Here is a 118,184-nt window from a genome sequence, read left to right on the forward strand (position 1 = left end):
GAAAGATTGGTATCGTGTTAATGGCTCCACAGGCTCCAAGATACATAGCAGCAAAACCATAAGAGGCACTGGAATGTGGACTCCACTGAATCATTGTCATAATTAGGGACATTTGTACACACAGATCCAAGGTCTGTTGTGCTCATTTGGAATCTGTCTTGTGTGTGTGTGTGTGTGTGTGTATGTTTTTTTTTTAATAATTTCTTACAACACTGCTTGTGTGCCTGTGTTTGTGAGTGTGCTAAAGGAAAAGTCTGACAGTTTTGCCTGCCCCATCATCCCACTACATTTATAGAAGCATAACGTTCCAGCAATGTCTGATTCACACATTTCAACCTGTTTCCTGCTGTGTTCTTTCATGTGTTTGTTTCCAATGTTTCACATGGCAGCCTGTTCAACTATTTACCACTTTTGCCCAGAACAGCAAACGTTACCTCGATGTCTCTGCAACACAGTAAGGAAGTGAATAATGCTGTTTCTGTTTTGTTGCTTAATGTTTCTCATGTCTTCATGCTTTATATCTGTTGTATTGGGCTGCAGATACAAAGTAGTAGCAATATTGTTGGTAATAAAATGAATAAGCTTGTTTCCAAAAATGTCAAAATTACATTTTAATTATGTTAAACATTGTCTCCAGTTCTCAGCAGCCGCTCTAAGCTCAGTTGCTATGAAAAACATGTCAGACATCCACAGCACAGATGATTAGACCTTAAATACCCCTATTGATGCTAATAAGGGTAAATATCCCTTATTATCTTTTCTTCCAGTGATAGCAGAAGATGGGAGGGGGGCTGCGTATGTGAGGTGACTCGGTCTCAGGTGCCTGGGAATAAAACTGCTATAGTCATGTATGGTCATATCTGATGGTGTGGTGAGTCTGAGGTTGGTAGTGTAGATAAGATAAGACTTTGCAGCGATGACAGTGAGTCCTGAGATTGATGTATGGATGACGGAAGGGCCTCAGAGTGATTGTAGACAAAGCAGTGCATGGAAGTATTTATTTATTTATTTTTTATTTCAAAAGGATTAAATAGTGCTTGTAGGAATCCCCAAGATTTCTCCGCAGTGCTGTACCAAGAGGAAATGAATTGGGCTTGTAACTAGAGGGTTTCTGGTTAAAATCCTGGGACAGTTCAAGCACAATTGTTGTCTGGCTGCACTGGTACCATGCCCAGCTTGAACAGATAATATTAATAATATTCTTTTTCTTCTTTGCTGGTTTTGACATCAGTCGACATTACTGCCTCCTTTCCTTTCCTTTCCTTTCCTTTCCTTTCCTTACCTTCCCTGATTTCTCTCTGCAACCCGCTGTCTCTGCTGAAGATTGACCCTTGTGAGTGTCAGACCAGCCCCTCTCTCTCTCTCTCTCTGCTGGGAGAGACGGTGTGGTTTTTCATTACTCAAATCACAACTGTCAAACGATTGTGTATATCCCAGTGGAGACTGATCCTAGAGGCTCATAAATGTTCAGGCTCCTGCCATCCATTTGTTCACATGTGTGATCTCATATATCACACTTGTCACTCCTGGGGAACTAAAATCTCCCAGAAGCTTTTAGTAGAACTCCTGTCTGCAGTGTTATTTGAAATGCCTCATTATTATTCTTTATAAAGCTTATACACATGTGTGGGAAGATCTCTGTAGATGAAGATACACAGAACAAACGTAGAACGTAGCACTTTTTCTTCTTCATAAGAAATTGATGAATAGTTTTCTCCTCTATATTTCTTTAAAAAAAAAGATGTGTATAAGCACTATTTAATATGCTGGGGTATAATGAGATGGACTATAGGATGATATGTTCAGTGTGAAAGAACAAACAAAACAATGGTGTTCTTTCACACAGTCTGCAAACTATAATCTTCCAAATCCTGTTCAATCTCAGGGATGTATGTTTCCCTGAATGTACACTCTTGCTGCATGTTCCTTCATTCTCCCACCGCTGTGTAATTACACCCATGAATGCATTTGAATGAGAATGAGTATCAGTGGATGTTTTGGGCCCGCTGATAAAACCTTCAAAAAAAGAGAGTAATATTCGTGGACGTAACTCTTGTGCCGTGAGACAGGTTTACAGTCTCGTGCTGGCAGGATGGATTCCTGAAATAAACTTTCCAGACCTGGGTAGTGAAAACAACTCCCTTTCTTTTGTGAGGGAGACGAGGCTTGGCCCGATATTCATCAGTGGGGATAACCTCTGACCCCAGAATCATATGACGCTGAGTGCTGGAGATCCCGCTGCAGCCAGACAGTCTGTCTGAGATGCCATCTCTGTTTCTCTCTCTCTCTCTCTCTCCCTCTCTCTTCCTGACACTTTTCCTCACTTTCTTTCTCTCTATCTTCCACTTTTCCTCTTGCCTTCATGACTGCAAGACAGGGGTGTGAAACTCTTCTCTTTTTTTTTTTTTTTAAAGAGAACAGGGTTATAATTATATTTCTTTAAATGCTGCCAACTTGTCAAAGTGCATGTCTCATATCTTTATAAAAGTCACACAGATCTTGACCTGTGAACACTTCACTTACGCTCATAAAATCCATAATCTTGTGGTTTGTCCTCCCCCCAAAATGATGGATGTAGCTACCAACTGACTCCACAGGTCAAAAAGAGACTGTCTGAGCCAACATCCTGTCTTGCTGTGTGCCTAACAATCAAAAAGAACAATTAATTAGCATAAAACAATCAGAATTTACTCATCTTAGGTCTTTCTCTCTTTTACCACAAATCACAAAAATATATATATAATATAATCCACAGTAGGCTGAAAAAGATTAAGTTAAGTTATTTATTATTGGCATTATTATGTCTGTGGAATGGCTTACGTATGTAACAAAAGCCAATGGAAAATCTGAGATGGAAAAAACAAAGAAAAGAAAAAAAACACCTCCCTGGCTTCACCCCAAAAAATGCAGACCTCAATCTCTGACCTCAACCTCCCTAATAATTTTCATTCAGTCCTTTATTTTGCCTCTTTCTAAATTATATTACTGACGTGCATCCCCTAAAGTATCAACAGTGTGTCTCAGAAATATGTATTTTTTTCTCAGCAAAGTAAACCTGGAAGAAACGACACACACACATTTGAAGACACAAGACCTAGTCCCTTACTCTAAGCATCAGAGCTAAATTGTTACGCCAAGGCCTAAGCCTCGACCCGATTCTAATTCTGGTTACAAAGAGGCATCACAGCACTTATCCAGAGAACAACAGAAAACAATCACATCAACCCACCAGTGAAAGCACACACCCACCACCCAGGAAGGACACTTATTACTTGTTACACTTGTTACATGAAAACGGGAACACATTTTAATTCATGTCCAGGAGCTCTGTTATATTGTTTCCATCTTGCATTACCATACCGTGGCTAATTGTAGACTAGTTGCTTATCAGTGTGATCACAGGTTTTAACCTTAACATGATGCAATGGATGTCACTGTAATGTACTGGAGGGATTTTGAACGAGACACACTGTAATTACAGAGCAACTATGAATAAATCGCAGGGTAGGATGCATTCATACTTTCACTGATCCAGACATGGAGCCTCTAAACATGTAATTACCTTATAAAAGAAGCATGCGCCATTTACATGCACTCAGATCATTTCAAAATGTCGGAGCAGATGATGTGGTTATTTTCACACGGATAAGTACTCAGATCTGGTGTTTATGCACTTATCAGTGTGAAGCATATTGTGCCAGTGCCTACATAATGAACTTGAGCAATTACAGAAGCTGTAATTTAATGTTCTTGACCGCAGACTGTTACCTCACTTTTATTGCGCTGGTGTTTACAGTAAATGAGATATGTGCCCTGTGTGATATATGGTGGAAAAATATGAGGTAGTGTTTTGATGAAAAAGGCAGTTTGCAGGTGGGCTGCAAGTGGTTGCCCCCACCCCCCCGATTCCCCACCTCTGCTTACAGGAAGAGAAGGCAGAGCCCCATGCATACATTTCTGTTCAATTCATGGCAACTTCAATTTGGCAACTGTAATTTTTGAGGCATTTCACTCAAGTGAGTCATGGTTAAGAGTGGAGCAGTGTGCCAGAGAGGTGTTGGGTTTGAGTGCTGCAGTGTTCAGAATGAGGCAGAGAGCATGAGGTGACATGTTTCGCTGGTATAGAGGATATGGGAGATACTCCTGTAATGAGTGCTTTGTGAGATAATGGTATGCACAAGCCCGCCCTCTGCTATGTTTTCTTACTTGGCTTCACAAGCAGAAACAACAAGAACAATGCTGAAACATGTCATGTCGACGAACTCGGGACGCACATGCAGGCAGAGCTTTAGGAGTGGTTGGCAGGAGGTGCTGGCAAAATAATCTGATTTCTACATGATGACGACGGGGCAATGAATAATACTAAAGACAGCACTGAATCTCCTATACAAAAATATTATGTCAAATGTGTAGTTTAAAGGTTTAATAACTATTTTGTATCAGTATTTGTGTACATAAGAAATTTACATAGTCTCACAGTTTAAAAACCAAAGAAGGATGGAAGTAGCAGTTAACCACCAACAGGACTTGTGGTTTGTTTGCAAAAAAAACTCAGTTTGAAGGAAGTCTGGGAAACAAACCTACCTTATAACGTCGGTAAACATTTTCGTGAGGAGTCAATTTTGTAAATTATGTTTCCCATGTAGAGAAAAACAAACAATAATACATGGCACATATGAATGGGCACACAATAGGTGCCTGGTTGCAGGTGATGCATAATGTAAGATATATATATATATATATATATATATATATATATATATATATATATATATATATATATATATATATATATATATATATATATATATATATATATATATATATATACAACATAACAAATCAGAAAAAAATAAAAAATTCTTATTGGGAATAAATCTGCCTCCTGTGAAAAGTCTGTAAATGACTGCTCAGCCTGTTTGTTTACACCACTGTATTTTAACTTTGGATATATGGTGTTACTTCAGAGCTCAATATTTTCTCAGGTGGTGCTTGGTCAAAACAAATTTGAAAACCACTGGTTTATGGCATTTACACATATTTTTTATGAATGTATTATTGGGAATGAAAAATATAGTCTGTTGAGCCTGAGATACTGGTGTAGTACCCTACTAATTTATATTAGATATTATGTTCTCTTTTCACAAACTGTAGTTGACATTTCCTATGTTTTGAAGTGGCCTTGAACTTCACAGTCGGAAGTGCGTGCGTATTGGCTAACCAGGTTATCAATCTTTAGCAGTCAATCAGAACACAGGTGCCGTCAATCCTTTAGCCAATCGGATTGTAGGGGAGTTGGACGAAAACAGCAAAGTTTGACAGTAGAGGAGTTAGAATGAGAAAAGGTTACTTATGTTTAAAATAGTTTCTTCTGTTGCTGTATTCGTTAAAAGTTATTAACCGGTGAGTCTTATGAGTTTGTGTACCGCGAAGATGTCTAAATGAGCCTTGTTTTAAGGACTTTTCCGTTCTGAGCAACTTGAAGTACATGTTAGCTTATTGTTAGCCTGTTAGCGGAGGCTGCTAAAGGAACTAACTGGAGTACATGCATGTGGGAAGCACGTTTTCTACCAAGTCTCTGAGTGAGTATGGACACTGCAAACTGTGGAAATGTGAATATTGATTATTATTTGACCGGGCATTTATAAGAGTTTGAATTTATTGATGGTACTTATCTCGTTGCTTTGGCTTTTGACTTGGTGTGAGTTTGTGATGTCTGTATGTTATTGCCTCTCACCTTTATAAATACATTGGATGTGATAATTTATCTAAAGCATTGGGAGCTATATTCAGCTAACCTTGGCCTTGTTCACACCAATTCAATTCTCATGTTAAAAGGTGTTTAGCAGAGTAATGGTATGGGCCACAACTGTGCTGTGGTAATACTGAATTGAGTGGCTGGGCTACACTTTAGTGCTGTAAGACAGATCAAGTGAATATTGTCCAATTTAACATAGTCTGCTGCAACTGAGCTAGAAATCCTCTGGCCCAAAGTGTTATCTCTTCTTGTTTCCTGTCCAACTCACCACACTTTTGTCTTAGAATGTTTGTTTCTGACGTCTGAATAGTATCACTTGTTTTAATTGTGGTACTGAATTTAATTTGTACCTAGAGGGAAATTAGTGAATGCCACAAACCTTGTCTATTATTTCACTTAAGAACAAATTTGTTATTGTCACCTGGGAAAACTCATTGTTTCCCTTTAGTATAGAAGTTGTAGTCACATTGACTTTTACAAACTTGTATCAAATCAAAGTTGCAGAATTTTCCTACCAAATTGGAAACAAGTAACGAGCAAATGAAACCCTTGCATACAAATCTTCACCTTGTAGGTTGCTAATTAGCAGATCCAGCACTTCAGAGGAACATGATCATTATACTGAACATGTGTTTGTGCCATCAAGTAAAAATTAACTGTATTAACTGTTATAGCTTGTTTTTAAGTCTTCAGCCTCAGTTGAGGGTATTTTATGGCAGCTAAATGCTCCTCTGCTGTCCCGTATACAGTTAGTTTTAGGCCTTATTTGCTGGAAACCACTGCCTGTTTTGACTTAAGAAAATTGGGCTATGAAAGTAGTGAGGGCTGGAAATTGAGTGACCTCACCCCCACTCTCAAACTGACATTTTATTTACACTGTCACTATAGAAATATTAATTGCACCCACTTTGAGATTAACATTGAAACATTTTCTGTGGATTTTGTCTCTGAAAACATTATTTTAATGCCCAGTACAAACAGGGGGAATTATTACAACAAACATTTTTAAAGCACCTCTGGGCATGTGAGTATTGTTTGGAGACAGACTTGGCAGACTTGGGTTTTAAGGCAGACCTGACAGTGATTCTTTGTGGATGCTAAGTCATGTATTTGTGTGTTAATATCAAGCAGCAACAGGCCGACAGAGAGTGGCGTCTAGACTGAGCTGGAGTATGGCTAACAGCTGTGCTGTCCTGTCCAGGGACAACTTGCTGTGACAGCATTTCCTTGGTTATTCTCTCACATACTGTGTCTTTATTTCCAGTGGTCAAGCTTGCTTGCAGTATACCCACCATGGATAAATGCAGCTTTGTCAGGAGTTTTTTTTTCCCCTCTGAGCAGCTGTCTGCAGCCCCTCGGGCAGCTTTCTGCACAGCAATCCAAGCGAGTCTCTCTCAGGGCAGCAAGAAACTCACATCCATTTTAACAGGACAGTTTTCATCACGGAGCTCATTATTTTGGAAAAAATATTCTTCTCAAAAAGATATTCTATATGCAACAGCTTGCTCTAACTCTAAAATACACCATGGTTTTCTGATGTGTGTAAATCATTGAATTCACACCTCAAACAATTTCACAATTCCTGGTAGATGCATGACTCACTGACGCTGTGTGGATGTTTCCAAAGATGGTTTGTAGTCACACTAAGCTGCTATCTTTCCGACATTATGTTGCCAACAACACAAACTGAGATCCAGCATTAGTTTGAACTAAAATAGTGTAAAATTAAATAAAATTTCACTGCAAATTTCAGTGCAGAAACTTAAAAGAAATTGTTGGTTTTGTGTTACAAAATGTATTAGGTTCCATGGCTGCTGTTTTGGTGTTCCTTGAGGCCACTGTAATGGTATGGTGTGTGAGCTGCAGTCATCTGGCTGCAGTCATCTGAATACAGAATTAGGATGATCATTTCATTTTTGAACACATGAAAGAGGTTTTCTGAAATTGCAGTATTCCAACAAGATGAGTCGTCTTCATTTAAGCCCCTTCTTCTACCCTAACCCTATATATGGTAAAAATTTAAAATTATTATAATAAAAACTACAATTACTCTGCATGTCAGTCATAGACTCACAATCTCTTATGCCTCACACTCTGACAGTGATCTTCCTAACAGACTTGTGTTTATTTCCTTGGATGGCAGAAGACTGGATAGACCAAACACTACTAGGGATGATTAACTCTGAATGGCTCACTTTAAAATGTAGAAAAATACTATGCATTATAATTATATATATTATTATGAACAGTTTTAACGATACACTTAACATTAAAAAAATGCAGTTACAAAACAAACTTGAAACTAACTGTTGCCTGCAACAGGCTCCTATTGAACAATACTAGCTGTCAATCACACTGGTGTCTACTATCTGTGCTATATTCTCTTTTCCTTTTTAAATGGAAAATATATTTATATCAAGACCTGAAACTAATGATTGAGACCATTAACTCATCAGGAAAATATTGACTTATATTTACCAATAGATTTCCATTCAAACTAACTTATTTATGGAACTAGCAAAGTCAGCCCTGTCTTTTCTTTTTTCGGTCTGCTCATAACTGGCTGGACATATGCTGATCCACTGATTTGTAGATTGACACTGTTCCATCAGGAGTTTGTAATAAGTTGTATACACACAAGGATGGCCTTCGGTGTCTGATTGAATACAGGAGATGCGGCAAAGTTTTGGAGTCAGTTAGATCATGTGTGTCCCTCGTAATGCCTTGACTTTTACCTGCACTGACATGGAGAGGGGCTGGCTTCAGTCAGCTCACTCAGCCAGAAACCCCCCCAGATGGCAGGGCTAACGCAGGTCAAGTGATTTGGCGCCTCAAGTGTATTAAAGCTATTTACAAGGGACTAAAGGATTTACGTTGTTTCACCCATTGGGTCTGCAATTTTATGTGACCTGGCACTGGGCTGCTGCATTTTTCTGACCCTCTCAATCAATACAAAGATGTAATAAACAATGTTGCCTTTATGGGTGTTTGGCTTTTGTGTTTAGTTGCAGGGTAATGAAGTTTTTATAGGTGGCTCCTGATGCCTGGTGTGAAGGCAAACAGTTGAGATTACATGAGATCCTCTGCACCCTCTCATTCACACACACAAACACATGTTTGTACAGCACTTTTTGTGAGGACACCCATAGATCTAATGCATTCCCCGGCTCCGTACCTGAACATTAACTGATAAAACTAAATGCCTAATCATAATTCTTACCCTAACTCTAACCTAAACCCAATTCTAAATCTAACCCTCACTAAAAGGTTACACACACACACAGGTTTACACAGATTTCATTTTTCTTGGGACACTGCATTAAATTCCTAACAAATTCCTAATGAATTGGACAGCCTAAAGAAAAGATTATTCCTAACCTTAACTATAAGCAGTTGATGCCTAACCCTAACCCTAACCGTAACCTAACCTCAACTCAAATCTTAATCCTTAACTTAAGCAGGTCCTTAGAAATTAGGTTCTGCTTCATTAGGACCAGATATTGGTCTTTATTAGGACTGCTGGTCCTGACAAGATCACATATGTAGTGTTTGACATTAATGAATAACACTACCAGTAGTTACCTAGTGTCTTGACCTTTTGCCACTTTCTTGAATTATCACAATGTACAGAAAACTACCTGTAGTTTGATACATCACTGGGGGATGCAAGTCTCTGTACCAATACTATGTAGTTCTGCTCTTTTCCTCCACTGCACTGATTTTACGGCTGTTGCTTTTTAGAATAACCAGAGTGCCTCCCAACCCTTTTGACAAAAACGCAACATCTTGGGTTTAGTTTTCATGTTGTTGGCAGTTTCAACAAAGAAAAATTTCCCTTCTAAACCTCAGCTGTTTTCATTTAAGTGATTGTTTGTGGTCCAAAAGGTAAAAATATGAAATATTTCACCAAAGAATCAAAGATCAGAGACACTCCTCAAAACATACTACGAAAGTGTGTACCAGAACTTTGATGTTTCTTAATTTTTTTCCTTTTCATCACTCGCCTCACCCTTCAGTTTCATCTTATGACTATAGAATTGGCTTCACCTTGAGGTTTAGAAATACTGGTCTGAAAATAAAATAGTCAAAAGTAGCCCCTGCAACAGCACAGAAACAAAACGATTTAGTAATATAATTTATGAAAGTACATTTGGCCAGTACATTTTACTTGAAGATGCTGTACAGCAGAACTTGAAATTGAGTGTAGTTGTACTGCTACTAACATGGTAGAGATACATGAAGACAGATGCTGCCATCTTGTGGACAACTCTACAGAGAAACTGCACAAAAGTGGGCTAATGCTTGCCAGAGAAGTCTTTTATCCCCTGAATAAGTTGAATTACTCATTCCCACCTTCAAAAAACACATCTCAGCGTCAGTTATACCCTTTCAGCCTTGCAGCTAAACACTAGGAAGATGGATGAATCCTGGATATTGCTTTGTCCTGTGATCACATTGCACCACTCAATGGTGCTAATCAAGCCAATGATTAATAATAGATTAAGAATCCACATTGAGTGGCAGGCAGCGTAAACTTACGATTGATTTAGCAAAATTGACGAATAAAAGGGGGGTGAAGCGGTAATTACACACTGCAGTCAGAATATGATTGCATCTGGAGCATAAAAATACACACTCACAAGAACACAGGCGAATTTAAAGCCATTGGCCTGTCGGTGCCCTCGCCTTCTGGTTCCAGACAGGCAATGTGTTCCAGATTAGATCAAACTCTAGGTTGCCTGTTTCAATTCCAACAGCAGCCATATGGCACTTGGTTACCATGACAACACTCACAGTCTGGTTCAACGTTTACAGACATAAAAATAGACAATAGTTGTGAGTCAATTCAGGACTCACTGAGATGATAGTGGGCAAGAGACAATCAGTGAAAGAGCATGATTACATGGCTATTAGCGTGCTTGTGGATTTGGCAACAGTCCTTGATCAGTCTGATGATACAGTAGCAAGCTGCACAGCTCCAGCTTGAGTGTTTCCAACTTCATGGTTGGTGCTTCACATGTCTTCAGCTGCCACAGAGTGGACAGAGGTGTCCTCTGAAAAGCAAAGCAGACCCAAATGAGTCAAAGAGACACAAACATTCAAAACAATCAAACAGCGGCAGAACAACCACAGAATAAACACAAAATGACTATAAAGAAATACAATATGGCCACAGCAGTGCTAAAAAGGTAAAAATGTAATTCAATAAACCACAAATGGACATAAAACAACCACAAAGAAAATGCAAAATCACTATAAATAGATGCAATATGACTAGAGTAATGCAAATGAGTATAAAGTGATGCAAATCAGCAACTAAAGTCACACAAAAAACTACACAAAAATATACACAATACAACCATCAAAATTAAAAGTTTAAAGGTTAGTGCAATTTTTAAAACTCGCTTTCACATTTAAAAAAAAAAAAAAACTATTCACAGATTACACAATTACCTGAATTGAATGCACATGTGAAGACTAATCACATTACACAGAGCTCGGTCACCATGAATAATGCTAACCTATAAATAGGAGTTACATTTTCGGGAGTTTTTGGTGGAGGACAATTTTGGATGTTCATTTTAACTGCAATCTTGTATTGAGAATAAAAGAAAACATGTAGGCCAGGTTAAAGATATTGTGTTTATACTTAGCCTAGTTGTGTGCAGTTATGGTCTATACATTTTGTTTGTGTGTAAAGTTTGGAAGCTGAAGAATCATTTCAAGAGGAGTTTATATAGTTTTTCAATGTTATGTTTGCTGTAACGGCAGATATGAAGTTTGTATTTTAAGATGTGCTATTATTTGGTGTTCCGTCATTACACTGGATAAATTTACAAATGTTCCCCCTTCACCTTTTAGATTGTACCTCAGTCAGGAACCAAAGGTTTCTACATCGCTTTCTGAGATGAAAGGTCATGAGTTGTCAGTCAGTGTGATTTATTTCCAGTTTAATAAAACCCTCATGTGTGGCGCTTCCCCTTCCACTCAGATTGCTAACATTATTAGAGCAATGCCATCTCAGTCCAAGTAGCAACAAAGTGTTATTGACTAATTCTAGTTGTCAGTGTGGTAAAGTGACGAGTTGGGGACTAGTGAAGCCATAATTGTCTGACTCTTGTTTGATGTGGCAAATAAAGCAGATGAAACACTGCATCTTAACTTCTAAACAACTGCAGTTTTTCTTTTTCTTTATAGTGTCGTATTAGTTCTGCTGAAACAGTCTCTGTTTAAACAGAACTGAACTAGCCCAGACCTTCTGGCATCTTCATTTACTCGTTTTATTTGTTGGCCTCTTGCATATCCCCTTGTGTAATGTTGTTCTGGTAAAATGGAACAGCTTGTTTTTCCCCCTACTGAGTTGTTTGAACTCAACAGATCCCTTTTATTATTGTCCTTGCGATTTTAAAGTCCATTTATGTCACAACCTTACTGCTGTAATTGTGTCCTGAGTAACAGTAAACAATTCTCACATGCTTTTTGTTTTAAAAGCTTGGTAAATATTAGTTTTTAAATCACATTTAAAAAAAAAAAGAAAACAGAAAGAAACATTCAATTTCTTGTTTCACACGGCAACATCTATTTTATTTCTATTCTATTTGCCCTGCTAATGTCAAGATTGTCAGATGGAGCGTACTGGCCCCAAAATAGTTTTTTCCCACCAGTGTTTTATTTAACTTCAACAATCAACATAAGACTTTGTCACCTGGATTTGCACATTCCCACCTGCTCACCTGTTCTTCAATAGCTCATTAGCTCCATGAGATATCAGCTTACACTAGGTCACACTGCCTTTGCTACCCCAATCTCTTTGTGGTCTCCTGTTTTTGTACCCCTATATTTGTTTTTTTGACAGTGCTTCTTGTGTGCTTTTGGTTTTTCTCGCTTTTAATAATTTTTTCCTTCAGTGTCTTTTTTGGGATATTTGTTAATTGTAAAATACTAATTAGCTCTATAACGACAATGTACAGCTGAGACTAATGTGCATGTCATTAGGGCTGCAGGTGTTCATCATAAAGCAAAATTCAAATCTTGACGTTGGCTCAAGAAAGATGAACAGCTGACTAGTCGCAAGTTGTTTCCAGTTTGCAGTACGTTTGGTTGTGAGGCTCTGATGCCATCACTCCCCCTTATAGAAGTAAACGAGTACTATCTAAAATCCCTGTCGAAGCCCACAAGTGGATGCCAGTGTAGCGCACCAGAGACAATGACAGCACAGGGAAAGAAGGGAAATCTGTACAGCAGATGGTGACTGTGGAGTGCGAGGTGTGTCACATGAGTACAGCAGAGCTGCTTAGAGTTAACTCTCAGAACTGGATTGCAAGCACTGCTTCGTTTACCCATCACTCATCCTTAGTGGGGCATGAGTGTCTGAGCCAAATCATGGGAACCTATTCAACTATTGTTGAGATACTTCAGATCAACAGACCTGTTCTCACTTGGATGTTCCTCTACATGTGTTCTTGTAGAGGAATACATTACGTATATTATGATTTACGTGTGTCTATTGTGTAATATGTTGGTCTGTATTGCATGTTTTACCGCAGTATGTTCTACATGTTTTTTTATTTGGACCCACCTCAAAGTTGCAAATTTTATGTTGTTGATCATTGTTGATGTTGTATGCCAATGGGAACCTAAAATGATGTAACATTATTTGTAACATAATTTGTATGTTGAAAATACCTGTCTCAGGGAGCATTTGTATGTATATGGTGGCAGGGGTTTCCAAGAAATATTTGTCCTGTCAAACTGTGCAGCGACCAGGTTTTTTGAGCAGTAAAATTTACTTCTAAAACTTTTTGTGGGCACTTTTTTTAAGTCAAACTCCACCATGTTTGCGCAACATCTAAACTATTGCTTTACTGCCATTACGACAACACATAATATTATTTTGAATGGGTATATCAGACAAGAAACGCATAATAAATGTATCACAACTTCATTTTAAGTGTCATGTTATTTGAAACATATTCACATGAATCTTGGTGAGGTTTCTGGGTCCAGACCCACTATCTGGGAGTAGCAGTTTTATAGTATCTTGAATTACGTTAATCTCCATGCTTATTATGTAAATGACCAATGACTTTAATGTAAATCTAAGTCTTATATTCTACTTTCATTAGGACATTGTAATCATAGTTGTATAGAAACTGAGAAAACATTTTGGGATGCCTTTTTGTTGGTTCTGCATCTACAGCAATAGTTGTCAATGTGCACTGCCCCAGTTCATTAAAAAAAAAAAAAACTGAAGTAACATAGAGTAATGCAGACTTACTGTATACAATTACTGCTGGTCATTCTATGTCAGTGTACACACAAACAAGGGTAGTGCATGTTTGTATTAAATATATACAAACATGCACCCTTGTTTGAATCTTGGAGGCAGAATTATCCCATAATCTCTGCTAACACGACTGAAGCAGTGTGTACCTCACATTCACCAAACCTACATGGAGACTTTGGGGAGTGCATTCATTCATTTTTTTCTAGAAAGCAAGTGGTAAGAGGTTTGAGGCTCCTCCCTGAGAGTTTGTGAAAACATTCCAGCAAACTGAGAGCAGTCAAAGAATTGGAAACTCTGGGCGGCCGCTTACTCCTCGATCCCTCTCACCTCTTTGCACATGTAGTTGCAATGTATACCAGTGTTTTTAGGTTGTGTAAAGCTTTGGGTACAATACTGCTGGAGGGTTCTCTCTCGAATTTAGTTTTCTAAATTCTGGATACACAAAGAAACTCTGCTGTTGCATTAAGCAGCTCACAATGAAGCTGGTGTTAGTCCTCCTTGTTTCCACAGCCTTGACCTGCACGGAAGCCCAGTATTACTACCAGGGCCTGATGGATTATCTGGAGAACAGGTTATTAGCTATTGAGGTAAGAAGAAACCGTCCTTTAAATGACTATCTGATCAAAATACTACCTTTCCCATGCAGCACACATCTCTCTGATGTAACTAATTAGAAATGCAAGTTGATGCCTTTGAGTTCACGTCTGCCGCCTCCTCCTTTGATTTGAATTTAATTTCTTAAATAATAGTCAAATTAATGCAATATGTGTCCAGCTCATCAACTCCGCAGAGGCCTGTGGCAGAATATCAGCTGGTGCATGCAGAGCTCTGCTCCTCATGCAACATGCAACTTGTGTTCAACAACATATTATTTCTTCAGCGTGTAAGACAATGACACACCAGTAATGAGTACAAGCTTAACCTTTGCTGCCTTGGCATCAAACATCCTGCAAGACTAATAGGAAGGTGTTTTTTGCAAAGGTAGAGTGAATCTGTATCACTGCTAAATGCCCCAGGGAAAGAGTTCAGTATTGTGTGTTTGAAGGAAAAAAAAAAAAAAGCAAAGCAGTACAAAGCCGTGTGTGTTTCACGACAAGACAGCACGCTCATTTTTTAATGTTGGCTTAAGGTGAATATGTTATGAAAAGCAAGGAGATTACATGTTTGGTTGCCTCAGGGAGTAATTTAAGTGAACTCTAATTTAAGTACACTTCAGTTTCGGTCTTAATTTTCTTTTCCATCAACAGTGTGTGGCTCTGATGCAAAAATGACAATCATAAAACTGTAATTTGAATGAAATGAAGTATCTTTTTACAGCTAAGTCTTGCTCACATTGCCCCCATGTGGCTCCCCTCCAGTCTCCATTTCAACATGCTGGCTCAACTTCAGCTCTGATATGAACACAGCAATTCATCAGCGAGTTCTTATTGAACTTTTATTTCCATTTGACCAGAGGCCTTAACCAAGCAAAGGGAAGAAAATGAAATGGAGGCAGATGAGACGGTGAAGCAGCCGTCAGTTATTACATCTGGCTCTGAATGATTCACCCTTCACTCTGACTGTGTCAGTCACAGCACTGGGAAACACAACACTGTTTGCTATATGGTGAAGATGCTTTGATTGAAATAGGTGGGTTTTTTCATGTGAAAAATTGTGGTAGGCAACAAAACCAGCAGCTTTTTACATCTGAGGCTGTGCCAAGGCACAAAGGTGCTTTAGAGAAAATGCAAACGTTTGCATGCTGACATCCTCTTAATGACAGTGCTCGCAGGTTGATATTTAGTGCACGTAATGATGCAGTGATGCCAACTTTGGCATAATGGGAAGAAAAAAAAGAAGCACTCATTTACGCAGTACAACAGCAAATTGTAGAACATGTGTAAGGTATCGTTTGTCAATATAAGCCATTCATGGAGAGCAACATGTTTTTCCCATTTTGAACTACCTCAGTGGTTGTCAAATATGTCACAATATAATGTAATGATGCCCATTTTGTGCATTCATTCTCTTGTTGGTTGGTCAGTTCCCCCCAAACTCACTGTTGACACCTTGAAGTTGCTTGTTAGAGGTAGGGTGGGAGATCATTCTCTGGAGCCTGTTTTACTGTATTGCTTAAAATCCTCTTCACACTCCGATTGTAACAATTAATTAATGCATTGTTGAGAACCAAAACGAAAGACATTTTTTGGGAAAGCTACTGTCATGAAAAAGACGGTGCTGCATTTGAATGGTGAAAGCCCAGAAAGGGCTGCTAAGTGATGGTTTCTACTGGACAGGTAGATTGACTTTAGGTTTTTGTGATCTTTTGAGAATATTTGTGGTTTTTCAGCATCACATTGTCATTTGAACAAGTATCCAAAACAGTTGGTGTCACTGAAATGTACCGAAAGTCACTAATGTTGTGCACTAATGCTTGTGAATCTGTTTGTTGCACACTCCTGTGCTCTGGAGGTGTGGCTTTGGACGAAGAAAGGGGTTTGGACAATTTTTCCAGGATCTCCAACCCTGTCTTTAAGGGAATGTTGCTCATCAGGGAAATTACATATTTAAGTAAACAGTTTTTTCTGGTGATATGACATGTAAAAACAAAACACACAGTGCATTACATTGTACTTTATTTTATTTGTTCTCCTTTTGCCTTGTAGGACCGCATGCAGTTTTGGCATGAAGAATCTCGTCGCTACCACACAGAGCTCAAAGATTTCAAAAAGTTAACTACTGAGACCATGGATGGGCTGAGGACCGAGCACAGCGTGCTGTTCAAGGATCTGGAAGGAGCTGCAGTTCAGATGGACCGGGTGGAGCGAGAGATGGACAACGTGGAGACCCAGACTTCACCTCGGGCCTGTGCGAATAAGGCAGACAAGGTGGTGGAGCAGGGAGTCTGGGGGCTGGAGGAGAGCAGAGGAGAGGAGGAAGAAGAGGAAGAAGACTGGGAGGAGCTGCACTCCGAAGTGTCTGGTGAGTTGTAGTGAAATAAAACCACTCTTTCGCCAAATTTCCCCTGCAGAGTAGCTGCTTTTGATCTTTATTTTTATTTTCGGGATGACACAGGAGTTACATTTATCATTACACATCTGCACCAACGCTTACACCGAGTTGCTGTCTTGGAAAAGCCATGCCACTGGAAAATATGAACAATCACAGCGTTGTTGCAAGTCATCTCAGGGAATCGGTCATGTTTTCCAGGAGACAAATCATTTACTTGAGCAGAGCTACGCCGCAGGTTTTGATGTTCGAGCACAGCAAACAGTCAGTTACTCCGGAAATAGAAAAAAACATTTCAGCATGATGTAAAATGTTGTGATAACAGATTTTAAATCCATGTTTCATCAAATTCTTCTGGTACCATTTCTATAGGACATACACATTCAATAATGCAGTAAAAGTAAAACCTTTGTTCAGAATTGTAATAATTAAGGGGCATTTCCGTTTCTGTCACTCATACTTGGATGATAGTAGATAATGATGATGCAGGATCAAAAGTTTCATTTACTTTTTTCTGGGTCAGACCTCCTGTGAAATCTGGAGCTCTGACTCTGCAGAGCGCTGAAGAAAGGAAACTGCCCTGAGGTCATCTGCGTTATATTCCCAAGCTCGTGTTTGCACGAGTAAGATTTGAACACAGTGAATCATTGTGAAAGCCTAATTTGTGACCCAAAAGACACTGTACTGCACCACATTGCACAGGCACATCTTCAGATGTGTGAGCATCATAATAATTTTGCTCTGGGACACTTCAGGGACGTGGTCCATTGTTTGTGTATTTTAGTGACAGCACGGTATTAGTCTTACCTCTCTTACAGAAAGCATCTTTATTCTGTCCGTGTGCTGCACTCATGTTTCCTCTATCTATGAGTTGTGTGTTCAACTTCTCCCCCATGGGTTTGAATTTTGCTTTAATTTGAAAAGCCATATATTGACTGCTGCAGGCTGCTTCAAGTTTGCTGCTTAAAGTTTGTGTACCCCCCCCCCTTTTTTTTTTCTGCAGACTGTGTTGAAATCATTTCTGGCATCAGATCAGTGAAGATTCTAAAAAGACTGGGCAGTCCCAAGGGGATGTGGACCAGAGACCCCAGGTCATCCAGAGTTTATGTCTTTAATGGGACATCGGGAGATGTTATCTATCAATTTGACTCTGTGCAGGACTTTTCACGCTCTTCAGGAGTTGAAGAGGGCAGCAAACAGATCCAGCTGCCCTTTTCATGGATTGGTCCTGGCAGTGCTGTTTTTAACAGCTGTTTGTACTACTTAAAACAGGAGGCTGGTGCAGACATGCAGGTGGTCAAATACGACCTGCTTAGCGGCTCAGTGACAGATACTGCCATGTTCCCCGTGGACAGCCATGCTACCGTTTACAACCTCAACCCTGAGATTGTTGCAGACCTTGCAGTAGATGATGAGGGCCTCTGGCTGCTGTATGCCAATAGTGACAGCGAGCCAAACATCAACCTTGCAAAAATGGACCCTGCTACCCTTGATATAGAAGAAATATGGGACACCAGGTGCCCAAGGGAACATGCAGAGGCGGCTTTTGTGGTCTGTGGCACTGTCTATGTTGTTTATAACACGCGCCTGCCCAGTCGGTCACGGGTTCAGTGTGTGTTTGATGTCAACGACATGGTGATCAGCGAGGAGGCTCCACTGCTCTACTTCCCTAGAAGGTACGGAGCCCATGCCAGTCTGAAATACAATCCCGAGGAAAAACAGCTGTATGGCTGGGACGATGGCTACCAAATCATTTACAGATTGACCATGAAGAGGAAACTCCTGGTTTGACAGCAGGGAAGTAGTGTCGGGTTTTCAAATCAAAGGTAAACTTGTACATGTGATCCTCCCTCCCATGATTTAGTCCCTTGCATTGAATTATGGGACTTCCACTTTCACTGAAGAAGCATCTGCGGCCGTGAATACAAAGCATGTCTAACTTAGCTGGCTGCAGGCCGTGAACAGGATATTATCGTCAATCAAACGTGGGGCAGAAATAAGTCAAACTTTTACTTAAAACAGCATGATGTGATCATGTCTCATTTTACTGTTGGATCACTGGTTTTAACAATGGTGTTTTGTATCTATTTATTCTTTGAGATAAACAAAGTCCTGCTTTACCTTTTTTTTAAGCATGCTTGAATTTATTCCAATGCAAGTGATCATCAAGTATGAGGTCAGTAAAGTATCTAAAATGTTACTGTTTAATTACTTACACATGTTCTGAACTTTTGTTTAAGCCCTGAGCACTCAGTGGTGCGAGGAACTATTGAAATTCCCCAAAGGATCATATTTTTAGCTACAAAAACATTGGTGAAAATGAATAAAAATTAGCACACAACATTTTATAAAATACGTAAAAGTGATGCAAAATGGCTCAGTACTAAGCCAAAACTAAGTTGCACCAAATTTCACGAAATTTGACGGGATCATCTCACAGCCCATGGCAAATGGTTTGGCCACGGCAACCGTTGGAGTTTTGGCCAATTTCAACCATTAGTCTTGAAAAAGGAAGAGACTTGTAACTTCGCTGTACATTGACCGATTGAAACTCCATGTTTGATATCGAACATGTTTACGAACATGAATTTAACCCAACCGGAAGTCAGCCATTTTGAATTCAACCTGCGTTTGGCCACGAAACAGGAAGTGCCCTTTAAATTTGACATACTGACCGATCTGCTTGAAACTTCATACATGGGACAAGATACCCTGAACGCGTCTACAAACTTGACCTTGAGCCAACAGGTGCAAGGTGTGCAAGCCATGACCTCCCAACAGGAAGTTGGCCACCTGTAACAGGAAGTGCCCTTTAACTTTGCTGTACATTGACCGATCTGCTTGAAACATCAGCACATAAACCGAGTCGAGCAAAGTGCCACCTGCTGGCAGTGTGGCACCTTCGGTGGCCCCCGCACACAGCTTAAATTGTATTTGTATTTTTATCTGCCTTTTGTATTTTAATAGATGTGGGGCCTTTGGGATGCCTACATTGAACCACTGAAGTGGTTTCCAACCATGGTGTCAGTGCAATCTCATATACATCTCTGATCATAAAATCTTTCAAAATGATTCCTACAAAATCGCCAGTGCTGTAGACAAATGTAATCAGCTCGAATGCCTCTCTTTTATTAGCCCCAGTGCAACTCTTGAACTCTACAGAACTCATGTAGACACTGGCTCAGTGAAAGTAAGTCCCACTAATTATTGATGCAAGGTACTATATAGTCAGGCGGCAGTAATTAGGTGGATACAACAATCTATGTCACCACTTTTACACTGTATTTACCTAGTACTTTTTATATGGATCACAGATAACATGCGTACTTAAAGAAACTGTATGTATACATTTATCTTTTGAAATACTTGGTACATTTTATTCCTTTTGTTTGTGTAAAATACCAGACAAATGCCAGGAAAATGCCATTCACTTTATTAGAGTGTTATGTGTACTCTCATTTAATCCATGTATTGACTCATTAGTAATCTTGTTTCAGATGTGTTGGCCCCGCGTTGCTTGATAAGCCACTGGCTGTGTTGTTGTTATTATGTGGTGTGTTTATTGCAAAAGTAACAAAGCTGAAGCCATTTTGCATAAGTCTTTTAATCAAAGGAAAGAAAAAGTCATGTCACAGAACTGGTAACACATCACACCCCATTGGAGAAAATAGAATATATTATTTTCTGATGTTTATTATCAGACATGTTGAAACAGAAGAAGGACAATTTGTGTGAAATTTAGGTTTACTTTATTACACACTGGGTCACTCGTTGTGAGTCCTGATAATGAATGAATGGATAGACTCATGATAGACTTTCGTCTGAGCTAACAACTGTTGGTGTCAGTCACCAGCACATTTTCTCTGACATTTCTGTACTTACAAATACAAAATGCTCGATAAAAAAATTGGAAAGTCAGTGCTATCATAACAGTTAGAAGGGATACAAGATCATAACAAGAAACAGTACAATAGTAGGCAAAGCTAGAGGATTAGAGACAGTCCATAAACTGAGGCAATTGATTTAACAGGTTTCATCTACTATGGAAACACACCATATTATCAGAGAAATATATGACCATCATAAAGCACATAGTTTTTTTCCCCAACAAAAAGGAACAGAAAGTACTTTAGTATTCAACCACGTTTCAAATGTCACACTTAAATAAGGTATTATGAATTTATGGATAATGCCACTAGTCTAGAGAGGAAATATACTGTGACAATGACGGTGTGAATGAGAGCAAGTTTCAAAGTGTCACATCTGGGGGGTTGATGTCGATGGATTACGCCGAGCACAAACAATAATGAACTGACTCATTCTCCCTATAATAAGCGCCAATTAGAGAAATGCCACTGCTCTGTAGATGCTGACCTGTCCACCCATCCGCTGCCCCCGCCTTGTCGTCTCAGCTTTGCACCCACACGGCGGCAATAAACAGCTCGCTCTGAATGAACTTACCAATGGAGGAAATGACTAAAACAGACCCTGCTGGGTCTGCTGTGTGCATCTGCTCTCGTCTTGGTGTCTGGCCAAAGACATTTTCAAAAAACCCGATGATATAGTGTGTTCACTGTACTGCACTGTTCTCCAACTATAGACACTCAGGAATTGTAGTATTACTTGTCCTTGGTTTCTGAATGAGGCACCAGCAATCAGGACGAGTCAATGCCAACGAACGTGGTTACATATCTGATTTAAATAGTTGTTGGCAGCTGCTGAGATAAATCTAAACTGCATTCTATTTCAGAAATGGCTCTCATTTCATTCCCCACTCGATTTTTTTTCCCATCTGTGCCACTTGTATGCTGTGCTTTATGTTTCTGTATTTTTTTTTTTATCATCCTGAGGGAAATTTATCTTGTGCTGTGTGTATTTCTGGTGCATTTATCCATTTGGTTGTACCTACTCATTGGGACTTATTTATTTCCTACTTGTTTTCTACTTGCTTGCATTGCGTTAAGGGGCACTGTAAATTAGTTTCCAACCATGCATTTTCAATTTGTAATAAGAAACAAAGTGGAAACACTGTAGAATTGAAAATCTTAACATTGTGGAACAATATCATTTTTCACTGAGGAGGTTGTTGTATTAACAAAAATCAAAACATAACAAAGTGCAGTGGAACCTGACAGAACGTACATGATTTACAGTAAACATGCAAAGCTGCACAGTGGGCTTCTCAGTGGAGTGCCAAACCAAACCAATCTGCAAATGCAGTATATTCCAAAAAAATGTGAATGGTATCGCCTCCAAATTTGTCAGTCGGGACAAAGTCCTCTCATTTTACTACATCTATTTATTGGCTCACTGTACCATTTTACTTTTTGGAATATACCTCTAAATCAACATGGAGATCACAAATGTAGACGTCAAAACATCATAACATAAATGTGACATGTTCGATACAAACTGTTTTCATTGTTTTACTTGTGGTCTTTTATCACTCAGACTTCATACAACAGCAATGGGCTCTCGCTAGACAAAGAGAAATAAACTTATGATAGATGGTATATGGAACATCACTAGTAACAAAATAACAACAAAACCATTACAAAATAACAACAGAGATTGAAATCTTGTCCTTTTTAACAATAAAATATACCAGACATGGATATAGTATGTGCCAGATGTGTTACACGAGTGCAAGTCTGTGTATGAGCTGCGGTGTACAGGCAAAGCTTCATTCGTAATAAAAAAAATAAATGAAAAAGATACAAGATTTATCAGCCACATATCAGCCTTGTGATTGTTTTTCTTTTCTGTGGTAAATCATAAGTGTGACATAATGATGCATTTTCCATCCAAAAGACATTAGTCTATTATTTCTCCTGCATTAGCCCTCACCAAGTCCCACAAAGTAACTCTTAATGCACTTTAAAGTCATCAGCTACAGTGTTGATCATGTTGCCTGACAAATAACTACAGAATTCATAAAACTTATATATTAAAATATTTTCTCATGATCTGACATTTTCATCTGTGTATTTCATATATGACGTGTATATATATCTATATATATATATATATAGATATAGATATGTATATACATATATGTATGTGTATATATGTATATATATATATATATACAGTATATATGTAATCCAGGTCTTATTCGACTTTATTGTAATACATAGTAATTCTGCTAATGCAAAGAAAAGTCAAATAACAGCAGTGCTGCAGTCTTTTTCTCACCATAAGTATGAATGGCATATTTAAGTACACATGATCCCCGTATAACAGTATGACTATTGGCAGGATAAATATCAAGAAAGTTCCATGTGTCTAAGTTTAGGAGTTAATGATTTTCTCAGTTATTACCACCAACAAGGCTAGATATTCTTTTTTTTTTCCCATTTTTTTAAATTTTATATCTATACCTATCATCATATCTTTTCTGTTTGGACAAAATGAAACACACATACAGTATAAGGCAAACAACTACATGAAAGTATCTATACACATTCACCAAAAACCTGTTCAGAAAATGTCAAATTGCTTTAGAAGGAAAACATGAGTGTGTATGAATTTGCGTTTTGAAAGTAAGGTAAGGGTGTGTAACGTGTGCTCACAATTTCCCTCTAACCTCTGTCAAATCTTTTTTTTTTTTTTATTGTTTAGATTAAAATGTAAATTATCTTTTTTTTTGGTGTTTTGCCATCACATATTTGTGCCTTTTATGGACAGTTTATCCATCTACTCCTTGTGCTGAGAATTGAGAGTTAAGATTGAAATTGTTAACAACGCTGCAGACGCAATGATCCTGCCGTTCCTTTCCGCTCCATCGTTATGTTAAACTCTTTGCAATGGGTGCTTCTGAAACCTCTTAAGCTTCAAAATTGTCAAGATGACAATATTTTATTTTCAGCCTGATCCTCAATAACGCGGAACTCAGTTAGTTTCCTCGAGTCATTGAAAAACCTGGAAGAGTATTGAGCTCAGCTGGAGCCTTGAAATTCATTTCAGCTTTGTTATTCTCAACCAAAGACTGATGGAGTGTTTTTTTTCTTGTTTTTTTTTCTTTTACATCTAATAGTTTCAAAATGCCAAAGTATTGTTCAGTGTTGTTTTATACAAGCACACCACTGTAAAATTCAACGAGAGCTGCAGATTTCTTCAGATTCTCTTCTCTTTTTCAACTTCAAACATGTCCTCCACTTCCCCATGTGAAACTTCTGCTGCTTTCAGTTATTTTTTCCCCCCACCACATCAAAGAGTCTCTGTAGCACACAGCTGCAGTCTCCTGTCAGGAAAAAGAGATCTGTTTGCCTCGGCCTGGACAACCCAACATTAAATATTTGTCCAGCCGGTCTCCTCTGAGGACAAGAAGGGGCGGCTCTGGATCATCACACTGCCCACATTTCAAATCAGAGAGCCTAAAACTTTAACCTGAAAAGACGATGCGCTTCACACAACTAGTGGACTGGTGGTGGTCCTAGATTGGTTCTTGGTTCTCTCAGGACTACACTTGAGGACAGGGAGGATATAGAAAGATAGAGAGACAGTGGGGTTGTGTTTCTCTTCAATCAGACAGACAGGAAGTGGATCAGCAGGAGGGAGGAAACCCCCTTCTGGGCTTCTGGGTCGCAGGTGGCTCTGCTCAGGGACTGGCAGGGGGCCGGGGTGAGGGGCAGGAGCCTTGGCTGTCAAAGCTGGCTGTCCTCGCCTTCCACTGCAGGACACAGAGACACACGGCAATGATTCATAGGGCACACGCTGCTTATTTTTACAGCACTGTCACCATCAGGTCACAACACAGAGGAAATAGCTGAACGTAGGAGAGCGTTGGTGTTCCAACGTTATGAGAGCAATATGGTATTTTATTGGCAAGAAATTATTGAAATTGAGATGAAAACGGATGCTTACTAAAAACAAACATGTCAAGACTAAAATAGATTTTTAATGATTAAAACACAAGAGCAATGATACAGGTGGTGTCGACCTATAAAAACACAAACTCATTGATATCACAACAGTTCTGTTAGTATTATTACACTATTGTGGCAAAATAATTAAAATTATAGTATACTTTAAATCATACAAGAAGCATGTTTATTAGACACGTTGATACAATGAACAATATAAAAGACTAGTTTTGTCATCATCGTTTCACCTTGATACTTTGAAACCACAATTTCAACATGCTTTGAAGAATGTAAACAGAAAAAACGATTGTTGCGTCAGTTTAGTAAAGCCCCACTTGGCCAAAATAAGCCTTGAGCTTCAGCCTATTGCTTTTTTTTTTTTTCGCTCACTGATTTTAGGCGATGGATAAACCAATATAAAAAATGCATTCAAAAAAATATCTGGCCCTGAGTGAGGCTAGGCAATAATTCATACATCATTTCTATGAATGTTATGCCTCAGAAGTTTAAGATGTTAAAAAAAAACCCACAGTTTTGTCTTTGTCAGATTTTTGGTTTTCTGATATTTATCGTGATTATTATCGATACTGACTGCTTTGACAATACATTATTGTAATCATGTTTTTCGGCCATTTCGTCAAGCCCTACATCATTACTTATGTAATTGTCACAAAATCATGCAAACGTGTATTAAAAAATCCCTCAAACCTACCTCCTTCTCAGATTTCTTAGACTCCAGCAGGGGGTGCCAGTGTGCAATGGGCTTGCGTGGATACGCCAGCATTTCGTTCCAGTGATCCCTGCCAAGTCCATCAGCATGGCATCCAACCCTCATCACACCAATGATCTCATTATGACCTACCCTGTGGGGACAAATGCACCAAAGTATATGCATATAAATACATCTGATTTAACCTGACGTGACATCCCATACATCACATTGTTGTTGTGTAATGGCATGAAGAACATTTTGTAATGGGAGGAGACACAGATCTGAGTCTGGATGTCCTCTTGATTGATACACTGAATCTACTGCTGATTTTCCCTGTGACACTCATATTGACTCATCTCAGGAAGGACAACAAAGCAGATCTGTGTCCTATTAACAAAGTCTGAAGTGGAAATGAAAGCAGACTTAATTTCTCTTAAACAAAACCCCAAAATGATTAGTTTGAACTGATTTATTCTCACGATAAGAGCAGATCAACTAGGTTTCTAATCTTGGGAGTGTCCACTTTTTTTTCTCTTTTTAATAGAACACAGTTTAGTCTGAACTTTCAAGTCTGACCTTTAACATGCGTGTTCAATTCTGTTCGCTCTCTACACTACAGCCACTTTATCCCTCTCCTGTTACTGTTTTATATCTCACAATAAAAACGGTAGACATTTAAAATGACTCTAATTTGACCACTAGGAGTCATTTCAATCCAGTAAAATTTAAGATGAACTTACAACTTTTACATGTTCCTCAAGACTTTGTCCTTCTAAATGTTGCTTAAAATACCTTGTTAAAGAATGTGCCCTCAGTGAAAAATGGATCAAATATGTTTCTCTTCACCTTAAGCTGTTATTGATTCTTTTATTGATCTATGCCTGTCCACTAAATTGCTAAATGTATCAAAATCATGTGTTACACGGATACTCATTCTGCAGAGAATCTTTAACATCCAAGTCTTATGAAGTTTAACATATTTTTGAATAAAAGAGGGAAAAGCTTTAATATTTTATTTATTGTGATCCGTTAGCTTCATTTGATATCAACTACTACACTTAAACTTGGGCTGGGACTAAAAAAATGTAGCATTTATTCTACATTTTATCTGCTAATACTTGTTCTTAACTACGGAAGAGTATTTGGGCAGTAAAAAAACATGCATTTTGAGAATAAAGTCAGAATTCTGAGATTTAATTTTTCTGGAATTCAATCTCAGAATTCTGACGTTACTCTCAGAATTCTGAGATTAATCTCAGAATTCTGCCATTTTAAATCAAATCTTAGAATTCTGACATTTTCTAAAATCAAATCTCAGAATTCCGATTTTTTTCTCTGAATTCCTACTTTAATCTCAGAATTCTGACATTTTCTAAAATCAAATCTCAGAATTCTGACTTTTTTAAATAAAATCTCAGAATTATCACATTTTCTAGAATTTCGTCTCAGAATTCCGACTTTCTAGAATCTAATCTCAGAATTCTTACTTTTTTTCCTCAAAAATCCTGCTTTAATATCACAATTCTGAAAGAATTTTGATTTCTTTAAAAAAGAAATGGCCCTAATACTCCACCGTACTTTATTGTGTAATAAAAACACTGGCTGTCAAACTGAAAGCCCAACACTCAGAGCTGCCACTTTCTATGACAAATCATTTCATTTGTAGTTTGTACGTACAGATCGTAGTCCATGACAGAGATGTGCAGGCTGACATGATCCATACTATCTGGTGGGATGTCAAAGATGATGGCCTCATTGTAGGTTGGATTCAGCGTGTTCTTTTTTATACTTGTCTTCTTCTTTTTCAAACGTCTCCCGTCACATATGAGGGACACTTTGACATAAGGATCTGATGAACAGAGGAAGAAAAGGTCACTCACTTGTCATGTTTGGACATTCCCCAGGTTCTTATTTAGGGCCCGTCCATATGGAAACGGGTTTAGGTGGACATGCATACTATTTTTGTAGTGAGGCAAAACAAAGAGACAGTTCTAAGGGACCTGAAATGCAATTTTATGAAAACGCCCTAGGGTGGGAAAATCTCAAAATTACATGTAGACAGTGACTATGCTACTTTAGGAAAACACAATGACTTCATATTCCCCAGCTCTCTCTTGCGCTGTCATTCATTGTCTTGTGTTTGGAGATAGTTTGACAGTTTTACCAACTACTGTCAATGAAAAATAACTAAAGTCTGTCTGAAAAGACGCTAGATATCACTAGAACACATCCTATTTTTCGAGATGACAGAAGAGAGGAGAAAAGAAAAAACCAAAACAAACAAAAACTTGAATAAACAAAACGGATCAGTGATTGTTCCATACACAGTCAGCTGCACTGTACATCCACAACTTGTCTGTGACTGTTTATGTGTGCAGTAAATACAGTTAGATTAAGGTTTATGACAGAAAGTCGGTCGTCATCGTTTCCCTTTCCTTCCTCTGACTCGGTTCATTCAGTCTCATTTTCTGTATTGTGTAAAACGTCTTCTTCTTTCTTATTGGTGTAACGTTACGGCGCCACTTACAGTCCTGGCATATGTACTACAGCATTTTGAGCTATTTCCTGAAGCGATGCCGTCTTTACGGAGGAACTGTTTGAAAGCGGCAAAGAAGAAGATTGTTTCCGCTTCGTGCCTTAGAAATCTTCCTGGGCAACTGTTAGCGTAAAAATAACGCCTCTGGTATAATATATGAAAATTTATTACCAACTTGGTTCCAAGATGTCTGTCAAGAGGGCGCAGCCAGATGTATTACTCTAAGTGTTTTGTTTTTACTTAAGCATGAGAGGAAGCCTGGTGTTGGTAATGTGCAGTAAATGTGGATGAGTCGACACCAAGTGTGGAAAAAAACCCATGCCTTCGATAGCATAAATAGCATGACTGTGAAAGCTTCCTGATGAATGCCGATTTCAATCTTCATCAGTCAGTGACAAATCGCTTGGTATGATCCATTATGCCGCATTTCAGTCAGATGTAAGCTGACCTGAATCTATAACAGCAAACAAGAGCAAGTCGCTTTTACAATCCAGTATGCTTGAAGGCACAATTTTGGTAGCTGTACGATTTTTATGATGCACACACTGAAACGATGGCATACAGCTAAATCCCCTCGGTGGATTAATAATGTGACTCACTTTAAAAAAAAACAAAAAAAACATGAAATGTCATTAAACAGGGAAGGAAAAGCATCATGTTCACATCTGAACCCTGGCATTTAATGAACAATAAATGTCACATTTTACAAGTGATATCAGTATTTTTCGGGGGAAAGGAGTGGAACAGCAGTGTATAAAATTAAACAAAACCGCTGGCATCTATTTGCTACTGTCTCGTAATATTGCAAGTGCTGAATGTTAATAACAGCTGAAATAAACAGGACGCAGGAGAAGTGGGGGGTGTTGTGGGGGGGGGGTGCCTGCCTCTGCACTGTTTGTTCATTTTATCTGTCACATTTACAATTGGCTCTTCATGGGAGGAGGCTGTGCGTCATCTCTTTTGACTCATCTGTGAATTGGAGTGAATCACACAGACACACACATGCGGCTACAAGTGCACGCACACACACACACATTTTACCTGAGTATCCGGTGATGTCCATGGCTTTGAGGTTCCTGCACTTGATGACAGTAAGTGTGAGTCTACCTGCAGTTGGCAGGTAGCAAAGTGAAAACATGATCTCTCCAAGGTCAACACTTTCCTGTAGGAATATATATGTACACACACATACACACACACACACACAAAAAAATGATGTTTTAGTTTCACGTTGATATTCAGCACAGCCGCAGTCAAGATGTGCAATAGGTGTACAGTGGCTTGCTCAAGGTCTTTCTGGGAGGAAATCTTGTCTTGTTTGTCTCTGAACGGACTATTGCAATGTGTTCCACTTTCTGAATCATAAAATAATAATAGCAATACATTTATAGGCACCTTACAGGACATTCAAGGTCACCGTACAAAGTATAAATGTCAAATAAAATACAAGAAACAACAAACAAGTGTCTGAAGAGGAGGAAGAGTTTTGAGCCAGGATTTGAAGATGGAGAGAGAATCAGAGTTTCTGATATCATGTGGTAAATTTGTTTCAGAGGCGAGGAGTGAAACGGGCAGGTGGGAGGTTATAGTTGGATGGACGTGTAGGTGTGTTAATGTGGACGAGGTCAGCGAGGTTGTCGATGGCCTTGAAAGTGAGGAGCAGAATCTTTCATATGTGATGCGATGTTTAACTGGGAGCCAGTGGAGTTGCTGGGGAACAGGTGTTATACGGTTTGTGGATGGGTTTCTAGTGATGATGAGTGCTGTGGAGTTTTGGTACCAGTTGAGTTTATGGATGGAATTGTCAGGTGGACCGAGCAGAAGTGAACTACTATAGTCCAGGGCGTGATGTGACCACAGTGTGAACCAAGATGGCGGTACTGCTCAGTGAGTGACATTATTGATGTGTGATTTGAATGATTAACAGTCAAAACATCAGTGTCCTCTCTTGTGATGTCAAATAATCACTATTGAGACTAATACGCTAGCTGATTGTAGCTTATTTGGAAACATGCATTAATGAGCCAATAAGTTATAAGCCAAAACATTTACATTTTTATGATCCGATTATAGCATCATGAGTCTCCTCAGGTACGGCAATGCATTTTAATGATAATGTTTGGTGGAAAGGTTTGGTTTTAGTTTAGACTCCAAACTAACCCTTTACACCAAATAATATTACAATTCATATACAGTATGTCTCTATTGTGAACTATAGGGGCTGTATAGAAAAGAATGTTCTGTTAAGTTTAGACATTATGCAAACTATTATTTCCTGCACATACTATATGGATGTCTGTGCATAAACCAGGGAGTTAGAGCCTTTTTTTAATTAGCTTTGCTTAACATAAAGAGAACAAACAGAGCAAACATTGACGCTCGTGTCTTAACCTTAGTAGAGTTTTCATTTGCTATATTTAAGAGATTAATTATATGTTTATAGAGATGTGTATGCTTTTTGTATTCAGTTCAATTTTCAAACTGAAATGTACACCTTTTCTTAAACTTAAAGTGCAGTGGTGATGGAAAACAGTACTATCTCCATTGAATGTTACTTTTTTCACCAAAAATACTTATATTATTACACAATACAACACTGACTCCAAGGAAAAGTACCCGTGTCCATGCTACTGCTATGCCTTTAACGCATTAACCAGTACAGTAACATAAAAAATGTTTACCAGTGCTGTTAATATAGGGCAGTTGTGGCTTTGGGTGGTGGTCTAATAAATTTGTTAAGCACCGTATGTTTGAGGTTTCTTATGTGAATATATTAAAGTGGCTGTTTCCCAGCTGCTCCCAGCAAAAACAATTCTCTGTAGAGAACCTCTCAACTGAGGAAAAACCCTTCATGTTATCCAGACATCAGTAATTTTACTGCAGGAATTGGGTTTATTCTAAAGTCAAGGCTAATCTACTGTATGTATTTGCCACACGTCCTTATTTTCAATGCCGTTTTCATTACATCATCAAAATGCACGTTTTGTTTCTTCCAAATAATCACTATCGCTTAAGAAAACAGATAAAAGCTCAGTGTAAACCACTTACTAACAAAATCAACAAGAGAATTAGCCTCAGTAAGTTTTGTGCGGAGGCTTGCATTATTCCGATCCCTTGTGTAGACAATGTATATTATTCTAAGGACTTTAAAGTAGAGACCATATGTACTATAGGGACAGTCGTGTAGGAGTCTCCTCTGAGATAGTACTCTTCAGTGGAATAATCCGTCCCATGTGAGTTCTGAGGCCCGTCCATAAAACAGTATTAAGGTTGCAGCGACCTCTAATCACTCTGAATGAGCTTGGTGAGAGTCTTGTTGATACACAAATCCCAACACTGCCCGCGTGAGTGCAGTGGTCTTAACGTCTCCTCGTATGTAATGCTGCGATTTGTCATCTTTTTCTTTTTGGAAGGCCGGGATTTCACTTGAAGGGTGTTGTGGTACAGCCATAATGTGAGCGCACAGCATAAATGCCCACTGTTGTTAAAGCATGAAGTGACACTTTAATTAACCTTGTAGAAACACAAGTTGGCTTGTTGCCATCACCGATGCAGCTGTAACAGTGTTTTTTTTTTTTTGGGGGGGAGTTGACCTGAATATATGGTATGACAATTAATCACCAGGAAATTTAGAAGACATTCATTGTCCCACAGTATGGATCTTTCCTGACTCGATGGTCCCTCTGACTTATAGCACACCCATTATATAATAATTTTTGTCTTCCAGTGAAATATTAAATTTGCCGGCGTTAAATTAGGCTCATATATTCAGGGGAATGGATTCTGACAACTTTGATTCTGACAACTTGAGCTCATCATATGTTGTCATCATCAGGTCAATAATACAGTTTGTAACACACTTTTTGATTAAATTTAGAACAAACATTCACTCATGTGACAATCTTAAGGTCACATTTTCACAATTCTATAATTAACAATTAAAACCCATTTTGACTCTTTGGCTTTAGACCCAGCATGAGATGTTTTGTTTTATCTTTTTTTATTGTTTTTTATTTTATGTGTTTTATATTTTTCTACAGTATTTTATTGTTTTATTGTTTGTTTTTAGGTCTACTAGGTCTTATATTTCTATAATGTATTTGTTTTATTTATCTCTGATGTACAGAGATACATTTCAGCTATTTCAGCTGTTGTTGTTTTAAAAGTGTTTTGTGACCCGGTACGAACAAGGGCCTGGTGACCTGGTGGCCCTGGAGTTCTCACCGTGTGTGCGTGGGTTTTCTCCGGGTTCTCCCGCAGTTCAAAAACATGCACCAATGGGGATTAGGTAAATTAGACACTCGAAATTGACTGTAGGTGTGAGAGTGAGAGTGGAGGGTTGTTTATCTCCATATGTGGTGACCCTGTGATGGACTGGTGAACTGTCCAGGGTGTGACCCCGTCTATCGCCCAATGTGAGCTGGATTTGGCACAGTACCCCCCACGACCCTCATATGGAGGATAAAGTGGTAGAAGATCGATGGATGGATTGAAATTGCCATGGGAATAATAAACAACACCTTGTATGGACATCCTGGGGGTGTGTGTTTATAGGTGAAATATTCAGGCTTTACAGAATGCATTTTTTTGTCTTTTTATGTGTTGTTGAGTTGAGGTTATGATTCATTTCATATCGCATTTAAAAAAAAACATAGAAAATGGTAGTAGCAATAATTGTGCAGAAGTCACTAAAAAGACCGTTTTTATTTCATTTTTGTTCATAAAAATGAGCCAAGTGAACTTTGAACTGCAACCTTTTGCTCAGGTGTGTTTATATAGCTGGTTTCAGATTGCCTAGGTTGTTCTAAAAAAAAGGATATAAGACACTATATTGCACATTCTTACAGCCTCTGTATCTACGTAAAAAAACAGCCTAAATGCTCCATTTTTCTCTCTGCGACTTTTAATTGTCATTATATACAAGAACAGTCAACTTCAAAATTCCACTCTCTTGTATTTATAAGATAATTTCCTCTTATTTAGTGATCACTTTCACTATATCACAGTCAAGACAAAATAGTTTTGCTGAGCTTGAACACACTCATGAGAACTAGCCGCTCTCCTACAGGATCATTATCTCAGGTCAATGTTATCGACAAATATCTCTGTTTGATCTACGAGCTGAAGAAAACTGCTGGCTGTTTTCGCTCCCTTGTCTGCTCATTAAGCTGCAGTGTTCTTAAGATGAGCCTGTATATTACCCGAGACTTTCATTATGCACTAATTCATGTTTGCTTTTTGTTACTAAAATCCCACCATCTGTGCCTTCTTTATGTTGCCAATCTTGAATTTAATGTGAGCAAGGGATTTTGTCATAAAATCATTTGGAGGTTCAATAAAGTTTGCGTGCCAAAGAGAGCGACCCGGCGTTTCTGCCTCCTAAGCAATAAGGCTGAGATTATTGAACAATCCTTGAAGGAGCTCAAGTTCAACAACTGAAGGGGGTAAAACCGTCTGATGTGAGGGCACGGAGGAGGCGATAAAGTGATGAGCGCTGCAAGGTGCCAAACATGGTGCCAAATACACCCGCAAGCTGAGGTTCCAAAACGGGTCTCTGGGCTCAAAGTAACAATGCCAAAAGAAAAAAAAACAAAAAACAATTACATGAGTGAGCTGTGCGACAGAAATGTCTTTGTATATTTGCATCTAGTTATGTCGTGTTTTTTCCAATTAAAAAAAAAAGTGAGGATCTAAATGCCATTGCTGAGTGATGCTTTCCTAATGAAGGAAGGAAGGATTTTAATTCCCTCAGCATTTAATTCTCACATTAACTTTCCCAAAATAGATGACCTTGTCTTGTTGATTGTTTTTTAATTTCTCCGTCCAATAATAAATTATACTATCTGTGCATTTTGTGGATTTTAACATTTAATCAATGCTCATGTTGTGCTTTCTAGTTTTATTTTATTTATATTGTAATTCGATACGAGAAATAAATAGTCGTGGTAATGTTGTTGTGGCAACATTACACCAGATTAATTTTTTAAAAAATCGATTGACATCTAAAACACTGGGGAGACTACAAGACTACAAAGTGACTGGATCAACCTCAAGCAACATGACCTGGACAATTGTCCTGGACACTTTAGGGACAGCTGATGTCAATTTGAGAAAGTCCTTATTTCATGACTAAAGTCACTAATGAAGGGAAGTCAGCAAACTGTGGAACTCAATTTAAATCAACGTAAAAAAAATGTGTTGATTCAACAATAAAGTCTAAATTGTTAAGTAGGACACTTCAGCTGTATGCTCAGTGGTAGTTACTGTACTAACTAAATGAAGTAACACAGTTGAGATCCTGTCTATGTGAGAAATACAGATAATACACAGGACATTAGCTAGGACTTTGTTCTGTGATACTGAATCTAGGAAATGGATACTTACACTGGTGGCATATTGGATGTCCCTCCAAATGTTCGTCTCCCTGGAGAGGTCTGACGTCTCAAACAAGTTGTCGAGCACCACCTCTCCGATCATATCGTGCCGGGAAAACCGGTCAAAGTCAAAGACGCTCATGTGGAGCTTCCTGGCGGGCAGCTCGTCATAAGGCACGGGAAACTGGAAGCTCTCGCTGAATGTAGGGTTGAGAGTCTTCCGGTGGACGCGAGTCTGGAACTTCTTGCGGTCGGGCAGCAGGTAGACCTTCACGTATGGGTCAGACGTGCCGCATAAGTCTTTGGCGGGCAGATCTACAGCCTTGAGGATGTTGACCAAGAGGGCCTCGTTTTCGTAGTCGTACTTGAGAGAGAAGTTAATCCTGCCACAGTTTTTGCTGTCGTTCTTGGATGAATCGTCTGATTCCAGGGTCTTCTGTTGGTAGAGCTCTGGCTGGATGCGACCAATGCTGGTGGGCTTTTCGTCTTTGTCTACCATGTAGTCATTTCCCAGGTCGAGACTGCCTACCTGCATCTGCCTGGGCAGGTGCCTTTTAAATGAATTGTGCCTACAGAGACGGAGAAGGAGGCAGAGAAAACAGATGGTTAGTGTTCAGGCTCTGAAGTACAAATGACCAGGGAAACTCTATATTTAATGAACATTGACTGAGGCGGTTGTGTCACCTCGCACGTTCTCACATCTGTTGAAGATGCAGTTTATCAGAGACCGAACAAGCATTTGGCCTGATGCCTTTTTTGAGATTTTTAGTTGTTTATATTGTTTTTGATGAAAACCATCAGTCCGGGAAGTCTACCTGTTCTCATGCCACTGCCAATCTTGTAATGTGCTCAGAATATGAATTAAGAAAATGCATGTACCTGTGACTGACAATGCATGAGACATCTAAGGGAGAAGAGCCATGGAAAAACAAACTATGACATGTGTCCATACTTTTTCAGAACCCTACATTTTACATTTTTTCTGCTTGTAGTCTATATACACATCATACACTTGTTATGTTTCCCTATTAGCACAACAAAACATACAGTCCTGCTTTTTCTCGCAAAGGCACTTTCTCCTTTATATTTCATTAATACTCATGAAGAAGCCACATATAATTAGCTTTGCCATAATGAGCTGCAAAGAGATGCCTCTGAGGCAGAGAGCAACAGTGTTTATTATAATTAACTTTGTAGACACCAAATTGCCGAGATAGAAAATATCTACCCTCATTAGTGATACATTTAGAGGATTTCAAGCAAATATGCCACATGATGTTGTGTCTCGGATTCTGCTTTACTGTGCCTGCACGCCCAGAGCATTTATTTCCACATGGATGCCCACATTACACATACACAGAGAGTATACGTGACTAACCGAGTGGAGGAAGCTGGCTCAGTGGTTTGTCTCTGCATGCGTTGTGTGCGGCGCAGGAAGTGCTCCCTCATGGAGAGCTGCACATCAGTGGGGATGTCAGGAGATGTATGGCTTATCTTCACTGCTGCCTCCAGGAAGCCCATCGAGCCCACGGGGTCCTTCACCTTCTCTGTCGCCATGGTGACTGGCGTATGCTGGGGACTGGGCAGTGGGAGGGGCGACGGGAGCGGGCAGTGCTCTGGGCCACAGGCTGGGGTGAGGGATGGACTGGGGAAATGGGCCTTAGTCCGCCAAGGCACCCAGCACAGCTTCCAGGAGATGAATGTAAGGAGGCCCACCAGAGCCAGGCCACAGACCACAAACACACCAAGCAGGAGGCCAAAAGTAGCGTCTGGTGAGCCACGGGACCGAAAACAAAGGTTCACACAATATGGACAAACAGATGGTGATGACAAGAGTGAGAGAGAGGACAGAGAGAGAGAGAGAGAGTCGATTAGCGCATGATTTTTCAAATTGTCTTGTGCTTTTTATATAAGACTGGGACAGCTAGCCAAGAACATGGGGAGATGTGCTTCATAAATATTAAAGTAACCTCCATTAGTCTTTTCAGTTCAGCCAAGGGATAAGAAAAGCATAGGAGCATAGTAATGCAAACATAATTCAAGTGCAGTCTCAAACACACGCACACACTTACACACAGATAATTTGCTCACTGTAGAGGTAAAAGTAATCATAGTCTGACAAATGTTTGAAAATCAATTCTGTCTATCTAAATAAAAAAAAAAGGTGTCTGCAGGTTTCCTCTGTTATTTCTCTAACATGGAACAGATTAAAAAAAACAGAGCACAGCACAGTCAACCTCGCTTATTTCCCTGTGTTTTGAAAACTGGGGATAAAAAAGAGGTACACAAAGACCTGGAGACGCACCAGGAATGCTGACAAGCACTCTCCAAAGATTCATGTGGACCAGCGGTAAAAAAAAAAGAACAAACACAGGAAACATACAGCATTGTATCTCTTTGGCCTTTGGGATGCTTGCCAGACTCACTCCATTCTTGAGTATATTTCATCAGTTGACTACTTGGTAGTGTTTCTCTCACACAGGGATTGAATTCAATTCGGTAAATTTCGCTGGAGAGTTATTTTTCCACTGTGATTGCTTTGATTTATCTATAATAACTCAGTGCTGAGGAACGTCTCGGTGGCCTCTCGGAGGATCCATGCCCCCCCTCCCCACCCCATGTCTCCACAAAACACTCCAGAGATAACAGGAAGCTGCTTCAATACACATTGAATTAGCACTTTTCTAATATTTCCCTTTTTTTTGTCTCTGGTGTAAAGAGTGCATGTATTTATTCAGGGTTAGGTTTGTAGAGTACACATGTGATTATTCAGATTTTGCCATTCAAGACATTTTCTCATGAAATTGCACAAATAAATGGGATTTCATGATCAAAAAAGTAAATGGAGCATCCACAAAAGGGAAATTTATAGCTTAGCCAAGCGGTTGGACAGGATTTCCAGTATCCAGGATTTATGCCTTAGGAGGATTTCTCAGCTGTCCTCGGCCCTATAGCCTCTCCATGTCATCTCAGATTTCACACAGCTCTCCACAAAGCCTCATCTCGACTGGACTGTTGCTGGCAGTCATGGCGAGCCGACGCCAACCCTTCTCTGTGCACTGAAATACTCCAGCAAACACCCCGTGGTGAAAGTCTGTCACAACAAAGTGAGTTGACAGGTAAGAAGTTTGTATTTGGGCACATTGGCTGGTTTCCCTTTTCCCGCAGAGGCAGCGCTCTTTAAAATTAGTTTTCACTCTCTGACAGAATGGACTCCCCACAGATATTCAGGGGTTGATGCCAAGCTAATTATTATTGGACTTAATTATGTTTGATGGACACTAATATCGTGCCTTACATTTATGAAGTTATGATTGCATTAACACAGTAGGGATAATATTGGTATTTTATGAAGTTAGAGGAAGTTAAGTCTGGTCAGTTTAGCCTCTATTTTCAGTAAATTTGGTCAAATTAGAACTGTTTTGACAAAGCTGAATTGGAATTTACGAGTATCTGTGGTTTTCTCCGATTTCCTCCCACGGTCCGAAAAACATGCAAAGGAAGAGTGTAAGAGAACACATGAATCACGTCTGTGTGTTCAGATTTGACAGGGTGCTGAAGTAAATTGCGCTAATCAAGTGAAACATGTTTTTAAACGCTATAATGGCCCCCGTGAGCTACATCTCACAGCCTCTATCGTGCTGACCATGACGCCTGCTGATTAACGAAGTAAATCAAAACCAAACTACATACACTTCGACCCTGTTCACACCTGGTATTAACATAAGTCCTGAGTGATCTGATCACAAGCTCTTTTCAGTAGACATGAGTACATACCACTGTGTTTGTGGTGTCTCTACTGCTGCTGTATAACAAACTGACCGTCTGGGATATTAAGAATGAAGTTGAATTTGAACTGATCACACAAAGTACAGTCAAAGGTGGTCCTAGGACACATGCAGCCACTTTCCTGACCCTGCATGACCACAGTTTGTCCTCACAATGCATTGTTGTTGCATTGCTTTTTCACTAATCAGAGCTAAGAAGTAAATGTATTTGTATCTACCCCCAAATCCTATTTCATGTTACATCAGCACGAGAAGAGCTTTGATTGACTGCAGCTCTCCGTTGACAGTAGACACATCTGTACAATCATGCATCATTGTGTATTTGAATGCAGGGTGGGGGTCATCTGGGATCACAGGAAACGCATCCAGGTCACACTTTAATGCCAGGTGTGAGCAGTTTTACTTCACTGTGCCTTAATATGATTGGATCCCTCTGGGTGGATGTTAATACCAGGTCTGAGTGAGGCTTTATGTATTTTTGATATGACCATTTAAGTGTACTTTACAGGTAAAACCACCTACACTTAGAAATGATGATGTTCACAGCTGCTTCAATTCAGTTTTATTTGTATAGCAACGATTCATAACATACATTATCTCAAAGCACTTTACATGGGCAGGTGAAGACCTTACAATTATTGTGGAGGAAGCCAGCAGGAACGCAACGAGCAAAACAGTAGAGGAAACGTCTAAATTTGAAGAGGAAGAGGAAGAGAGTTCTGAGGGAACCAGAGTTAGAGTGTACGAACATCTGCCTCGACTGGTTGGGGTAGCAGAGAGGAGAGAAAGGAGGTTTGTGAGGGCGAGGTGTGTGAAGAAAAGAATGGAGAGGAGAGCACAGAGCAGAGATAGAGACCAGGAAGGTAACCGGTGTATTTTAGCAGAGGTGGAAAGAGGTGTATGATGAGGACAGGTGAATAAATGATGAGGACAAGTGAATTGGTGTTAATTAATGTCCCTGAGCGAGTGAGAAAGTTGAAGCATATGTGACCTTTGACCCATTTTGACTGATACATTATATGTTTACATATTTTATTTTGTCAGCACTTTAATTTGCAAAGCTTTGCCTTTAATCAAAAACAATTCATGTGAGATTTGTGTCCCCTTGTCCTTTTTGCACGACACAAGAAAGAACCCCAACTTTGTTAAAAAAAAAGTAACACAGTAAATTTTAAACAAGCTACTTTTTTTACTTAAACTTGAGTCCTTTTTAGACCAGAACTTTTACTCTTATCATGAAAATAGTGGTACTAATACTTGAATATTTCAGTACTCTTTACGTCTCTTTTTGAACATTACAAACGCTGTGAGGTATGTTTTTGTCGTTTCTTTATTTTCACTTGTGTTTCTATTATAATCAAAGCAGCTGGATGTGAATCACGCATCTGTCATCCACCTCGGTGCGGTGTGATAAGGTTAATGAGAGAGCTCCGCCACTACGTTGCCTACAGAAAAAAACAAGTTATTTCTATCACAATGACTGAAAAAGCAGACGGGCTGAAGCTGCAATGCCTCTAATTTCTCAGTGCCTTCCAGCGTATGCAGAGAGCTAATGATGCAGTGATAGTGAGACATTGACAGAAGGCCGGGAGTGAACGTTAAAGAAAGAGAGAGTGATATAAAAACCATCGCTCTTCCTCTCCAGACAGACGGGTAATGGGGCAGAGCTTTGTGAACATATTACGCCCTCCGGACACCACCTCCCCTGACAGCATGGGACTTGAATGACCTCAGGGTTTAGTGCCCCATTAATGATTACACCCATGCTGCGGAGGAGTGGACTATCACTATCCTGCAGTGAATCAAAACCCTCTTCCCAGGTTCTTCCAAGCTGAGAAAAAAAAATCACAGCCAATACTTGAGAGGCTGAATCAATCTTGATGTAGAGCTCTTTCAGGAGTCTTTCAGGGGAAGGGCTAAAGGGCAGGGCAGAGGAACCGCTGTGTGAAAGAAAAAAAATTGAGTTACCAGCTAATGCCCTCTAAGGTGGGTAACTTCTATGAATGCAACAGCAGCTCCACAGTCAGCGCACGGAAAGAAAGTTAGTAACAAGCTGAACCACACTGACCCGTGTGTCTTGCAGGACTTGCAGATTTTGTGCCGAGTTGGTTTGATTCTGTCGTGAAGTCAAAGTCTAGATTTCATCAGGTGTTTCTGAGGGTGCATAAATTTAATTAGAGTGCAAAGTGAAACCCAAGGGCCCTTTTTTGTGTCACCATCAAGTGCTTTCAAATCTAACCTGGTTTCCATAGTAACCAGGCGATTAGAGAGCGACTATGCAATCTATATGATGTAACGAAGGGACTCGTCTTGAGCACGAAAAGTCCACTCACACTGAAGATGCTACAATGAAACATTACAACCTTGAAGTATCCAGAGCGCTATATGTTTAATTATTAATTGTTGTTGTAATAATAATAATAATAATAATACCAGAGCAAACATGACACACAGTATGATAATAAGTTACCAAACTGCGTGAAAATAAAGCTGATGCTGACATCTTTTTTCGCTGACCAGAGGCTGGACAGTAGTGTTCATGGACTGCAGTATCAACATCTGGCTAATCTGGTTAACACTTGGACATACAGTGCATCAGTGTTTTTGAAAAAAAGACAAAATGAAAAGGGGTTTGGCCGATGTCCCTTTCTCTGACATTGAACATTGACAGTCAGCCATCAGGGGGCGATTGAGATGGTTTAGTGCTAGTTTTGGGAGCCATCAATTGATTCATCTTTATATGCAATCTGTGGCTTGGAAGGTTAGGAAACTATTCTTCGAGTTTGCTTCAAGTGTTAAACTTACATTTTGAGTATAGTTGCATCTTTTTGCAAATATTACATGAGAGAAAACATGTAGCTAAAGAGAAACCTGCTCTCACTTATACAGGTGTGGTGATACTCCTGTGTGGTCTGGCCGTGTGTTTGCGGTGTCCATTGTGAACTTTACGTCGTACAGGTAATGCACCTTGCCCGTTCATCTCCTCCTTTGCATGCGCAAATTGCGCATTGGTAACGTGGTCTCCACTTGTTGCAGTGTGGCTGATCAGTGGCTGGGTGGCTCCGTGGGAAGTTCTCCTGGGTGCCTGCAAGGTAGGTCGGCATTTTCCTGCCCTTCTGTCTGTTGCCGTGGGAGCTCTGCAGTTTTGTTGCGCTGCATCCTCCGGTTGTCCGTGGTGACCCTGGAGATGGTTGCTTTGTTTTTTTTTTCCTGGTCCTGGTTTCTGCCTTTAGTTTTTCTCCTTGTGTTGGTTGGAGTGTGGGCCTCATACATGTATGCAAATCATATTAAAGGAACTTGTGTTTGTTTTACAGTTTGCCATTAATTTGGCTTTTATATATTCTTTTGTTGTCAATTTAAATTAGTTTGCTTCACAATTGCCCCACTGGTGCCCTAATGGATAAGAAGGCTGTGCTTTTATATGCCCCTTGAGTCACAAGACCACTAAAGTGGCCTCTAGAGTAAAAAATATAATTTGTAATGGAGTGTCTTTCTAGTGGAGAAAAGTGATGCAGTGCCCTATAATATGCCCTTGCAACTTCTTCTCCTGTGGGTGCCCTTCCAATCAAAAAGGCTGCCGTTATGAAGTTCTCTACTGCCCCTACATGACAGTGTCCCAAAGGGTGTCCTTAGAGGAAATGATATTCAGTGCTGTATAGAAAGTGGCCATCTCTGTGATAGAAAGTGATTCTGTGTTGTAAAGGATGTCCCTGTATACCAGTGTGTGAATGTGGGAAGTGTGATGTTCAGCAGGTGCCCTAATGGGATAAACTCCTGGCTCTGTACACGTGCCTTTTTGATTTAAAACCTATTTAATTCCCTCTTAGCGTCTGTTTAGTGTCCATATAGAGGTCCCAGGTCGCACCTAGTACATACCTGCCTTAATATGACCATCCTGATATTTAGGCCGCCTGGATTTATTTGGATTATAAGGCTGTAGACTTGTCAAAAAATGTTCAATGAGTGAGTGCTTCTGCCTCTTTTTCCAAAATGATTTCCCTTTCAATATCCACCTGATTCCTGCCCCACTGTTGCACAGTAGGTGCCCTTTTTATTTTCGCCCCTGCTCTTCCAAATGTCTGTGCACGCCATTGGTTTGCTTAGTTTCTGTTAATTGCAGAGTGTTCGCTGACTGTTATTTTAATTATTTGGATTAGCTGTGGTTGGTTTCATTATTTCAATTGAATATTGCTTCATTATTTGAACATTGCTTTATTTCATTACCAGCTCACTATCTGCCAGATTGTCTTGTGTTTTTGGCCAAGCTCTCCTGCGTTCTTAGTTTGATTTTTCTACCTGACCTGTTTCACGTTTTGACCTTTGGATTTCTGTTTGCCGCTTATTGGATTTGTTTGCCTTGCTTGAACTCAATCTCCATTTGAACTGATTTGTGCCTCCGTCGTGCTTTGGGGGCTTTTTCTCTGCCAGTTCAACTTCACAAGTGGTAACAAATCACGCCGCATAATCCATGCTGAAAAGTTACATTACAGTTCATGTAACAGGTTGGACAAAGAAAACAAATCTAAACCAGCTTTTATTCCCAGCAGGTATTCACAGTGAACGCTGCGCATGCTGTCCAAGTTATATGCGCTGTCTTTGTGATCTTTCTTTGCAAATGCATCACAAATTGGCCTTTTTCACAGCAGACATTTTGACATGTCATAGAAGCACAGCAGGTATTACTGATAACATTAACAATGGCTCTTTTCAGTTCTAGCATTCCCAGCGAGGGACACCTGTGTGACGGCAAGCCAACGCGAACAATACCGGCACCCTGAAACTCCCGCAGTTAAATCGAAATTCATCATCGGTTTCTTTATTTACCCGTGTGGTTTTCCTGCAGCGACATGTCAAAATGTCTGCCGTGAGAAAGGTCTAAAAAGAAAGAACTATTTAGAATTTTTACTAGTTGACATTAGAGACAATTTCTTTAGTTTACTGTTCTACTCATTGACTCATTTCAAACTGGAATGTTTGCTTTATCATTCAAATTGCATGAGCTGAAGCTATTTTCACTGCATCTTGCACTGGTCTGCATTTATAGGGCGCTTTTCTAAGTCTTGATGACTGGAGTTTTGCCATTCACACAGCTGCATCTATGTACAGAGCGTTTTCTGTCACAGAACATGACGGCTGTCAGGAGCAACGTGGGGTCTTACCCACGGACACAGTCGGGAATTTAATCCGCAACCTTCGAGTTGAAAGACGACTCGCTCTATCACAGAGCTAACGTCAATCATTTCGTTTTTTCGTATTTGAGGATTCCAGTCATTTTTACTTGCTCTTTTTCATGACATACATTTCAGTGAAGACCAGATTTGTGCTTTTAATGTGGATATCTTATTTCCTCGCTTGAAGAGAAGAAAATAGACCTGGGTGATTAAGTTTTACTTTTACAGTCTCTACAACTCTGTGATTAATAACAGTAAGTTGGCCCTGATCCTGTCTGTGCCTGTAATTGTTCATGCTTTTGGTAAATATGTTGTTGCACAACAGCTCATTAGAAGGAAAAACTTCCATCTTAATATTTATTTTCCATAAAACTAATTTTCTCAAATTTCACTACCCTCTCCTCCTGTATTTTCCGGTTCTTGCAAATCACTGCAATGTTGCTACTGAACAAAGTGCAACCAATTTAAAAGTACTTTCAGTGGGAATAGTGTGTAAGTGGATTGCATACAGTTTAAGTGTTTTTTGTGGTAATGGTATTCAAATGAAATTGAACTAGTTCAAGAATGGTTCGGTATACTTTAATCAGCAGGGAACAGCGTCTCGGGGAAATTGGAGTTCATCAACTTTACACCGCCAATTTCAGCACAAAATACGCTTCACAGTTTTTAAATCTCCATAAATAGTGAATGTCTTCTGAATGCACTTGGCACAAATCTGTCTGCGGTCGTTTCAGGACTCTTTTTGCCCCAAGGGTGGAAATAATACGCTCTAATCTTGATGTGGGCACCTCAGCCATTTTTGGATCTCTGTATCGCATGGTGTCTTTTGCAGCACAATCAGAAAAGCATTTAAATCCCCCCCAGATCCCCACATCCGTAATCCCCACCACATGTGAAGAGGAGTTTAAACCCCCCCAGCAAACCAGCCAGAGGTATCAAGAGGAATTTGAAGCTGTGTAAAATTCTGCTTTTACACTTCACCATGATGAGAACATGTGTTTATGGCTAAATTATCCAAATGAGCATTAATGAAGTGCCTCAGTAATTAGACAACATACTTTGAAGCTATTACCCGTTGTTTCAATTTGTATTAAACTATTACCAGAAAAAGTGCACATTAGAGTCGGCCTCCACTTAGTGTACCCAGCAGTCTTGGTAATAAAGATGAAAGGGACAGAACCTTTAAAAGACCCACAACAAATACTCTTTTTTTCCATTATGTGATGTCATGAGCCTTAAGCAAAAAAAGGCTAAATATTGGATACTACTTCAAATGCAGCAGTGCAGACAAAAGATTTGGGGGATGCACGTTCTCTGCGATATCCCCTGAAAACCATTTTGCCCTGGTTTGTCAGCTCAGTCACTCAGTCTCGCTGACAGTTCCAACCTGCAAGGCTAAGATATGCTGTCAAGGGGGGAAATATGTTTGAACATTTTAGAGCAGTGTGTTTGAGCAGGGCGGGGGTGTTTTTGTGACACGGGCGTCTTGTCCAGCAGAGTGTCACGGTGAAAAGGTTCAAACTCTGTGGCAGCCAAAGGCTGCTGAGAATTTGAGGATACGGTTTGAAGTCTGCTGAACGTTTCTCATCTGCAAAGTTTTAGAAAATAACGAACCTTGACTTGGATTCTGTTATAGCATCGTTTTTTTATACCTTACACCTGCCAGTTGTTCTTTTTTTTGAGTTTTAAAGATATAATATACAACTTTTCTATTTTACAAGAGCTAAAAACAAGACCATTTTGTTGTATATTTCAGTGGCTTATTTACAGGGGACAAAATTAATATATATATAGTATATAGTGTATCTATATATATACATATATGTACATACATACATATGTGTATATATGTATGTATATATATATATATATATATATATATATATATATATATATATATATACATACATATATATATATATATATATATATATATATATATATACATACATATATATATATTTATATATATATATATATATATATATATATATATATATATATATATATATATATATACATATATATATATATATATATATAAACAGCCGATACAAGATAATGGATGTTGATTGCTTCCCTATTTAGTCTCGGAACCTTTGTTGGTACACCAGGTTTTTGACTGCCACGCCTCGCTGTATGATATGCCCTGTTCTAACATGCTGATGTGTGTTATATATATTATGATATTTTCATATTGTGCAGCGCAAAGGAAATAGAAGTGGACATTTATTCTTCAGGCACTGGGTAACAGAAAAGTAAGCGTGGGCTTAACCTCTACAGGTGCTATATAAATAAAATGTACTTACTTACTTACACATGGCCCTCATGAGGAGAATAAATCGTTGGGTGATGAGTGATTGATTAAATGTGACATTTGTTTCCATAATTGAGCATACAGCGTATACAAATATATTGATGAGAGAAGAGTATCAAATCACACAAGTTAAGAACATTTTTAGAGTTTCCACAGCACTGACCATTGATTTTTATCAAAGCTTATACATGGACTTTAGGAAGACTTTTCTTTTGATAAGAACATCTTTAAGCTTCAATCAGATTCTCCACCGCACTGATGATGATGATTAGCATTTAGATTGATTTATATCAAAGTTTTAACACCAACGTCACTTAAATACATTTTCGGCCTAAATCCTCATACAGGCTGCGTCTCACAACTTAATGACTCGAGTTTGCTAATGGGCTTCAGAGGGTTCACACAATGTGCCAGCACTCACACTCTATAATCCACCTAGGAGAGACTCTCAGAAAGCTGTTATCTCCTCCACAAGTGTGAACTTAATCAGAGTGGATTCTCCTTTCCCCCTCCACTTCGTCCTCAAATCCTCAAAAAGGTCCAAATGTTGTCATCTAAAGTAAAACGAAATATTAAATGCATTACAGTCAGTGCATTTGGCTGGAAGCACACTCCCCTTCCTGTCCAATATAATTTGACAAGAAATGCGCCGTGTGCTGCAGCCACTCAGGAGCCATGGGGGGATGCTCCCACGAGGCGGTGTTGAGTTCAGTCCACTATTAGCATCTGGTCGTATCACACAATTAACCTGCTTGTTGACCAAGCGCCCTATCTCTGTCACACAGCTTTCAGCATTCCAGGTTGCCTTTATACTCTGGGGCTTTTTGCAGAGAGCAAATATTGAAATAAATTGCAGACCTCCGCAGGCCTGTGCAAGATAAAAACAAACAAGCATTCAAAGAGAAAAGGAAGAATTGAATTGGCCCACAAGATGTTTGCACATTCGCACTTTTGTTGCAAAAAAAAAATCCACTAATTACTCTTTTACTGTTAAACTGCCCTGTGACTTCTCTGAGGCAAACCATGAAATAACATTGATTTTACCTCAAAAGAATCATTTCCACCCAGATCTGATAAATGTGGGTGTATTTGCAACAAAGGGAACAGACTGATAACATTTAAATGGCAAATGTGTTTAAGCACAAACAAAGGAAGAAGTCATTCATCAGGCAAATAATCAGCAGATCGATCAATATACTACTTTAATTTCCGCTCTGTATTTAAGGGCTTATTTAGGATTTTCAGGATGAAATTACACTTTTCAGGCCAGCTTGTAGAGAGCAGAAGAGAACAAAGTGTATATGGTACAAAATAGTGACTTTTAAGTCGAGCAAGATGTCGGCCCGCAGTGCTTTCACACGAGATGCCGGAGATTTGTCTCGTTTATTGAAATAAAACGTGTCAGCTTTGTGACTGTTGTGGATTCTCCTTCACACTCGGGAGATAAAAAGGAAAAGAAGCTTACATATTTATGAGCTGTCTCTGTAGCAGCACTAAGTAAACATCAGTCCATATATGTTTAGGCTTAGTCATCAAGTGTAGACGTGATATAAAAGCATCACAAATCAGCAGGAGTGGACACTGGGAACGTCTGGTGGTATTCCACATATCTGACATTAGAAAGAAAATGTGTTTTCACAATCTTCCCTGGCTTATGTTATTTCTCTAAGTTTGTCCTTTTACTTCCACTACTCTAACACAGAGCTATGTTGCCGTGATGAGCATCGAGGTGACTGTGTGACTTGATAAAATACCATCTATCAAATCTACTCAGAGTGACAGATTTTGCCTCTAAAGGCACATCAGACAACAACAAAAAGATCTCACTGTGTCAAACACAGGCAGAACAATGGAGAGTCGTCACAGAAGCAACTATTGAACCTGAAACACAGTGTCCACATGACACAGTCATGCACCAGGAACGTTCTCCTGCATGTATGTGATTGTCCTGTGCAGTGACGGATGATGTCATGTTTGTATTGAAGCAAAAGCTGAGCCCTGAGTTTTTGTGTAAGCGAGAAAAACGGTGTTTTGCCAACGTTCTCCGCTTTGGCACTCTGAGCTGGCACCAGTAGACTTATTTTCCTTGGCTGTGAGACACATTTTTATATTTAAAACAGCATGATATTCATTTAATATTTGCTTGTCTTGTGGAATACTTTCACATAATGGCATAAGCGTCCTTACAATTCTGCCCTCAGACGTCCATTCAACGTGTATATTAAACAGAGCAGTGACAGTTAGCGGTTCTTCTCCATAGTTGAGGTGTTTACAAGCCTCTGATCTTGCACCACCTTGTTGTTGCCCTCAATCTCCTCCAGCAGCTCAAGTGATTTAGGTAACATTCTGTTCTTCCCTTGCTAGACCTGTGTGGTACATCTGCATCCTGCCTGATCCATCATCCTCACCAGCCTCGTCTCTTCACCACGTCACTCTCTGACTTATGTTTTGTCTACTGTACAGAGAACTATAATAATTATATCCAATATTAAGTGGATTCATTTGTTTTATAGGAGCTCTGGAGCAAAAGGGTGTTGAAAAACCAGCTGGAGTTAAAGGAGATGGACTATATGGTGATATCATATGATAAACCGCGACAATTTACAGCATTGCAAAGGTGGAGGACCTTCATTGATCCGCCTCCTGCTTCCTGCAGGTCACTGTAAAGATGCTTTCATTTCCAGGGGTATTGCAATAAAAAACTAGCTGCAATCTTGCACCAGTAAAAATAGCTGAAGCTCATTTTCAGTCTCACTAATTCTCACCACCAGGGATTTAAAATGGTTGTGTTACATCCACTACAGGCGGATGTTATGAGTGTCTGGTATTGCGCGACGAAAAGCCTTTCCTCCAATTAAAACAAATAAAAAAATAAATGTTTCATCGCGCTGAAATACCGCATTGTTAATCATGAATAAGTACGAGTCGCAGCTGCCCTGACACGAGCACAGAGAGGGTGTGAGTGATGAGTGGCAGTGGGAAGACACTATAGCTTCTTAATGTCTCTGTCTCGGTTTAGGAAAAATAACATGTGGGAGAAACATAATAGAGGCATTAATATGTTTTGGCACATTCTTAAGATCCTATTACGATGATAGTTTAGCAGAGGCTGTGAGGCCAATGAATATTTAATAGTTTGTTTAAAACAGAGTGAGGTGATAAATATGTGCTCATTACGTAATAATAATTGTTTGTTTGTCTATTGATTGTACAAACGGTGCATAAACAATAGAAAGTTCAACATTTGATGCAGTCTTACAGCTAACCTGAGCCCTGAGTTTGACAAACAGGTTGGATGAGAAGATAGAAATCACTATTACTGTGTACATTACATTACAGCTTTTAAACAAGCGTTATGTGTTGAAATCCTCTTCACACTTTTATCTATTAATAAAGTTGTTTGGGGGAAAGAAAATTCCAGTGCCTGTTGCAGTATTGCAACAGCAACAATCACTCATGATCTTCATGATGCAACGTCTGTCCTCCTCACTAGTTACATGATAAATCATTTCAGTGTGACAAAGTCCAGGCCGGGACATTTTTTTAAATGGACTGTCGGCTCATGAATGCTCGGAAGACTCACAATGATGCTCCTCATGTTAACAACTGGCCGCCCGCCAACGCTGTTTTGGTCTGTGGCGCGATAGGTCACACGGAAAACGCCTAATACTAACAAGCTGAAATGGGGGGCAAATTGTCACTTAGTGTAGCTGAGGCAGAAACACACTGTTCAATAAATAGATCGCCACACTAATGCTTGTATACAGGGACAAGATCACCGAGCCTCACCCATAGCTCGCTCGTCTCAAAATGCACAATATGTAATTTCTGCACATAGAGCTCTCTTTCCATCAAAGCGATACCCGGAGACACTGCTTGTTGACATTGTGGAGCACCAGTGACAAATAACATGAAAAAGGAAGACAACACACACTGTGCTGGTGCTGAATATTTCCTTCCTGAGTCTGATGCTTCATGGGGAGTCTGCCGCGGAAGTCATAGCTGATACGGTAGTATACAAATCTCGTTGTGCATTTGTTATGTGCTTTACGGTAGATACATACAGTAATACACAGAGTTGTAGGAGATATAGAAAAGAGTCTAGTGTATGTACTATAAGCTGTTCATGCCTGCTCTGGTGCTCATCTAATTAAGTCCTGAAAAGCTTTAAATTTCCCCACTATGGAACTAATTAAGGACAATTTTATCTTATCTTAAAGTGGATGACCAAAGTGAAATGGCCCCTTACATTGAACAGAAACACAGATTTCTACGGACTTAAACAGTGTTGGAAAGGTTTTTGCTCATGTAAATACCCTACTTACTATACCCTAATTTTTAGATATTTTAATGCAGAAATCTTACACATTTCATCCTTAACTGTGCATACAAACATAATCAGGTTCTCATCTGAGCAAAAGTGAATGAAAGCAAATAAATGCTGTAAAATTGTCATGATATTTGTGTGAAATGGGCTCAGTCACCTCTTTCTCAACGTTCAGTCACTTCTTTCATTACTTTCAAGGCCACATCAAATGATACACATTGAAAAACGCCATCACATCAGATTTCTTAAAGGGGCAGGACCCTGGTTTGGCCTGACCTTTGGCCTTGGGGCCCCTGACTGATGGCAGCAAAGAACGTGAAGTCAGCATGAGGAAATGACGCATTCATTACTGACTCTGCTGAATAAACCAAGGCCTGACAGGTTTGAACCCAGAGGCCCGTCACTATAATTATGATGTATTATAGCTCAGCTGATAACAAGAAAAATGACAAACACAAAGTGTTCTCTCATGAGGAGAGGGAACTTGGTTACCCACAATACCTGCAACTAACCACCGGGGCCTGAAGAATGATTATTGATTAGTGTAATGTAGATGCATCAGAATCTACTTACAAACCAGTCATACATTAAAACAGGTAACTGTGTTTGTCATGTTTTCTGTATGTTTTTAGTTCAGCTGCACCACAAACGCTCTTCTCCTCTCCTCTGAAACCTCCTGGTTTTTCAACCTCCGCGAGCAGAAACCGTCCTTATCGACTTTTCCTCAAACATTGGCCGTTTGAAGGAACCTAAATTTATATTCTCCCGTCTACCTGACAAAAACAGTTAAAGTAAAGGAGTGCCTCTGGGGTGTTTCTCGTGTTAGCTTTGCTGGTGGTGTTTGGGAAGAGATCACCAAGTTCATCAACAACAACAACAACAACGACGACGACAACAACATTGGGCTGTTAGAAAGCTTTTTCACACTGTAGCTGCAACGTGCTTTACAGTAAAACGCACATAATGAAATAAAGGCTTTTAAACTCGGGGCCATTACAGACGGTCTTGGATTTCCTGATATTTATAATTATATTTATTTTCTTTTGAGTTTGGAACATAAACTGTAATCGTGTGTTCTTCAATCAGCAAAGAAATGCCAAATATCCTAAAGCTTTTTTTCAATTGTTACACTTTGCTGCTTCTATTTGTCTCACAACTGTTAATTCTGTTGCAAATCTTTGCTTTATTCAAACCTCGTTGTCCCCAAAACTGACAACATGTTGAGCGGTAAACAAAAAGAGGAGCTTAAATTGGCGCTGCCTTGTTTTAAATCAAAATTTGACGAAAATATGAAAACCTTCACTTGCAAGCACTGAAACTGTATCGACTTAATAATTAGCGCTGAACAAATAATCACTTTTGTGATGTTTGTTCATCACAAACTACCACGTTTCTGCCGTTGCTTTGCATGAGCCCAAAACAGCACCGTACGCGGCACTCTGACTGGCTAAAATGCCAGCTGCAGCAGTCGATCAAATCAGCTGTCCTTAAATAAGGTTAAACCCACAAGAAACCAGCCAAAATGAAACGTCTGTTGGCTGGTTAACATGCTCCTGAAGAGTCAGTGTCTGCAGCCAAAGGTCATTTGTGTTAGAAGAATCTCTGGCCCTGTTTCTGTTGTCCCAGCAACTACAACAGAGTCATGTGTCGTCTCCCTACAGTTGCTGCGAGATGATCGCATCACAGACGTCCACATTCTCCCTGTTAAAGGTCCTCGTTCAAATTCTATCAAAAGTTTCTGAACCTTCAGTGTTTGTTTCCAAGTAGCTTGTGAAGAGTCACGAGTGTCAAATTAGTAGCTACAGCTGTTCTTTCAGTGTGTCAGATTAAACATGAACAGATAACTATTTAAGGAAGGGGTGTGTTACACTTTATCTTACAAATATTGCAATTAAATTTGGTGAAATGCATCTTAAGTGAACTTAAGTTAAAGTGTTCAGTCGCTCTGTTTCTGTTTTTTAAGTTCATGGATGCATTGCGTGTAAGAAAGAGACAAAAGAGACTCTAACAGAGATTGTGAATTATGAATTTGACAAGGGATTTGTTTGCTGCAGAGCTACAGAAATCTTGTTTTTTTTCCATAATGGATATCAGGACCACTCTAGACACAGTAGAATGCAACATTTCCTCATGATGCAACATTTGTCCTCCTCATAAACACATGATCATCATGTATTTTATTCCACACTCTATCGTTCTGTACCTTTTTTGTTAATGAGTGCAATCTGTGTCAGCCGTGCAGTATCCTCCTTGTTTACAAGAACAAGATTGTTTCCCTTAATGGACAGTCAGGTGTATTGATCCAGGCCACAGAGCTGTCAAAATACAGCCCAATTTGATATTGAAACAAATTATTCCTGCAAGGGGCCACCCGCCAGAGTGCTCAGCATTATTTTACCCATCCTCCAGCCATGCATTCGGAGCAGTGTGTATGTGTGTATGTGTGTGTGTGTGTGTGTGTGTGTGTGTGTGTGTGTGTGTTCTACCTGGTTTATCACACCGCTGTGTATTATCGCTCACACACTAAGCTCCTGCACAGGGGACATTTTACAGACCAGCTTTGGTGAGTGACATTTTAACAAGAAGTCATAAAACATGTCACACGAGAGGAGAAAGAAGACAAAATGCCACAATCCCCTGAATCCACTCACAAAGAAAAGCAAACCAACCCTCTGGCGATCCCGATCACAGACAATCATGTCAATGCCACCCACTACAAACCCCCACCCCCCCTTCTCTTCTCACAGACACACACGTGCACACACAGCCTGCCAGGAAGGGCCACCATGGTCCAGTCATGGCACAAGGAAGTACAAAGCTGATAAGGCAGGCTGAATTTTACAAATCCAGCTTGCTCCCAAAGCTCCTGCTGCTGCTGCTGCTGCTGCTGCTGCTGCTCCTGCTGCTGCTGGAGGGCTTGTAAAAGAAACTGCACTGTAGGAACAGGTGAAGGAAGCCAGGGGATCCAAATGAACCGTAGCGATAAACATAAAAAGGATTAACACTTGGCTTCACACAACAGGATGTAAATCTCTGTGGCAGATATTTTACAGGGATAGTTTCTGCTAAATTTCGAGTGAGGAGTTGTTGCCTGTCCTCGCATCACATGTACTTTAAAGGACAGTGTGTGTGTGCGTGGCAGACGATGATCGGAGTAACACAATTTCCACACACTCTGCCTGACATGAGGCACAGGTTTTCCTGATGCATCCTCCCCATTACCCCCACGGCCCTGACGCTACATCAAAGTGTCATGATGGACGTTGATCAAAGCCAGTGTGAGCAAGGAGGAGGTGGAAAGGGAAGTCACATAAGCATGTGCAAACAGGAGGAGACGGAGACATAAATAGAAAACATACATTTGCACAAAGCAGTGACCTGACTTAACATTCTATGCCATGCAGTCGAGTAAGTTTCTTCACCTCTGTCATACAGGTGCGCGAGTTTGGTTCTCCCATATTCTCTAAAAACTGGAGAAGACAAGTCGATATATATGTATATATAGAGCTGATTTCACCAGCACTGTTGTGGACAGAGGTGTGTAAGAAAGAGGCGGAAAGTGCAGCTGCAGACATCCACTCTAATCAAATATTAACACACTGCTCTATAAATGAAAGAGAGGACTATGATATGGCATGAAGAGGCTGCCCAAAAAAAGAGAAGTAGTAGCAGCATGGATTACACAGAACACACACTACCGTTAGATAAAGATTATAAATGGATAGGTTACAACAGTTACGACTGGTAAACAAGTCAAAAGCCACTAGTGCTGCTCTGCATCTGTCTCCGCATCCGAGAGCTGAGCGCTGGGAGTCTCTCACCCTCTCACAAAGCTCTCCCCAGTAAACTGACAACCTGCAACCTGTTTCACAGCACCTCGGCACCACTGGAACCCAGCCAGAGAAATCAATCGTCAAAAGCAAACAAAGAAGGCAAAAAGAGGCAGTTTTGAACATCTGATTCAATGTGCTGTGACAGCTATGTACTCACCAGTGTCAGAGTCTCTCACTTTTTCCTCTCTTGATCTCTCCTCCCTCTCTCTCTCTCTCTCTTCACCACTTTCTCTCTCTTACACACACTCTTCCTCCTCTCTCTGTTTCTCTTTTCCTCTCTGTGTATCCTTTTTCTCTTCTCCCCCCTCCTCACTCTCTCCTGCGATCCTCTCCCTTGCTTGCTCCTGAACAGAATGAGCCTCCACTGCACTCAGGATCCCTGTTTCTATGGCAGTGTGAGCAAGCAAGCAAGTCAGCAGGATACTGTATAGCAAATGTCTAGGGGCAGATCCCTCACTCAGCCCAGCGCACAGTCACAACATACTCAACAGCCTCTCACTTTAGTCTTGTGCTAAGACAGCCACGTCGACTTCTGTTGCATGGTTGAGACCACAACGTGTTCCGCGGGAGAAAAGCAAAGTAAGGCAATGTTTGTTTATGCCTTAAAAACACAGGCAATGCAGCAAAAAAGAAAGGCAACATGCATAAGTTTACTCGCATGAATATGGATGAGGGGATCCTCATGAATATCAAAGCTTTTCTTTGAATAGATGTCCAGATAACACACACATACACACAAAGAGTTGTTTTATTTCTACATAGAATGAGATTAGGCAAATGCACCACGAGGGATGAAAAGGGACGCTGTTTTTGATGAGCAACACATGCAAGCGTTTGCTTTGTTCTCTGTCAAGAGAGCTTGCGGTAAAAGCTGCGGTGATGAGCACATGTACATCCACACATGCTTCAAGGGGCGCACGCCACTCATTTAATAAGCACGGGGGTGGGGGTTGCACCTCAGTCTGCACCTCAGTCTGCACTTCTGACCGTGGTCATGCGACATATTGCACCACAATCAGTACAATCTTCAACACACACAGAGAGAGAGAGAGAGGAGGAGAGGAAGGAGAGAAGGGGGTGGGGGAAGAAAGTGCAACCCCCCTGTCCTCCCTCTATCTAGATTATCATCAGTTCCTCAGCATCCTGTGGTCTGCAGAGGATGCTTCTCTGACCAGAGGCTCCCACTGCAGGAGCACCTTGAAATCAATTGGATGTGCACAGTAAATACAAATGAATTGTATTGAAGCGCTTACATGCACATATATGAAATGGCGCAGTGGGCAAGTGTTCGCTATTATGATCATGGAGAGCGTGTCCTGGATGAGGAGAAGCACAGCACAGATCTTTCTTTTTCTTCTTGTTTCTATTTTTTTTTCTAACTGCTCCTGCAAGAACTCAAGCATGATAGTGCAATACGATGGCTGGTCTTTGATTTATGTTTTTTAATGAGTTAGAAATTAGGACAGCTTCAAGGTTTGGAGACCAATTCTATCAGGATGAATGACAGCGTCAATGCCTCAAAATGACGTGCTTGTCCTCAAGCAGATTTTGTAATTATGACGGGAGCAACAGAGGAAATCAGGGGATGCTGAGACTTGAAGAAAAGCTAATTCCACACAGAGGTCATGGATGATGGATGGTAAATTGTACTGGAGCAAGTCATTCTTTGTTTTAGTGGCAACATATTTTGAACAGTTGTGAACACACAGTGAAATGTGATAACTGATACTTGGCAAACTGTTGCTGCAGAACAACATTGTTCATTCCGGTCATGTTTGTGTCCACCTGGCGACAATAAGTCCAATATTCCATTTGCCTCCAACAAATCCCGGGGGAGATATCAATCCATTTATCCGCTAAATGCTCCACAGTGTTCACTGGTTTGTCTCCAACTGTGTCTGTCTCCTGTTTGGTGAGGTGTAAGTGTAGTGAGCATTTTGGACCAACAACAGCTGCCTGCTGCAGCAAGAAAAAAGGAAAACAAATGACACCACAAGGGAGATAAGGGCAAACAGTAAATGTAAAAACCACGACTGCAGCTTAAAGAGATGAAACTTGCCTTAAAGCATCATAAATCTGGGTTGAGCTGCAAAGTTCAGGTAATAATAATAATCAGGATGCAGTTTAGTTCCATTTGATGATGAAAAAGCTGACCAAACCCTTACCAAAACAGTAATTTCACCCCAAATCACAATGTTTCCAAAAACCTAACCAAGCATATGCAGAATTCGTCAGAATGAGAGAGTCCACCGTGTAAAACCAGTAAAACATCTCATTGTGATGTTGACTTACGCCATAACCTTTTAATTTCTTTAACAATTAAAACCAGATGAGTCACGTGTGAGCTGAGCAAAGATAAAAATCATATTCACCCATAATCCACTGGTCCTGTGGCTGAATCACAGCTTTTAGGTGTTCTTGTAACGCAGCCGCTGCTAACGGCACGGGCAACAATATCCTTTGAACATTGACAATGCATGACAGATTGGTTCATAAGAAGCGAACAGCGTGACAATCGGCTGACAGTGGACGGACAAGCACTTGATGAAGTACTGATGGCTGTAAGCACAGGGGCAGTTATGCCTCAGCTGAAGGTAGAGTGCTGATGAGTGTTTGCTAAATCACTATTTAACCAATAATAATACAGAGGGAACCATCTGAAATATTAATTTACCTCGTATTCTGTTTCCAGGGGTCTCACAGACAGGGTAAGGGGCGGCACATTAGATATTAATTGTATTAAAGCTGTAGTTTGTAACTTCTCAGAATAAACGAGTGGTCGTTGCGTTCAAACCTTTGACAACAACATGACTCTCTCCATGTTCCTGAATGTAGCAGTGTTTTGTTTACGTGTGGTTACTGCGGTTACAACAGAGTGATCCGCTTTACAGTGCCACTGACGGAGGGAAGGCTGAGCCGCAACAGCTACGCTAGTACGCAGGACGGCAGTGAACTTCAGGCGAAGGAATTAGCCCCAGTTCTCTGAAACATGATTGAGGTGAAATAAATGTGGAAAGAGAATTTTCTGAATTAAAAAATTACACTGGTTCTCTGAAATATGAGAGAGGTTGTTGAAAGAGAACAGTTGGAATAAGGAATGGTGGTTTAATGTAGGAGGTAATTTCATTGGCAGTGTTTTGGCAACGGAAGTTACACATTGAAGCTTTGAGTCATAAAATGACTATTCTGTGAATATTTAGCGGATATATCATTTGCTCTCACCATATGAAAATTGAGAGTATTTAAGGATATGTGTGAGTGACACCGGGCTATGTGAGCCATCGTGTTGTGGAAACCTTCAGTGGTAAAAAATGCTCACAATTTAGTGTTAAAAATGGATATGGTAACTAATGGCCACTTAGTTTGAACCTAAATTTGAACCAAAACCAGTGTAAAAAGGTTCCCTCCTACATGTTCACCTGCCCACACTCAATAAAACAGATGACTTCAGAGTGTGTGACATTCAAGTAATGGTTTTCTTTAACAGTTACGTATGTTTTACATGTTTTTGTTACAGGATTAAGGTTATTGATTTGTTATGTCTGTTTTAGTTTATCTAAGAAGCCACCTGGCAGTTTGCTGAGAGGCTGTGTTAAGTTAAATGTTTGGTTATTTGCCTGGTACTGGGGATTTTTCTTCTGTTCCAGTTTTGGTTACTAAAACCACAGCTTTTTTTGTTTGAGCATGAACTTCTGTTTCCTGGGACCTTCTTCAAGCAAAACACCTGTTCAACCAACTCCATCGCTGCCAGCCACACTCAACAGCCCTATTAGGACGGGAATAGATTTGCATGGGGAGGTGGAGTCATGTAATCTTACCACAGGACATCTGTAAAATGAATGACCAATTTGCATGGGATAAGAAATCTCAGTAAAACAAACACAATTGGGAGGAATTGTAAATTGCTCCGTCTGAGCCCAGTCGCACAGCTGCCACTACAACTAGTTCCATGCACTCAAGGCACATGTTCTCTCACCCTACCCAGTAACTCACAGGAGGGCAAGGGGGGTAGCGAACCCGGTGATCCCCAACCCGGCGAAGCACAAACAACTTCACCCCAACTTCCCGGACACCGAGTGGCGCTGGATGCATGCACTGCAGTCACTACTGCGCTGCTTCTTGATATCACAAGTGCAAACACACACACACCAACATGGTGCCTCCATCCATGCTTGAAAATACACGGAAAATGATTTGTAAACAGGAGATGAAAGATTATTTATGCACATATTTATTGCTGGTGTATTTGCATGAGATTAGTATTACCTGGGGTAATTGTTCCGGTTTTTACCCCATGTTAAATCATCCGGTAATGATTACTGACATGGCAAATTCGGACGGGACTAAAATCACTGAGAAGCCCTGGTAATAATTAATTTGCCCCACCTCTTCATGTAAAACTAAGCTGTCGGTATAGGGCTAAAGAAAGCAAAATCCCTCATTTGTGTAACTTTACTACCCGTAATGTTACAATGAGAAACATCATTTCTCAGAGACTCAGACATGTGTGGCCTAAGTTTGATTAAACTTGGATAAATGGTGTATTTGGGAGTGTGTTATAAATTAGATTAGTTTTATGCACAGGTTATTTAAAAAAGAAAATCACATTTTGGCTTTGTTGCTCTCTGTCCTGAGCGCCTCTCATCAGATGAGCTCAAACAGACACATTAGTTTCATATGTGACAGACGACCTGAGGCTCTCTAGCAATCTCTGAAACTCTCAACTGTTACTGCTGAAATGTTTTATTTCACTTAATGCCAGACTCTATTAGAAGTTTTGCTTTCTTAGTTTTATTTGCAGCATAAAACGTTTGTTCCCTTAGCAACAGATTTAGGTGTGAGGCTGGAAACAGAGCCCAGGAGAGGTGTATAAATCATTGTTCTTTCTTGGATTACGAAATTAAATGTTTGTTTTTGTTGCCAACCGTGAGCAATAGATTTACACATGACCACCTTGATATAGCAAACATAGTTGTAAATTACACATCTACAAGACATGAGGCAACATTTGCATTCTTTTAGAGTCATATTTCTGACAACCTGATACATCAAACTCAAATGTGCAGTCTTCTTTTCACTCTGGTTCTCTCCTCACCAACTCCTGAGGGAAATATCTGACTGTTCAGCTGCTAAACACTGTTCTGTGTTCACCACCTAGTCCCTAATGTCAGTCTGTGGTGTGGAATGGGTCAGGTAAGCATAGACGGGGTTTGTTATTAGCAAAGTACAACACAGGAAGAAAAAAGATGAATGACACTACTCATCAGCAGAGACGGCTAAATGTCTGACTTTCCTGCTTTCAATAATTCTGAAGCAACAGACTGTTTAGCTGTGGGAGGAAATTAGATCAGGTTGGTTTGAAGAGCAATCTGCTGTCATACTGGCTAGTAGAAGCCATGGTAGCCATGTTGTGCCCGGCTGCTTTGTTCACTGACAATGTTAAGGAGTAAGATAACTTTGAAACATCAAGACACACAGACTATTACGATAACCCCCCCCACAACCTTCCTCGTTGTGAATGCAAAAGACTATGACAGTGTCTGCCTCAGCAGACGGCAAGAAATCTTCTTGAGGTGAACATAACGTGAGAGAAGACGCTCCCCATGTGGTCCAGACTAATGAGGACCGGGCCATGACTCATTTACTGTAGGTGTGGTGGAAACAGTTTGCAATAGGAGTACACGTGTGCACAAGTCAAAGCACAGAGCAGCATCAGAGATTTGTTTAGGGCTTCACCTAAAAAAAGAGGAGGGGGTTGCAGGGGGGCTGAGGTGAACCAATAAGCTCACACAATTGATTGCATCACTGCATGCAGTGAATTATCCTCTGGGTCGATGGAGGTGGTGGACGTGGTACTGAAGACTGTCAGGAGAGCAGCTGAAAGCACCACCACAGAATTATGCATGTGACAAAATGGATCCGAGCATGATAAATAAGTAAAACCAGTGCCACAGTTGGGTAAAAAGGAAAAACACACAATGTAAAGTCAGCCATAATAACCTGGCTCTTTTGCAAGCCCGGGGTCAAGTAGGCAATAAAAACACACACACAGGTGTTGAGGAGCCAAAATTCGCCTCTAAATACACGAGAAGCCAGCGGATATAATTTGCCTTTGGACAGAAGGATAAATCAATTCCTTCTGGAGCAGCAACCTGAGCATGTAGCTGACTAACACAAGAGGATTAACACTGATTATAGATCATTCAGGTTCAGCCTCTACCCAAGGGAACAAAAAGGAAAATCATTGCCGTACACAGTGTAAGATAAGCCACATTATTACGGTCTTAAAAGAACACCGAGAACTCCACAAAAGAAGCATGAGAAGCTGTTTTCGCCACCTACTCTGCAAGGCCACAACAAGCACAGGCCCAGCAAGAGTACTGGAAAGTATACTTACTAATCTTACTTTGGTGAAGAGTCCATTACATGTTTCTGAAACTGCATTCACCATTTCTGAGTTACGTCTCAGATTTCCATTTCATGTGGGTGAGATGTCTCAGACTGTTTCATTAAACAACAGAAGTCAAGGCAATTAGTTTGTTTTTGTGTGTGTAAGAGCTTTTAACACAGAACAGGAAGTCAGTCTTACAGTAAATGCTGTCTTCTATAACGAAGGTTAACATCATTTCTTTGCCAGTGACCTCTTCCACAATTGCTCTGATTGCAAATAAGTAAGCAGAAAAAAAATCACTCTACAAGCAACTCAATGGCCTGTTTAGGACAATTACTCCCACGGTGATTCCAGTCGGTGTTTCCTTTGACATGCTTTCTAGGTCAGCGATGGCCTCCAAACATACGACAACGTGCATGTTCTAACCTTTATCTGCAAAGAGCATTTCCCCGCCCCAAAGAAATGTCAGGTATTTTTAAAATGTGATATTTTAATTTGGCATCTATCTTATACAGAGGGCAACTTTTATTTTGAGTAAGCAAACTCACATTTCACAGAGTGCAGTATACAATCCACATAGTCTTTGCAATATTATATCAGCAAAGTAAATTGCATGAGTCTATGGTGTAGGAAAGAGTAGCTCTGGCACATAACAACCTGAATGTCACCAAAGGGCAAAGGTGAGAGTAATTAGAATATTTGTCACTTTCTTGGATCTGCTTTTAGGGCTAGGGTTAGATTTGGGTTTAGATTAAGGTTAGGCTGAGGGACTAGGGGATGAATTATGTCTCTCGCTAAGATATAAAAGCATGTTTATGTGTGTTTTTATTAAATCAAAACCAACATGTTCTTTTGGCACTTTCTTACAAGTGAATAATATATCTATTATTCTATGATATCTATATCTATATATCAACATATCAAGTATTACTGCATGCTTTATTATTGTGCTGTGTATTTTAGTGAAGGACAGTACCCTGTACCCTGACTTCCAGAACAGGTGTTTCAGTCTGTTTATCCTTCAGCTAAATATTTACAGCTCATAATGTTCAAGAGAGACACTAATCTCTACTCCCAGTCTAGATTTTATTTCAGATTGTCACTTTTTGCAATTTGTTACCTCGGACAAGGATGTGCAGAAAATATTCTCTTGGGGAGTGGCTGTAGTGTCCTCTGCTGTTTAAAGAGAAGGACAAAGGGGGATGATCTGATTGGTCACCTCCTTCAAAAATCTATTCCCTATCCCACTTGAAAATTAATCAGCGCCTTGAATGTGCTTATGAAGCCCTGTCTGTGCTTTGTACCATGTGACTTTGACTCATTGTAGTTCGCTCAGGACTTCACTTGAAGTCATAGATGTATTTGTTAAAGGCAGGGTTGGAGATCCTAGAAAAACAGTTCGATCATTCTACACTTTGAATTCAAACAGCACAGGAACGTGCAGTGCTTGTTCACGAAGCGTTTCGCATGGATGTACGAGCGCTGCTCACTTCTTTGCTTCTTTGCTTTGCTTCAGTTGTCGCCACCGTTCAAACGCAGCACCCATGTTCACTCTGGTCTTGGATTGCTCTGCATCAGCCTTTTTCTTGGCAGTAGCTTTCCCAGAAAACGTCTTTCTTTTGCGACCAGCACCTGTTGTTGGCAACTTTTTACTTTTCTTGTTTGATTTGGCAAGCTGGCATAAGCTCTGGCGTTGTCTCCTGAACATGCATGATTAGTGCACAAAGAGGGGCACACGCATGGAGGGAGGGGGTTTGATTGATGCATCACGATCCAATTAATTAGTTTGGGTTGTTCATTATGAATGGATGAATGGTGTTTTTACAGGCCTGTCCGTGCCACAGGTTTTTGTGACTATGCATTAATTAATTGGTTATATTCAGGATGTGAAGCGGATTTTAAGCAATACAGTCAAAAATGCTCCAGGATATGGAGATACCCTACCTTTAATGATATATGTTGAAACATATCTGTTTAGGAAAGTTGGCAGGGTCCTTATTTTCTTGTGTGCGTGTAGACAAAGTGTTGATCCTGCAGATGCATGACTTCAAAAGTGCTGTGGTGTGTCCAACCGGGTCAGTCCTCACCAGGGATGCACTCACCACAATTCATCTTTCAAATGAACCATACATCAAGAGCCTCCCGTCCTTGCAAAACCTCAAAAACACATTGGATCTGCTTGTGTCTGGTGGCCCAGCTTCTGAAACTAAGTAGAGTTCAAAGAGAACTGAGCTAAGGCTCGAGCTTTGTGTTCCTGAGGGACCGGGGCCTTGAGAATAAAAATCGAAATCAGTATGTGCTCAGGTATTCACCTCAGGAGCTTTAATGCAACTGTCTGGAATCGTTCCATCCATCTGTGAGACTGGACTGAAACTGTGAATTACCCTGGAAAAGACGGTGAAAGGAGAGAATTAAGTATGACTGGACTCAAGAGGTGCAGGGATGAAAGCATTTACGGGACAGTGGGACATTCTGTGAACACAGATATTGTGATTGCAATATCATCATGGAGTATCGTGGTACAATTACCAAAGATTTTGACTTTTTCTTTCACTTGACCACCCCGTACTGACCAGACTAGATGCCTGGAATAGATTGTGGCTTGGGTCCAATTTTTCTTTCCCTAACTCGACCAAGTCCGAGAGAGCAGTAACCAAACCTGAGCAGGATGCAGTCCCAATAGTTGTGTAAATGACGTGTCAATACCCTCAATACGACTCAAACCCAAATATTCCTATCGTACAAAGCCACATTCACCTGGCCTCATAACTGCAAAGTTAACATTTCTTTCATCGGATAATCGGATACAGATATGGTTTTGTTTCTGCGGCCATGCAGTGGTCGAGTGTGTGAACATAAATCTGGTGATTCTACTGCTAGAAACTGAATTTGAAAAGGTCAACATGAAAACACACACATTTGCCATAGCCAGGATCTGCTGTCTAGCGCTTTGTCATGACACTGTGCTAAGAATAAAGGACTAGAGGTCATGCAGCGATGTGATTTAATTCCTAGGGTGGTTACTTTTCACCTGTTCGGGGTACATTTCTGTCATTATCTGTGATGCGTTTAGTGGCTGTGATGGCGTTGCCGCTGCTGACCTTATTCTCACTGAGCACCAATTGTCCGGCGATAGCAGCCACACCAGGTCTGTCAAGCTTTCACTGCACATGAGACTAAGGGTTCTGTCTTTTTTTAGCCTTTCTAAAATAAAACCCACATGAGCAAAAGTGTCAGGAAAGGGGTTTAACTGTGTGTGTCTTCATTCAGCCTCATTGGATTTAGTGAAGTGTTCACTCCAGCAGCTCCAGTCCAATTACATTACAGGAAATAGCATTGCGTTTCCCAAACACATCAATTAGTCCTCACTGCCTCTTGTACAATTGTAAATGTTTCACAATTCAATGAAACCTCAAGCTTAAATCGCTTTGTGAACTAAACTGCAAAAACATGTTATGTTACATGGAATGAATTTACTATTTATAGTTTGTTTTAATGTGAAATTCACACTTCAATCAAATATTGTTTCTGTTGTTTTGTTGTTAATGTCTTGTTCGTAAAACAGCAGCCGCTGAGGACACAGACTTTCTGCTGGAAATGTAACCTCTGTCTCAGAGACAATAACAATTGACCGTTAATAAAACTGTATAAACCTTATACAGCTTCATTGCTTCCATTTTCCCTGTCCGAGTCCTGATGAACGTTGAGCACTGAGGTGTTTTCCTGACCCACAAAGGGAGATATAATTTCCTGATCAAGTAAGGCTGAGGCCGGATATTTCAGGACTTTTCTTTCCACTGGTGTGAGCTGTTTCGATTTCCTCTCTGAATGCAGGGCATCTCTCAAACACTGACATATTCTCCTCACTCTTGGCCAAACGCCACAGCAGCAGTGGCCATGAAATCAGGTCCTCATCAAATCATATTACGTGTGCATTGTATAAGAGGTCGGGGACACACGCATTACCAAGCAGAATCTGCTGAGCCCCTTTATCTTCTTTTTGTATTTAAATTACTGCACTTTTTTTTTTTTACCTTGGTTGGTATCCAACAGTGGTGGATACAAACCTGTGTGTGTTGCAGAGCCTACACATCATGATGGGGGTTTTATGCAGAGGATCCACAGAGAAAATCTGTGACGAGAATCCTTAACAGGGCAGTCCATCATTGTCAACACTGAGGCAAAAAAGAGCCAATAAATACAGAAGGAGAGGAAAACACACTTCCGGTAAAAAAAATATAGATTAACAAAATGTCATCAAAAGTTTGAAAAGTGGAGAAGGTCTGCATAAAGGATTTTATTTGACCTCTTCCTCAGATTTCTGATTAATGCACATATGGCATCTTAAATACTCCAAGTCCATGTTAACTAACATGTAATGTATCACAACAATTATCAGTAATACAGTGCATTTATAGTAATAAATGGGTACAGAAATGGCACTGATGTGGTCAGATTAGACGTTTGACTCATTCTTAAAGACAATTGTCATGTATGTAAAAGTATTATTATTATTATTATTTTTATTCTCATTATTACCCAGGAAAGTGGGAGGACTGCTGTCTCCTGAGGTGTGACTGCACTGAGGTGATTACAGCATGGTAATACATGGAGCTATGATATGGATCCAGCACTGTAAAGGCTGATCTGAGGCTCATCCACTGTCACACCCACCCGTGTCTGATCATTGTGTTTGTTTTCCACACATGAAAATCCTGAGTGTGCAACAGAGTGTTTCTGTCTGATGTTAAAATGTGTTGCCCTAGTTATCATTTTGTAATTGGTCAAGTGCACAGCTTTGGTCGGTAGCATCCAGCGACAGGCGATTAGTTACCACACTGGTTGGAAAGCCTGCTGCTTCACTGTCATGTCACGCACGTTAATACCAGCATACCTGACTGTTTTTAATTACATGCATGGCTGGGGATTAGCTTGTCAAAGACAGTGGGAGGGCAGTGATCTACCTCAGGATATATAGCCAGTGGTAAAGGTGACCTGCAGGTCATTATGAGAGCTCAAGTAACTCATTACTTCCTTCGACATGTTTTCACCTGTGGCAATGATGATGTCCCACTAAAAAATTCACACAACTCATTGCATGTGTGATTTATCGCAGCAGTTATACCTACAATTGTCACAATAGGGAAAATGATTCATATTATATTAAGGTATGCAAATCACCTGCCTTCTACCGTTAAACCTTTGGAGCCGACACTAAAGCATTAAAGCTTGAAAAAATTACCATTTGTACAGTAAAAATTTACTTTTTAACTCTTTTTTTTCCTGGAAAAAAATAGCATGACTTAATCCAGATAAAATTAGTTTTGCATGTATTAAGATTTATTTTTTAATAAACTGTACCTTGAGTTTCTCTGGTTTCCTCCCACAGTCCAAAGACATGCAGATTTGGGGATTTGGACACTCAAAATTGACCATGACTGAGATTGGCACAGTGCCCCGTGACTCTCACATGGAGGATAAAGTGATAGAAGATGGATGGATGTACACTGAGTTGTTTTAGGTCAGGGGTGTCAAACATACGGCCCGTGGGCAGAACCGGCCCACCCAAGGGTCAAATCCGGCCCGCAGGATGAATTTGTTCAAATTTCACGTTATGATTACAGTCTGCTCATAATGTGACACCCCTGTTTTAGGTGCACACGGGGGACAGTGGTTTTGACTGTTGCTTCACAGCAATGAGCCCCTGGATTCCAACCTGTTGGCTGACTGTGTTCATAGTTTTCATGGTTTGCTGCTGGCAAAGACATGCAGCTTTAGGTGAACGTGAGATTAGAAATAGTCTGTAGAGCTGTTTTCAGAGACATGGATTAGGGCTGTTTATATTTGATGAGCACAGCGGGGGGAAAAAAGTCCTCAGTAACAAACCCTCACATGTAGATGTACATTTGCATTTCCCCAGGTTTAGCCACATTTATTCTGTATTTTTCTATTTTTTAGCTCAAAGTGTCTTTTCTATCTTCCATATAATTTGTACTAAATTTCAGAATGTTTTTAACAAACCGTCCAGATCATTATTTGTAATTTGTAGCCCTTTTGAGAATCGTTAAAGCGAGACCTTTTGCGGCATTGACTGTTGCGCCTCATGTGATGATTAGCAGATAATGATGAATGTTACTCACTGTAACAGTAAAGTCAGGCGAATGCATTTCCATCCACCACTCTTGAGCAGGTTAAGACAAACGGCTAATTCTCCAGTCATGTGCCATTAAACTGTTGAGGAACGGGACGATCGATATATACATAAATAAAGCTTGTGAAGTTGTTCGGTGCAGGGTAAGCGCTCACACTGAAAATCCACATAAAGTTGAATTTAAATGCACTTAACAAGGTCATAACGCAATCTTTTACGACAGTTTGGAAAACATTGTTGTCATTATGTTGTCTATCATTTTAATATGAGTGAGAATGGGCTGGATAACTGCCGAACAGTGTGTTGTAACACATGAGCTGAAGCTACTGCAAAGTTTTTTTTGCAGTAACATATTCAGTGTTTCACTTTCTGGGCAAATCCTGACTTTCTGCTTCAGAATCATTTCTCAAGTATGTTCTTTCTTTTCTTTTTGGAGAACACAGTCTTTATGTTGATATATTAGCCCACCGCCTCTACAGACACATGAAATATGCACATTTAATCTATGCATCTACAGTTAAATAATGGAACTTGGCTTCCAGAGTGTGTGATTATAACTTGCCGTTCTCTGGCTGGGTTTCAAGAGTTGCTTTCATGGAAAGCATGAAGCCTTTACTCCTCTCATGCCCCGTCTTTCAGTCTCGTATTTGTTTCACAGACATAAACGTGAGCGATCAAAATTCAGCAGGCTATTTTCATTTTCACATCTTCCGTGTTCCCACAGTCAACCCGTGGACCAATTTTCCCACCAATGACGAGCTGTAAGGTCATTCCATCAATTCTTGTCAGCGCAGGTAGCATTATTTCAGACTGGGAAGTGTCTGCTTTGCACAGGGGACGCTAATATAATCACAGGATGAAATGTCACAACAAACCTCCAATTTCCACCCGTTCTGTGCAAAGAGGGAGAATAAAAATCTAATTCCGCCTTCGGTTTTAATGAAATATGATCCCCCCCTGTGTTCAAACATCTCCTGTTGATTACTGCTCATACTTTCACAGCAAAAACATTTTTTTGGCATGGTCACAAAACTACATCAGCATGCACAAACGTTTCTATGCCCCTTAGTCCTTTGTCATGGGGTTGTTATTGAATTTGTCCTCTCCCAATGTCTTCTTCTTGTGTCATGTTTCCTGTTTCCTCGGGGGATTGTTAATGGCAGTATAAGTGAAAACACAAAATATAGGAAGTGGCAGAGATTCCAGGAAATGGGAATGATACGCTCTGAATTAATGTTGAGCCTAAGGCGCCGCATGTTCTAGGTGCACTATGACAAACACATTTTCTTGCAGCTCATTGCAAGATTTATAGGCAGGCACACAAAAGTACTGTCTATGCCTAATTCTTCATTGTGTATAATGAACTATCTTATTGACTTATTCATTAAAACGGTTCTGTCGTCTGAACCTAAAGCTGCAGTAGGCGGCATTGCTGGAAGAACTCAAAATATTCATGTTTTTGGAGTCACTGCTTTCTGTCCTGAGCTTCTTATATCAGATAAACATAGACAAGCACGCTTGTTTCACATGTGACGGATAATCCCGGACTATCTCTCCATCTCTGAAACGCTGTCCTGATATGGACACATGTTTAATTGCGTCTGCCTTTCTAGACACTTTCTGTTTGTTAGGTTTTTGTCGGTGCATCTGCAGGACTGTGGACTTGGCACAGAGGTGCTGCTTCATCTCGACACTGTGGAAAGTGCCTGGCCTTACACTCCTCTCCTCTTGAGGAGACAACGTGCAGGCGCTGAGGATTATACACTTCCACCGCAGGGTCATGCCAAACTTCTAAGCCCTTGTTTTTAAAGAGAAACTCCATTTATCTCTTTTAACCCAGTGACTGTTGGCCATCAGTATTAACAAATTAGTTTGCTTTTTTTTGCCAGCCATTAGAGACTTTTCCCCGTTTGCCCTTGCACAACTTTTTAATGGGAAACATTTGCTTGTAATAAATCAACAATATAAGCCTTCAATCTTTGTCTGTGTGCTTGTGTGAGCGGGATTTAGCCGTAGAGTACGTGCTGGCAAAAAGCTTTGTTTTCTCAGTCATGTTGCATGGCCAAGTATCAGATATTATGTCTTATCCAGGACCACATAGGTCTTGTTTGGACTGCAGCTGAAATTGGATTTTTAAGCATATCCAGATTGATTTAATTTTTTTTGACAGGCTGCACAGTTAAAATATACATGAGATCCAATTTTTCTAAAGCTGATTCAAACCACATCGGAGGTGGTTTCGAATGCCATTCTAAATGTCTCGGTCACTCGACAACAATAACATAGGTCCGGAGAGACGGAAGTTAATTAAAGGCATTTTAAACGATCGACACAGTGGAAGACAATAGTTTACAAACATGGGATAAAAGCATGGAAGACAACGACAGACCATGTCACCAGACATCACCTCGCTCCACTGCTGCTCCAGTGGCGATGGCAAACAGGAAAGGCGACACAACTCGGCCGTCTCCTCCTTTTCTGACACTTCCTTGCAATCAAAAGAAAGTTTGCACCATTTGGGACAAGCGCAGTTTTCTGTCGTTCATTTTGTTTAGACTACTTGTTTTGCAGCCTGTAACTATAGAAATCCAGACAATGTCAACATGGACACGTGCAGATCGGATCTGATCACTGATATATATAATGTGACGAATGTCAGGAACATCAGATTCTGAGCGGATATGCTTTCAAATACAAGATCCATGACACAGATCTGAGAGGGAAATCAGAATCGTCAGTTGGGTCGGGGACAAATGTAGTTGCGAGGCTGTAAACAAAGAGGTGGTGGAGAATTGTTCTTCACATCACTTGATTTTATGGAATTATTGATTCATTATTCCGAGCTACATTTAATAGTAAAGGAAGGAAAACTATGTTAAAAATGGCAGCAGAGTTCTTTATTCTGTGGCGAGTATAAAACAATGTGGTGTTGCATACACATTACACCCTTGGTTTGTCCCTTGAGCTTTGGCATTTGTATTTAATTTAACCTTCCATGCATGCAACTTCTCCATCTAATTAGTGGATATGCTTTTTTTAAATGTAATAGACCTCCTCCTCCTCATTATCTTGTCATTGCCTGTGGAGGGGTTCCAGTTTTAGAAGGAAAACATCTCACGTCTGTTAGCCACCGGCGAACAGATGAAACAACTGACACCCTGCTGCGGACTGAACCTCCTGAGATACGTGTGAAAATAAGTCCCTATAAGACACAGTAGGACATGGACATACAGGATATAGATGTTCAAGAGAACATATGATGTAATGTAATAGGAGTTTGGATTCTTATTGTGTTGAGAGTGAACTTCAAGTCAGTGCAGCCTCAAAACTGAAGCTTCCACCTCATCGTGAATTAGTGGCATAATGTTGCTTCATCACCATGCCCCCTGGTGGTCATATGGTGTAATAGTATGTCAAGTCGAACCAATTAAAAATACACAATCCATCCAAGTTGAATCAAATACTGTGTCTGTGACTGTTAATGTCAAAACAGAAAACTCTTATGAGTCCAGACATCAGTTAAAAGTATTTGTAAACCCAGCTGTTGATATAAAGCAAACTATATACCCCAGTTCATGGGCATTTTCTTCACTGTGAACTGAAAGAACATTCGCTCCAAAGTTTCTTCAAATTCTGAACGTTGATGGCAATTTGCAAATGTCTCAAATCACTGGAATAACTTTTATATATCGCTTTCTGTACTTCAAAGTTAAAGCCATTATCTGTTGTAATTCAAAGTAGAAATAAGTCCCCATAAGACACAGTAGGACATGCACATACAGGATATAGATGTTCAAGAGAACATATGATGTAATGTAATGTAAGAAAATTATGTGGAAACTTATTTTCTTGGAAAAAAAAGGCGTTGATGAAACCAAAAAGTGTGTTTTTTAAAAAATTGTGGATGAGGAAGAAACACATTTGATTAGTTTTTTCATTCCATTGATTTTGTATTATCATGAGTCTCGCTCTATCAACTGTGACATTTTTACAAATGCACTCATCCATCCATTCAGAGACTAAAATGCCACAAACGGCAAGAATGACACAAAGTTCTTGTTCACATCTTTCAGACACAGAGACATGTTTGTCATTGTTCACATTTCTTATACCTTTTTTTTTTTTTTAAATGTATTTAAAAGTAAAAATATTGATGCCGCTGATTGTTTTAGGATCGAATCAAAGGGCAGATTTTATTTTTACCAGGCAGTCACAGAATGCTAAGTGAGTTACAGCGGCGTATATGATTTTCTTTGGCAACAAAAATGCATTTTTGGGACTATTAGACCGTAAAGGTCACATTTGATTAGATTTATTTTGATATTGGATGGCTTTACATTTGTATATGTGAAAGCCCAGACACACAATTACAAAAATCTGAATATGACTAAAACACTTTTCAGAAAGTGTTTTAGAATGGTGCTTCAGGCTCTTGTGCCTATAGCGTTAGACCAGGACTGCCCAAAGCTGCCAAAATCGGCCCATTAAACGTTTATTATATACCCCACCCATGCTCTAGGGGCTCTAAAATGGTACGAGGGTGTCCTTGATGGTGTCACAGGAATTTGATATCATTGAAATTTGCACTGCGAGGTCTCTATGAGAAATAGATTCCTGCACCCTATTATCAGGTATCAGCCACTGGAGATGGTTTCGTGTTATGTGTTATACAGAATAAACTGTATATGCAGCAGCAAAATTGTATGGCATCTTCTGGGGTTTGTTTTTTTTTTCCTTCTTGTTACTGACGAGATCCATATGAAAAGGTCAGTGGTTAGGGAGGCAGTGCAGGGTGTGCACATTTTCTCTGGCACAAATTGAATAAAGGTGGCACCTCAGCATTGACCTACAGCACTGACTGACCTATTCATTAGGGGAATAGATCTAAAAATGCACAAGCTTCCAAAGCAGATGAACAAGGCCCCATTTACTTATTTTATAGCTACAAGATACTTGATTTAAATCTCTAATTGATGTCTTATTCAGGTGCAAACTTGATTTAACAACGCGTGAGGTGTAAATGTTGTAGTGATGGACCCACAGAAGAAGATGGAGAGAATGTAAGATTCATGAGGCGATGCCAGCTGGTTTTCCTCTGCGTCTATTGAATATGTAATCAGGCACTTGTTTGCTGACACATGCGTCATCAAGCCTGAAGTCAGTGTTTTAGTTACAGTATGTTCTATATTGCCCCTGTGCTCTAATCAGGGCCTGTAATTACTGTTAATTTATCGAATAGTTGGGCGAGCGAAGCATGTTCTGAGTGTCACCCAGTCTGTGTTTAAAACGTGTCCTATGTGGGCACTAGTGGTAATTCATTTTTGCAGGGTTTATGTACAAAATCAATATCTGGACCGGAGCTCAAACTGTGTAGTCCCACTCACTGAACTGAAACACACCCCAAGAGGTTGTAATCCTAATGGTCCTCGGCTACAGGAACTGTAAGTGCTGTTGCTGTAACAAAAACACCAAACTCCATTTAAAAGCATTGACATTTTTTTTTTGTTTCCTCACTGAAATTAAGAGTCGAATGTCGGTTTCAACAGAGCTTCCAGTTTGTTTTCCCCGCTGATCCACGGCTTCACTAGAGATGTGATTATAGTAATTTAAGCCTCAGACTGTCACACAGTCTTCTGGTTTGCAGGGCGGGGTGGGAGAAAATGAGCCGACTTCTCTCTTGATTTTTAACAGCAGTAAACATTTACCTGAGGAGGTCATAGTCTCACTCCTTTTCAATAGATCATACTTATGTAAATGATGTTCCTATTTAGAGAAAAATAGACTGCTGTTGTCATCCAATAGCAGCAGGTGATGTCTGGTTGCAAAAAACTTGGACATGGTATCGACCAAATCATTAACCTGGAGGCTTCAATATAGGAGTTTGGATTCTTATTGTGTTGAGAGTGAATTTCAAGTCAGTGCAGCCTCAAAACTGAAGCTTCCACCTCATCGTGAATTAGTGGCATAATGTTGCTTCATCACCATGCCCCCTGGTGGTCATATGGTGTAATAGTCTGTCAAGTCGAACCAATTAAAAATACACAATCCATCCAAGTTGAATCAAATACTGTGTCTGTGACTGTTAATGTCAAAACAGAAAACTCTTATGAGTCCAGACATATGTTAAAAGTATTTGTAAACCCAGCTGTTCATATAAAGCAAACTATATACCCCAGTTCATGGGCATTTCTTCACTGTGAACTGAAAGAACATTCGCTCCAAAGTTTCTTCAAATTCTGGACGTTGATGGCAATTTGCAAATATCTCAAATCACTGGAATTATTTTTATATATCACTTTCTGTACTTCAAAGTTAAAGCCATTATCTGTTGTAATTCAAAGTAGAACTATTTCAATAAACTAACTGATAAGTGAAGTTGAGAAATGCTATTTTATATATTATTTTAAAATTATCATCAGAGAAAACATGCAGTGAACCTAATCAGTATCTCAGTGTCTTTTGAGTAATGGGTTCCAAAACATTAGTGATTTAGTCTTTACACATCTTTGCAGGGGAACTGCACTATTGCCCTCTAAAACTGCACATTACTGTAATTCATGTGATGAAGTGCACAGACCCCACATCTAATTCTACCCCATCAACCCTGCAAGCGTGACAGCAGTGTCAGCCCCAGAGACCTGAAGCTTTCACCGTGACAGACAGCTCAACAGTCATTATGACAAAACTGTTACATGAACACAACCAGGCAGTGAACCTCTGAGGCAGAGGAGGCGCACAACACTTCATGAGGAAAAGGGGGAAAAAAAGGATGAAGAATGTGTCATTGCTTTTTCACCCCCTCCTGAAAGTTTCTCATCAAACTTTAAACCACCCTAACATGCAGTTTAACTTATCACAGCTGACTTTGTGCGTAGGAAAGTAAAAGTAAATGATTTATCTCCATAAATATGAAAGAAAAATAACAATAAAATAAAACTTTGCCAGTAATTTGTGTGATTAAAGGAATACTTAAACCATTTGCATTTGAGTAGCGCTAATATTTTTGAAAGATTGTGCTTCCTAACTTCAGTTTCCCCTGAGTTGAGAAATATCTTCATTCTTTTCTTTGTTGGACACGTGGTCCTGTTAGCGTAACTGTTAGCAAAGATGGCGGACACTGTTTACATTCTGGGAATGAGGTCCCGTCCCCCTACGAGTGGGTCTAAAAAGCGCAGAATTAGCGTTGCAGTTTCAAGCCTCGGACCACGCGTCACTGGTGGGCACGTAACAAAAAAAAGAATGAAGACATTTCTCCACTCAGAGGAAACTGAGGTTGGGAAGCACAATTTTTCAAAACTACTACCCCTATTCTAGTAATACAACGCTAAATGCAAATCAGTGAAGTATTCCTTTAAAGCAAAGCTTGACAACCATGCCGCACATATACTATACAGTGTATATATATATGTACATATATATATATATGTATATATATATATATATATATATATATATATATATATATATACATATCATCCAGGGTTTGGGGAATGGTGTCAAACAAGTGGCTTGAAGCTGCAAATGTTCACTCGTCACATAATCTAGAGACATCCAGTGAGTTTCTGAGCTGGATTTATCGACATTACGTGTACAGAAGTTAACAGCTTCCCTGCAGGAGTTAATGATGATAACGATTGTCCTTCCTCATTGCCTCATGTGCTTTAAAAGAAACATCAGAGTGAGGAAGGAAATATTCATTACTACTAGTCAGCCAATGTGTTGTCTTCATTTTTCATTTTATGGTGTGCATCTGTCACTAATGAATCACGACTAACCCGCTGCCTTTTACTGCCACAAACGACAGCAACTCCCATGACCCCACGCTGCTTCCCGATGTCATCACTGCGGCTTATTGTTTTGACTGAGCAACTCCTGGCAGCCAAAAAATGACATACTGTGGATGTAACTGTCTGAAACCTAAAATAACTGCAAATGTCAATGATGAATTCTTAATATTGAAAGTCCTTCTCTGTACGAGAATGGAAAGGTAGGCACGCAGCAATAGTCGTGGGGGTTTAAAGGGTCAACTAAAACTCAACTATTGCGTATTTACATGTTACGTTGCAGAATAATGTAATGCACATGGCAAAAAAGGGGACATTTCTCTCGCTCTACTGCATTTCTCCTTGCCTTGTGAGGCTCTGCTCACTCGAGGCCTGATTCTTTAATCAATAAACCAATGTTTCTGCTTGATGGCACAGCACAGGCCTTTGCCCAGTGCGCTGGTCTGGTGAAACACACGGCAGGTTTCTGCATTACTCATCCCCCCTAACACTTTCACCAGTAATGACTCTGATGCATTTTGTGGGAGAAGACGGCAGCACTTAAACGTGGTACAAGACACTGTGGTTTGGTCTCTACAATGGAGGTTTTTTCTATATTATTATTTATTTATGGAGATTCATTGGGGCTGCCCATAGGCAAACGGAAAGGGAACTTGGCTTGTGACCCAAGGATTGCCAGGTTCTGGTCCCCACCAGGGCAAGGGCTTGGGTCCGCTAAGCAATCCCAATCCCCATTGCTCATTGTTAATTGGACACTCTCAAATGACCCGAGCCACAGGGGGCACACGTAGTAGACTACATGGTCCCAAACCCAGATAAATGAGAGGGTTGTGCCAGAAAAGGGCAACCGGTGTAAAAAAAAACACTGCCAAACCAAATATGCAGATCATCCGCTTTGGTGACCTTCAAGAGAGGGAGAAAGACAAAAAAATAAAACAATGGATTCATTCACATTCACAGTAACTCCACAGCTGTCCCACTGAGGAGATTATAGTTACAGTTATGTCTAGAAACCAGCGCCCTATGGGACGTCCCGGTTGCCATTGAACTTCAAAGTTTCAATGTGGAGGAAGCTACACCAGAGCAGTGTTCAGAGAAACACTGATGATGAAAGCAGTGTCTCTTCTAATTTTCTTCCCAGGCTTCCTACAGTGGAGATGATTGGTATTCAAGCCAGTGGGTGTGACTTTTGCCTTTAGTGAAATAATTATCATGAAAAATGTGGTCCACTTCATCCAGTCATTATGTCCTCAACCTCCTCCTCCTCCTCCAAACTTGGTTTTCTGACCTGACTCTGCTATATCTATTTGGTTTTAAGCTCAAGTGTCATCAAAATACCTTTTGTGTTATCTAATCTTACACCTTTCCACTTGTGTTAAGGTGCAGAGCAAGGATTAAAGGCTTGTGTGGATACCTGTGAATACATACACACCCCCTAATGCTGTTTCCTGGAAGGGAAAAGGTGCAAAAAAAATAAATAAAAATGTGTTTTATTATTCTAATAATTGCAGCAATAATGGCAGAAGCCTTTGAGGACTGGTGGTTGCTCTTTTCGTGGCAGCTGAGACAGACACTTTTTTGGCATATTATCTCTCACAACAGAAACAGATGTGTCTCCGGTGTTCCTTTGTGGTCTACAGTGAAATGTTGTATCAATAAAACACAGCGACAGTAGACTGTTGGTATGAATTATTGAAAGGCACAGTGGTTCAGATGGGGTTCTAATCTCCACAGTGCAGTTAATTTGATGTTCTTGTTTTTCTATTTTGGATTCAACCTGCAATGCACCATCTGTCCCCTGCAAACGCCGCGGACGAAGCGGAGCAGACCAGTGGGGCCGGAATGAGTGATCCACGGGTTCTATAATGTCCTCCGCCGGCCAAGGTCTTGTTTAATAAACCCCAAGATGAGATGGGCGTGAGAGAAATGATGTGATCAAAAATAAGCCTCGTCAATTCAAGCCCACACACCTGAAGCTGCAGCTGACAATGAAAGTGGAATTTGTAATGAGGGCAAGTGTGTGTGTGTGTGTGTGTGTGTGTTTGAAGGAGAGGTGGCTTAAAAGAGCATCCAGGAACTACACAGGCTTAGGGGATATGTTTTGTAACCTGTGCCAATGCTCTAGAGTGAATATCAAGATCTAAAGCAGGCAGTTGATCAGCAGGAAGTGTGTGCTCAGCAGAGTGTGAGCTGCTGATCTGAGCTCTCATTTATCGCACTGGGAAAGTCTTGTGTTGCCTTTCACATGAATAGCAGGTGGGATCAGTGCGGTGACATTTTAGCCTTGATTGGAATACAAACAGCCAGCTCAAGATTTAACAAATTGGTCATCGGAGATAATGGGTTATTTTCTCACAATAGCATCAGGACTAATCACAATCGATTTGTAACTAATGTAGGGACACTGTGGGATGCTGTACATTCATACTGGAGGCAAATGGAAGCAACAGCGTTTTTTTTATACATATAAATATATATATATGTTTATATATATATACATATATATATGTTTATATACATATACATATATATTCGCAATTCTTCAAAAAAACTAATAAATAATAACGTGCATACTACATTAAGTATTCTGGGGCAGATGTGAAGAAGTTCATTTGCCAACATTTTACAGAGAAACTACAGAGAAGGAAACTGTCGCAGCAAAGTTGAAAACGATGCGGAAGCAGATGGCGTTGGAAACAAACACGTGAAAAATGTGAGGAAAAGCATTTGGGTTTCAACTAAAATGTGACTTATCACTTCTTTGTAAGAACATTTGTAGTGATGCATTACTCCAGCTGTAGTATATTATACATGTTTTCTGATATTCAGCTGGGAAAAAAATGACACCAACCAGAAATCCAGATGAGTTTGGTGTGTTTGTTATAGCAACAGCAGTCCAAAGATCAGTGGGAACATGAACTGTTTCACTTCACTGTTACGATGCATTTGGAGCTCCAGCATGGAACACGTTGTGTAGCTTAAAAGATGCTTACAGACACCTTTATCCTCATTTCCACCACACTTGGTACATCAAACAATTGTTTGCTTTTCTGTTGCCAAACATTGAGAATGGAACCAAAATAACTGATGTGTACCATCCCACTTTTTGGCACCCTTCCGTTGAGTTACAAAGCACAGTGGTCTGTTATGAACGACAGGGGAGAAATGGCCGCCTGCAGCCTCGTCTCTCACAAAGCTTGTCTTCTTCTTGTGATGAACAACCACATGCCAAGAAGAGAGCACATGGATTGCTGATCCATTGTTGCGCTGTGTTTACTGTGTCGCGTTTTTCCTTCTTTGTGTATGTTTGTCAGGTGACGCAGCTGCATAAATATGTCGTTTGCATATCTAGTCCACAGACCCTGTGGTGGAAAGTCAGATTAGGGCGAACCATTACAGACCACACAGTGGTGAGCTGAACTGCACAGACTGACAGAACAGTAAATTCGTATGGGATTAGTAAAGTAATGATATTACTTTATAACTGAGTAATGATAATTTACAATTCAGTAACTTTTCCAGCTCGATTCACCGGGTGCAAAAGCTGTGCATTAGCTTGCAACACGCGTCAGCGTTGTGTGTTTGCCTTTGTTCTCAGTCAGCCTCTCACTCATCACTGAACTCACCAGTAACTTTTCTTTGTGTCATGTCCCTCAAGTTGGTCCTCTCCCTCCCCCTCATCTCATTACATCTACAGCAGAAGCCTTGGGGATTTTTTTGAGCACATTTTCTACTCCTGTGGATGCTTCTTTGCCTGAGTTCATTCTTGGCCCCTGGGAAAAATTTGCATCGAACATATTTCTTTTTCCGTTTTACTGTGTATACAGTGCATCTGCAATGCATCTGAAATTTGCATGCAAAAAGTATACATTTGTCTATACTTTCCATTCAGAAAATACAAGCTTCCAAACTGTCATTCATGACTGATTGTAAAAAACAATCATAAATATCACTTCAAAGTAAAGTAAACCTAAAACTATATGTTCTTCTATTATGTTAGTGCTGTTTGTTTTAAGCTTACTAATCACCACATTGTGGGCCCTGTTTGGTGAACATAACCACATCTATATGCAAGATTTGTTGATGCATATAAGGAGACATTTCATACAACCCCCAACCTACACATCCTCCACCATTATGTGAAGCAGCTTGTCTTTAGCTTCCATGTGGCAGAAATAATTTACATCAGTGGCAACATAACGTGCAATGGCATTTCATGTCCCCACAGCTCAGTCTTAGATGCCAGTGGCACCGGGGGATGTACGTTCAATTCCTCCACTGAGGCTGATGTGAGGTGACAGTGGATTTGGTCAGGATTGGTTGACAAGCGCTCTGTGAACAGCGGCACACCCTTGAAAAAGAAGCCAAAATGGATATTTTCCCTGTCTCCTGTGCACCTGCTGACACAGCTAAAGTTTTTCAAGCAAAAGATGTCAAAACATTTTACATGAACTCACAACAAAAACTCTTTTTTTGCAAGATAAAATGTAATTAGGATAGATAAGCTAATGAATATAGATTACAGTTATTTGCAACGGATTAAAAATCAAGGCTGCATGCAAAATCCAGCGTTTTCCAGATAGAGTTGTTTTTAACATCTACAAACCTACAATTATCCACACGCCATGCTTTCCAATCTTGTCGAGTGTTATCTGCATCGCAGCACTAATTTCACAAGTTTCCTCCGCATCAGGCAAAATGTATAGAATTGAAGATGCAGTCTAAGAAAAAAAACTTACAAACACACAGTCTGCCAGAGGCTGTGGAAGAGCTGCTCTGTAAACATTGCATTTCAATAGAGGCTGGATTATTCCCTCTACAAGTGCCAAAGCAACAGATGCACAAGCTGCAACAAATGTGTACATTACCCCTTATGAATAATTTAAAAAAAAACATTGTTGTAAAAAACAACGTTGTACATTGTAAACAAACGGTGTACACAGTGAGATGTAGATGTGGAAAATCTTCTCTTCGTAAGCCTGAGTGATGAGGACAGCATGAGCTGGCATTAGTCAGCCGTAACTCTTAACTATTAACACTCTGCTCTCTGGAGTCGGTGTGAATTTCTTTTATACACACCTCTTGCTCCTTGCTGCCCCGGGGTCACAAGAACTCATTAAAGATATAGTAATAGCTTAAGGCTGGCTCTCAAAGCCCTGTATGTGCACCCAATCATGACCTTAGATATGGTAAACAAAAGAGGGGATGGTGAACAAAACATGGAAATGTGAACATTTAAATTCCTATCATTTAAAAGAAAAAAACAACAACCCAGAGCATTGAGACTTACAGAGCAACAACACAGAATCTACTATCTTATAGATCAGGAGTTACATATCATATTGTACTTACTCTTTTCCTTATGGATAGAGCCTTGGCTGGACAACAGGAAGAGGAAATCCTCACAGGTGTCCTGATCCAACAGTGTGCTGTTGTGCAGGCAGAGGTCAACAATTAGGGTCACAGCTCTCTGACAGACCATGTCATACTCCTCTCGGTCAGAACTCATGCTCCCAGCTGCATCCTCAGCCGCATGTGCTCATCCAAGGGGACTAACACACCCACATGCACACACACACGCAGAAGCAGCAGCAGCAGCAGCAGCAGCCGCCTAGCATCAAGAAGATGAATGCAACTTGTCTTCATTCTTCGTCCTTCGTCTGATTCTTCTCCTTCCAGAGTCTCTGATGTGCATTTTACTCACTTGGATGCACGTTTGTGTGTGTTTGTGTGCTCCATGCTGTTTGTGTGTAAAAAAAAAAAAAAATGTTGTTCTTTTTTTCCCCCACAAACCAATGGATGACCTTATTTCATGCATGCTATGCCATGTACGGTGTGTGTGTGCATGTGTGTGTGTGTGTATAATAACAGTTGTACACACACATTTGTCCCCAGGTGATAAAAAGAACAGAATTGTTGCGTCATAAACAAAACAATAATGGGTGACACAACAAGTGCTATATGGTCTGATGACCACCATGTCCCACTTCACACACACACACACACACACACACACACACACACACACACAGATCGTTAAACTCTCATCATTACAGGTTGTAAACAGGGATTACAATTGGCACAAAGGGGGATTGTCAGAGGGAGCGCTGAGACGTGGCACACACAGGTGGTTCAGCTGGGGAGAAACTTTTCACTGGAGACGCTCTGTGCTGCAGGGACCGACCATTTCAGTTGACATGAGAAAAACAAACCCAGTGGTCATTATGGGTTTTTTTTTAGTTTGTGCACATTCAGAGGGGGAGTTGTGATGGTGGCAGCAGCATTATAGTCATATAGATTCAGGTGTGGTGACAGAAACACGGGCACGTGCGTGTGTGTACATGTCTGTACAGGGCTCTGAGGACACATTGTGCTTCATACCAATCGTGGTATGATCTTTGACATTTTGGCTGGTCCTCACAACTTTAAAGGGCTTTTTCAGGGTTAGAACCTGGTTTCAGGGTTAAATTGGGTTTAGGTTAAGGTAAGGGTTATGGTTAGGCACTTAGTTGGGATGGTTAAGTTTAGGGTTAAGGAATGTATTATGTCTATGATATAAAAACACGTTTGATTGTGTGTTCCAGGTATTACTGATGTTGTGGGGACCTAAGACTATTTACACAGTCACATGGGGAATGGTCTTCCTTATGGGAACAAAATGAGCTGCCTGATTTTGTATTTGTATTGCGTTTTTATGTACATATTTTATTGTATTTGTCGTATTTACTTCATTTAGACTTATATAATTTTTAGTTGTTTGGAATTTCATGGTCAGCATTTGTAATAGTTGTCTATTTTTGTCACAGGTGGAACAATTGCACTAAATGAAAGACAATAGTGATTTATTGATAATAGACTGATAATTTAACAAGTTCTACCTGTGTACTTGTAAATAAGAGTGACTTGGTATCTCTTGATATAAATGTTGGGAAATTAGTGTAAATTAAGCTTAAAAAACCCAAAAAACACATCTGTATTACTTTATCTGGATTCAAATTAAATTAATTTCCCATATTATATCAATACAAACTAATTTATTTATTTTAAAACACATCTGTGAAGCTGGGGGAGGAGTAGTCCCAGAAATAAGGACTAATTGACTTTGTTTTTATATTATATTAACTTACATGTTTGACCTTATCTCTTAATCGTCAACAGAAGCATTAATCAAATTATATTTTTTTAATAATCTCCATGACGAATAAGGCACCAGGAAAAAAATTTCATCCATATCTAATTACAAAGTGATATTGAGCTGAACCAGCTCTTGGTTGACTCCACAATTTAATCTAATAAAACTAAGACGTAAATACTACGCTGTTTTCGCTGGTGGGCTACTGTTCTGATATGAGAGCTTATTAAATCCCAAACCTCTCCCTCCTCCAAGGTTGGATCTACGGTTACTCAAGATTGGATCTACACTTCTTGGGAAGTCCTGATTAACAGGCAAATAACAAATTGTTTTCTTGGCTGAGGGTTTTCAAAAGAGTCAATTACTCCTGTGCGTCTGCTGCAGCTGATACTGGCTCTCCCCCATCATTTGTCCGGCAGCCTTGTTAATGCAAACTGGTTCACTGCTGCCAGCTTGGATGTTACAACAGTTACAACTCAATAATCCGCCAGTGCTGCGAACACGGATCTGTGCAATAGCATTAATGATGGAGGAGAATAGGCCTCGGGTGTTGCCGCTCTTCCTTGTGCAATTATGTTATTTAGAGGGTGTTGTCCAAGGTTGTCCAGCGCAGCAAACAAGTAAAGCTGCATGAAATGGTTCCTTGTTAACTTGCATTCCGTCATTGTGAGACAGCGAGAAGATGACCTGCCATAAAAGGTAAATGCACCATTACCACAAAGAGCATCCAAGTTCTTCCCTTTTTTTCCCCTTCCATTTCCTATTCCCTAACATGAGAGATAAACATCAAATCACAAGGAGCACATGTGCAAGGTGAATAATACATCTTGAAGAAAGATGAATTAAACTCAACAGGATAGTTTCAAATCGGGTGCGTGCAGCTGAAAAAGAGCCCTGCAGAACCGAATCAAAGAAGACATCACTCTTCATTCGGGTCACAGCTGATCGTTAATATGTGGAAATGACTGCGCGCGATGAATTAAGCAGACGAAAACACTGATCAAACGGCTCAGACTTAAGAACGCAGTGCATTTGATCCCCTCGGTTAATTATTCGGGACACACGGTAAGAAAAACAGTATCTCTGATATAAATGCATTTCCAGGTGTAAATAATTAAAAGAGCCACAACTACAAAAGTGCTTTAAAGAAAACAGACCTTAGCCCTCCGTACGCCAACAGAGAATTAATGTGATAATCAAGACGACTGCTGAGGGAGCAGGTTTCCAAGAAGTAAAACGAACTAATAATCCAACAGCTTTAAAACATCTCCTCCCGTTGCTATTCGAAATTCTGCCCATCAGCTATGAATAAATGAGGGGGAGCTGTGACGGTCATATCGATCATTTTGTTGCAGGTGTGTGCAGATTTCTCACAGCGGTTTGCGGATGCTGATGTCCCTTGGTTTGATATGCAAATCAGGCTCATCTCTGGCAAATCTTTCTGATGGTGACAGCCCAGTGGCGGCCGATGTTGAACTTGATTCATTGTGGCAAACACATGACAATAGGACGGCTCACTCAAAGCTATGCTAATCAAAATCAGCACTTTCCCGAGGGCCACGGGGCCCTCACATTTCTACAGTTTGTGTGTGTCAGGGCCTTGTGTGTGTGTGTGTGTTTTGTTCATCAAAGATTCCCGCCTCACTTGTGGGGAAATAAGAAAAAAAAGATCTATTTTGACTCCTAGTTAAGCTCATTAGTAACAGTCTTCCATGGTGTAAGCTGGATGTGACGGATGACGCTCTGCATTTATATTACAACAGATGAAGTGATGATCTGAGAACAAACAGAGCTGCCAATGAGTGTTACACAACGGTCTATAAGATCTGCAGGGAGCCATGCACACGCTATTTCTGTGACACGCTCAAAGGGGCTTAAGTGTAGACGTTAAGCCACATCGTACGCAACACACTGACGAACGACAGTGACATTATTAGCCCCAGAACAGATATGGATCGGCGTAATTATGCTGCGTCCAGGTAAAATGTGCACGGAGAAGTATCTCGTCCAAACATGCCCTGAATGTCTTTGAGACGAGATGTGTAATTGAGCTGTTGACAACACGTGGCCCCCAGAAGAGCGATAGAGTCCAGAGGACTCGCTTCTCGCTCACTCGCTGTCACGCATCTCAATGTTGCAGGCGTGTGAGGCGTTATCAGCTTTTTCCCCTCTTGCAATATTACACTTTCATTAGCCCGCACCATATTGTATTCATTATATCGTATAATACTTCACTTCCTTTTGTTATTGCTGCATATGCAATATCACCTATACTCAGTGGTATATTTATATTTATATTCTATTGTCTTTTACTCGCTTGTGTCTACGTTCTTTTATTCAGTGCTTTCCCAGGATAAATAAAGTTCAGCTAGTGCCAATTCTGATTCTGGTGTGGTGGTTTTTTATTTTCATGGAACACACTACCCTTAGATATCAGGGAAGCCAGCTCACTAGATACTTTTAAAAGAAGACTTACAACATATCTTTTTACTCTATGGCCTTCAACCAGCTTCTTTTTTTTTCTGCCCCGTGTTGTGTTTTATTTGCATTCATAGTTTATTTGAAAGTTAAAACAGGGATTTAACCTCTTGACTCTATAGCCTTTTCCTATTTTATTCCACCCTGTGTTGTATTTTACTGTTTTATTAGCATCTTTTGTTAAATCTTTTAACAGTAAGGATGGCAGGAATAAAAAGGTCTTGCGTGTGTTAGTTCGGTCACTTGTGTTCAGAAACATAAATATTTAAGTTAGGCATGCACGGCGTCTGGCTTGAGCATGCAGGAAGGACACAGGACCATTGGCTACACGCCCATTATTTTCCCAGCGTACCCTCATGAGACTTTACTGAGACACTTCTGGTCATTTGAATGGCGATGGCAAGAAAGGTTTTTAGAAATGTCCAGCATCCTTTGGGAAAAACTGCCTCTGTGTAATTACAGGAAAACATCCCAATTTCAGTGCATGTCTGCTCTGAAAGCATCGTTTTAGACCATATTAACTATTTATATGTTCTATATTAAGATGTCTTGACTGCAAAAGAAGCGAAGCTGTGTCATTGAACACTCCTCACCGTGTCTGATGTTTCAGGCATCCACATTTCACATTCCCACCAATAACGTACAAAATGATTTCTTTGCGGTTTTAGTGTGCTTTGTTCTTAGACAGGGAAACCAAAACACTGCTAAAAAGAATGAACCCTAATGAAATAAAAGAGCAACATTTTACTGGATACTGAAAAGACATTGCTTACAAAACGTTTTCTCACATTAAAAAGGATTTCAGGAAGGGCCCATCATTAGGGTTTTTCAACCCCCTGAGTCCACCTTATCTTGTCCTAGTGTTACTCAATTGCTTGTATTTCTCACTGACAGTTTTGTGGTTATTTTCTTACTCGGCAGAATACAAATGGATGCAATAAAACTGAACTCACTGTGCAACCATTTGGCTCTGAAAGACGTTGCTGTGCAGTTGCCTGGAGACAACTGCAGGCTGCAAATCGGAAAACTTTTTGGCTAAAGTGTCTGAGGTGACTGTGTGGATCTACAGGAACGTCAATGTTGGTCCACTACTTTGGTCCATATGCATATATATATATATGTATATATATATATATATCTATATCTATATAGCATCTCCAGAACTTAAAGATGAATTACCATGAAAAACGTATGGTCTTTGGTCGTTGGATCACACCTCACAACTCTTGTGATAACCAGGTTGACATTTTGGGCTCTGAATGATGTGTGAAAGATGTGTGCATGGTGGTCATATTATCGTGTTTGTAGTAGTGGTGAAAGAAGAACTCAATATAGATATATAGCCACATATAGAGATCAACCATTCAACCACACTCACACCGACGGTCAATTTAGAGTGAACAATTCACCTTATCCCGATATTGCATGTTTTTGGACTGTGGGAGGAAGCCGGAGGACGCGGGGAAAACCCACGCACACACAGGGAGAACATGCCAACTCCATGCAGAAAGCCAGGCCTTCTTACTGCAAAGCCAAGAGTGCTAACCACTACACCAACCGTATTGGTGCATATTATGCAGGATTCTCTCTAGCTGTTTTTCTTTTCTTTTTTGTTGAGCAGCATACCTTTAAATGTAAAGAACTGCTTTAGATTACATTTGCTGCCCATCTTCAGCCAATCTCAGCTGACATAGGATGATAGGTGGGGTACACCCTGGACAGATCCCCAGTCCATCACAGGGCCACAGAGACAAGCAACCATGCACTGTCACACTCACGGTCAATTTAGAGTGTCTAATTTATTACCTTTCCTTTCCAAATCTGCATGTTTTTGGACTGTGGGAGGACAGTGGAGGACCTGGAGAAAACCCACGCACACACAGGGAGAGGAAGAAAGATATTATAGATATTTTGGTGGTGATCTAGACATGGATCACCACTAAAATGTAAATAATTGTTAACCTAATGAAGTATATTGACACTTTGGGAAACTGAGCAACCTTAGTGCATGGTTTTCCTCTCTGCTTTCTCTACGTCTGTAGTCTAGTATGTGTAAGAAGAACCATTTAGGATAAGATAGGCTTTATTGTTATTGTATATGCAGAACAGCAAAACAACAACATTTATTTGGCACTCCCTGGTGTGTGAAACACAATTATAGTACAAAACGGCAATATAAATATATAAAAAATAAAATAAAACAGACTTACAACAGACATTATAAAGGATAAAAACACATAACAATGTGCAGTTGTTGCACAGAACATTGTATTAAGTAAACCTGATTTAGTAAAAATCAAGTTCTAAACACATTTCTTAACCTTCATTTCCATGATATTTCGTGACATTTAAAAATCTCGATTTCACCTTGTTTGTGTTCATTCTTCCTGTCTGAGGATTACAAGCTGCTGCAGCAGTTTCTGCTCACTGCTCTCTTGATAACCACAGTGTGTTTACAAGTCACAGTCAGATAAGAGCTACTCATTAATGGAGGAAAGACTGAAGCACCCATGTGAATCATTCCTGCGTGCAGATGATGGACTGGGCTCGTTGTTTACTATCGGCTGGTGAGTGGAGAAGATGGGGAGGCTGCCAGACTGATTTTGGAGCAAAATGCAGCTGGTGACAGTCAGGTGGAGGAAGCTGGAATTATTACAACTCCTCAAATGATGCAATAATGATTTAGTGGAGGAATAGATGAATTAATTAGTGGACGGGTAAAAGACTGCAGCTGTTCTTTAAGTGGCAAGGTTTAACAGACAGTTGTGTCAGCCCCGTGGGCCCATTTTGGTGCCAAAATTACAATAATCCATTTTTGTGACGTTCATAGTCTACAGATAATGAGTCATTGTGATGTTTGTGATTATCTGCTGTTTTAGAAAGACTGTGAGATTTATTTATTGTTCATTTATTTCAAGAAACAAACTTTTTTAAAAACAACTCGGAGGATGAACTGTTTTTTTTTTTTTACTTTTGCGGATTCTCTGACTTTTCATTAAGCTTCACCAGTAGGTCAGACATTTTAATTACCCAGTGAAATATCACAACAGGGACCTGGCACAAATATTTGCATTCATGGCACCTTCGCGATCATTTTGATCTGCTGACATTTAAACTGCCACTATTTTGCGTCACATTTTTGTGCCACAACGTTTGTTAAAGACTTCCCTGTCCATGAATTTTAATCACTTTCAAAACTGAACTGTCGCTGCTATAATTGGAGGGAAAGGAAAACACTAGTGTCTCTTTGCATTGTCACTTTATTTTTGTCAATAATATTGTTAGTCAGTCATTGATGTGTTCAGTTACTCCATGGGGCACAAAGAAATATCTGCCTTGTCTGCCTATTGTCTTACTAAGGTTTATTTGTCATTTAACCCTTTAATACCTAAGCCTCAAAATGTCTTTCTGGACTTTTTTTTTTGCTTATTTTAATCATAAAATGGACAGAAAACGTAGTGTTTGCTAGTGTAATGCTTTTGCTCATTTTTCCAGGATAATTTTTAACGTTAAATTTGAAATTTGAACCGTATGAAACATACTTAGAATAACGATTTAAATATGTTTTCGTCTCAATGTCCAAAAAATGGAGACTATGTCCAGGCGTTTTCCCCACTTTTCCCCCTGTCTGCGATATGCTGGATTTTTGAACATTAAATTGTATGACACAGACCTCAGTAGAGTAGAGTGGGTGCAATGTTATTAAATCATTTAACGAGTCTCTGGTTCCGAGTGGTGAAAAATATAGGTCTGGGAGCAAGCTGGGGTCACAGAACTAACAGGTTGTAGTTGTACATGCATATATACAGTATGTTAAATTCAGTATGTCAGATCGTGCCATCAATTTGGCACTGCTTTCTGGTCCCATATCACTACGCCGGGCAGCCTGGCAAGTCACAAGACACAGTGTTTCAGCTGTTTTAGTCGGAGGGAGTGGAAATTAAACAAACAAACACGTCTGACTATGAAACTGAGGAAGATGAACCGTGTAGAGAAAATCCAACTTTATGAGTACACAGACAAGGAACTTTACCAGAGAGAGGAGAGAGTGACCGTTCTGTGACCCCCAGCTCTCTCCCGGAACTACATTTCTCCGCTCCAACTCGTAAAATGATTTAACAGCGTTGCATCCACACTACTCCTGGGGTCCGTGTCATACAACGTAATGTTCAAATATCCAAACTATCCCTTTAATGAACTTGCTTGGAGTCAGCAGAAGGAAGAGTGATCCGGTGCATTAAGGTGTGCACACCTTAGGTTTGCACACCTTTTCCTAGAAGGTTTTCCTAGAATTAATGAAGCGTCATCATTTGATTAGCAATCTGTCACATGAAGTGTTACTGTATTTTCTATCACACACCACCACACTTATGAAGAGTAAATGTCACACACAGAGACTGGAGATATATTTAGTGAGGTTCCATCCCCTGTCTGATTTACCCAACTTTATTTTCTGCTAATAAAATTGTGTGTAAGTGAGCGAATCAAATAGCTAATGGATCCTTTAGAGCATATTCTAAAGTGCCATAAAGTCAATTTGGAGATCTAATGGATGAATAAAAGGACAATAGAGTTGCACTAAAAATGTGGACACATCAGTTGGTCAGTGTTTGGTGCTCCAGACACCAGAGGTCTCATCATCCCCTTCCCACCTGATATTGCTAAACCTCTGCTTCCCCATGCATGAAATCATTTTAGTCACAATGATGGGATGTTTGGTGATGGAGCGGCAGCAGTGTGAGATTTGTTTCTGTGTGGATAAACAACAGCCTTGAAGCTTGTGTCTGCTATTGAGAACGCTGTATTTCAATTTCAATCTGTGCAAGGCACAGCATAATCACACAAGGAGCAGACAGGTTCAGTCATTTTGTCTGATTTCTGTTTTCTTATGGGCAATATTGTTTTTGTTTGAGGTGGAAATGATTGTTATGAATTTGACAGAACAGGAAAGGGTAAAAACGCTATACTATACTTATCAGGGCTCACTGTTAGTTACTTACAAGCAGTCTTGTATGAAGTATCTTACCAGAAAATTACTTTGGTAGAAGTTGAAGTCACTTTTTTATAATAATACTTAAGTAAAAGTATCAAAAAGTAATTTTCTGATATAAAATGTACTTTAGGTAAGTTTAGGTCTATATGTGTCCTTGAGCAAGAAATTTAACCCCATGTTGCAGCGTGTGAATGGGTATGAAAGATGTGTGAACGGGTGAATGGCAAAACTATAATGTAAAGCAGTTAATCAAGACTAGAAAAGCTCATATAAATACAGACCATTAGCAACTCTTCTTCTTCTGATTTTATTTGGTGGTAGTAACAAAGATAGTTAGAGGAAATGTAGTGAGTAAAAGTCAAAGTTGCTAGAAATGTAAATAACAAAGTAAAGTACACATGTACTTAGTACTAAGCATTTGTACTTTGTTACATTACAACACTGCTTATAAGTAAGTTTGTTAACCTCTTGTATCTATGGCTGTAACCTGAGGTGACATGTTCTAAATCAAAATGATGACAAAGCCTTTCATCCTCAACACTTATTTACTTTAATTAAGAATGTAATGCAGAAGATCAAAATTTATGAGAAAAGCAGTATTTTTTTTCAATTGGGATTTAACAAATATCCACATTTCGCGTTGATTTCAGTTCCACTGGTGGCTCGTATAATGATCCTTGTGTTTCTCGGCCATCAGAATACTTTTTTAATGAAACTTCCCAATTATATTAATTGACAAAGTGGTGCCTTTTTAGTTTTTTTTTCCTTTGTGACAACTTGATTATCTCTCTATTTCTGTGACAGCGCATTTGACCGGGCAAAAGAAACTGAGGGTAGGTTTTCAACTCAGATGTAGAAAACGTGACACACAACATTAAGTTTACAGAGTATGAATATGAAAGGATTAATTTGTTATCACTGGCACTGAATTTCTTTGCACTAAATAAACGTTGTAATCCCGTGGGCAGCTCTCGTGTTGTGGGCTAAGAAGATTATCAATTTGTTTTACTTTGAGAATGGCACATTTTATTTAACCTAAATATGAATATTCTTGTCTGAATTATGTTTTTTGTCGCCAAGGCGCCTTTCTAAAGGAAAATATCACAGTTTTACTAAATGATCTTCTTTCCAGTTGTGTTTGTCATCTCCTTATGATTCTTGTTAATGTCAGCACACTGTTATCACCATGTCTGATCTTTGTTATTATTATCATTATTATGTGCCTGCAGTAAGCGACGCTCATTTGTCATGAAATAATTCTTGTTTCAGGACAGTTTTTAGAGCCGTTGATGTCAACAAGAATGCAGCTGCTCCATATTAAAGTGTCCTTAGGAGCTTGAACATCCAAGTTTAAGAATTCACAGTTTGAACACCTGAGAGTGCAAGACTGAACTGGATATCCAGTCACACAGCTTTACCACCGACTGTCTGAGCACAGTGACACAGCTCCCCTCTCTCTCGTGGCAGCATTAAAAACAACCTGTGCCATGAAATGCTTTATTTTCAGTACAGATCTTGTGGCAAAAGTTTATTTTATGTAGGAGGTAGACTGGTGGGAAATTCAGAGTCGTATAAATGTGTTCAAGCAGGAATCTGGCAGAAAAGCAGCGCTCTTTGTTTCCCTAATAATCAGTGGAGGTTATCCTCTGCCCACCAACTCTCCGTAATCTCCATCCATAATAACACAGCTGCTTCCGAGATGTGGCAGGAGGCAGGAGCCCCAAACGTCTTTGGTGAGAAGGAGAAAAGCCGCTCTTTGAAGACAGGCTGTAGGGAACATAAGGCTCTCCAGCCCTCCCAGGGTTTAATGTCTTATTATTTCCCACAGACGGCACAAAAATGAACAGTTTTGTCACCAGCAACACTGTTGTGCTGGTGTCACTTCTCCTGTATCCACAGTGATGGAGCGAACAGGCTTAGAAACCAGGGGGGAAACTCAGAATAAAACTTGTTATTAGCTGTTCATTTAGCTGGCATTTCATATTTGAAGACTATTTTGGAGTGTGCTGGTGAGGGACCAGTCATGTACTCAGGATGAATTGATTAAGGCTGAGGAGTGGAATACATAAACATGGAGCCAAATATAGAATTATCCAATTATTTCTTTCAGCCGCCTCAGTCCCGGAGTGTCACCACATACATCTGCACCTCTGTCCCTGTTAAAACACGGTGACCTATTCTATCTCTGCTTCATTCTGCCTTTTTTTTTATTTTTTTATTATTAATTAAATACAACACTTTCTTCATGCAGCCTGGAGACCATGTTAACAGCACACGATGAACACGGTTAAAATGAGTTGTTTAGATGAAGAATTTATTCCTTCTCTCTTTTCTTTGTTGCCATCTTCGAAGGCAGCTGATTGGCTTATTAAAATGGACGGTGAGTGTACAAAACCTTGCAATTATGGAAGGGCGATCTGACTACATGCTCACTGCAAAGCTTCCTTACTTAATCATGTGTGACTGCAGTAATAATGAATATCAGTGGATGACATCCTCTGCTATTTTGTCTAAATGTGCTCCTCTGTGGCTGCTCACCCTGGGCCATCTAGCGCTCATGCATAGATTGTATGACAGCATGATTAATTGTGTTGTGTTCAGGAGGCAAACTAAACAAGCAGATGGATATGTGAGGAATCTTCAGCAGTGGGAGAGAAGTAACCGTATATATTGAAGGAGGGGGAACTGGTATAATGACAAATGTAACCTCACCCACGTTTTTGCTGATATGTCAGAAAACCACTGTCCAGGAAACTAAACAATATATTTCTCCGAAGGATAAACAGGTTCTAATCTTCCACTTAGGTGCTCTGATGGCCTCTGTAATGGCAGCATAAGCTACTGTATCACAGTCACATTCAGTTTACAAGACTGGAAAGGGAATTTGACTGTATATGCAGAGAGAATATTTTGCAAATTCTGACATATTTTCTCTTAGTGTGCACTCAGCAAATGCAGATGTGCCCACAGAGGTAATATCCAATCATCAGCGGCATATAATTGTGTTAGACTTCAGACTGTGATGTGAGCTGTGAGTAGCGAGCAAAAAGATTTCCACGCCCTCACAAATTATTATTCATACAGCACTTCCTCCCCCTTAAATACATCAGCAACAGAAAGAAAAAAAAACTACATCGACTGTAGAATAAAGTATAGTATGCAAGTGCAAGCACAGCACAACGGAGAATGGCGACTGGGTGCAGAAAATGTGCACGCTTCCAAGTTCCTCAGCAATAACGTGCAAATTGTGGCAAGAGAACACATTTCATTCATCGCCGTTTCAATCATCTGTCATCAAGTGACAGAGTTTTTATGATTATGCTTTACCAATTTATTTTTTTTTTGCCATCCACTAGCTCAGCAAATGGAACGATGTAATTCATGAATGAATGACCGTGAATGTGATGGTGTGAGTTTACAATTGTGTGATAATCTCATTGCATGTGAACACTGACTTGGTGAGAGGAGAGCACGCTTTAAGAACACAGCGTGGCCTCAATGTGTAATTTGGCATTAACCCCTGTATAACATGCGAGTCATGTGACATCCAAATGGTTTGACGGGGGGGCGGGATTTTCAGTCCGTGCTGGCTGAGACTCCTTGGCACGCACAGACACAGCGATGCCTAACTGACACGGCTGACAGCACAGTAACGCTGTGTAAACTGGGCTCATGCAACATGAAACTGCAAATAAAATGTGGCTCTTGCGGATCGCCACAGAACACAGGGGAGCCGGGTACTCTCTCTTCCAGGTCTCCTTCATTACACGCTGAACAGAGTGGAAGCAATAAGACATGAAATCATAAAAACACAGACCCTGTGGTGCATGTGTGATGTGGAACACACCGTGAAGTGTTTCACTGTTGAGCCATGAAACAAAGAATTTATGTTGTGAGCGTCCCTTAATAGAGCTCATGGAAAGTAATTTAGAAAATGAATCATTTATTTCCAAATAATTAAATGTTGTAAGTAAACACTTATTGCTTCAAGTGAATAATTAACTAATTATTGTGATTAAATAAATGGGTGGTGTGTTCCCAATATTCTGAGTACAGAAATCCACACACAGATTTAGTTCCAACATCATTTAAAAAAATATTTAGAGCAAAATAACACACATTTGAATGCATGAATATGAATAACTTTAAAATAGTGCATATTTTATTCATTTATCTAGGAAATGGTTTGCTGCATATTGCCTCTCAGGGTGGTAAAAGAAAGAACAATAAAGATGAGTTTGTTCGATATGCTATGCAGCTACCCAATGTTTTTCTTTCCCCGCGGACACCCAGTGCCTCAAAGGGTACAATATTCGACAAGCCCAGAATGTGTTATTATTTCGCTCTTCAAAGCTGTTGCATCATGGAGTGGCACTGCTGTGCAACAATAGCCAATTCAATTAACCAAAACATGCCATGACCTTTAACACAGAAAAATACATAATTATCACATATAATATAACAGTTTCCAGGTACAACATGCGACACAGTGCGTATTAGTTACAGATTTGTTTTCAGACAGACTCAATTTCACAGCTTTCTCTACTTTATCAGAAACACTTTGAGTTAAATATCTCATGACTTTTCAACCACTGTCATTCCGCTCCACCGCCTCTGAATGACCACTCCGTTTCTATTGATTAAACCTTGGGATCTGCATTTCTTTCACTTTCACTCTCTGGAGAGACATATTGACATTCAAAACTGCAGCTTCCCATATTAATAATTTACTCATTGACTGGGCTGTGGTCTTAAATATGCAGCAGAGCATTACAACGACATATAAAAAGTGTCAGTATCATCATTGTTATACTGCAGTTGCAACTACTGGCCAGTCAGTTATTTGCTGAACAGCATTTCTGCTTTGTCTTACAACATAATAAAAATTAATAATGGAAATCATTTGACTGGTTGATGTCCAGGCTTCAATAATAGGACTATTTAAAGTGCCAGAACCCATCACAGCTACAGACAAATGCTGTTGTATATTCTTCATTGTAATTTAATGAATATGTATGAAGCAAATGGCCCTTTTCCACCTAAGGTCCCAGCTCGCCTCAACTGGCCTTGCCACAGCACGACACGGTTTAGATTGGTTTTCCACCACAAAATTGAGTTACCCGCTCAACATGGGCAGAGTCATCACTGCACGGCTGTATGAAACTGCCGTGACTTTGTTTTACACGCGACACGCACAAACGAGTGACTCGTGACTTGTAAAGCAGTTGTTTTCAGTGTAACTGTATCATTAGAATCAGTATTTCCTCCATGACCAGAGCAAAGACTCCATCTGGCACATGTCACTGGGCTGAAATACAGTGGCAGGGTTTGTGATGCTGCTCGCTGGTCACGATCAGCAGTGCTGTCCCTAAATACACCAGACTCCTCTGTTAAATATTGAGATTTTAGATATTTCCCTGGTAATTGTTGGAGATTAAGCCACATTTTTAGGATTGTTAAGTCTTTTTAACTGATCTACAGTTCGGCATTGTTCGGCTTGATTCTTGTGTCGGACGTCTTTTCCTGTGACAGTGGTCTGACCAATCAGTGGCCGGCTGTCTGGCAAAGTCACGCACTCAGCTTTCTTGGAACCTCACCAGAGCAGGTACTAAAAAAGTACCTGGTACCAGGTACTAAAAAAGTACCTGGTACCAGGTACTATGCTAGTGGAAACGCAACCGTGCCATGCCAAGGCGAGGCGAATCGAGCGGATGGAAACACACAATAAGCTAAAGCCTAGAAGTGCTTCTACTGTTACTACTACAGATATGGAAAATAACAAAATATTAGCCAAATTGGCTGTTTGATGAGATCATACAATAAGGCAAGTAAAAGAGTTGAAGTGAAATTTAAAAAATAATAATATAGAAATAATATAGAAAAGGTCACAGAGTATTTAATTGATTGAATGTCATTGGTGTAAACAAACGTAAAAGAACTCAAAGTACATTCTTTTTTACATTACATTATTGAAAAGTAAATTGTATTTACAAAACAGACTTCCTCAGCTCCTCACTGCATAACCTCCACAGAACTTATTAGAACTTGTGTGTAACAAAGTAATAATCAAAAAAGTAGTTGATAAATATATCTTTCCAGATGTGACAGTTGTGAGGCTAATGTAAATCATTGCAAACAGACTAAATTAACAGATTACTGAATAATATTTGAAATTAAATTCAACATTTGAATCTTGATAAACAAACACGGTAATGGATTTAAGGATAACAGGTGCAACACACTTGTTAATTTACAGAAAATGTACATTATGAGATTGTACATGCAAAAGGTTATTATTGGCTGCTGCTGTAAGAACTGCAGGTATAACTCCCTGTGGTCAAACCCTGTGCGTACATAACATAAAAACTAGGACATGTCTCCCTCTAGTGACTGAATAGGTGTAAACAGTCCCTTGAGTTAGGACTTTTGCATTAATATTCATTAAAAAAAATATAAGAAGTACTAAGATCTAATACAAAGATGTGTTAATCACGGTTTGTCATTAGAGTCACATAAATCTCTAAAACCCATAAAATAGTTGTGTATCATGTCTTCCTGCAGTCAGTGGATCATATAACATGGGAGCTATTGATAAAAATAGTGATCTTTTTGAATTTATATTCACATAAACTTTAAAAAGGCACTGAAAGCAAACTGTTGTTTGTAAGATACACTATGATGCAATACTAGAAGGGGTGTCCTGGGCATCTGGGGTGGTAATAGGATTTGCTATTGATTTGGTGATCTAATTAGTTTGTTCAGTATTAAACAGTAAATCCAATCCTCTTTGTCTCAGGTTGTAATACCTTTTGGCACTGCTACACAGTGAGTGGCAGGACGAAAATGCCTCGTTGAGGTCATATGTCAGAGGAGATTGGCCAGACTGGTTCAAGATAATAGAAAAGCAACAGTAACTCCACCTTTATAGGTGTAAGGTATGTAGAAGACAACCACTGGACAGGCAGAGGCATATTGCACTACTTCTGCCAATTCATTAGGTGTCCTGTGTAATTAATAAAGTATGTTTTGAATAACGAAATGCAGAATATGAAAAAGCTATTGTTTATAGTTTTCAGTACTGACTTTTCATAAAAATATATATTTTCTTGGTAGGGAAAAACCCACCTTGGTTTAAAAATCTTGTGTGCAATTGTAGACCTCTAATGTGATTATGGTTTACTCGCAAGCCACACAGTAAAGGCTTTTCATAGTTTTGCATGGCAGAAAATTATTCATCCATCATTCTCACTCCCTTTTAACCAGCAGAATACTGACAGACAATAATCCACCAAACCGATCACAATGTTCAGTTCAATAAACTGCTTAAAATTCATTCTATGGAGATGAAATGTTGGCGTATGCATATTTGTAGCTCATACCTCACAGAGGAATAATGAGCTGGCAAAAAATGATAAGGGTCTTGAATGTACCTGCTGCTGAACTTTCTCTGCCTTCACTTCACCGGCCACAGGCAGAGTTGATGTCATCTTCCGTATAGAACTTACTTAATTCAGCTCGTTAACATCGTGATAACCCAAATTTAAGTGCAAATGTTGTGCAGTTTAAATAATGTAAAAGTGTTTCTCAAAACCTGTCTACAGCCGATGGATTTTATTGTTTCAAGATCATGACATTACCACCTGCAACTAATGGTTCATGTCAGCGTCCACCCAAACAAATGTAGTCAAAAATAATAAATAACACACAGATTCATTTTGCAGTGAACTTTATTCAGATCAGAGCCAAACAGGCATTTAAAAGACTTTGCTCTAAACATGATCAAACTGGCAAAAGTCGAATACCAGTTATCAATTTTTCATTTGTGGAATTTAACGCTCTCCCTTGTGTTTCCTTTAAAACTCCTCTCCTTCCTCCTCTCCCTCACCCTCAATGGAGTCGACTCCCACCTCCTCATAATCTTTCTCGAGCGCTGCCATGTCCTCTCTGGCTTCAGAGAACTCTCCCTCCTCCATACCCTCACCTACATACCAGTGAACAAAGGCGCGCTTGGCATACATCAGGTCAAACTTGTGGTCGAGCCGAGCCCAGGCCTCAGCGATAGCAGTGGTGTTGCTCAGCATGCACACAGCTCTCTGGACCTTGGCCAGGTCTCCTCCAGGAACCACAGTGGGTGGCTGGTAGTTGATGCCGACCTTGAAACCAGTGGGACACCAGTCCACAAACTGGATGGAGCGCTTGGTCTTGATGGTGGCGATGGCAGCGTTGACATCTTTGGGCACCACATCACCACGATACAAGAGACAACAAGCCATGTACTTGCCATGGCGAGGGTCACATTTCACCATCTGATTGGCTGGTTCGAAGCAGGCATTTGTGATCTCAGACACCGAGAGCTGCTCATGGTACGCCTTCTCAGCAGAGATGACAGGGGCGTAGGTGGCCAGAGGGAAGTGGATACGGGGATATGGCACCAGATTGGTCTGGAACTCGGTCAGATCGACATTGAGGGCACCATCGAAACGGAGGGAGGCGGTGATGGAGGACACAATCTGACTGATCAACCTGTTCAGGTTTGTGTATGTAGGACGCTCGATGTCGAGGTTCCTGCGGCAGATATCATAGATGGCCTCATTATCCACCATGAAAGCACAGTCAGAGTGCTCCAGGGTGGTGTGGGTGGTCAGGATGGAGTTGTAGGGCTCCACCACTGCAGTGGACACCTGAGGAGCTGGGTAGATGGAGAACTCCAGCTTGGACTTCTTGCCATAATCGACAGACAGACGCTCCATCAGCAGGGAGGTGAAGCCAGAGCCGGTGCCACCTCCAAAGCTGTGGAAAACCAGGAAGCCCTGCAGACCAGTGCACTGGTCAGCCTGAGGACAGAGAGGGAGACAGTGATTAAAACATGTGAAACAATAGTACGATGTAAAATACTTTGACTTTTCGTTATAAAAAAATTAAGAAACTCGGTCCAGCACTAAATTACCCACCAGTTTGCGGATCCTGTCCAGCACCAGGTCAATGATCTCCTTGCCAATAGTGTAGTGTCCACGGGCGTAGTTGTTGGCCGCATCTTCCTTCCCAGTGATCAGCTGCTCAGGGTGGAACAGCTGACGGTAGGTCCCAGTGCGCACCTCATCTAAAGAAAAATATTACTTATTACATTATAATTACCATTGTACATAAACTACATTCATAATTGTGCCTTAATTAATGTTTAGAGAAAAGCTATGACACTTACCGATGACAGTGGGCTCCAGGTCGACAAAAACGGCTCTGGGGACGTGCTTTCCAGCTCCAGTCTCACTGAAGAAGGTGTTGAAGGAGTCGTCTCCTCCCCCAATGGTTTTGTCACTGGGCATCTGTCCATCAGGCTGGATTCCATGCTCCAGACAGTAAAGCTCCCAGCAGGCATTGCCGATCTGGACACCAGCCTGACCAACGTGGATGGAGATGCACTCACGCTAGGGTGAAGAGAAACATCATTTGGATTAAGATGCATTAGAAACAAGATTTCCACACCATTCCTAATTAAAATGATGAATACAAATGCAAACCCAAGACAACAACCATGAATTGTTTCCTCCAGTACATAGAATTACTGCAGAGAGAGGATTATCTAGGTCAGACATGTTGCTTTGTGCTGTCTCTTGAAAAAGACGCATTAAGATTCTTCACTGAGTTTATGTCCCATCACATTTTCCAGTCATGTTTTCTTACTTTTTCCTTATATAGCAGACATAAATATTATGCTTGGCTTCGATTAATGGGACACAAAAAGAAAAAAAATGAAATGCATAACTGCAATGTGATCTTTAACACAACACTGCTGCATCTTTTTCTTATATCTGTTTTTTTAATATGTATAAAGGCTCAGAAAATCAACAAAATGGCGGCAAGATGGCGAGAAACCAATTGTAAAACGTTTGATTTAATCTGATTTAGGAGAGTCGTGTGAGAGGAAAGGATTAACTGTTGGTAATGTATAAATATATTCGACTGAATTTAAAAGGAAACGCTCTGCAACCTCCATTATATTTGTAGTCGTCTGTAATTGTGCCTTGGTTATGAATTTCAAGTAGTGGTGCAATCCAATGTACATCAATTTATAATAGAAAGAGCTTTTTTCTCTACCATTCACGTTTAATACGAATTTAACATTAACACAACAGATGAATAACACATTGGACATTTAATATGATTTTATACTCACCATTTTTGCTTGTCGGTATTATGTGATGTAATATGACAAGTCTAAATAAGGGTGCAGGTTGATGTGCTGTATCTGCGGCTCCTTTACTGCAGTGCGTAGCTCCTCCCGGCGATTTGAGAGAAAAAAAAGAACCAAGCACAATGGACCCTCCCTTTTTTAAAAAACGCTTCTTTTTTGCGACAGCGCCGTCTAACGAAGTGGATGAACGGAACACAATTTAAAATGCTTTTTCCAGGCTCATGCTACTTCTTCTAAGATGTTTTCTACTCACTATTTCACTGTCTCCGTATAGTTCTATTGGCCAAGTCCACCTGAAACCTTGTCTCATATTTTTTACGGTTTATTCCACCTGAATAATTCTTATTATCTTATAAGAATTTGTTTCTACGTGTTACATGACGAGAAGTTTTTTTTAATTATAATTGGCTAATTTATACGTACACACGGGCTTATCTATAGCAGTATGGAAGCCCTTTCTGCCACTTGAACGGGTAGAAAAAAAAATATTAGTAAATCAAACTTTTGTAAGTCGCTTTGGATAAAAGCGTCTGCTAAATGACATGTAATGTAATGTAATGTAAAATCATAATTACGAGAAGGTATTTAATCATCATGAGATACTAAGTCATAATGAGATACTAAGTCATAATAATGACATGCTATTTCATATTTATGACATTTGAAGTCATAATAATGAGATACTAAGTCGTAAAAATTAGAAACTGCATATGCTTGAAACGAACTACAGTAAAGCAAATATCAAACCGTCTTCTATATATCACAGATATATAAACTGCCTCCAGGGCATTGGGTCATCAAATGCGGCGTGATCTGAGTTTCTCTGGATTGTCATATTTCCGACAGTCCTTGAACGCATCATGCATTTCTGTTTACGGTATCGTGGCGCAGAGGATCTCGGAGCCCGCGGCGTCAAACTTTCATATCGCCTCCATTTGCACGTTGTGGCCGCTTTACGCTCTTTTAAAGCGTTAACACCAGGTGAAGGCGAACGCTGGTAAGTCGTCTCGAGTTGTCTCGGGGTTTTAGTGGCGTTATTTTTCGGGGGTTAGAATGACAGAAGCAGCAGTGACGCTATGTCCCGTAGGAAAGGAGCCTCGCGTGAACATGACGCTAATTAGATGTTTACAGACGATGCGGTGTTGAAATCGTGTCCTGAAGATACAGCGTTTAAACATGTGTATTGTTGTTTGTATGGTATGAAACATGTAGATTAATGAAACGACACAGACAGACAGACATTTTGTATCACGTCGTGTAAAGCGTGGCGGGAGTTAATTAGCGAGATGAAAGTTGCTCAACAGTTTCCATCCCGTCGTGTTGTGGTAATAATAGCATGTGATTTGAAGGATTTAGCTATGGATATTGTGGCTTCGTGTTTAGCATTGCATAAGACATTTGAATATTATGGTTTTGCATGGGACCAGTTAAAGACTGAGGCCTCTCTGTGCTCACTGTTGTGGACATGTATGGTATGGCTGCAAGACATCAATGACAGTGTTTGTCGCTGGTGGAATTAAAGTACCCACACTAAAATGTCTGTACTGCGAAAGTATTTTTCTTTCCCTGCTTCTTCATCACACTTTATTTAATTCACCTCGTTGTCAAACATCATCTGGTAGTAGTTAATTTATAAATAAACATATGAGCAGTTGATGAAATATCCTGAAATAACCAGCTTCTCAAATGTGACAATGATCTTTTTGTTGTGCACAAGTCAATATTTTTGTTATTTACAATAATTGTAATATTTTGACTGTTCCATTGTAATAATTTTGGGCTTTCCCAGATAAAAGACGACCATTGTGAAACAGTGGTGGTTATTTCTTTAGTCACAAGGGAGAATTCAACAACCGCCTGCTAAAATGTGTCTGACTGTGTGTGTGAAATTTAGGAGGACCATCTTGCTGTGACCTAAACAATTGCAACATGCAACATTCTCCTCTTCCTCAGTCTTTCATTTGAAAAACAGTTGCCAGGGCATGGTTTATCTGCTTTTGTTGAATGTTGATGACATTTTATCTTCTATCTCAACTTGTATTGTATTAAGTTCCAAATACCGTTCCGTGGGTGTCATTTTCACACAACCTTCATACATGACGTTGTACCCAACTTTATGGGATCCATATTGCACAATTATGCACAGTCATGCAATTATCTTATAAGATACGGTCGATATAGGCTACTGTGTATGATTTGGGGCCAGACCCAGACCAAAGATGGCCACTGTGAAACAACTGTGGCGATTTCTTTAGTCATGGCTCTGAAATTGTGGTCCTATGTCTTACTGTGAGAAAAATGGCATGGCCAAATACTACTTTGCTGACAAAAACCCATATATGTGTAAAAGTAATTACCTCAAGCTCCTGAGTAACCGTGACATTGATATATTTATCTTGTATTTCTTTGTAAACCAAACAATCATTTGAATAACTGGGAAAAATCACAAGAGTTTTACTTGTATTTAGTTGAGTGTTAACACTCTTATTTGGGTGAAGCATCTGAATAGTTTCTCCACTGATGTTTATGGAAAGTTCCAACTGATGAGCAGGAATTACAGGAATGCATTGGTAGTTGATACAAGAAAAACTGGGTATTTGAAATCATCCGTGGTTTGAGGCTTAATTCAAAAACAAAGACTCTTAAGAACAGCCAGGAAAGGTACTTTTACCTTTAATGGATTTCAGATAATTGACCAGGGCATGGTTGTGATCATTTAAGTAAAAGTAGTAAGTTAAAGAAAGAAAGAAAAAAGGCTTAAAAAATAGTATTGGTGGTAAAATATTTGTTGAAATGAATAACGCATCACATTTCAAACAATATTTCCATATGAAATGTTTAGGACAAGAACTACCAAGTAAAGTCAATGATGACATTTTGTAAACACGTTGATTGATGACAGATTCACATATAGTTACCATTAGGTGCAGTCCTAGTTTCGACTAATATCATATTTAAATACTCTTGTAGTTACCCTCAAGCATTTTGTGGGCAGAATTTTAAAGACTGTCATTGAAAACATTACATTATTAAGAAAGTCTTACCACAACTTTGCATAAGAAGCTCGTCAACCAAATTCACACATATATTATAGGGTTATATCTGCTCTCTGAGATGAGTGCACCGTTTAGGGAGTGTTTTTATTGCCAGGCCTCACTCAGCTGTGGAGAAGCAGGAGTTTATGTCACCCCACTGTGGTGGTTGCATTGTCCTCAGCTGCCTGCATTGACAGCAGAACTGTCTGTTTAGTTGCTAGCATTTGAAAGTCTGGGCTCTGTTTTGCTGTTGACAATGAGGTGACAAAAATTCAAAAGGGTGTTTGTAAATTGCAAGTTTGCAAGGGGCAGCAGTTGCATTAAACCTTAGAGAAAGACAGTTGTAAGCAGCTTCTTCATGTAAACAGTTTTTTCATTTTCCCCCGTTCACATGCACATAGCAGCTCCCAGATAAACACAATGTACAACATAAATCACTGAATGCTTGGGACACATGAAGCCGCAGTGTTGCGAAACAGTGAATAAATCACCCTTATTTTGATAGAATGATAAAAGATGGACGTAAATAGTGCTTTGTTTTTGTTAAGTTTTGCTTCTGCGTCCATTGAGTGTTGTGCATTTAAGAATGTTGCTTAAGTTGGATAGTTCAGTAAATGTAGGATCGTTTGTGAAACGCATGCTAACCAAAAACACTAAAATGGTGTTGAACTTCATACCTGCTATATATCAAACACATTATGCAAATTATGTCACTATCACAAGATGGCAGCACCTGTGTGAGGGTGTACTTGGCTTCAGGTTTCTTCTTTATTTGTTTAATTCACTCGGCAAACAAACCAATGTACTCTCAGAGTTTCCATGTTCATTAGTTGTCTGTTTCCAGTGGAAACATGGTTCCCAAACGCAGACCTAGACAGTCTCATCAACCTTTTAAGGAATAAAAAAATACACGTAACCATCTTGTGACTAACAGTGCACAACATCTCAATTTGTTTTACCCCTAGTATATTTGCAGGTCATGAGTTCAGGTCCAAGGGAAGACAGACGTCTATGGTTGTAGTACTTCATGAAAGGGGGCACTTTCACCTATAAAGCTGATCTGTGCAGGTGTCTAGAGGACATGTTACACTTCCACACTCACAGCAGTGGGATTGTTTGCACACCTCTGCTGTTTTTCTCCCTCTCTCCCTTCTGAGAGTATAACTTTCTGTCAGCTATTCCTGGAGCTGGTTGGTAAACACACTCATTGTGAGCTGCTTAATACCCCTTTCAAGCTGTCCTTATTAGGGGTGTGATGCTTTAACTTATTCATGCTGTTCCGTTCAGTATGCTAGACTCTTTTCTCATTGTGATTCAACTGTGAACTTTCTCTCATCTCACAGTATGGTACAGAGTTTTTACTTCATCTTTGTATCATGATCCTTTTGGGTTATGTGTACGTTATGCTCACACCCCAATTCATTTTGATGTTTGTGATAATGTTGTGTAACAGAAAACAGTTATAACTTGGCGGTGAAGAACAGATTTATGGACTCTTTCTTTGTGCATGGACATTTGATGTAGTCCTGTTTTGGTCCCATCACATCAGTGTCAAAATATGATGGTGTCTGCAACATAACAAGGTGTGTGACATGAAAAAAAGAAAGATTCAAGCATTTCTACTGCTTGAGCGGTGCAGTATGTATGAGGCCTATGGAATCACTTAACACAGAATTGAGTTCTGTGTAAGGAAATACTATTACTTAACATTTACATGATCATTTACACACAAGTAAGGGAGAAAGATGTGGGGGGGCTGATAAGTGCAGGTCTGGGTACGTCCTTCACAGTTCAGTTTGATCCCTTGTAAAGCCGTGTGGACCACTGCATTGTTGAATCCTGGTGTGGAATGTGTACCAAGGCCTTTGGCCAGAGCACCACGGGCTTTACGACAACCTTGATACAAATCTCTGTAAGGAGATACCTGTGAATTATCAGAGGGAACAAATGTTGACATTAGTTCAGGTCAACTGATGTTATTTATTGCCTTGAACATGTGCTTTTTTTCTGCTGATTATACAGAGTACATACCTGAAATTCAATCCCCCAAACAATGTCCGAAGCAGCTATACTTTTCATTTAGCTGCAATTAATTACTTGCAGGAATTCAGTATCATATACGGAATATTGTATTTTAGAATTGGGAGTTGTAGAGTAAATATCCAGGATTATTATGTGTTGTTTCTTGAACTTGACCTGGAAAATAAACAATAACGGTAATTATTACAGTGTGATTTTACTTCAGGAGCACAACAACAAAAATAATAGAATACATACATTAGATATTATATTTATGAATTACACAAATACACCTCGTGGATCAACACAGCATTTTACTTAAGAATTGTGAATCATTTTGCAGTTTTAATTTTGTGGTGTAAACTTTGTCTTTGGTTTACTGATTATTAACTATCAACTGAAAGATTGGGATGATTTATATAATCATGTAATCTGGAAGTAATTGATCAAATAGTAGTAGAGGTATTTTAACGTCAACCGAAGTGAGGGACCGACTGACCGACAGAATGATAATGCTGATATCCCGAGAGCAGTTATTGAAATAGTTGTCAGTTAATTTTGTGATGGTTGTCTCATCAGTTCAAGAGCATCATGAACAGGAATGACATTGGCGTTATTCCTGTTCATCTGCTGTGATCAGAGAGGCTCAGCACTGGTGCATATTTGTTGTGGTAAGCTAATTGCAGAATGGTATGACTGTGTATTCACTTTGCTTTTGTGCTGATGATGGTGAGGAGGCCCTGACTCACTGAGCTCCTCTCTGAAAGGCCACTTACTCACAGTGACTGACCACAGAGACATACCAGTGGGGTGGGGTGGAGTTTAAACTCTACCCACAGTGTCGGTTCACAACATGTTAGGTGTTCTTCCCAAAGCTCCCCCTTCCCTGGAAATGGACACTGCTGGTGTATTTATAGCTGCTGAGCACAAGCGAGCTCTCTTTTTTAAACACGGCTAAGGATCTGGTCCTTCTAACAAGAGTTGTGCCGAGTTTTGCTGTTACATATTCTCTGGTACGCTGTCGCTGCTTGTGTCTAGAGGGACTTCTCAGGTAGGAGAAAGAACAGTTTGAGATTTCAAAGCCTGTAATCTGTAACATTGCTTAAATCTTTGCCTGTGTAGCTGCTGATTTTGCTTATTTGCTTTTCAGGGCTTAATTTGGCATTGAAGTCTTTCTTCACCATTATAGATCAGTAGTATATTTGATACGCATGTTTCCACACATCTACAAAGTCAAGCAACATCTGTTATGATAATAATTAAATGATTAAGATAATATTAGACGGCGTGAAAAAAAGTTTCCTGTGAGAATTTGCTGCTTTTCTTCCCTTTGGGATTATTGTTTTGTATTGTAAGTAAAACGAGCAATTTGCAAAAGTTTGTTTGTGCTTTAGGAAACTATGTTTTTCGACCAACCAAAGTTATTATTTAAGAATATCATCAACAGACGGGATATAGATATGTTTCTGGTCTTTCTCTGTTTCAGATGAAAACATAAGTCGATGCAGGAAATGGATCACCCAGAGAGAGAAGAGATGGAAAGGCCAGTTTTGCAAACACAACCGTCCACTCTGCCGTTTTTTGACACGGCCCATGCCTTTAACCTGCTGCGGGGAATCCATGAACTCAGAGCAGAGCGCAAATTTTTTGATGTGACTCTGTGTGCTGAGGGTCGCGAGTTCCACTGTCACCGCACAGTGTTGGCCGCTGCCAGCACCTACTTCCGGGCTATGTTTGCAGGAACACTGAGGGAGAGTGTTATGGACCGGGTAGTTCTACATGAGGTGTCAGCAGAGCTACTAGGTCTGCTGGTGGACTTCTGCTACACAGGACGTGTGACCGTCACTCAGGATAACGTGGACCTCCTTCTGAAGACGGCTGATCTGTTTCAGTTTCCCTCTGTCAAAGAGGCTTGCTGTGCATTTCTGGAACAGCGGCTGGATGTTTCCAACTGCTTAGAGATCCAGGACTTTGCAGAGGCTTATGCGTGCAGAGAGCTGGCAACCAGTGCTCGCCGCTTTGTCCTAAAAAATATAATGGAGCTGGCTAAAGGGACAGACTTTGAGAGGCTGCCTTGGAAGCGTCTGCTTGAGTTTATATCGGACAACGAGCTCTGTGTGGACAAGGAGGAGACAGTTTATCAAATTGCAGTCCGTTGGGTGAAGACTGATCTCAAGCGGAGACTGCACTACTGGCCGGAGCTCCTGCAGCAGGTCCGGCTCCCTTTTGTCAGGAGGTTCTTTCTGTTGGCCCATGTCGAGAGTGACCCACTTGTGTATCTTTCGCCAACCTGCCTCCGCATGGTAAACGAAGCCCGTAGCTTTCAGTCATGTGAGTACGACCGCCATGACAGGCCCTGCCATCGAATGCGGCCACGGCCGTCCACAGGACTGGCAGAAATCCTGGTGGTGGTGGGAGGCTGCGACCAGGACTGTGATGAGCTGGTCACCGTGGACTGTTACAACCCCCAGACCGGACAGTGGCGCTACTTGGCTGAATTCCCTGACCACCTTGGAGGAGGATACAGTATAGCTGCCCTTGGAAACGATATGTATGTGACAGGTAAGTCAATAAATAACACTCAAAACATCTTTCTTCATTTTTAATTGTTCCTTTGCACTGGACTAGGTTTGGGATTTGATAAAAACATTCGGTTTTATTGATTCATTTAGAGATGATTCTGTTTCTAAACCAAGACATGTTCAAGCCCTACAGTTGAGTCACAGTGTTCATGGTTCTGTGGTGACAGTTGTTGTGTATATTAGTTTCAATGCTCTGAATGCTCCAGTCAGTAGATTTCCACTCCTGCTGTTTCATCTTATTAAATGGCCATCCGTCAGGGCTTATAAACAAACTGCAGCCTCTTTGGCCAGTAGCTCTGTGTTCGAGTCTGAGTGAGAAGGGACATGGTGTGCTGCCAGGTCACCATCATCTTCACTGTCGTTGTTAGCGGGGACATTCTAACCTAACCTGTAAGAATGCCAGTACCTTCTATGATAAATGTTTTGAGCAGACATTGCTAGACACTGATGAGGAATCATAAATTTAGAAGTATTACTTAGTGACACGATGACAGAAATAACAGCAGTATTTGATTGCATAGTGTTGACTGGTAGATTAAATTTAAATGACCTTTTGATGGATTTGGTGTCATTTTATTTTACTAAAATGTTTTGTTTTGACATATAATATATTGGCTTTAAATTATAAATGTGTTCGTAGACCTGCAGGTTGTCCACCACTATCCCCTCCCTTTCCAAGAGCATTTGAGAACTACAGTAGCCCACCAGAAATGGTGCTTCCTCTTCAAAAGGTGGAAAAGTATGCTCTGTTTTTTGGGTTGCTGTAGAAACATGGGGGCCCAAGATTTGGCGTTCATAAAGCAAGTCTATTAGTACAAAGAAAAGTCATATTTTAAAGCCATGAAAACCACACATTTCTTATTTTAAAGCAAATACATACATCCACAAACATACCTGCACATTAAAACCAGTGAAAGCAGACCCCATTAGATATTTTCAATGCTAACTGACTTCGTGTTTGCATCCTTTAGGGGGTTCTGACGGCTCTCGCCTCTATGATGGTGTGTGGCGCTACAAGTCCAGTGTCAATGAGTGGACAGAGGTGTCGCCCATGCTGAAGCCCCGCGAGTACCACAGCTCAAGTGTTCTGAAAGGTCAGCTCTACGTGGTGGCGTCAGACAGCACTGAGCGCTACGATCACACACTGGACTGCTGGGAAGCCTTACCGGCCATGCTGCACCCCATGGACAACTGCTGCACCACCACATGCAGCGGACGCTTGTATGCAATAGGCTGCCTGGCCGGGGAAGACACGATGGCCGTCCAGAGCTACGATGCAGACACCAACCGCTGGACCATGGTCAACTGTGGACAGCTGCCTTCATGGTCCTTCACACCGAAGACTGTGACCCTCAACGGCCTCATCTACTTTGTCAGGTCAGGAGACTACAGATTTGTGAAAATGGTAACCTGTACACAATGGCAACAACATAGATGTTGTGTATATATTCTACAGAGTAGTTAATAATTATATGATAACACTTGTAATGGAGTTTTTTTGAATTGTTGTTTTGATAATGTTTTTTTTTACTTATCTAAATAATCTTTGATTCAGCGGAATATTGCGATGTTTTGCATGGCGATATTATATCGTTTTTGAGACACCAAGTATCGATGTTTTTGAACTGATGTTACAAATAAACATTAACTTTTTGTAGATTAGCATAAAATAAATCAATTGACATTTCGGTTCTGTGAGTATATCACAATATCGTGATAATATGGTATTGTGGCGTTTCTGGTGGTTCTCACCTATAACCACTATATGAGTCACTTATTTTATAGATAATCCTTACAGAATATTAAATGTTTTGACCTTATTTAAAAGGTCAGAGGCAACTTTATGTAACTATTGCATGAATGCATTTGAAGCATGTATTGTTTTGGCAGTGACTTGATTTGGATGTTTCTCTATTCCTAGCGATGACTCAGCAGAGGTGGATGTTTATAATCCCCAGAAGAACAAGTGGGACAAAATTACCCCAATGAACCAGGTTTGTATTTCATATTGTATGTACCTCTCTTGCCATGCTTTGTTAGCAATCCTTTGTGATCTCTATGAATAGAGGTGTGAGCCCCACTGCAGTTCATCCAAAGTTGATGATGAACACAATCATAAATAACCCCTGAATGGAGTAAATACGGCGGCTGCCATCCATTTCAAAACAATGCAGGAGCGTAGTTCACATAGGGTGGCAGATTTTCCCAAATACAGGAACAAGATGCTGCACTTAAACCCTGCAGGTACACTGTGTTCATACACAAACACTTTCACACCAACTGTTTTATTTTTATCAACATTGAACATTTTTGGTAGATGCCAGCAACATATGGAAATTGAAAGTTAAAGTGTGTTTGCTTTAGGGCAGCAGCAGGGAATTATCACATAATTAGAGCAGAAAGTGACGATATTGGACTATGAAAAATTAAAACAATGTTACTGTATCTTAGGGCTGAACGATTTTGAATAAATGTATAAATCTATCTATCTATCTATCTATCTATCTATCTATCTATCAATATTATATTAAACATACCAAGTATATTTTTTCCTTTTTTCTTTTATCTAGGTCCATGTTGGAGGGAGTGTGGCAGTCTTGGGTGGTAAATTATTTGTGTCCGGTGGTTACGACAGTACATTTGAGCTGTCGGATGTGGTGGAGGCCTACGACCCCACCACCCACAAGTGGACTCTCGCTGGACGACTACCGCAGCCGACCTTCTGGCACGGCAGTGTCAGCATATTCCGCCAGTTCATGCCGCAGGTGTCCAGTGCATTTGAACCCACTCTCATACCGGAGTCGAACGCCATTCACCTGCACCGCCATCAGCGCCACCAAGCGCTCCACAATCTCAACAACAATCTCAACCAGAACCAGGACGTGAACCCAGCTCACTGAGTTTGGACTTCAAAGTTCCTCTCGGAGGTGTTTAGTCTGTCCTCCCATCATTGTGCCATCATCAGTTTATTTTGAAATACCCCTGTCACAATTTTAAAGCTAAAGAGAGAGAAGTATTGCGTTGTCTGAGCTATTTTTTAGTTCACTAAGTGTCATAGTGACTATCACTTAAGTCTGGTGACTGGAGAAATATAAATGAAGGTTGTGTTTCTTAACTTTGTTCATATATGAAATGTTCTAGATGTTTCCATAGAAAAGCCTTAGGAGGTAGGTGTATGCTGCCTTTGATGGATTTGACCTGAAATAGTGAATAGTTCCTGTAAATGGGCAGACTTTTTATTTGAACAGTAATAGCAAGTAATAATTAATAAATGGTCAATATTTATGACCAAACAGAACAGAATTATGCTTGTGTTTAGACATCTGTGAGTTAGCCGATGATCTGATGGTCTGAAGATGAGTCTCGATAAGCAGCCACGAGAATAACACATACTGTAAAGTGGCGTTGTTGGTAATGTATGCTCCAAAAAATGAACAAATTGGCAGAAGACAGAAGTGAACTCTGGTTCAGCTTTGTAGATTTTTATCTACTAAAGAAAAGTTCAGAGTCAGACTAAAATTAGCGTCATACTCTGACGATTTCTAGGCTTGAGCAGAAGCTAAATATTTGGTCAGAAATGGCAGTTAATCTGTCTACATTCCAAAAATGGCAACAATCAGTGTAGCACTAAACGGACAGATGAAAAAACACCCTCGACTTAAACGTGTGTTGAGAAGCCTTTTCTTCATGGTAGAATATCAGGATGGTTTCACGTTTTACAAACTTTGGTTGATACTTGTGGTTTTTTTTGTAACATTGCTTGTGATCTAGGCTGAACAGCGCCCCCTTGTGTCAGCCCTGTCCTTGAAACGAAGTTCAATCTGCAGCCCTTATAACCACCAGTCTAATGTGCATGCTGTTTTTATTATTATTTATGAATGTGTGACTACTTTGTTTGTTTGTTTATTTATGGGCGTATTTGTGCTGTGGTTGCTAAAGATCTCCCTGCCCATCAACACTGGCAAATAGTGGAGGGTCAGCGGTCTCAACTGGAAACACTATACAATCTCAATTTCCTCTCATGTGTAAAGTAACTCCTGCTTTGTTGGGACTTTTGATTTTATGTCATGCATCGTTGTTTTCATAGGGTTCATACAAGTTTGTCTTGTAAAAAGAGAATATTTTAAATCTTATATATATACTGTGTTTGTGTTAATGTTTACAAAGTAGTTGGCATAAATGAAACTGCAGGCAGGTCTGAGAGTCATGTGACGAACTGTTAGCAGGAGACAAATGTTCACTATCGACAAGACGGTCGCTGTGGGTGAGTGTGAGAAAACAGCAAATGCATTAAGGTTTTTTATAAACAAGAATTGTAAAGTAATTGTGTTTGCTCATAAAGATATACCTTTTAAAAAAAACAAAACACCTGATTTCCATTTTAATTCAAAGTGAGAATGTCCTGATGTCTATGTGCATCTAGTATTATCTACACTGAGTGAAGACAGTGTCATTTTTATATTTCAGATGTCCTGTGGAATTGTGTACAAACATAATCTTGATTTGTTTAGCCTCTAAAACATCTTGTGCTTAACCTAACCTAAGGAATCCATTTATTATTACTGTGTTTTCATGTAAGCGGTCTTTCTTCACCATCTCTGCATTAGCATTACTGCATGTGTTGTAGCATCATTACGTCCAACTAGGGAGAAATTATTCACTTGCATCCTTAGGGGCTCGGCAGTGTTACCAGTACTACCTTGTTATGACATTTTGGAAAATTCATGTGATTAATTGCCCACAAATCAACAACATATCATATTTATTATTAACTTTTTTTTTATTTCTGGTTTAAGCTCAGCTGTTTGACACACCCTTAACATTAGTCTGAATTAAACAGAGCAAAATATAATCTCATAAATCATTTTTAAAGCATGCACTTCACCTTTTGATTACATTTGTCATTATTCTCATGTATGGAAACTTAACATTAGCCATTTCAGTAACTTTCATCTTTGGACATTCAAAGCCAAATGTTTCATCATGTAAGTGCTTCTTGTTTACAAAAAAAAAACTCCACAGTTTCCACTCTTAGTCCTCGTTCCTCTCTGATATATTCTCGATTCCCTCCATGTCCACTGTAGACTCAAATTCCTCTGTGACCAGCTGCGTTTGCTGCATGACATCAGGCACAGAGAAATTTTCTGCCGCCTCGGCACATACCAGGTTCTGGTCGGGCACCACCACCTCCATCACCTCATCACTCGAGCCAATCTCCACCCTCACGATGCAGCTGGAACTGAGGCCTGGTGAGTCGTCAGTCCCTTGGTTTGCGGGTTCCTTGTTGTCACTGGTGTCTTGAACATACTCCGTCTCTTCAGTGGTCAGAGGGGCTCCTGTCGTTTCAGATGAGTCACTGTCCCCTAAACTTTCATTAATATCCTGCACGACCATGTTCCTCAGTTTCCTCTGCCGGGGATTGTAGTTCTCAGTGCGTTTGTGGATTTGAACGTGCCGTCTGAGGTGAGCCTTCAGGAGAAAAACAATCACAAATGTGACAGTTGGGTGGAATTAACAGAGGGTCACAAATGCAGTATCCATTTATTACTGCACAAACAAAGTTAAGCAGCATCCTAGATTACGACTCTCACCCACTCCATGACTCAGACACAGGAGCACCTTCAGCCAAACACTCATTCTCCCAGGAAATCATTCCTGCCTGTTATATTTATATTTTTCTACACTTTTTTTAAGTTATTCTTACACTATTTAGTCTATTTACACCTTTGTTTTGTCAGGATATGCAATTTCCCCCCCGGGATTAATAGTATTATTAGTAATAGTAAGTATTTCTGATTCTGATCAGGTCTATTGAGTGAAAAAATACACTGATTGAATCAATTTATTTCTCTGGTAATAATATAACACATAAAGAATAATTGGTCGTCTGCTAATAATAATGTTACAATATAAATGAATAATTCTATCGATTCTCATGTTCACTTTTAATATAAACACAGATATGTGTGCGTGTGCATCTTGAACTAAAATCACGAAAAAGCACAAACTGCCAATTCTTTGTATTCAATAAAGTGAAATGCTTTCGTCATCATGAACGACGTAACCAAGAAACACAAGATGACTGTACGGTGATGATCGGTTAAAATGATGTGCACATTAAACTGCAATAATTTCAGAAATTGTTGGTTCTTTCTGCTACAACACAAATATTTGCTGTTTTTCCATCCACCACAGAGCGAGTAAACTGAATTTCATTGAATACATTTATCCTTAGGCCGCAGTCCGACGAGTGACCGTACCTGTCGAGTGAACCTGTAGCCGCAGTCGCTGCATTCAAACTTCCTCATGCCTTTGTGGCGCCGCAGGTGAACATTGAGCTGCTCCTTGGCTGGTGACAATGAAAAGCCACAAAGTGAATCACATTACTGAGTCATGAATGCAAAGCTCATCAAACATTATGTTTTAATGGAGGCAAACAAAGCCCATCAGAGATCTCACCTTTGAAGGTTTTGCCACATATGTGACAGCAGTGGGGACGACCTTCCTCGTGCTTGCTGGCCTTGTGTCGGACGAGGGCGCCTTTCTCTGTGAACCGCTGCTCACAGATGTCACAACTGAAGGGACGCTCACCGGTGTGTGTCCGGTGGTGTTTATCTAGACTGGCTGGTTTTCAAAACACAGTTAACATCACTGGAAGAGGAAAAAAAGCAGGAGAAGAAGTGAAGTCGCACACCAGGAAGGTTTTGCGCCATTACCTTGTGTCCTGAAGGTTTTCCCACAGAGATGACACTGATACGGCTTCTCACCACTGTGTATACGCATATGCATGTTGAGGTTGTTCTTCTGGGAGAACGCATGGCCACATAAGGTGCAAACAAATGGTCGTTCGTTTCTGGAGAGAAAATGTCCAAAAAATCATCTGCACAATTGGAGTTACAGTTATTCATTTTCACCCCCGTGCACAGACACATAGACAAACATGTGCTGCTACCTGTGAATGGCTTTGATATGCATCTGCAGGCCATTTCGACTCGATGCTCGATGGCCGCACTCCTCGCACACAAACGGCTTTTCACCTCGATGTTTGGCTGCTTCGTGCACGCGCAGCTCCGTCCGAGTTAAGAAGGTTTTGGGGCACTGGGGACACTTCAGGAAAAAATAAAAAATAAAAATTTGAACCTAATGAAAGCATTAAGTTTACAACATTTAATCAGTAGTGACTGGTGAAAAACACAAAAGGCAACTGTGTAAAACTTTCAGTTTCAGTTATTTACTGTCGCACATTACCAGAAAACTTACTGCGTGTGGTTTTGGGTAACTGTGGATCTTCATCATGTGAAGCGTCAAGTTTTTCTTGTACATAAATTGTTCAGGACACAATGAACACTATAAAACAAAAACAATACATCAATGTTTTCTTTTGGTTGTGATATCATTTCTAGTCATCAATGATTGCTATAGAGGCATAACGACTGTACCTTGTGAGGCATGTATCCAGTGTGGGACACAATGTGCAGACGTAGCTGTTCTTTTGTATTAAAGGTGGAGGAGCACATCGAGCATTTGTACGTCTGTAGTTAAAACACAGCACAAACACTTATCATCTTTTCTTTTTTTTTGTACATATTACTTTCTCATCCGTGGCAATGAAACACTTCTTCAATAACTCACCATGACTTTATCACAATTTCTGATCTCGTGTATTAAAAGATTCTCCTTCCGGAAGTACTTCTTCCCACATTTAAGGCAACCAAAGGGCTTCTCCCCTGTATGTCGTCTGTAAAGGAAAAACATTAGTTGCTATCTCAACAGTGACTCAAATGAGAAATGCAGGGGACAGATTTTACCTGTTGTGGACTTTCAGGTAGTATTTGCTCTTGAAGGATTTTTCACAGACGGGACACTGCACAGAATCCTTCTTGGAATCTTCTTCCACGGTTTCTTCCTTCTCATTTTTCATCGTCTTACTTTGAACATTGCGTCTTCGCGCTGTTGATGAAGCTGTTGATGAAGACGCAGGCTCTGCGATGGGCACATATTCCTCATCTGAGCCTTCAGTGATTGGCTCAAACTCCCCAATATCATCATCTTCCTCTGCCGCCTCATTTTCCTGACGAACACTACTGTCATTTATGGCAATCTGAAGATCAGCTATCTGCAACATGACATAAGAGAAGTGTAAATGTAACCATTGTGTTCATCTTTGAAATAACTAACTTAAGTATTTGCACCCAGCCATGTTTTATACCTCAGTTTTACCCGCTGGCTGATGGGGACTCTGATTATCCACAACATCACAACTTTCTGTCTCCGCAGGAATGTTCTCGGCCTGTTTGCTGGTGTTTTCACAGGCTATTAAATCAGTGGACGGACTCTCATCAGTCACAAGTCTCCTGGGGCCCTTCACTACACGGCCAGAGCGGGTGGTGGTTGTTGCAGTTGTGGCAGCTACATTAATGGTGGCTGAGTCAGTGTTAATACCAAACTCCTTTTTTGTGTCTGTATGCACCTTCTCTTCTTCTTTGACTGAACAATGAGAGGTTGTATCTGATTGGGTCTTTCTTGGTCTGCCTCTTTTACGCTTCACGGGCACAGGATCCGCAGGCGTTCTCTGGAACTGCTGACAAAGTACAAGTGCCTCTGGCACACACAGGCTGGCTGCAGCATGCTGCACCTTGTCCAGGTTATCTAGATCCAGCTTCAGCTCTCCAGTGTAGAGGAAGTTTAGGAGCAGCTCCAGGCCATCGCTGGGACACTCCTGCAGGCAGATCTCTGTGCATGTTGCAGCAGGCGAGTTGAGCTGCTGGAACAGTTCACTGAAACAGGCCAGGATGTTGCGATGGGCCAAGTGTACCACCCCATCTCCCACATTCAGTGTTGCATCACAAAATTTCCCTGCTGCCCTCTGCTGGTTTAGGGAGGAGAGTACACTCTGTGCATGGTTCCTCTTCAAATGCGTCATTGTATCTTCACCGTTCACTGCTGCTGTATGACACACATAAGTATAAAATAGTTTGTCGACAGGATTGGACAGGATGATACATCCTCCCTATGTTATTCTGGAACTAAAATGATATGCCAAAAATAATGAATCGTTAGTTACAAATAATTAATTGATTAAGGAACATTTCATCAATGTCAAAAAATGCATGTCCAACTAAACAGTTCAGTTTTACTCTTTGGCTTTCACCCAGTATGAGACATTGATTTGACCTGTTTTTATTGTATGATTTGTGTTATTTTTATATTTTCTACAGTATTTGTCATTTTATTGTCCGTTTCATTGTTGATTTTACGTCTTTTAGGTCTTAGGTATTTTATTTATCTCTTATGTACAGCACGTTGTGCTTTCTAAATAAAGTTGGATTAGATTAAGCAACTTCTAATCAGTTGCAAAAATTAATCGTCAACTATTTTGATAATTGTGGTGTTTTTATAATTAAAATTGTTTGGATTTTTCTTTTTAAATCAGAGTAATTTCAGGATTCTTATTTTTTATAAAATATGAATGAATTATTTATAAAAATGAATATGTTGTAAATGGTTTGTGGACAAAACAACATGAACATCTTCATTTTGAGGTTTGGGAAACAACAATTAACAATCAAAATGTTGCAACAATAGTTAATGGACCATTAGTTGCTGCCCTGCAGTAGTTAAATATATTATATGCACTTAACTTGAGTTCATGAAGTGTTTTTTTGTTGAAAAAAACATTCAAATAGTCCCTCCCTCCTTTACTATACCCATAACATATAACCTGTGTATATCACGTCGTCAAATTAAGCTATCCACTATTATTTACCGACTAAATGAATAGCATTTCCATTTATTGCAGTTGGCATATCAATTATATTTATTATAGTTTATTTTCTAATGAGTATTGTATCGCTACCCCTGGCTACCTCCGCACCTCGACGTTTATTTCTTAGCACAAGTCTTTAAAGACGCTCCCTTAGCTGATACTCACCCGACGGCTACATTTCGACATTCACAATGCCATTATTGGTCAAAATCGATCATACATTTTTCGTTGTGTATAAGCTGGATCCTCTTTTAATGGAACAAAGAAAGAATAAATAAAAAAAAGAGCGAAACACAGCAGCTACATGCACCTTGTTTTGTTTTCTTGTAGGCCCCTAAAAACTGCACAAGGAAGAGGAAGTGACGCATTTAAACTCCGGGAAAGTTGTTTGTTGTCCATTAAAAAACGCCAACATTAACATTTAAACCTAATTAAACTATTTCACCGAAAATGTACGTTTATGACTGTACTGGTGTGGGATATTTCTTTACTCACTGTTTATTCACTAAAAGTTAAAATAATGTTAAAAATAGCATCGCAATTGGCAAAATCGCAGATAATAACACGCCGGGTAAAATCATAGTTGACCATCTCGGACGTGGTGTCTGTTTGTGGCTCACACATGGAATTAGCCTTTTAGCAATGATGTTTTAACAGCTGGACTGCTCTAAGCATTCGATTTGACTAAACATAAACGTTGCACAGTCTTTGGAATAATAAAAAGGAATTTCTACAGTTTTACACTGTTTTGTACACAAGCAGGGGGTAAGTACTTGCCACATTAAGTGCGACAACGGGACTTAGCATAGCAGCTAACGCTAGTTACCCGGCGAGACTGTGACGTGCTTCTATGAAACTTCACCCAACTTTAAAATACACCTTTCGTCCTGGGTTGGTGTCTGGTTTCTGTGAATATGCTGTTTCTCTGCCCCACGTGTTGAGGAAAAAAAAGTCGAATAAACTCTGAGCTGCTTTTTGAATTCCATTGTAGCATGGCTAGTTTAGCCTTGATCTGTTAAAAAATAATTGTATTCAATTATTTCCCACGCCCTTGCACAACAATATTAGGCTCTATCATAAAATAAAGATAATGTTAATTATAACTTCGAGGACAGTTCTGTAGGTTCACTATCAGACAAAAAAAATAAAGATTTTGAAACAATTACAATTATAAGAAGTATTACTATGTTGTGATTCCTTGTATGTGTTCACATACTTGGCCAATAAAGCTGATTCTGATTTTAAGTGAAACATTACTTTCACAGTGATCTGGTCATCAAAATGTTGACAGAAATATTATAACAGTTGCATGATAAGTTTTCTAGGAAACAAATTCAGGCTCTTAAGGTTAGGCTAAACAAACATCTTTTTTGTTTTTGTTTTCTCTGTTTATAATACATAAACAATAATAGAATATATAAAAAATAGAATTAAGACCATTTATACAAAATAAGACACATGAAGACGGTCTCTTATATAAATGTGAGTTGGTATGGTACACAGAAATTTGCCATCACAGTTTTCCTGACCAGAATGATTGTGATTCACGCTATTATTGCAATGACTAAAATAATGTTTTAATATAATTTTTAGATTCTTAAACTTGAACGGGTGTTGCCTTCTGTCTGCACCCATGGTGGTCAGAAACAAATGGGATCACAGATAGGATATATATTCTGTTGTGAAATATTATTAATTTAATAAG

General features: G+C 40.0%; 5 protein-coding genes across 8 annotated transcripts; 2 read left to right on the top strand and 3 right to left on the bottom strand.

The window, feature by feature from the left end:
- Positions 1 to 5,304: 5,304 nt before the first annotated feature.
- Positions 5,305 to 19,369, top strand: olfml3a (olfactomedin-like 3a). 2 transcript variants are annotated; one of them, XM_044037228.1, is made up of 3 exons: positions 5,305 to 5,582; positions 16,691 to 17,006; positions 18,037 to 19,369. In XM_044037228.1, the coding sequence occupies exons 2-3, from the start codon at positions 16,697 to 16,699 to the stop codon at positions 18,822 to 18,824; spliced, it is 1,098 nt and encodes a 365-aa protein (XP_043893163.1). In that variant the 5' UTR covers positions 5,305 to 5,582; positions 16,691 to 16,696; the 3' UTR covers positions 18,825 to 19,369. The 2 variants fall into 2 exon arrangements, with proteins under 2 accessions (XP_043893163.1, XP_043893162.1); XM_044037227.1 differs by lacking the exon at positions 5,305 to 5,582 and adding an exon at positions 14,522 to 14,632.
- Positions 19,370 to 24,066: 4,697 nt separating this feature from the next.
- syt6a (synaptotagmin VIa) lies at positions 24,067 to 79,861 on the bottom strand. The gene is made up of 7 exons (XM_044039318.1): positions 79,635 to 79,861; positions 35,899 to 36,289; positions 34,531 to 35,089; positions 29,188 to 29,308; positions 27,288 to 27,459; positions 25,611 to 25,761; positions 24,067 to 24,705 (listed from the first exon to the last, which is right to left on the bottom strand). Exons 1-7 carry the CDS (start codon positions 79,789 to 79,791, stop codon positions 24,634 to 24,636), a joined length of 1,623 nt encoding a protein of 540 aa, XP_043895253.1. The 5' UTR covers positions 79,792 to 79,861; the 3' UTR covers positions 24,067 to 24,633.
- Positions 79,862 to 96,594: 16,733 nt separating this feature from the next.
- LOC122777619 (tubulin alpha chain) lies at positions 96,595 to 99,132 on the bottom strand. The gene is made up of 4 exons (XM_044038954.1): positions 99,060 to 99,132; positions 98,088 to 98,310; positions 97,837 to 97,985; positions 96,595 to 97,719 (listed from the first exon to the last, which is right to left on the bottom strand). Exons 1-4 carry the CDS (start codon positions 99,060 to 99,062, stop codon positions 96,739 to 96,741), a joined length of 1,356 nt encoding a protein of 451 aa, XP_043894889.1. The 5' UTR covers positions 99,063 to 99,132; the 3' UTR covers positions 96,595 to 96,738.
- Positions 99,133 to 99,935: 803 nt separating this feature from the next.
- Positions 99,936 to 110,894, top strand: klhl21 (kelch-like family member 21). 2 transcript variants are annotated; one of them, XM_044038524.1, is made up of 5 exons: positions 99,936 to 100,074; positions 105,618 to 106,693; positions 107,685 to 108,090; positions 108,635 to 108,707; positions 109,284 to 110,894. In XM_044038524.1, the coding sequence occupies exons 2-5, from the start codon at positions 105,634 to 105,636 to the stop codon at positions 109,611 to 109,613; spliced, it is 1,869 nt and encodes a 622-aa protein (XP_043894459.1). In that variant the 5' UTR covers positions 99,936 to 100,074; positions 105,618 to 105,633; the 3' UTR covers positions 109,614 to 110,894. The 2 variants fall into 2 exon arrangements, with proteins under 2 accessions (XP_043894459.1, XP_043894460.1); XM_044038525.1 differs by lacking the exon at positions 99,936 to 100,074 and adding an exon at positions 100,120 to 105,182.
- Positions 110,895 to 111,458: 564 nt separating this feature from the next.
- On the bottom strand, positions 111,459 to 116,788 carry LOC122777350 (telomere zinc finger-associated protein-like). 2 transcript variants are annotated; one of them, XM_044038523.1, is made up of 11 exons: positions 116,645 to 116,788; positions 114,923 to 115,656; positions 114,522 to 114,829; positions 114,346 to 114,451; positions 114,153 to 114,245; positions 113,974 to 114,060; positions 113,666 to 113,820; positions 113,430 to 113,566; positions 113,173 to 113,337; positions 112,974 to 113,062; positions 111,459 to 112,182 (listed from the first exon to the last, which is right to left on the bottom strand). In XM_044038523.1, exons 2-11 carry the CDS (start codon positions 115,634 to 115,636, stop codon positions 111,745 to 111,747), a joined length of 2,292 nt encoding a protein of 763 aa, XP_043894458.1. In that variant the 5' UTR covers positions 115,637 to 115,656; positions 116,645 to 116,788; the 3' UTR covers positions 111,459 to 111,744. The 2 variants fall into 2 exon arrangements, with proteins under 2 accessions (XP_043894458.1, XP_043894457.1); XM_044038522.1 differs by having other exon boundaries at positions 114,923 to 115,659.
- Between the last annotated feature and the right edge of the window lie 1,396 nt (positions 116,789 to 118,184).

Source organism: Solea senegalensis, linkage group LG11 (genome assembly GCF_019176455.1).
Source record: "Solea senegalensis isolate Sse05_10M linkage group LG11, IFAPA_SoseM_1, whole genome shotgun sequence".
Taxonomy (NCBI): Eukaryota; Metazoa; Chordata; class Actinopteri; order Pleuronectiformes; family Soleidae; genus Solea; species Solea senegalensis.

Excerpts from the sequence above, each read along its gene's own strand:
- syt6a (XM_044039318.1), bottom strand. The coding sequence starts at position 79,791 with ATGAGTTCTGACCGAGAGGAGTATGACATGGTCTGTCAGAGAGCTGTG. Across the intron at positions 36,290-79,634 it reads CTCTATCCATAAGGAAAAGA|ACGCTACTTTTGGCCTCCTG; the intron begins GTAAGTACAATA and ends GTGGCTCACCAG. Across the intron at positions 29,309-34,530 it reads ACATCCAATATGCCACCAGT|GAAAGTGTTGACCTTGGAGA; the intron begins GTAAGTATCCAT and ends ATATTCCTACAG.
- LOC122777619 (XM_044038954.1), bottom strand. Across the intron at positions 97,986-98,087 it reads CCTGGAGCCCACTGTCATCG|ATGAGGTGCGCACTGGGACC; the intron begins GTAAGTGTCATA and ends ATTTTTCTTTAG. Across the intron at positions 97,720-97,836 it reads TGGACAGGATCCGCAAACTG|GCTGACCAGTGCACTGGTCT; the intron begins GTGGGTAATTTA and ends CTCTGTCCTCAG.
- olfml3a (XM_044037227.1), top strand. The coding sequence starts at position 14,522 with ATGAAGCTGGTGTTAGTCCTCCTTGTTTCCACAGCCTTGACCTGCACG. Across the intron at positions 14,633-16,690 it reads ACAGGTTATTAGCTATTGAG|GACCGCATGCAGTTTTGGCA; the intron begins GTAAGAAGAAAC and ends TTTGCCTTGTAG. Across the intron at positions 17,007-18,036 it reads GCTGCACTCCGAAGTGTCTG|ACTGTGTTGAAATCATTTCT; the intron begins GTGAGTTGTAGT and ends TTTTTTCTGCAG.
- klhl21 (XM_044038524.1), top strand. The coding sequence starts at position 105,634 with ATGCAGGAAATGGATCACCCAGAGAGAGAAGAGATGGAAAGGCCAGTT. Across the intron at positions 108,091-108,634 it reads GGCCTCATCTACTTTGTCAG|CGATGACTCAGCAGAGGTGG; the intron begins GTCAGGAGACTA and ends CTCTATTCCTAG. Across the intron at positions 108,708-109,283 it reads AAATTACCCCAATGAACCAG|GTCCATGTTGGAGGGAGTGT; the intron begins GTTTGTATTTCA and ends TCTTTTATCTAG.
- LOC122777350 (XM_044038523.1), bottom strand. The coding sequence starts at position 115,636 with ATGACGCATTTGAAGAGGAACCATGCACAGAGTGTACTCTCCTCCCTA. Across the intron at positions 114,061-114,152 it reads CTGGATACATGCCTCACAAG|TGTTCATTGTGTCCTGAACA; the intron begins GTACAGTCGTTA and ends TTTGTTTTATAG. Across the intron at positions 113,821-113,973 it reads GTTACCCAAAACCACACGCA|TGTCCCCAGTGCCCCAAAAC; the intron begins GTAAGTTTTCTG and ends TTTTTCCTGAAG.